Source organism: Eretmochelys imbricata, chromosome 2, assembly GCF_965152235.1.
Source record: "Eretmochelys imbricata isolate rEreImb1 chromosome 2, rEreImb1.hap1, whole genome shotgun sequence".
In the NCBI taxonomy this organism is placed as follows: domain Eukaryota; kingdom Metazoa; phylum Chordata; order Testudines; family Cheloniidae; genus Eretmochelys; species Eretmochelys imbricata.
This window is the reverse complement of record NC_135573.1, coordinates 114,018,290-114,162,468: the sequence shown is the minus strand read 5'-3', so window position 1 is coordinate 114,162,468 and position 144,179 is coordinate 114,018,290. Positions and strand designations below refer to the sequence as shown.

Genomic DNA, 144,179 nt, shown 5'->3' with positions numbered 1-144,179 from the left:
TAGCTGTCTCCACCTTCTGAAATAAAAAAATTGCCTCCAATACATTCCAAAAATTGTTGGATAATCTGTGCCCGGCTGTGTTATTTTCCCAACAGATGTCTGGGTAGTTGAAGTCCCGCATCACCACCAAATCCTGTGCTTTGGATGATTTTGTTAGCTGTTTAAAAAAAAACCTCATCCACCTCTTCTTCCTGGTTAGGTGGTCTATACACTGATGTACAAAGTTTTAAACTTTTGAGCTTGATTCAGGCAGCCAACAGATCTTTACTTGCTCTTCATGGTCACTTTAAAGCTTATTTATGGTACAACAACCATGCAAAGTATCAATTTTATATAAGAAACTGATATCTGTTTAGAAAATGTGTGTATGCATCTTTACTTAGAGTCCAGCTAGGATACAAAGGTCTAATCTACACTACAAAGTTAGACTGACTGAAGTCGACTTGTTTCGATCTAGTTGTGCATGTCTGCATCTAAACCTCTCCCCCACTGATCTAACCACCACATTACAGTGACACAATAACATCACCTTACTGAAAGATGCAAAAGCATGCTCCACCTTCCATCGACACAGTGTGAGAGTAGACATTGAATCACATGTGTTGACCCTAACAGTTCTCCTGCAGCCATCCCACAATGCCCCTATTTCTGTGCCAGTGGTCACTCTGGTCACAGTTTGGAACTCCACTACCCAAGAGACAGAGACTGGAACCCACCCTCTCTCTTTAAAATCCTCAGCATGTTTTTGAAATGCCTTTTCCTAATTGCCCATCCTGATGAGCACACCTACAAGCTCACTTCTGTGAGCATGCAATCATGCCAGCCCACACACATTCCTGTCTGGAAGAGCTACTGGACACATTCCTGCCTGGAGCAGGAAAGAAGTCATGGATCTCTTTGGCCTCTGAGGAAAAGAGACTGTACAAGTACAGTGAAAGACCAGCAAGAGAAACAGACATCTATGAGCAGACTGCACAGGCTAGTCTCAGCTCTGTTGTGCCCTCCCCACACCTCCCTGTACAGGAGTCAGCAAAAGTGGTACTCTTTCTGCCAACCTCCTCAGCTCTCCATTCAGGGCAGGGCTGAGAGCAGCTGAAACAATACATGCTTCCCTACCTCCCCAACCCATCCCACACCGAAATGCAGATCAATAAAGAATGACACAAAAGTCCAGATGAAGGATAAATCTTTAACAAAACATGGCCCTGGGACATTACCCAGGGTACAATCTGGACTGTTGGATAGCATGTCCCCTCAGTTCTCCTGCCTGGGGTCCGTTTTACACTGCTTCACTATGAGAGCAACCACTCCTAGCCTGCTCACACACAGCCTCCAGCATGTAAGTTACCCCCAGCTATACTGCAAGAGTGCTTCAGCCAGCCAGCCATTCTTGAATTATACTGTAGATCAGCAGTTCCCAAACTTTTGAGGGTCATGACACCCCTTATCCCTGTCTGCACCCCCCCACACACCCCTTGGAGCTGGGGCTGGGAGTGGGGCTGCAGCTCAGGGGGCGGAGGGGTGGGGGAAGAGGACAAGGATAACGGCGCTGGGGTTGGGACCGCAGCTGGGGGTGGGTCTGGGGCCGGGAGCAGGGCTGTGGCCAGGGACAGGAACGGAGCCACAGCTGGGCTGTGGTGGGGGCTGGCAACTGGGCCCGCAGCCAGGTGCGGCTCTGCTCCCGGCCTTGTCCACAGCCTCGGCCATGGGTCGGGAATGGAGCCATGACCAGTGGCTGAAGTTGGGTGCTGGTGCGGGGGGTGGGAGTAGAGCTGCGCGAAGGCTGGAGATGGAGCCAGGCACAGGACCAGGAGCCGGGAATATGGCTGGAGACAGGACTGGAGCAGAGCTGGGGGCGGGAAGGGGTTAGGTGGTGCTCCATCCCCGCATCCATGGGGGCTGACCCAGACCCCACTGCTCCACATTCCTCCACACCTCCCTAGGGAGATGCGCCCCACAGTTTGGGGAAGCTGTAGAGCGACACCAGCAAAGTCCCCATCCCAGACTTCCCCCAGAAATCTGCATCTTGTACTGCCAGTACCCTCCTTGACAATAAAAGTTCATATAAAGTCTGTCATTTCATTAATAGACTCTGTCATGGTATCAGCATATGTAAGGGTGTACCAGGATGTGACCCCTGCCCCTCACAATGCATGCATGGCTCCTCATGCAGGGCATAGCCATTGAGCCATCTGAAGCAAGTAATGGAATAATCCAAAAATATGAAGAGCTGATATTATATTCCTTAGGTATTATGCACCTGTTGTGCCAGAAAACAGTCCACAGGCTCTGTGATGCTTGCAGTGAGTACTGTGTGAGGCATTCTGTTTCACATCAATATTCTCCACACTCTTACACTAGTGTGATTTCACTGCAGTAAATGCAATTACATCAACGTAAAATCAGTGTAACCAGGTGGAGTTGCTCTGCACAGTTGCAGCTAGCATCTGCTTAGCAAGCTGCAAAAGTATAAAAACATCTGGCGTAGATGCATGTGCTTCTCCCCTAGAAAACTTCATACCCATTTCCCAGCAATACTGCAGTCACACAGGTGGCAGAACAGAGCAAGTGTTAATGTAGACAGGATTCGCTGCATCATGAAAATGTGCATGTGAAGCAGCCCTAGTGGAGACAAAAGTCCTATAAATGCTGACACTGTAAGCACTATGTCATGGACACTTGCTCTGACCTTGACAACAACAGGACTCTCTTGCATACACTGGTGTTAGCAACTTTGGAACATTTTGGCCACGTAATTTTAGTGTGCACACAGCCTTTTATATTATCAGAGTTTATCTGTAGTACAGAAAAATACTTATAAATTTCCCCCCATTATTTTCTCTTCTCCTTCTACTAGGAACTCTCTGTCTTAGTGGAAGAACATAGCAGATCAATACTTTCCCACCACCAAATTGTTAAAAACACCAACCAACATTTTAACTGAATAATTTAAAATTCATAAGACATACTCCAAAGCAGAGAGCTAAGCAAGGGTGTGCCTTAGTACAGCACCAGTGCTGTGGTGCTTAAGGCACTTGGCTGAATGCAGCACACCAAAAGCCTATTACTGCAGAAGCTGTTGTGGTTTATTATTATGGTGGTGAAATACTCTCTGGCTTCAGAACAGGGCTAGCACCAGGGCACAAAGATTCTAACAAGTCAGAAAGCCTTAAATATTATTTAATAACTATATGTCAAATTTCTGTCCTCAGATTTCCAAGGCTGCACTAGTGTAATTGAGGACAGCCTACTGGGTGGTTTTCAAGTTGACCTAAGTCCTAGGGAAATGACTGCCTTCCCCTCCCACTGTCACAGGACCGCCTCCACTAAGGACTTGATCCTGAACCCACTGAAGTACACAGTAAAGCTCCCATTAACTTTAATGGGGCAGGATCAATAACTAAGCATGTTTACTAGAGCTTGACAGATAGAAAAAAGATGTGGCCCAGTATTTCAGTATGAAACACTAAAAGAATTCTTTAAATATGTTCATATATTTGGAGTTCACCTGCTTGACACAAACTACTGTGGGCGAAGTTCACAATGGGGAAAATCCTTCAGCGTGCTCCATGCGCAAGTAAACAATCGCAGACTGACTGACCCCAGCTGTGTCCTCAATCCCCCCTGCCATTATAAGAGAGTTTATGGAGCACAACTCAGCGGCAAGCAGATCCCCTGCATTCCCTCCTCTCACCATATCCCTCCCCCCTGCACAGCAAAACCAAAATGATCCCTCTGCAACTGGGATCCCTCACTTTTACAGGGAGGGCAGGGTTTGCCACAACATGGAATAATAGCGATTAAAACTGAAACAAAAGTGTAAGATCATTTGGAATGCATTATACAAGAGCAACTGTTACAAGAAAAGCAAAATAAGAAAATGCATGACATAACTATGCAACCTGCAAAGAATCATCTATCCCAAGCTATAATTGCCATAAATTACCTTTTGGTGCCTCTAAATTTTCATTCAACCTTTCTTTGCATGATAGTTTTTCAATTGGTTTAATTATGTTTTCTTCTGCAGAGAAGGCAGAAGAACGAAAGAAAGAACGAAAGAAAGAAAGTCCTTCAGAAAATGTAGATGAAGAATTGATTAGGTGATTTGTAAATAGAAATAGGGGAAAACACTGAAATCAAAACAGGTGAGAATGAGTGTTTAAAGTACCTTTATAACTATGACTTCAGACCTATGTTTGCAAAAAGGCCTTACCCTAAAGTAGGAAATGGTGCTACTGAACTCACCACCAGGCTTCTACTCAAGGGAAGCAGAATATAATTGATCACCAATGTAAATATAATAAATCACTCAAGCATGGTTAGCTAGTCAGACTGCAGGCCTAACTGAACCTAACCCTATAATTCTGCATAGAGAGAGTGCCTCATCATTTGAAACTAACCTGCTCTTAAATTGTTATGTTTTATGGTTACACTGAGGGAAAGGAAAAATACCATTCCAAAGTAACAAACTTAATTTGGTTAATTTCATCAGTTAAGGGGCAATGACAACTTGAAATCTAATAAGTAAAAAAAAAAAATTAATGACTTAAAAAAAAAGGAGTTTCAGTGGCCGTACCTGCCTTTGGGACCCCTGCCAATGTCTGTGTTTTACCAGACATATTTTCATCTGTCTTTCTTAAATGCGTTTTACCCTGGTTTTGGTGTATAAAAGAGCCAGACAAGAAGCTGATGAACTATAAAGGAGAAATGGTGAAAATAGCTTTGGAAAGTGCTATCAAATGCACAAAGTAAACAAACAGAAAATAAATAGTATTTCTTCTCTAAATTCTTTCAGTTATAGTTATTGGAGGTAAAATTTTCCAGACAGAAGTGGGATTTTTAGGTTGATTGTGTCCATTTCATACATTTCATTTCATTATACATATATATATATATAATGCATTGATTTTTAGTTTATCTGGAACAGAATTATTCAGCTTCATTTCACATTCTTATAGCCTGGAGCTGTGATCTTGTCCGATTTCATAAGCTAAAATGGATTCAGGCCGGTCACTTCTAGGACTGGAGACCTTCAAGAAAAGCCCAGGTATTCGAGGAAATAGGTCCACTGGTTCTTTAGATGGCAGTCTCCTACCAATCAATACTGAAGCATTACCCCATCATGTTATTAAGGGGGAAAGTACTGTTGATTGAAGGGGTCTTCTTTCAATAAAAGGTTAAAGTGAAGTCACTGAAAATGCCATGGCACTATTTAAAGGAGAAAGGATGGTTCAGTGGTTCAGGTGCTAGCCTGAGACTGCAGACCTGACCATGCTCCACTGAAGACTCACTACTTGTCCTAAATGACTTGCCCAAGGTCAAGTTTTTCAAAAGTATTTAGGTTTAGAGATGCAGAGACGTGCCTACTGGGATTTTCCAAAGCACCTATGCAAGTTAGGTATCTAACTCCAATTTATTTCAATGGAAGTTAGGTGCTTAACCTGCTTCAGCATTCTTGTAAATCCCCCTAGGTGCCGCTCTGCATCTTTATGCATCTGAATACTTTTGAAAATCTGGCCCTTTGTCTTTCTGTCTGCCTGTCTCATGTCCCCATTTGTAGCATAGGGATAATAGCACCACAGGGGTATTGTGAGGATAAATACATTTTGAGGTGCTCAGAAACTATAGTGAAGGGGTCACGTAAGTACCTATGATAGATATTTGAAAGAGATGCCCCTCATATTGTGTGAAAAATTCCAGTGTGGGTAATGCCCTTCTTCCTACCAAACACGACTCATGTAATTTCAGACAGATAGTATGTGCTTCACTTTCAAAAAGAAAACCCTGTATTGTTGATGGCACAGATTGGCTACCACACTCCCCCTTATTAGACGGGGCATTGCAGTTGCGAGGAAGTGAGACCTCTACATAGTATTTAAAACTCAAAGATCCTTCAGGATGAAGACTGCTACAAAAATTTTAGGGCCAGATATTCAGTTGATGATGTAAATCAGCATAGCTCTGTTGAAGTCAATAGAGGAACACCTAACCACACCAGCTGAGAAACTGGTTCTAAATTATTACTTTATTATCTAAAATCATAAAAAAGTAACAATGTGGTCTTATGGATAGAATACAGGGCTGGGAATCTAAGAGCCCTGGTCTCTAGTCCTGGCTCTGACATTAACTTGCTAAGAGATCTTAAACAAGTCACTTCACCTCTCTGTGCCTAATTTTCCCACCTGTAAAATGGGGATACTGTACTTATCATATAGTTCAGTAATTGTGTGATGCTTAATCAGTGAAAGCCAGACTCTGCCATCCTTACTCATATTGTGAAGTACATTACTCCAACAACCTTATTGAAGAAAGCAGGATTACTCGTGCAGTAAAGTACTATTTTGTTTGAGGAAGGTTGGCAGGCTCAATGTTTGAGAACTGCTTTGAGATCTGCAAACAAAGCACTCTGTAAACATTATTTTTATGATATGAGCTCACACCAAGCATCTTTTTTTTCTTTTTTTTCCATATGAGGAACTGCTCTTTTACCCAATGTTCCAGTTCAAATTGACTAGGAATAATAAGGTCAAATTACTTGCTTAAATTAACACAATGAGTTAATGGCTCTGATGGATTAGAACTCAAATTCTTCCTGGCAGAGCTCCATAATTGGACTTATATAGCATGTACTTTCTCCACACCCTGAAATGAAAATATATACCTTGGCATATAAATATAGAGTACACTGTTCTTTTCAGGGGATACACGTTAGAAGAGAAAAGCAAGAACACAGTGAAACAATTGGAAGCTAGAAGACCTTACCTAAATTAATTTTAAACAATAAAAATTAACACAAAATAATCCAGTATATACACAATTGTACTTATTGTAATTATGAATTACCTGCATTCGTTCTGTTAAAAGACAGACCTCCTCCAGTAGGCCCTAGTGGTTTAGAAAACAATGAATTGTTCCAGATTCCTTGAGAGCCTTCTTTACTGGCTGCTACTAAGGAGACATTCTTAGGATTTACACCTTGGAAAAGCAATAATTTTAAAGAGTGTGAATGTCAACTTCAAAAGGCAACGTATTAAGCACTTAAAATCTCAAGAATGGAAGAACACCTTGACAGTACATGAAAAGTATTTAGACTTTACATGATGTTACAAAGAACTAAAACTTTTTTCCTATAACTCAAAGAACAATGCACACTGCTTAGGTTTTACAACTGAACCCTAAAAAGACTAGTACAGAGAGAATTGTAATGATCAAATATATAAGATAAACTTTTAACAGCTCCAGAGACAACTGATCTTAACTTTGTAAAAGTCTGCCTTAATGTGAGCTACTATAGTTAAATGAAAGTCAAACAAAATACTAAAAATGTAGTAAAGTTTTTATGGCAATCAAGTAATTAACAGCCATTTGTTATGTACATAAAAGTTAAATTATGTGCTACCAAGTGCTGTATTTCCCATACAATGGAAATATAAAACCATTGAACAGTTACAACCACAAAAGGGGTATGCAAAATATTAGGCTTCCTGCGACTAAAAGAAAAACTGGTACTGTATTTCTAAAACACAGATGTATTGAAAGAGGTGGATGTGATTAAACAGCATGAAAGCAGCACCCAGATCTAGCAGAATTAAAGTAACAGATAAGTGTCCAGATTTAATATTTAGAAAGACCATTAAATACCATTTTTTTAAAAATCTGCCTTGGTGCTATGATTTTCTTACAAGCTGAGGTTGGTTTCTATTTTTGGATGAATACATTCATACAGTCTTCATATCAAAAATGTGGCTCTGAACCAGAGGAATATTAGAAATGTCCTTGAAAAATGAAGGAAATTGAGATTATTTATCAACTGGGCTATCTATAGGCAGACACACATTCTTTGGAGATTAACATTCTTGAGTCTTTGGGCCTTCATCTGACATTAAGGAATTGACTTTTTTCTTCCCAGCAGGGAATTCACTGGAAAGGCCTCAACTATACTTTTTGCAAAGTGAAAAACAAACTCATTTAGTTGGCAAATGAAGATTATTTACCTATAACTGAGATTCTTTGAGATGAACTCTGCATATTGTTGTATCAACCAGGCAAGGTACTAACAAGCTTCAACAGGACTTTATTATCAAAGTGGAAACCTCTTTACCAAGCTGCTGCTGCACCCTCTGAAGCTTTCTCCCAGTCTCTCAACTCCTCCCCCTTCCTTTCTGTTTCCTGTCTTTTCAGACTCCCAACAGCCAGTGCTCCCAGTTCTAATAATTACAAGCAATATCTAAACACCACATTCCCTCCTCTCTTAAGAAACTCTCCCAATTAAAACAAACCTTCTAACTACAGGAACAAATACGAAACAAGACACTATACTGTTGGCAGAAATATTACACTGAAAACACTGTAGATACTACATAACATAGTCTCTAGTCCAGATAGGTGGTCATCTGGGTCTGACAGGCCATCTCTCAAGCCCCGGTTCCAGTGCAATGTCTTGTTGTGTTGGTACTACAGTGAAGTCATCCAATGCAGACTGGGTGTTGGCATAATCTCCTCTTGGTGCATAGGCAGGTGCAAGATAACAAGCATTCCATACCTGCCCATCAGAAAGTCGATAGGTGTAAGGTCCCTTCTTCTCTATGATTTTAAGAGGAGCTGTGAATTTATGGTCCCCTTTGCATAAAATTCCAGGTTTTTGTATTCTAACAAAGGAATCACACTCAAACTTTGGTTCCTTAGCACCCCACCGCTTATCTGTGAAAGCCTTAGACTTTGCTTGGTTCTGTTCAACTGTTTTTCTCACATCATCCTCGTTTGGGGCATCAGGTCATGCCTTTAACAATCCAGCAACGTTCAGTTTAGTATTCATCTGTTTCCCATGCAGTAACTCTGCGGGTGATCTTTGCATTGTGGCATGTCATGTAGCCTGGTATGCTTGCAAGAAATCAGTACTGAAGGGTATCCACAATCGCCCTTCCAGTTTAGCCATTTGTAAACTCTCTTTCAAACTTCTGTTAAACCGTTCGATTTCCCCATTGGCTTGAGGGTAATACAGGGATGACCTTCTGTGTAAAATGTTCCTCTGTGCTAGAAAAGCTTCAAACTCCAGGGAAGTAAATTGACTACCATTATCTGAACCCAGTTCTTTGGTTCTCTTCCCTGCTAAAAACTGAAGAGAGGAACTTAATTAATTACTGTAGCAGAAGAGATTTGCAATGTAAATGCTACCTCAGGCCATTTACTGAAATAGTCTATTAAAATGATGGCATAAAGGCAGTCAATTGGAGCAGTATCAAAGGGTCCTACAATGTCAATCGCCACTTTTTTCCCCCATGCAGATTCAGGAAGAAAAACAGGCTGTAATGGAGGGGTACATGTCACTGCTGTCTTATCATGCATTTGGCAAGCGACACAGGATTTTATGAGTGGTTCAGTTTGAGAGTCCATCCCTGCCACCAATACAGATCCCATAGTTGTTGTTTGGTTCTGACAATTCCTTGATGAGTATCGTGTGCCAGGTGTATGAGTTTTGACTGTAATTCATCTAGCACAAGGAGCCGGTGTGTACCTCGTAGCACACAGCCATCAAACAAAGAAAGTTCATCCCGAACTCTAAAATAAGGCAGCAAAACTGGGTCAAGGTTTTTAGGGTGACTGGGCCATCTCTTTGTCAGATATTCCCATAGTTTTTGTTGAACAAGCAGCTTGAAATTGTTCTCTTGTAACTGCAGTGAGAGCACTTGTAACAAGCGTAAGCACTACATCCTCATCCTCCGGTGGACCATCTGGTGAAGGCAACGGCAGGCAAGAAAGGCAATCAGCATCCACATTTTGGTTTCCAGGCTTATATTCCAGTTCCTAATTGAAAACGAGTAGTCTTGCAGACCATCGAGCAATACGGTATCCTGCTCTTCCCAGTCCTTTCGTGGTGAGCAACGTCGTCAAAAGGCTGTGGTCTGTGCACAACTTGAACATGCGACCCTTCAGGTAAGTTCTCCATTTTTCAGTAGCCCAGACACAAGCAAGTGCTTCTTTTTCAACTGTAGAATATTTTCTCTCAGCATTACTTAGTGTCCTTGAAGCAAATGCAACAGTCCTCTCTGTGTTGTCCTCATGCAGTTGTGTGAGAACAGCCCCAAGTCCATAATCAGAAGCATCAGTAGTTACAATTGTGGGCAATGCAGGACTGAATAGTGCAAGTACTGGACTATGTACAATCGAGTTTTTCACCATTTCGAAACTAGCTTGTGCATCCATTGTCCAAACTAATGTTGAACTTCTCTGTAGTAATTCTCATAATGGTTCAATGACAGAAGCATAATTGGGAATGAATTTTGCATACCAGGAGGTAAGACCCAAAAAGGAACGTAAGGTTTGCAAATCTGTTGGAGGAGGAGCATTTGAAGTTGCCAGGATATGATCTGGATCAGGTTTTAGTCCAGCCTCTGAAATTGTATCCCCCAGAAAGGAAAGTTCAGTTTGTCTAAATTTGCATTTGGACCTATTGAGCTGGAGGCCTGCTGTACTGATGCAGTTTAGTGCAGACTGCAGGTTATTGTCATGCTCCTCAGAAGTATTTCCAAACACGATAATATCATTCAGATAGCACTGAACTCCATGTTGATTCTTCAGAATCAATTACATAATTTTTGAAAGGCACTTGGGGCAGATGCGAGACCGTATGGAACACATTTAAAACAAAATAGTCCCTCATGTGTAATAAATGCTGTGAGGGCTCTGCTATCGTCATGCAACATAACCTGATGGTATGCGCTCTGCAAATCAAGAGTAGAAAACATCTTTGCTCCACGTAGTTCTGCAAACACTTCTTCTGTGTGAGGAAGAGGATCGCTGCCAATCACAATAGCTTTATTTGGCTCCCTAAAGTCCACACAAAGGCGAATGCCTCCACCCTTCTTCTGCGTCTCTACTATAGGTGAAACCCATTCCGAGGAGTCGATCTCTTCAATAATGTCCGTTTGAACAAGTTTTCTAAGTTCCTCTGAAACAGCTTCCCTGTCTGAAAATGGTAAGCGCTGTAATTTCTGTCGTACAGGCATCACGTTATTCCTCATTTCCACTTCATGCAGAAACCCATAAGCACAGCCGAGTTTCTCCTCAACTTGGTGTTGGGTCCCAGCTGAAACTGGTGTGTATACCGCAAGAGTGCTTTGCTGAGGAAGATCAATTCGTCCATTAAACTACCCTAAGATTTAAAGCAGCCAATAAATCTCTGCCAAGGATAGGAGTGCCTTTGTGGACAATGTAGAACTCTGCAGTTATACAGCAATCACCAAAAGTAACTATTACTGGCAGGCAGCCATGTACTGGAATATGGTTTTTCAAATAGCACACCAAGTGAACTTTGGGTTCAGTAAGAGGCACATCTTTAAAGTAATGCTGATGGAATTAGGTAGTATAGATACTGATGAGCCAGTATCCAACATTAGCTGAATAAAGTGTCGTTTGCCTGAGGGTATGGTGGAAACATTTACAGTGCACTTTATCTGTTCTGGAATATGTGCAGTAGTGATTTTGTCCACACTCAGCACAGTAACATCTGGTATTGTAATTGCATGCACCTGTTGATTGAACTGGCTACTGCGAAATACTTTAGCAAAATGTCCAATCTTTTTGCAATGATTGCACTGAGCTACTTTTGCCGGACATCCTGCGTAGCTTGCAAGGTGTTGTGGGGATCCACAACGAAAACATGCTTTTACTGTATTTTGAATTTGCTGATTCGGTGGTTTTTCATTAGTTTTCCTCTTGCAATTGTGTCTGCAGTGGTAGTGAACTTTTCTGCAAAGGAGTCATAGCCTGGACTGTGACTCCTGTATCCATGCTCATTATTTTGGCTTCAGCTGTAGCTGACTCAATCTGAGTACCAATGGTTATTGCTTTTTCTAGTGTAAGTTGTGGTTCTAGAAGCAAGCGTTCTCTTACATGAAGCATGGTTGTTTTCTCAATGAGCTGGTCTCTAATCATCTCATCTGCCATATTCCCAAAAATCACAAATTACAATCAGACTCCTCAGAGAAGCAATATACTGCATTATAGTTTCCTCTGGCTTCTGCTCATGCTGGTGAAATCTGTAGCAATTAGCTACTACATTCACTTTTGGCACAAAAAAAATTCTTTAATACAGTGAGTGCAGTCTCATATTTATCATCTGCAGGGGGAAAAGTGTAAAATATACAGCAGGGGATTAGCAGAGCACGCTTTCTTACTTCAGAAATCTCTGTAGCACTGATTGCAAGCAGGTAAGTCTCAAACATATGGATCCAGGTAGTAAAAACAATTGGAGGCTCACATTTGGCTGCAGCTTCTTCCTTTTGCCGTCTGCGGCGGCAGCTTTTTCACTGCTTGGGGCGGCAAAAATCGTAGATCAGATCTAAATATCATTCCTTAAATTTAGAGAAGGTATAAAAAGAACTCCATGTTGCTGCCATAAAAATCTCTCAGAGGAACATACCTAGAAAAGCCTACAGAGGCTGCCTTCTGTCTAGTAGAATGTGTTTTAATTCCCTGAGGAATGGGCAGCCCTATCAGTTTATAAGCTTCATTAATACATACTCTAACGCTAGCATTCGTACAGATATAGCTTTCCCCTGGTTCTTTCTTAGGGTATGTCTACAGTACGATATCATTTCAAAATTATTCTATTCAAATTTTCGGAAGCGATTTTATACATTCGGTCTTCTGTGTCCCCACTAAAATGCGTGAACTCGGCGGAGTGTGTCCACAGTACCGAGGCTAGCATCGAATGTCGGAGCGGTGCACTGTGGGTAGCTATCCCACAGTTCCCGCCGCCCACTGGAATTCTGGGTTAAGCTCCCAGTGCATGATGGGGCAAAAACATTCTCGCTGGTGTTTTTGGGTGTGTGTCGTCAGTCGCGCCTCCCTTCATGAAAGCTACAGCAGACAATCATTTCGCACCTTTTTGGTGTGCAGACGCCATACTGCTTTCAGCAGACGGTGCACGATTTCGTATGCGGGGTGGGAGGTTGAGGCAACTCCCCTGGCAGCCAGTTTCACACAGCCAGACAACAGGGCCATTAGAAGAGTGCAGCAGGGCATGCTGCACATCAGAGAAGCTTTGAAAGCCAGTTTCATGACTAGCCAGGGTATGGTGTGACAGTTGTGTTTGTTTCTCTTAAAGTTACCCGCCCCCATATATATATGAAAGGAAATAAAGTCACAATTGTTTAAAAACCGTTCTTTATTATTTGTTGCACAAAACATTGAGAGAAATCAGAAGCTAGACGGCTGGGGGTGTGTGGGGGGGGAATTGGGTTAGGGGGGTGGAGGAGGAGGGAAGGACAAGTCCCGAAACCAAATTAAAATTTAGGATATGCCAGCTTTCTGTTGCTTGTGCAGTCCTCTAGGGTTGACTGTGTGGGTCCCTGTAGCCTCCCCCTCTGTGTTCTTGGGCGTCTGGGTGAGGAGGCTATGGAACTTGGGATGGAGGGAGGGCTGCAGCGGCAGTCTGTGGTCTTACTGCCTTTCCCGCATTAGATCCACCATACAGTGGAGCATGTCAGTCTGCTCCCCCATGAGCTTGACCATAGCATCCTGCCAGCTCTCATCGCTCACATCCCTCCTCTCTTCATATTCGTGTAATGCTTTATAGGACTCCGCAATTGTTTGCCTCCACACATTCAGCTGGGCCCTATCAGTGTGGGAGCACTGCATGAGCTCGGCAAACATGTATTCCCGAATTAATTTTTTCTGCCTTCTAATCTGGAGCAGCCTCTGGGACAGAGTAGATAGGGGCTGCATTGAAACATTTGCACCAGCTGCGGGAGGAGAAAAAGGGAGGGTAGTATGTTAAAAGATACATTTTAGAGAACAAAGGGGACACACTTTCTCAGTGAAACAGGCAATTCATAGTACACAGCACATGTTCTTTCTGTACAAGGTCACATTTTGCCTCTTATACTGAAGTGCCTGCCACTTTGGTGTGAGTAAGCCATCACATGCGGCCAGGCAACAGAATTCAGCTTGCAGGCAGCCATGGTAAGCCCTAGGGGCACGCTGGGTTCTGCTACTTCCGCATTCATTTCAATGCTTTCGAACTGCTGGGCCCCCTTTCCCATAGCAAGCAAAATGCCTGGTGGGTTTGCCATATAAAAGGAGGGCCTGCGGGCTCTCTGGGATGATCGCTTCACACAATACCCTTCCCCCCTCCCCCCCCCGACACACACACCCACCGCGTGGCTCCAATGAGGCTCTGAGTAGGGATGAGCCCTTTAAACTAAACACTAACAGCCCAGCACAGCTGGGTTTCCCCCCACCCCCCACTACGTGGCTCCGATCAAGCTCTCACTCACCAGAAGTGCTTTCTCCAGGGTCATGGTCCGGGAGCATGCCTTGGGAGTAGGGGGGAGGCTATTGGCTCCAGCGCTGAGAATAGTTCCTGGCTAGGGGGGGAAATGGGTTTCCCACTTGCCGTCTATGGACTATCCTGCTCCTCCAAAAACTCATCCTCCTCGCTCCGTGCTACTCCCCTCTTGCAGGTGTCCACGGACAGTGGTGGGGCAGTGGTGGTCAACCCCCATAATTGCATGCAGCTCATGGTAGAAGCAGCATGTATGGGGCTATGACCCAGAGTGTCCGTTCGCCTCCCTGGCTTTTTCGTACACTTGCCTGAGCTCCCTGATTTTTGTACGACACTGCTCTGTGTCCCTGGAGTAGCCTCTTTCTGTCGTGGCCCTGAAGACTTTAGCGTATGTATTTGCGTTTCTTTTTTTGGAACGTAGTTCTACCATAACAAATTAGTCTCCCCAACATGCGATGAGATCCAGTACCTCCCGTTCGGACCATGCTGGAGCTCGTCTGTGAATCCGGGACTGTGTGGTCTCTTGTGATGGTGGACTCTGCATAGTCGCCTGTGATGGTGGACTGTGCTGATGGTCACCTGTGCTGATGGTGACCCAACAGGAAATTCAAAAGTTCCTGGGGCTTTTACTGCCTACCTGGCTAGTGCATCAGAATTGAGAGTGTTGTCCAGAGCAGTCACAAGGGAGCATTCTGGGAAAGCTCCCGGAGGCCAATAATGTCAAATTGCGTCCACAGTACCTGTAACCCGGAACTGCAATCTCAAGTTTAGCGGTACTCCACTTGCCGAGGTGGAGTACAGAAATCAGATTAAAGAGCCCTTTAAATCGAAAAAACTGGTTTGGTCGTGTGGACGGAATCAGTTTTATTTCGAAGTAACTCGGCTAATTCCAAAACAACTGTGTACTGTACACCAGGCCTCAGCTGAGAAACAAATTTAGGGACAATCTAAATTGTTTGGTCCTGTCTAAATACCAGGCTAAAGCCCTTTTAACATCCAGAGTATGTAATTTAACCTCTCCATTGTGAGACTGGAGTTTGGGAAAGGAAACTGATAAAACTGAAGACTAGTTTATATGGAAATCTGAGATCACTTTTAGTAAAAATCAAGGGTGCGTACAAAGCACTACTTCATCTTTATGAAAAACAGTGAATGATGGATCAGCCATTAATGCACGTAGTTGACGTATATGTCTTGCATAGGTGATGACTATAAAAAACACTGTCTTAATAGACAAATAAAATAAATTACAGCTTGCCAAAGATTCAAGGGGAGGTTTCATCAATGTGAGAGCACTATGTTTAAATTCCAAGATGGCATAGGATGTCTTATTGGAAGGTATAAATTATTGAGGCCTCTTAAGAACCTTTTAACTACATTATTAATAAATATTGATTTGTTCTCCATAGGTACATGTTGTGCTGATATGGCTGAGAGATGAACCTTTAGTGAAGATAGTGAAAAAGCTGTTTTCTTAAGCAACAATAACTATTGTAAAATTTAACTGGATTGGTGCTGTACATGGATCTTAATCATACACAGAAATCCACAATAAAAGCTCTTTATTTTTCTTAATCCAAAATAGAGCAACGCCCCATCTTTTTTGTGTGTGTCCCTCTAATACTCCTTCTGCAGATCTGGTTCACAATTCATATTTTCTTCTTCTGATCCAAGGTTATTCTCAGTTCAGAAGGAACTGAAGATAATACTATACTTGTTGGATATGGGACATTGTAGAAAAATTCTCTGGGGAACCAGAAGGCTTTTTAAGTGATGGCAGTAGAGAAGAAATTCTAAACTATTTTACATGACCTCTCTTTTCCAAAAAACACATTATCTGGGACTGTTTCAGTACATCTCCTTCCTTTTCCATTACTATAAACTGAATCAACCTCTGGCTGAACTAGGGACATATCGGATCTATGAATCTGTGCCTTGACTATTAACTGCTGCAGTACCACACTGCTACTAGTCACTAGTTTCATAGCATTCCTTCGTCTCGATGGTTCCTTGAAGTCTCACTTTCAGAAACAGCTCATCCGGATCTGAGGAGGAACATCTCCTCACCTTCCTATGCGGATATATGTCAAAGCACTGGCTCCTTAAAAATACTTGGCTTAGAGGAGTCTTTTTCCTGCAGATTGGCTTTTTTCACAGAGACGGACACCACCAAGAACTGGAAAATGATGCCTACCCTACCAGCTGAGTCACTACCAAAACGTTAAGTATTGGCTCTAGACATAGAAGCTCAGGAGGATTTCCTTTTCTGATCTTTATCATAGGGACTCCTAGCAATAGCAACAGAAGAAGATGACTCATTCAGTTTCTAGTAGACTTGTCCAGTGCCACTACCAGTCTGTGGGCTTTCTTAGCTCCTAGCCCTGTTCCATTTCCAAATGATTTCGCCAACACTGCTTCTTTTAAAAAGGATTACTTGAAGTCTATTCTGTCTTTCTTTGCTCTTGTTGTGAACATTCAGCAAATTGAACACACCAGGTATCTAACGTGTATATCCAATGTCAGAACAATGCCAGACAAGTTAAACATCTTTTGAAACCGGAGTTGTTCTTCAGTTCCATGTCAAGCAAGGAACTGTATTACTCTATTACTATAACTATATAACTACTTAAAACTAGCTAACTAATCACAGATCTGGGAGGACTCCAGAGCTCCACACAAAAAGCGTTCAGCCAGTTGCAGCTTTGAAGGAACTGAGGCAGCTGGAGCACCACGCTCCTTTCTACCCTTGCCCTGGAATGCTCGATGTTCACTGAGGGAGGGGTGAGGGAGGACATGAGTGCCCCAACAGCTACTGCTAGCTAGAGTTCTACCGGTCAGAGCAGGGGACACTTGAAGGAGAACCAAAAGCTCCTTTTCAAGCTCACAAGTTGATCTAGAAATGAAAGTAACACAATGTAATAGCAGAGTGGAGATGAGTAGTATGGCACCAGAGACCTTATTACAGCATACTTTCAGAGACAACTACTTATAGGTAAACTCCTCCCTGTCCTTTCTTAGCTTCCTATTCTTGTTCCTGGTGATTAAAGAATTTTCCTATTACTTTGTACACAAAATTGCTCAGATTTCAATTGAGCTGCCTATCTATTCCCAAGAAAACAGAAGCGTGTTGAGGGGACAAATATTGAGTCATCTTCTCTGCTTGAATTTCAGACAAACCAAAAATCATTCAGATTGTCAAGGTGGGGGATGGCTTCAATCTACAGCCTCAGAGTTGGACAGATTAGCACCGTCCACTGATTGGACAGATCCTAGAAATCTATTTGCCAAGGAAATATGCAGAATTTGCATTTTTACAGAGGATCTTTAGTTTTTACTCTGGCTGCCCAGCTCTGAAGGCAGAGCAGAGAACAGCGGTTGCTGGCTGGTCGCACAGCTCTGAAGGCGGCAGCACCACCAGAAGCAGCAGCGCAGAAGTAAGGGTGGCATGGTATGGTATTGCCACCCTTACTTCTCCATTACTACTGGCAATGGCTCTGCTTTCAGAGCTGGGCGTCCGGCCAGCAGCTGCCACTCTCCGGCAACCCTAGAGAAACTAAAGTTCAGCGTTTCAATAGTAGACTGACTCTACTATCAGTTGAGATTGTCAGCCTTTCCCTATAGATCAGGGGTGGGCAAACTTTTTGGCCAAGGGCCACATCGGGGTTGCAAAACTGTATGGAGGGCCGGGTAGGGAAGGCTGTGCCTCCCCAAACAGCCTGGCCCCCGCCCCCATCTGACCCCTCCCACTTCCTGCCCCCTGACTGCCCCCCTCAGAACCTCTGACCCATCCAACCCGCCCCCCCGGCTCCTTGTCCCCTGCCTGCCCCCTCCCGGCACCCCTCACCCCTAACTGCCCCCCCGGGACCGCACCCCCATCCAACCCCCCCGCTCCCTGTCCCCTGACTGCCCCGACCTCTATCCACATCCCTGCCCCGACAGGCCCCCCGGGTCTCCCACACCTATCCAACCCCCCCCCCCATCCCCCCAACCCCTATCTACACCCCCACCTCCTGACAGGCCCCCCAGGACCCCACTCCCTATCCAACCTCCCCTGCTCCCTGGTCTGCCCCAACCCCTATCCACATCCTTGCCCCCGACAGGCCTCCTGGGACTCCCACGCCTATCCAACCCCCCCTTTCCCCATCCCGACCACCGCCCCCAACCTCCGCCCCATCCAACCGCCCCTTGCTCTCTGTCCCCTGACTGCCCCCTGGGACCTCCTACCCAACTTCCCCCTGCCACCGCGCGTGCCGCCACCACCCCCTTACCATGCCGCTCAGAGCAGCGGGACCTTGCAGCCCTGCTGCCCGGACAGAGCAAGCCATGCTACCTGCGCGGCAGCATGGCTGCGGGGGAGGGTCCGGGGGCTAGCCTCCCCGGCCAGGAGCTCAAGGGCTGGGCAGGATGTGGCCCGCGGGCCATAGTTTGCCCACCTCTGCTATAGATGAACAGGATAACAGCACACGGCTACCCCCTGATACCTGACACCATGCAAGGCACTAAATTTAGCCGTATGGAGTGGAAATCCATCAACCTCAACAAAAAACTCGCACAGATACAGACAGACATCATCTTCCTCTCCAAGTGCAAACAGATGGACATCATACCAAATGCACTGAAGGTAAAAAATCCATTGCAATCAACACACTACACTGACTATGGTGAGAGACTGTGCCACACACTCTCAAAGAAACTGAGGAACCACCTGATCAGCATCCTGTACAGCAGACAGGAGAAGATCAAGAATGAGCTCTCAAAACTGGAGACTCTCATACAAAACCAACCTTCCACACAAAATTCCACATGGCTGGACTTTACAAAAACGAGACAAGCCACTTATAACACACACTTCACGTCTCTACAGAGGAAAAAGGACAGTAAACTATCTAAACTCCTACATGACACAGGGGGCTACAACAGTGGTACCCTCAACTCACCTAACAATATTGTTAATCTAGCCAACCACACACACAGCCCGCTGGAAGAGTCTGTCCTATCTTGGGGACTCTCTTTCTGCCCCACCACCCCCACAAACATGATACAGTTCTGCGGTAATCTGGAAGCCTACTTTCATTATCTCCAGATTAAGTAATATTTTCAACACCACTGAACAGTGCACTGGCCCATAGGAACCTTCCTACCAACATTACAAGAAGAAGAATTCTGCATGGACTCCTCCTGATGGTCAAAATGACAGACTGGACTTCTACACAGAGTGCTTCCGCAGACGTGCACAGGCTGAAATTGTGAACAAACAGCATCACTTGCCCCATAACCTCAGCTGTACAGAACGCAATGCCATCCACAGCCTCAGAAACAACTCTGACATTATAACCAAAGGGGCTGACAAAGGAGGTGCTGTAGTCATAATGAACAGGTAGGAGGCTGCCAGGCAACTCTCCAACACCACATTCTACAGGCCACTATCCTCTGACCCCACTGAGGAATACCAAAAGAAACTACACCATCTGCTCAAGAAACTCCCTGAAAAAGCGAACAAATCTGCACAGACACACCCCTAGAATCCTGACCAGGGGTATTCTGTCTGCTACCCAAGATCCATAAAGCTGGAAATCCTGGATGCCCCATCATCTCAGGCATTGGCACCCTGTCAGCAGGATTGTCTGGCTATGCAGACTCCCTCTTCAAGCCCTACTCTACCAGCACTCCTAGCTATCTTCGAGACACCACTGACTTCCTGAGGAAACTTCCATCCATCTGTGATCTTCCAGAAAACACCATCCTGGCCACTATGGATGTAGAAGCCCTCTACACCAACATTCCACACAAAGATGGACTACAAGCTGTCAGGAACAGTATCCCCGATAATGTCACGGCAAACCTGGTGGATGAACTTTGTGACTTTGTCCTCACCCACAACCATTTCAGATTTGGGGACAACTTATACCTTCAAGTCAGTGGCACTGCTATGGATACCCGCATGGCCCCACAGTATGCCAACATCTTTATGGCTGACTTAGAGCAACGCTTCCTCAGCTCTCGTCCCTTAGTGGCTCTCCTCTACTTGCGCTACATTGATGACACCTTCATCATATGGACCCACAGGAAGGAGGCCCTTGAAGAATTCCACCCGGATTTCAATGATTTCCACCCCACCATCAACCTCAGCCTGGACCAGTCCACACAAGAGATCCACTTCCTGCACACTACACTTAAAATAAGCGATGGTCACATAAACACCACCCTATACCGGAAACCTACTGACCACTATACTTACCTACATGCCTCCAGCTTCCATCCAGGACACATCACATGATCCATTGTCTGCAGCCAAACCCTAAGATACAACTGCATTTGCTCCAACCCCTCAGACAGAGACAAACACCTACAAGATCTTTATCAAGCATTCTTAAAACTACAATACCCATCTGGGGAAGTGAGGAAACGGATTGACAGCGCGAGATGGGTACCCAGAAATCACCTACTATGGGACAGGCCCCACAAGGAAAATAACAGAACACCACTGGCCATCACGTACAGCCCCCAGCTAAAACCTCTCCAGTACATTATCAACGATCTACAACCTATCCTGGAAAATGATCCCTCACTCTCACAGACCTTGGGAGACAGGCCAGTCCTCGCTTACAGACAGCCCTCCAACCTGAAGCAAATACTCACCAGCAACTACACACCACACCACAGAAACACTAACCCAGGAACCAATCCCTGTAGCAAACCTTGTTGCCTATTCTGTCCCCATATCTACTCTAGCGATACCATCAGAGGACCCAACCAGCCACACCATCAAAGGCTCATTCACCTGCACGTCTACTAATGTTATATATGCCATCATGTGCCAGCAATGCCCCTCCACCATGTACACTGGCCAAACCGGACAGTCCCTACGTAAAAGAATAAATGGACATAAATCTGACATCAGGAATGGTAACACACAAAAGCCAGTGGGAGAACACTCCAGTCTTCCTGGACATTCTATAACAGATTTGAAAGTAGCTATACTTGAACAAAAAAACTTCAGAAAGAGACTTCAAAGAGAAACAGCAGAACTAAAATTCATTTGCAAATTTAACACCATTAATTTGGGCTTGAATAGGGACTGGGAGTGGCTGGCTCATTACAGAAGCAGCTTTGCCTCTCCTGGAATTGACACCTCCTCATCTATTGTTGGGAGTGGACTAAAGCCACCCTGATTGAGTTGGCCCTGTCAACACGGGTTCTCCACTTCTCTTCATGTGTCAGTATATTTATGTGTGCATCTGTAACTTTCACTCCATGCATCTGAAGAAGTGAGGTTTTTACCCATGAAAGCTTATGCTCAAATAAATCTGTTAGTCTTTAAGGTGCCACAGGACTCCTTGTTGTTTTTGAGGATAACAGTAGTTCTTTAAGAAGCTATTATTAGGGGAGGTCACTGACACGGTTGTGCTGGGGCAACTCTGGCAGTGTCCTGACTCCTCAAATCCTTGATATTGGTCAACTGGGTTATAGTTCTGGATATCAGGAACTGTACTGGTTGTTAGCTGATGATCCTCTCTTACCAATGGACAAAAAGCATCCATTACTGATAGGGTCAGCAGGTTTGGACATTACCGCTAAATGGACCTGTGGAGTGAACTGCCACAGTATGCAAGTGGTGCTGAGACCTTCTCTATCCAGCCTGGTCTTCTCATGCCAACTATGCTGTGTTTGAGGGGCCTGTATCCCCGAAGAACTGGAATAGTATTTGGCCAAAAGTCTGAAAATTTAAACTACTCAATGAAAGGCGAAATTATCAAATCAAAAGAACAAAAATAAAAGGTATCACAGATAGTCACTTCAAAACTTGTGTTCTCCGTGACAAAGATTTTCCCCTTACCAGGAAGATATCTTGACTGTCTCAGGTAGTATTGTTTTGCTGATGTATTTGATATTCCAGAGTCATTTCGCATCACAGCTTTGCTTTCCCCTCCTGATTGGATACAGCCCAAGGCCTTTGGCTCTGGCATGCTGAAAATCAAGATGTCTAGTAATTTAACTGATAACTCTAGACTCAGAATTACAGACATTTACTCTAGCCTGATAAGTACAGTGCTCTCATCCAAACTCCACAAATCTTTTCCAAATAATGATTGTGGTCCTGATTTTATTTCTAGTGAAGTTAATGGAAAATTTGTATTTACTTCAATGGGAGTAAACTCAGGCTGTATGCAAAAAAAGTGTGTCCAGATCTATTCTAAGAGCACCAATGCCTAGTGACTACCGAATGCTTAAAGTTTATCTCTGACTGGCGACTGAGATACACAAATCAGTTCCTAATCACAAAATAAGTTTACAACAAGTAAACATTTATCAGCTGGTATAAAATAGATTGAACGGGAGTATATTTGCAGTGTTTGTGTATGTGATTTTTTTTTTAAACACACAAGAGCAAAGGAACATAATCGTCCTGAAAATGAAAAAAAAATAAAAATAAAAATGCAGCGCTAGGTGAAAGAATAATTGAAAAAAACCTCTCCCCACGCAATATCATATGCCACATTCCACCTCAACAGAGAACATGAAATAATGACATTGGGCAATAACGAAGACCTGAGACCAAAATCTTTAAACTGTTGCCCAAGAACCATGGCTTCCCCATCCCATGGATCCTAGCAATCTCTGCAGCAAGGGAGGGAAAACCACAGCTGAACATATGATGCATAACATGCAAAAGCAACTAGCCTTGTGACCTTCCATTTTTACCCCTCATGAAGGATAACAGCTGCGAAGGACTGACTGACATGCAGTGTAAACGTGTTAGACAATCCGTTGTAACTTTTGGGGTGGCCTCTGCACAGTTTCTGTGTGAAAACTACTTAGGTTAGGGGTGTGATTTTTATCCTGAAATAGTTACATTGGTACAACCCCTCGTCTGACTCAGTTGTACCAGTGTAAAGCCTCAGATTAGTATAGATTGCTCCTGAAAACTGACTAGTGTAATTGCACCTCCAACCAAAATGAATTGGTACAAAAACTGTGGAAACCAGGTCTTAGAAACCACCACTAGAGACTGTATAAAAGCATCTATCTACCTTGAAGTCTTTAAACCATGATTTGAGGACTTCAATAGCTCAGACATAGGTGAGAGGTTTATCGCAGGAGTGGGTGGGTGAGATTCTGTGGCCTGCATTGTGCAGGAGGTCAGACTAGATGATCATAATGGTCCCTTCTGACCTTAATATCTATGAATCTAAGTGCTCTCTTTATGGGGCTTCATTACAGGGTGGCTTACTTATGTGAATTAGGCTGTTTGGTTTCTCATTGCCTCCATCAAAGTACACTTGTTAATAGCTAGGTTTCAGAATAGCAGCCGTGTTAGCCTGTATCCGCAAAAAGAAAAGGAGGACTTGTGGCACCTTAGAGACTAACAAATTTATTTGAGCATGAGCTTGCATGAGCTATGAAGTGAGCTGTAGCTCACAAAAGCTTATGCGCAAATAAATTAGTTAGTCTCTAAGGTGCCACAAGTACTCCTTTTCTTTTTGTTAATAGCTAGTCAGCCTCAAGTATGGTGAGGCATACCTGCAGGGCTAGACATGGCCAAGAGGGTTCAGATGGGTAGCCCACCCTTTTACAGGCTACTTTAAGAGTGAGTTACTACTGAACATTAGTAAGGGTGGCAGACTTTGTCCCTAACTTAGTGGATAAAGAAAATAAAGTTAGTTTAATGTATCTAGATTTTAGTCAAGCATAAAAATAAACCTTGCAATACATGAAAACTCACTCTAAAAACCAATTGAAGGTAAACTAAAACACAATAAACACAATAAAAATCAAATGTCTTATGTGTCTTATGTAATTGTGGACTTACCTAAACAGAAACTCTTTTGTTTTCTTTTCCTTTAACTGTGAAATGCTGGGCTTCTTGGAATATGAAATTCCAAATTCTGTGTCCTCCAAGTCATCCCAGCTGTCCATAGTCTTTAACAGAGTCTGACCCCATCGTCTCCTGCAATTTTTAAGGCCAACTGCACCATTTTGAGGGCCTATGGTTGCTTGCTTCTGTTTTCAATAGAAAAAAGTTTCAATATTCTCTATTCTTATATTTTACACCTAGTTCATTGCCTGCCTGAATGCACTGAAGTGCTTGGAGAAATTTTCTTTCTCCTCATGGAATTCAGGGCCTAATCTTGCAGAGGTTCTGAAGGTCTGAACAGATATTAGTATCAGTAGGAATTCTGAGTGTGGCACAATGCAGGATCAGGCCCTAGTTGTCAAAATCTATCTGAAGCAGTCAGTTTAGGGACTATACACTAGTACTAATTTGCTGGGCCTAATTTACCTCTTTGGTTCCACTGGCTCAAGCCTGCAGAAAGAACCTGGGAGCTGAAAGTCTGTCAGGAATATGGGGTGGAGTAATGCAAGCCAGTTGGCACAACCCTAAAAGTAGATTGTCCAGCCCAGGAGGGAGCATAGCCAGGCCAGCCAGCCCTCTTCCGGGCACCCTCTGCCATACGGTCTCCTGTAAAGTCCCAACCAGGTTTTAAAGACATCCTCTCCTTCATTCATCTGCAGTTGAGCTGATGGGCATTGGCATGATTCTAGAAACCCACTATTTATAAATACTTCTCATATTAGAGGTCAGTGAATATCATAAAAGGAAATAAAAAAATACTAGATATTTTTTTAATTCCATAAGATATTTCTTAATATTCTTGAGAACAGTTTTTTTGCTCAAACTCCAGCTTTGGCTTGAACTGTAAAGAATTAAAAAGTGTTTAGAAATAAAACAAAGATTTCAAGACCTAATTTACAGTTTGGAAGACATGAGTTTGATGGATTTTGCTGGTACTCATTACAGAGCAGAATTATGCCGGCAGACCGCAGATGGAGAAGTAATGTCACATATAATAGCACTGGAAGAGTGGTCTTAAATAATCTAGTCCAACTCCTGCTTCAAGCAGGAAGAGCACTAACCCTTTCCAAGTGGTTATTTAAACTTTTTTGGTAATGCTTCATATTAATGGTATTTTTATAAATAGTTTATAAAAGGAATGATTACTAGATAATCATGTTACACACATGAGTAGTATGTGTTACAGAAACTGTAGTTACATCCATCTATAATTCCTTCTACTGATATGCTTATAAGTCATCATTATAAATAACCTATTACCTTCTGGACAGTGTAACAACTAACCATTATTAAAACATCAATAATCATTTATTAATCCTTGGTAAACCACTTTTAGATGTTCTTGTGACAGATGGACAACATCCTGTAATATCCTGAACAAACCATATGGAATTAAGATTGAATTAATTAAACATTATTGAATTAGGGATAACACCTTTGGGGTACACCATTAAAAATGCAGTTGTTAATGTGTTATCACGTTGTATGTACCTTCTCTACTAGGAACGGGGGGAAGGTGCCGATATACTTCCTCCCTCATCAACCCTTTGAAGCTACCTCCTGGAGAGATATGCAAATACAAGTTCAAACTGGATTCTCCAGGGATCAACAGACAAAGAAAGGTGTTTTGGATAAACCGTCTGCTTTTAAACTGGTTCATGGTCTTCTTTCGGATCCAGCAAATGGACAGGATGCCTGGTCCCTGGAATTCCCCAATCCTTAGGGTAGGGTTAGAAGAACTGATCCTATGGAGGTCTCATAAGGTGGGGTGCTTGTTCTATGTAGAGGCTGGAATGAACTTGTGACCACACAGGAACCCCTTTGAAGGACTGTTCCTGCCAGAGCCCATGTTAGAGTTGGAATGAATTCTGGTAGCTCATTAGCATGTGTGTAGGTTCTTTTATTGTTTTTAATATATTTTCTCTGTAATGCTTTTTACCTTAATAAAGCAGGCTTGCACAGGAAGTGCTGCACGGTTACACACCTGTAGCAATTACACCAGTTAACCGTCTCTAAAGAGAAAGCAAGCATGTGCACTTGAGCAACCTATCTGTGCTGAAGGAAGGAAACTGTGCAGTCTGAACATACCCTGGTCAGAAGGGAGAGGGGCGCGTGTCTCCACCAAGAAAGGCAACAGCTGGGGAGCTGGGACCCTAAACTTGTGGGCCCAGGATGGAAAATACAGGTTCAGTTGCCCTGAACTGTGACAGTATTTAATGGAAAATGGGACCCCCCCTAGAAAAAAAGGGGGGGTATCCAGTGACTGTACCACAGCTAACACGGACAAATTATTTCATATATATGCTCTTAACTTTTACTGATAACTTACTGGTGATGAGTTTTTATGGATTGCTGGAAGAAGTGGTTGCGGCTGCTGCTGCTGGGGTAGTTGTTGGTTAGTTGTATTCTGTGGCAGCTGGATTTGCTGGAGAGGTTGGTGGTTAATCTTTGACGGAAGTTGTGGCTGAGTCTCGTCAAGTGCATCAGGTGAAGACTGAGATTCTGGCTTGGATACAGATTCTAGTTTTGATACAAGTTCTATTTTGGGTAGATTTGGCTTTGGCTCTGTTGGCTGAACAGGTTTCTGTTCCAAATATTGTGGAGGAGGTCCTAAAACTTGGCCAACTTGAAAATAAGGGTATTTCAAAGCCTGAAGAAGAATGTAAAACATATTTAATACACTTCTATAATTAAAATGCAATAACTTCTTCACCAGAGATGTAAGCAGGTCTCAAGCTTGTTAACAAATTCCACAGTGGAGGTTCAAGATGGATGCAAATGAACTCACATGTGTAAGTGAAGCACATGGAATGGTGTACACTTGATATTTGATTCTGGGGCGAGGAAGGGGTAAAATAAGACTGTGGGGGGTATCAGGGTGGCATTCAAAAATATGACTGGCAGATATTGCATGGTGTGTTTTTGAGGGGAATGTGATAAGAATCTGGTGCTTGTAAATTATGCGAACAAGCAGCCTAGAAATACCTAAAAAAGATGAATGGACGGATAGATAGCTTACAGATAACTTAGAAGGAATGTCCTACATCCCTTAAGAGCCATCTTTCCATCCCAGCACACATGTAGATTCTCTATTGCAATGTTCAGTTCACATAGTTTCCTAGGTTACCAGCATTAATCAGGAATATCCCCAAGGGGGATATTTCTGAATGAAGTTCTCCTCTGACTTAGGTTAGATAGGCTACATCTATTGCTGTATATGGGAACAGCCTCATGTAGGTGTCTTACACATATGCATCATGGCTGTTATTTTGACATTTCTATATATATATATATATATACACACACACACACACACACACACACGTGTGTGTGCGTTAATTCTTTAATTGGTATACTCTAATGAGCAAAGTTTATCCTGCATTTTCAGTTCACTCTATGTATGTTCACATCGCCAGCTTGCTTGCTTTGTTTTATATAGCTTACTGTGGCCTACATCCAGAGACGGCATTCTCATGATGTTCATCTGTAAATGCCAGCACCTATTTTCTTGACCTTGGTTGTTCATTCTGCTTTTTTCCATAGCATCCTCATGTCCTCTGCTGGGTACACAGCACAGCAATACCATACGGTCCAAAGGTGTAGTTTTCCAGAGCAGCCCAAAGCATTGTTCTGACACCTGAAATCTAGGAGGGAGCTATGCTCCAGCACTTATTGTCCGAGCCTTAGGGATGGTCTACACTGCCACTGGGAGGTGTGATTTCCAGCACTGGAAGACAGATCTATGCATGCTAAAAATAGCAATGTTAACACTGGCATGGGCGATGGCTCAGGCTAACTGCCTAAGCTTAGCCCCAGATGGTCAGGCAGGCTTGGACTTGGGTGTCTAGCTCGTGCTGCAATATCCACACTGCTATTTTTAGCACAAGTCCATCTACCATGCTGGCAATCACACCTCCCAGTTGCAGTTCCTAAGAGCAGGATTAATTTTAACCAACTCCTCTTCAAAGGCAGCATTTAAGTTTTAACCAGGTTTTTCTCAGCAAAAGTGGGTTTTGAAGTGAGCCACTGAAAGAGTAGGAGCGGCTTTTTCTTTTCAGATTGTGTGGCTTTGGAATGGTTTCATTGGCTTCTTAATTTTGTGTGCGCACATTTAACTTTTTTAAGCTTGTCTATCTTCCTTTTCTTATTTAGGCAAATCCAAGTTATTTTGCCTAAGAAAGACACCTAAGAATAAACTACTGAGGTAGTAAAGAAAGCAAAACCCACCAGCATGCTCTAGTTCAAATCACTTATAAATTTTTCTCCCCCACCTACTCCTTCACTCGGGTCTGCGTTTAAATGTGTTTCCAATTAATTTAAATACCATAGCAGCCATGTACCAAAAGTTATGAAACAGAATGGTTGTTGAAATAAGGATCAGCATTAAGGGACCTGTAAAAATGTGCTGAAATATTGTGTGTGTTAGGGCCAGATTTTGCCTCCCCTACTCATAATTAGTCATATTTTATTCCCAGAGCCATCTCATTCAAGTTAAAGAGACGTCTCAGAGTAAACTACTATGCATTATGTGCTTAATCTACTTTCATTAAGGTCAATGAAAAGACTTCCATTCACTTCAGTAGGAGTTGAATTGAGCTTTATGGATAGGGCTGCCAGAATCTGGCCCTTAGCCTTTGCAGCACTAGGATGTGACTCTGTAAACATAATTCAAGTGATTAGACCACTCACTTTGCATGAGACAATGCAGTTTGCATACAACATACTGCATGAAGGAAATATACCAGCCTGGCCATGTAAATGTCCTCCTGTCCTACAGGAAAGGAAGTTCTCAATGTTGTTCCATGGCATCCACTCTGATGAACAAGATGTGAAAAAATTCAGTTTGGGTCAACTGTGAAATGGAGATCTGGATTTGGGTCCTGATTCCAAAACACCTGGATCTAAGGTTTTATTTAAGACCACCTATAATACTGAAAAACACAGAACCAAGATCATTTTTGATGATCTCAGCCCCAGGTAAGTCCATAAAATAGAACTAAGAGTGAATTTGTCCCCTATTGTTTGATACTTGTGATGTCACTGAATGGTACAGGGGAAACTCAGAATCCAAAACAAGCTCTGAGCACACTGTACATCCATAGTCAATTACAATTCAAGTCTTTAGGGCTATACATCATGTCCACATGGGTTTAAGCTTGCTCGGTTAACAGATATGAGCATCACTTCATTTAATATTCTGAAGTGAAACTGTCTAAAACAGAGGACTAAAGATCTATTTAAAATATAGCAGAAACAACCATTTTATAAGTGTAACAAATTTATTTCAAACTATTGAAACAAAGGGTATTCAATTCAGTACTGTACTAGCCATCAGATTAATTTAAAAACTAAATGGCAGTAGTCTGCATTGCTGCCTGATTTTCATATGATTAGATCCCTGAATTTTTGAAAGTCAAAGTTGATCAAATACCTGTTGTCAACTTTGCATATTTTTTTAGGGTAAAGTCAATGTCAAATATTTGCATTGGCAGAAAAGTGGGGGTTCCCCACCCCCCACCTTTTGAGAGTTATAAACTGATTGTCTTATCTGACCTGATGTCACACTGACCCGCATACAAGACCGCTTGATCACAAGCACTAAAATACAAAATCATACAAAATGAGACCTGCAGCGCTTTGCAGATATGCAATGAACATTCTAAGTACCACCATGGATTTTTAGCAAAAAAGTTGTAATGTAAACAAAACCCACCCCATCAAGCAGCTTCTGGCATTACACTACATAGAACCAAACTTAATTTTCTACTGTTAACTACAACATTTAAGGAAAACAAGTTCTGCACAATTACACAAACATTTTAAAAAAAAAACGAGGAGTCCTTGTGACACCTTAGAGACTAACAAATTTATTTGGGCATAAGCTTTTGTGGGCTAAAACCCACTTAAACCATTCCATGCATCTGATGAAGTTTCCAGCTGGAAACGTTTTTTCAAGAGAGGGACTGAAACTATAAAAAGGAGGGACAAACATCCCAAGGCACCCCTCTCTATCTCCCTGTCCATTGCATTCATGGCACCTGAAGAGATAAAGGAAGAATTCACTGGACTCTGAGGGAAGGGTCCTGACCTACAGGGTTTGGTCAGTAAGACTGCTGAAAGCATGTGGTAAGAAACTTTGCTTGAATCTGATATAGTCTGTTATGTTAGGTATTAATAAATATTTTCTCTTTACTTTTCTTGTAACCATTTCTGACTTTTTATACCTTAGTACTTGTACTCACTTAAAAGCTCTCTCTTTATTGAGTACAAACTTGTTTTATTGTTTTATCTAACCCAGTGTGTTTAAATTGAAGTGTCTGGGTAACTCTGTTTGGAGTGACAAGTTGTGAGCATTATTATTCTCAAATAAATAAGATTATATATTTTTTACTGTCCTGAAGAGGGCTGTACAGTACAAGACATAAATTTCTGGGAGAAAAATCTAAGACTGGTGGTGTGTTGGGGTCTCCCAGCAGTATAACCAAGGCTGGTGAGAGCCAGAATGTAACCCAAGTGTGGCTTGCAGGCTGCAGTTACACACAGACACTCACGGTGTGGCTTGCATGCTGCAAGGCTGTTTGTGAGCAGCCCAGGTGGGAGCTACTTCAGCAAGGCACTGTAAGGCACCTAACATTGCAGGGCAGGGGTCATACAGCTGCTCATTAATCTGTATTGTACTCTGGTATGTCACACCCCCTCTCCTACTTTTTTCCTTTTTACATTGCTCTGGGCACCAGCTTGCTGCCTTCCACCCCAGAGAAGGCTGTATTTCAACAGGGCAATATATATACAACTAGTAAAATACTTTGAGATCACCCAGGATGAGAAGCACTGTGTATATCTAAAATGTTATTACTAAGTCCAGAATATATTTGACAAGAAAGAGAAGCTCTGGGGAACAGGCTCCCCAGCAGCAGAGAAACTCAGAAGAAATGGCACGTTCACTCTAATAATGATGCCCCAATAATCCCTCAACTCCACCCTCATCCCATCAGCCCTGTTCCCCACACTGCCCTTTACCCCTCCAGGGTGGTTCTGGCTCAGTGGTGGGGAGCAGCAGCCTGGGCGCCAGGACAGCAGCAGACCAGTCAGAGTTAGATGAGGAGGTGGAGTCAGCCACGTTCCAGAACTCTGAGGTGACGGGAAAGCTAGGCCACTCCCTGCAGTTCAAGGAGGAATTTGCAAAACACACCCACCCACTGCTGCAGAGGAGGGCTTCCTATTGGAAGGACAGAGCATTGTGATGCATCATGCTTCAAATGGATGGAGACAAAATGAACTGCCTTGGCTCTGCCCTGCAGGAGGAAGGACACATGAACAGTAGCGATGGGTGAAGAAAACAGAGAAGGAGAAAGAATGCCTGTGTGATGGGTACATTTCTACAGGGCTCCAACACTAACATTTAGCACTACATCACAATAGCATATGGGCTATTGCACACCAACTCCTTGACACCTGTTTATATGAGCCCACACTAAAGTCTCCTTTATGCACTGCACAGCTGACTCCTTGACAATGCAATTTAGGCCAGTTGTTCCTTTTTACAGAAGGGCTGTGTGGCATTCTCTGTATGATGCCTACAGTGCTAGAGGTGACTCTTGTAATACTAGTTCTTTTTGTAAAGTGGAGAGAGGTGGTTGATTTATTTTGTACCACCAGCTTAGTCACATTTGAGTCACCTGCATTATATCCACATGTGACTAGTTGGATTTTCATCTTGTCCTGCAATATTCCCTTTTTCGGTTATATTCCCTGCTATAATCCTCTTTTACATCCTATAAAAGTGTACTTACATTAACTTTGGATACACACAAAAAGGTATCTTATTTAGACACCTTTGGTACTTGGCAGTACACATATTTCGGGTTTTTATTAACTCTTATGGAAAAAGATGTGATATACCATTGTTGAAGTCCCCATAAAATTTGTCCCTGATTGCTTAGTAAGGTTCACCTCACATCTACACAAAGATATTCAGCTCTTATATAGCACTTTTCACCCACAGATCTCACACTACTTCACAAAGGAAGGTTTTATCACTATCCCTTTTATTAATGGAGAAAATGAAGCAGAGAGAAGTAATTTGCTCAAGGTCACACAGCAGGTCAGATACTAGGAAAACAACCCAGGTCCTCTGAATCCCAGGTCAGTGCTCTGTCCATTAGACCACATTGATTAGTTCACATTGTTTCACTTGCTGACTGAATTTATTCAAGTAAGGTATGACAGAGACTGAGGCTCTGATATGGACCTGTGCTGACAGCATCAACAAGACCAAATTACAGAGAGAACATAACTCAAAGTTTGATATTATTTGAACCACGCAACTTTGAACATTTGGGCTTCTCTCCGGTCTTATTTCCACCCACATGTACAAAATAGGAGGCTGATTTTTACTTTCTTACAGTGCTATGATGATCATTTGGCTAGCGTGTGTAAAATTTTAATGTAAAGCACTATACAAATTATTATCCTTATAATGAATCCATCACTTAGGCAGTCTTACCTGACTTGCTGTAGGTCGCTTCTTTGGATCCCAGTTCAGCATATCAGTCATAAGCTGTATTGCTTCACTGCTGGCATTTGGAATGAGAGTTTTGAGGTGCATAGGGATACATTGTGGGAAGCGGAAACTCATGGCAGACGCAAGCTGGTACCCTTCTGGCCAGTCACTCTATTTAAAAGTGAAAACAAGACGTCAGAGAGTTAACATACTACATCGTTTTGGATCAAATTAAAACAGAATTCTACAATCTGCATGCTAAGAAGGGAGGTGCACAGACCAAGTCACTAATCTGGAGTCTAATCTAACTAATCCACTAATCTAAGATGGAGTCACTAATCTTGTGGAGATAATCCATAATGCCTTGCCATACCTGCATCTCTTCAGTCTATTAAAAATTCTGCAGGTAAAGTTGTCTTCTTCTGCTGCCACTGCAACCATCTTGCCCCAATATCCCTTCACCAGCTTCCTCTCATTTTCAGCATTAAGTTCAGGCTTCTCATTTTTACCTTCCACCCCTGCTTACGTCTCTCTTCTGTCTATTAATCTTACATATCCTCTCACTCCCATGTACCTTCCCTTCATACTACTGTTTGCTCCTGTCACCTTCTTTCATGCCATCCCCTACTCTCATTTCCCATGCATCAAACATCATTTACCTCCTCCTTCAAACCTTCTTTCATGAAGTCTCCTCACTGTTGCATCTCCACACCTCCTTCCATTTGAACTGTTGTGCTATGGTTAGTTGTATCCAAATTGAACAGTATGCTCCTTGGAGTGGAGACTGTCTTTCTATGTGTTATGTAAAGTGGCACACACATTTAGAGTGTACTACAAATAACAACACATGTAGTACTTTTGTAACTCATTGCAGAATCAAGCATTTATGATTTTTGTTTTAAAAAGAACAAAACCTGATTTGTACCTGCAGAAAATAAATATGTTTGCATACTCGAATATTTGCCTGCTCAGATAGCTACTTGTGCAAGCAGTTTCTCTGTGTGTGTGCAAATGCAAGTACAAGTGCACATTTTTGTAAGCACTACTCAGCCTACATTTATCAAAACTTGGCCCTTAAATAGCATATGGTGCCTAAAATAATTGAAAGTAATTCTAACATTTACAGATTGTCTACATTTTTCTCCCTTTATGCCATTGCTAACAATATCTTACATGAAAACAGGAGCCCTCTATCTTATGAGTTTGTGTTCCATTGTTTCCTCACTTTAAAGGCACAATTCTCTAATTAAGACACCATAATAATTTGGCAATGTTACAATGAAAAAAATATTTTAATGCAAATATCCTTAAAGCCACATGTGCAACCTCTTTTTTAAAAAAACAATTTTTCATTTATCTGGCTTTCATCATGATGTAGAGTAAGTGGACATAAAAATCACACATCATATAAAGGGTGTTAATACACGAAACAGGAGTATTATTCTATACGTCAATAAGAACAAATAAGTACAATTTAGAAAGCATCAGGTGTTTGCACAAGCAATTAGTATATCGTCAATAGTTTATATGCACCCATTAAAGGCAAGAAAGCACTTCAAACAATTGATTCATTTTATTCTCATTAGCGTATACTACTATAAATCTACAATTGGACTTACCTTCTTTGGAGTCCCTAATACTTGGCAAATTTTGAAGATTTCATCTACTTCGCTTGTCCCTGGGAAAAGAGGTCTCAGCGTGTACAGTTCAGCCATTATGCTACCAACAGCCCATATATCAATAGGAGAGCTATAAATAGAAGATCTCAACAAAACTTCAGGTGCACGATACCTATAAGAAATCACGGGCCAAATTCAGAAGTGGAGGTACAAAGCAAGGGTAAGTTAAGGTCATATGTTTACTGCATAAATCACTTACCATCTGGTAGAAACATAATCGGTGTATGGTGGCTGAGATCTTAATTCTCTAGCCAATCCAAAATCAGCTATTTTCACAAGTTCTGGGCCCATACAGAGAAGGTTTTCAGGCTTCATATCCCGATGGAAAAAACCTGAGAGTATATACAGAAAAAGACAAATTATGCCATCACTTGTTCATCAGCCAGCTTTGATTTAGCCATACCAAGTTCACTTTGGGATTCTCTGGAGACCATAAGCTTTTCTTTCATTCACACTCTTTCAACATATGTTATATTATAAAGGAAGGAAACAGTTTTCCTATCATTTAATTTGATTTATTGGTAAATTAATAAGCACAAACTATCTGGTTTTAAAACTCTAAAGAAAACACGCAGCAACTTTCAGGAAATGGCTGTTTCATTTTGAACTGTGATGGTTTGGCTATCAATGCAATGGTAGTTTGTTTTGTTTAATAATTTTAAACAACAAACCAGTTTTAGAAACAGAGCACTTTTTTATTTCTTCCTCTTATATATATATATATACATACACACACACACATAAAAATAAACAAGAGTCTCTGACAATATTATTCAGTTAACATTTCTTGTAGGAGTTAGTTTTATTTATCACTCTGGGACCACCTTGCAAACATCGGATTTTAACAGGACATCCAAATTCTGATTTTAGATGTTCATATCAGCAGTTACACATATAAATGTCTGTTTCATGCACCTAAATTCTAATTTGAGCATCGAAATACAGGATTTGCAAGTTTTATTTAGGTATCCATGTTTTAAAATTAGGCTGTCTATAACATGGTTTCTTCCTCTACACGGTCTAATCAGCCTTGCTGTTTAATTCAAATATGTTGTTAGATTTGTAGAAAGTATCTATTGACCCCACTAAGCAATACTGCAATTCAGTATTTACTGAATTTATTGGTTTTCTACGTGCAGCCAAGAAGATATGAGTACCATCATTATCAGGAGGCGCTGGAGATGGACTGGCCATGTGCTTCGGATGGAAACTGACTCCATCACCAGAATAGCACTAAGATGGATACCTGAAGGCAAGTGAAAACAAGGCCGCCCGAAAACATTGTGGTGAAGAGCTGTAGAAGCTGAGCTGAAAAACCTGGGACACAGCTGGGGAACCACTGAAAGACTTGCCAGAAACAGATCGGAGTGGAGGAGCTTTGTCACTGCCCTAAATACCAGAGGCATAATGCATACTAACTATGAACTGAAAATCTAAAAATCACAAGGATTCAGCTCTAATTATGAAGGCAAAAGGTGATTTTGTAAATTTCATCATCTTTCTATGCCAATATATCTAGGATTAGAATAACACTAACATTTTATAGAAATGAGACTTTTCACAAGTTCTCTATATGTGACTCACTCATCTATTTTATGCGTATAAATAGAAAGTTTGTTGATGACCAGAGAATAATCTATGGTCATAAATCAAAAAGACACGAAAACAATACTTTCAACATTAGCAAGCATAGGAGAAGTTCTTTTTAGTGGAGTACTGTATCCAAGAGTCTTACTATGTCTGTGTAGAAAAGCTAAGCCAGAGATGACTTAGAATACATGTTCTTTATTTTATCATCAGTGAACATCTTATTTTCTCTGACATATTGCAGAGAAAGTGATGAGGGGAGGAAAAAAAGTATAAAAGATAACATGAACAGGAGAGTAGGATGATACTTTTTTAATATAAAGGGACTTGTTACTAGTATATCAGAATGCAGTTTAAAAGATGCTTTGCACACCAGAATAAATTAAGTGGAATATTTTGCTAAATTTGTGTAAGTTCTGAAAGATGCAGTGCACCCACAACTTCTTCAGTGAGCTGTGGCTGCTCATACCTGCTAGATTTCATGCAATAGACATGTTCATTTTGTATTTTAGTGAACAAATTATTTCAACATTTTTGTAGATATTGCATTAATTTATTTTGATATCTTAAAAGACAGATGAAACTGCAAAGTCACAATTGTCCCCAAACATACCCTCTTGAGAAAAATAAGAAATACACTGTATAATACAGCATGCAACCTTCTTCAGAATCAAAATAATCTTTGATCTAGGGCTGAAACGTATTAAACAGTCTCTAAATAATAATTATTGGTGCCTTCAGAAAAGAGAGCCTCCGATTACAGAAGAACCAAATATAATTTAAAAATCCAGATGGCTTTCTTAAGATAGCACATTTTTGAGACTACATATGGCAGCCACATACTTTCTATAATATGATAACTTGATCTGTTTAGCCTGTAACCCCAGCCTTAATCAAACCTGCATTATCCTCTTTCTCAAAAGAGGGCTGCACAGTTAAAGTCTGCAAAGAAACCTACCGTGCTTATGGATAAAAGCTAGCCCTTGTAATATCTGATACATAATGTTTCTGATGACTGACTCAGGGAACAACTTGTTTCTGCAAAGAAACAAATTTACATAAAATATTTAACTATTTCAAGCAATTTTTATATAGATTTTTTTTCCTGTAATGAATAACATTTTCAGCATTTATACAATATATTATGAAGCAACTGAACCTCAAGGGTGAAAGAACAAAGCAAAATTTTTATATGAACAATCTAGGGCTTAATATGTAGTTCCATATTCAAGTAAAACTCTCTCTGATTGCAAAGGGTATTGTGTCTGCCTAAGGACGGAAAGATCAAGTTCCACGTCTGTATATAAATATGTTGGTCTTCTCTCTCTTTCTCTCCTGTGTACACATAACCATTCCCCACCGCTTCCCCACCCCACCCTCCGCAAACCAAACCAAATATAGGCAGTTGGTGAAATATTAGTCTAGTGGTGGGCAACCTGTGGTCCATCAGGGTAATCCGCTGGCGGGCCGCGAGACAGTTTGTTTACATTGACCGTCTGCAGGCATGGCTACCTGCAGCTCCCAGTGACCGCAGTTCGTCATTCCCAGCCAATGGGAGCTGCAGGAAGCGGCAGCCAGCACGTCCCTGTGGCCCACACTGCTTCCTGCAGCTCCCCTTGGCCAGGAAGAGCGAGCAGCCGTGCCTGCGGACGGTCAGTGTAAACAAACTGTCTCGCAGCTTGCCAGTGGATTATCCTGATGGGCTGCTTGTGGCCCATGGGCCACAGGTTGCCCACCACTGAGATTCATACATTAAAGGGCTTAAGAAAATTGCTTTCACAAATTCCTGCATGGCTACTATACACCCAAGGCATTTGATTATCTCAGAATTCTTATCTGGTTGCATTATTCCCGCTATACTGGAAGCTGAACAATTCATAATTTGTCCTCAGATACATAGGCATAACTTCTGTTGACCTCAGTGGGGCTGACATTAAGGACAGAATGTACAATCAAGCTTTTATTAATTTGAATCTACTAAGTATGGAATGAATCTTAAAACAGAAATTTTAACACATTGCTCAAGATATCAATAGAACTCATTAAAAAAAGTGCAAACACCAGATTCCACTGAACGTTTTACAAATGAAACATACCTGTCCTTCATTAACTGATAGAGATTTTCCTTCATATACTCAAACACAAAATAAAGGTGGTCATTTTCTCTGATAACTTCTTTCAGTTTTATCACATTGGCATGATTCAGTTTCTTAAGAGACTGCAATACAGCAACATGACAGTAATTTTGGTTATTCAACAGAGCTAAAACAGAGCAATGCCTAAAGTTTTGTTAATTCTACATTAGAAATAGTTCTTGGACAAATGCAGTGTATCTTGTCTATTTTTCTGTACTTCTTCTGAATACCTATTTGCATTCCTCTACAACAGTGTTACGTTTATGAAAGAATAAAGCTTCAGGGGCAAATTTTTAGAGTATCCAGTTTGTGCAAGTGAAACTACTGTATTTGCATGCATAAATCCAATATTTTTCAACCAGGCACTCAGTTATCCATAATTTGCATGTAAAAAAGACAAGGCCAATCAACAGAAAACTTACAGTAAATGGATATTTTAAAGTTGATATCAAAATCATGACTACAACCCATGCATGCAAGATAAATTAATAGGACTTGGATGAAAACAGCACATTGAAGATCCTTCCATATCATATAAATATCACAAATCACAAGATACAGAATTTTTCAGCTCCACCATTAATCAGTTTACTACACTGCTTCATATACTGTTTAATTTAAAATAATATGTTACACTGTTGGATGTAAAAACTTCAAAAACAAGATGTCAGGTAGGAGATTAAACTTTCCCTCTCGCTCCTTAATAATCTGGTTTTATATTTAGGACTAACTAAGGTATAAATTTAAACAAGAAGGCAAAGACACAACATTCAGTATACATTAAAAAACATTATGCTCTCAGTTTTACCTTGACTTCTCTCAAATTCATACATTCATCCCAAGAATAGAACTTTCTTTTCATCCTGAAATAAAATCCAGAAAATACAGTGTATTCTAAATGAACAATACATACAAACAAAATTTTCTTAGAACCAAGAAAGATCAGGAATGTGTCACTTTTCAGCAGCGTAACAATCAAATTCTATTTTCAATATATTTCAAATATACTTGATTTAAATAATTTTATTAATATTTACTAAAGTTGAATTGTATTGTTTTTAGGTTTGCCACAGTTTAACGTAATGTATGATATGTAACCACTACACAGTTTTTAGAAGGTAGTTAGCCACATAGACCAAGGTATCCCCAAGGGTTCTATAAATATCAGCAAGCATTTTACCCCACCTATGTAATCTGAACTACGTCCTTAATCCTGTGGGAATCAGCATGACCCAGAGGATAAGACATTGGCCTAGGAATTTGAAGTAGGGGAGGTCACTTGGGTATGTTTACACTGCAAGTGAAAGTGCTATTGTACCATGGTAGTGACAATCTAGCTAGCATACATAACAACAGTGGTGTACAGACATGGTGACACTGACTTCAGCGTGGGCTAGCTGCCGAGTACAATCCTGCTGGGGAGCCTGACTACAAACTCAGGTTGCTGAAAGTTATGTACAGCCTAACCCCGCTAGAATCCAAACATCAGGCTTTATTTTGCTCTTCCTGAAGTCAAACTCTCAGTGACTTATTCATAGATTCTAAGGCCAGAAGGGATCATTGCAATCATCTAGTCTGACCCCCTTTAACACAGGCCATAGAACTTCCCCAAAATAATTCCTGGGACAGATCTTTTAGAAACACATCCAATCTTGATTTAAAAATTGTCAATGATGGAAAATCCACCACAACCCTAGGTAAACTGATCCAATGGTTAATTATTCTCACTATTAAAAATGTATGCCTTACTTACAATCTGAATTTGTCTAGCTTCAACTTCCAAGCATTGGATTGTGTTATACCTTCCTTTGTTAGACTGCAGAGTCTATTACTAAATATTTGTTCCTCCTATAGGTTCTTAAAGACTAATCAAGTCACTCAATCTTCTCTTTGTTAAGCTAAATAGATTGATTCAAAGAGCTCAATCACTATGTCATGTTTTCTAATCCTTTAATAATTTTCATGGCTCTTCTTTGAGCCCACTCCAATTTATCAACAACCTTCTTGAACGGCAGACACCAGAAATGGACACAGTATTCCAGCAGCAGGTGCACCAGTGCCAAATACAGAGATAAAATAACCTTCCTACTCCAACTTGAGATTCCCCTGTTTATGCATCTAAGGATCACATTAGCTCTTTTGGACACAGCAGCACACCAGGAACTCATGTTCAGCTGATTATCCACCACAACCCCCATTTTTTTTCCCCACAGACACTGCTTCCCAGGAGAGAGTCTCCCATCCTATTGGTACAGCCTACATTCTTTGTTCCTAGATGTATACCTTTACATTTAACCATATCAAAATGCGAATTGTTTGCTTGCATACAGTTACTAAGCCTTTGAAAACAAAGCCAAATTCCAAGGGAGGGAAGGAAGAGAGTTGTAACTCTCCAGTATGAGGGCTGTATTAAAGCAGGTTAGGAAAGACACCTGCTCACATGGGCCCACAATGGGTTTCTTCCTTGAGAAACAGAATTGCTTTGGTGTTGATCTTTACTCTGTCAGAAGATCCAAGAAAACTTTAAAGTTACATTTATTATTTAGATTCCCTGATGACAAGCAGCTATGTTAGAGTGGATTGTGTAACAAAGCAAACAGGCAGGAATATATTGCTTACAGTAATCTACTACATCATCTAATGAGACATGAAATGCATCTGTTCTACCATTTCTAAAGTACAAGTAGTGAAAGCAAAATTAAATTTAATGGAGTCAGACCTCATTCTTGCACAACAAATTTAAACCCTTAGGAACAGAGAGACTTCTCGTTCTACGATGGGCCAGAGTAAGGTAATTTCTTTTTACGTGTATATGGGCAAAGTAGTAGTCAATCAGGACACAAAAAAGTGTTACAACGTGGTCTGGGGTATTCCTCGGCAGCTGAAACCCATGGAGGAGCCACACTGGGGCAGAGCCTAGGGTCCGTGGGAACCGTAACCGTTCTCATATGCTCCTTGGACCAACTGCCCTACATCTAGCAAAGATTGCTCAGTCTTAGAGGTTAGAAACCGAACTCCTCTCCCCCGACAGGAATAATTTGCCCCAAAAGCTTTATATGGGATCATGTCTTGGTCACAATAAGTTTGTTTTTGTAGACCTATTTTATGCCCTTCTGCACAAAACAAAATGGATAGGGCCTGAACCTCATCATAAGAATTTAAGGATTTAGGAGTGCCCAGGAGCTAATGGTTTTAAGAAGAGATTTAAAACCAAACTGTCACCTTACTTATTTACTTACTTAACTAGGTACTTATACATTGCTCATCATTACAGTAACTTACTTACAAATGCTAAAGCATGCATAAGGATCTTTGTTTCTTTCTCTCCATCTGCCAGTTAAGAGGGAATATATCTGTTTTTATAGTAGTTAACATATTTATTGTTGGAAGACCATGTGTAAGAAGCATAGTTTCCATTTGAATCTGGAGGCTTGTGGCTATTCCACAGTCACAGGTCAGTTGTCAAGAAAGTTCTTTCACCCACACCTCTCGCAAGTCCCACTCTTGAAGCAAACAGTTCAGTTTTTCCCAGAGGAACATAGCTATCATGGGAATTCAATATGTAAACGTGAGAAGAATTTGGTGAGCACTTTAAAGTATCTCACAGAGTACCAAAAAGCGTATTGCAGTCACCTTTAAATTTCTGACATGCAACATAGGCAAAAAATTAGTTACTAGGATATTCAGGGCATTAGGGTATAACTGTAACAAATCTAACCACTGATCCAGCAGCTTTTCCTAAATTATCAACTGTAGGCCAGATTCTGCCCTTTGACTTTTATTGGGTGAAAGATCAAACTTATTACTTTCTTCTAAAGTTACTTCAGGAGAAAAAACACCAATGATTGATTTTTAAAACACATTCTGGTTTTGTTCAGGGGCCATATCCTTGGCTGGTGTAACTCAATTGACTTCCATGGAACCACAGTGTTTTACACCAGTTGAGAATGTGGTCCAAGGTCATCAAATCAGACATCTAAAAGAACACACAATCTTTGTTTTTTAAGATCTTAGTTTACTTGAAAAATTGTCCATATTTTTTTTGTACATAAATAGCATAGTATAAAAGAGTTACAATCTTAACTATTTAAGAGTACGTTTACTCAATATCACATACCTTTTGATAGCCACAAGCTCGCCTGACTCATTGCTCTTTCCCATGAGTACACTGCCATAGGTGCCGTCACCAAGTTGTTTCATGGTTGTGTAACGGTTCATTTTGTAAGACCTGGATTGCTGAAAGCCTTGAAAACTTTAAATGTCTCCTTTTATTAGAAGACTTCTACACTCAATTTTTTTAAGACAAATTTTTGTTTTTCCAGAATGATGTTATATGAGTGGATTGTTTGTCATAATTTATTAAGATATTTGGTCTTCTTCCTCAGGATTATAGCCACTTTGAGATCCAGAAATAAAGTAACAAGGAAGGGAATAATGCAGCCATTCTTACATACATCCTTAACAAACAAACAAAAAGAAAAGGGGGGGAGTGAAAAAGGTGAATTTTAACATTAATGTATTCTAGGAAAAATACAATAGAATACTCATATCTAACATGAATAAAGAATCTTATATTAATGTTTTCGCTGTATAATGGAACATGTCAGAATGGCCAGGGTTTTTTTGCCATATGGAATAAAGATGCAGATCTAAACTGAATATGTTCTACAAGCATCAAGCAACTTGCTACATCCATGTGGCTTTTCCTGTAAAATGTGAGAATTCTCCCCATAACACTGAGAGCACCAGGAGCTAACAATCCAGCATGAACATGACATCCCAATGTAGGTGTATTCTGCTGTTTAGGAGACATGTCCAACCCTGCAGCTGGCTAGCACATACTCCTGTCTGCACGATGCGCTTGCTTGAAACAGCCTCCTTATAAAAGCAGCACCTTGTCCCACCATTCAGTGGTGCCTCTGGCATCAGTGAGGAATCGTGCACTGGCTGTCATGATGCCAGTAGCAGATGACCCACTCTGCTTATTCCCTGTGCACTGACCCTCCACCAGTTTGGCCACAAAGAGTACAAAGTAATCATTTTGCCCCTCATTGAAATGCAGCCACCTCTATGGTGAAATGAAATAATTGTTTAATAGTGCACAGCAACACTACCCAGCAGATTTGGAAGTAAATTATTGTGGAAATTTTACATAGGCAAAAAAAATTAGACTCCAATCTTCAACCTGCTGCCTTATAATGCCATCTAAAGTTTGCTATTTTAGGCCCCAATCCTGCAAACCCTTGCACATATTAACTTCAATGGGCCTACTCATGGTAGACTCGGCTTATTGCTTAGTTTTATTTATCCTTTAAAAATAGCTATTAAAAATACAAAGATTTATTTTAGAAATCCCTCTGAAAGCATGGTTATTTGCACTTTAAAAGACAGCATGTAAAGCATCAGAAACTATATAAAATATATATTAATATGCATATATAACAAATATAGAATGAGATTAATTTTAATAGGATTTGGTGTCCAAGTCACTTAGTCAGCTTTGAAAAATCACATACACACGTCTATATATTGTTAAATGATCCTGATAAGCCAGTTTTGTGTGTGTATTTTTTTTATATATATAATGTTTTCAATTTTATTCAGAACTGCCAGTGAACCAAAAAGATCAGTTATTCACACAGCTCTAATAATAAAAAAAACCCATGAATATTGGCAGGGGAATCCAGAGACTGGTTTAATATTTGAAAATACTTTTAATTCCCTTTAGTTGATTAGTTTTCAAGTTGGTGATTCCCCTTTACGAGTTCCTTCATTAGCCTATCACACTAAGTGGACAATCATTCTCATACAACTATACTGATATTAACGTATGTTGACACCTCTGTATACCATACCCAAAGGAAGTGGGTTTATATATAATCTCCCTACTAACAATAAATTTGAACCGTAACCCCAGGTCTGAAAATGCAGAAACTTTATATGTGTATCTGAAATTCATGATGGGTCATTAGCTTGAGAATAGACTGAATGAAAACAAGAGGACCCTGAATTCTAGGGAAATTTGGAGCCTGATCTAGATCCAAACTTGGAAACCTAGACCTATCTCTAAGTCCTGCTCTTTGTTCACACTTCTCTCCTGACCACTTCCCAAGTAATCCCTATTTATTACTTAAATTGACCTCCAACATTTTAAATTATTGTTACTAAGTCAGATGTGTACTAAATAAAAATAAATGCTATACATGCTAACCTAGGAGAATTAATTCTTTCCCCTGTGGAAACGTCTATCTTTGCAAGTTTAGAGCCCGATCCTGCCTCCCCTATGGAGCCAAAACAAGAGATTGAGGACTATAAGAAATGCAGCATCAAGCCTTTGGTAGCAACAAAGGTTTCTGTCCTGACCCTTCTGAAGTCAATAGGAGTTTTGCTGGCTTCAGAGTAACAGCCGTGTTAGTCTGTATTCGCAAAAAGAAAAGGAGTACTTGTGGCACCTTAGAGACTAACCAATTTATTTGAGCATGAGCTTTCGTGAGCTACAGCTCACTTCATCGGATGCATGTTTTGCTGTTAGCTGAACAGGATAAGGCCTACACATTCTTCTGCACAACCTCATGTCCTGAATCTTACACAGCTCTGTGAAATAAATATGCCACTACATTCAGGAGCATCACCTGTGAGTACTTAGCTGAAAGAAGAAAGCCTACTGTAAACAACAGATTGTTTCTTATTCATAGTGACACACTGCCAATAATCTCTTCACATAAGATTAAGGAAGGATTAAAACAGAGGACAAATGGAGGACAAAGTGCAATAGCTTGGAAGACCCTAGTAGTTTGCCTGCGCTTGCAGAATCTGAGCAATTTTGAAAGTACATTTTCACATTTGTACCATTACCATCTTATTATGTTATTTAAGCAGTAGTAACAGTCAGTAATGTCATCATTAATTTTAAAATGTCTATTTATAATTTTAAAATATACAGTGGGCAAACAGCAAATCACCAAAGTCCCTGAAGCACATTTATAATGCATTTCCATGGAACAGATTCAACAGTTGCATGCAAAAAGGGACAAGCTACCCAAACCCTAAAACATAGTAAATTGCAAACAAACTAGAAAATGCAATCCACTAAGGAGCCTCCATGCAGCTAAATAAAACACTTAGACCCCAATTTTGCCAACCCTATTTACACTGATTTATTGAAATCAATGGGACTATTCATGGAGCAAGTCACTACCCAAGATGAGTAAGGCTGGCAGGACTAGGCCCTAAATGATCCTGTTCTGTTAAAAATGCTTTATTAATAAAATAGTAGCAATACTTTTAAAAACAAAAATAAAACAAATTTTAAAAAACAGACTATGTCCCTTAAAGACATCTGAGTAGTTAGTATACAATATGATTAAAACAGATAGTAACCAAGTTCTAAGATGTGTCCATACATTTCTTGAGCCAGATTATGAACCCCTTATTCAAACTGTTCAATCTCATAAGGGAACACATAGAGCATTTAGGGCGCAATTCTGACAGCCTTAATCATCTATTGGAGTACTCATGAGAGTAACTCCTTACCGACATACATAAAGGATTCACACTCTGGCCCATAGTAAATATTTGTTTATATATGTATCATAAGGAGATTAATTTACTTTTTGAAAAGGTTTGGTACATGGTTTCATTTTTTATTGTTGGCTGTCAGGATAATATACATTTTCCCCTTTAGAATTAAGCTCACGCTTGTCTTGAAAAAGAGGCCACAACTCTCATTTATTCAAGATGTGAAAATCAAGATTTCCTGAGAAGTTTTATCTTAGATCTCACAGATGAAAATCAGACTGTCCTCATTAATAGATCTCACAGATGAAAAATCAGACTGTCCTCATTAATACATATCATAACGTTATCAGGGCTTGGGCTTACTCTTACGGGAGCCAATGGGAGCCAGACTGGGCTACCGGTGTGTTGTATCTTTATTGGAACAGAATTAGAACATGGCCCCTATTCTCCTCTCACATACTCTAAACCAGGAGTAATTCTACTGGGATAAAGTAGAGTAAGGAAGTGGAGAATCAGGCCCCTTGATAAACAATACAAGGATGGTTTGCAGAAGTTATCATCATGCCTTTTAGAGTCTACAGTCATTACTCAAACCAAATTCCCACTGACCTTAACAGCTGGCAATGGAAGAAGTTTTGCCTGGTAGGAAGGACTGCAGTCTGAGGGAGGGGGCGGGAGGCGGGGGAATTATCCTTGCATTGACTTCTTTATTGTTTACTTTTACAGGAGCTGGCTGCGACACTGAGACACTGCTGCAGCTTTATTAGCTGACTGCTGGCCAAGAGAGCGAACAGAGAACTCTTAAGTCTCTCATTCATCTGCAAGGAGCAGCCTTCATTGTAAGACTAACTTCAGGACGAGTGTTCATAGTCTCTGCCTTTGGGGAGGCTGTGCCTGTTTCAGACGAGGCATTTAAAGCCTTGGTCGGACATGTGATGGGCTCTCCCTTCAGCCAAACAGCCACACGAGAGAGATTCAAGGTTGCGTCAGGAAGTGAGCAAAAGGCAGCGCCTCTCTTTTAAAGCACGAAAGTCAAACTGCACCATGGGGAGGGGGGCACAGTCAGAGACACGTGTATTTTTTTTTTTGGGGGGGGGAGAATAATTCCTCCTCTGGCTTGCCCCACAACCCACCTCCCCCCGGGACAAAAAAACAAGTCAATCTGGAGGTGACATGCCCATCCCTGCTACCCCCCCCCGCCCATCAGCCCCTCCTCTAGCCCCCCCATCAACCCTCCCAACCCCATGTCCCCCCAGCCCTTCCCCCATCGTCTCCCCCTTCCTACTCCTCCCGCCCCCTGCCCCCACCCCGCACTCACTGCTGCGCTCCTGGCCGCCGGTGCCGGGGCCGCCCCCCTCTGGCGCACGGCGCATCCCGACCTCGAACCGCCAGCAGCGCCCCCGCCGTGAGCTCCTCCAGCCCGGCCGGGGTGGGACTCGTCTCCTAGGCGACGGCGGGGGACGCGTGGGGGCGGGGCAAGGAGAAGGGAACCCGCCCATCTGCCGGCACCGCCGCGGCCGGGCCCTGGCGCGGGCGCTGACCACGTGACCCGGCAGGGCTCGCTGCGGGTGGCAATGGCCAGGGTGGCGTGCGGCGGGCACGCTGCGCTCGCGGAGCGTCAAACTCCGCCCCGGTGCGCGCGGGCAGCGCCACGACGCCTGTTCTGGCACGCGGGGCAGGGGCTGGTGTGCGCGTGCAGCCGTCCTGTAGCTACAGCTGTTTGGCAACTCATTGACAGCCCCTGAGAGGGCCAGCTGCTCTTTGCAAGGGCTAACACGGCTACCACTCTGCAACCTGTCGTCATGCTGCAGGGGGCGTTTTGCTACCTGGGAGGTTGCTGCCGTTTCACGCTGCCTAGTTTTTTCCATGGTGGGAGGTGATGGGCTGCAGTAGCCAGCGAGGAACGCGCTAGCAGGAGAAGAAAACCCACCTCTGTGAACAATTTCCTTTCCCATATGTAGGGGCTGTAAGAGCCAAGCTTCCATGCCTGCTATGGGACTTTTTGCTTCAGAATAGGAAACCTAAATGCCTTAGGCCAGTGGTTCTCACCCTGTAGGTCAGAAGCCCATTTTAATGGCAGTGTCAGGACTGGCTTAGACTTGCTGGGGCCAAAGCTGAAGTCCAAGGCCCACGACCTAAGGCTGAAGCCCTGTATGGCGGGGATCAGGTTACGGGCCCCTTGCCTGGGGCTGAGGCTTTGGGCCTCACACCTGGGGTGGCATAGCTCAAGCAGGCTCAGGATTTGGTCCCCTCTCTTGGGGTTGTGTAGTAATTTTTGTTGTCATAAGGGGGTTGCGGGAAAATTAAGTTTGAGAGCCCCTGCATGAGGCTACAGGACAGAAGATTCAGAAGCCCACTTTCCACTCTCTCTCTCTACCTTAGTCTTGCAGGCTGAAATTCACAAGAACTCTCACCCCAACCCCAGAAAGCATTTGCTAAGCCCCATAGAAGTCAAGCACATACTGAAGTGCTTTCCTGAATAGGCAAGGGTTTAAGCAGTTGAAGTGCTTTCCTGCATTCGGGACTCTTTCAGGAGAAATGTTTATCCAGCACCACCACCTGCTTCAGTGACTTTTTCATATCAGTACAGTCTTGGTGCTACTGCAGGAAGAGTTCAAATGGGAAAGCTCCATTGTCTGATGATGGACGGTACTAAGCACAAACAAGCTCCACAGCAGTTAATAGGAGTTGCAGGTGTTCAGCATCAGGCCTTCACATTGTTGGTTTTCTTTACCTAGGGTCTGCTCCTACTCCCATTGATTTACACAGCTGTGTAATTGTTTATATGGTGGTTGTACTGCAGATTCAGAATTCCAGCAGGCTGTTGGTGAAGCTGCCATTTTGAGACAGATTGATGCAGCATGTTACGGAAGTCACACGCTCATATGGAGACTTTACTTTTACTTACTGTATTTGTACTGCAGCACAGCTAGGAGCCTGACTCATGGCAGACCAGGTATTTTGAGGTGCTGAGTAAACGCAAAATAAATTATGTTTTGTTGTCACTTTATCTAAATTCTGTCAGGCAAAGTATACAGTTGCTCTTTGTGCCTTGAAAAACATAGTAGAAAGCAGCAGACAGTGAGGATGCTTGCTGCCTCCCGGGATTGGGTCCAGACAGCTGGATCCTGCTTGCCTTGTTCACACAAGTAGTGAGGTTAACTTAAATGGGACCACCATTCTGATCCAGGCAAGCAGGATTCACACCTACATCTGTAACATGAGATAGGAGAAGTCAACACTTTTGATAATGTAGAAGGTGAAATGAAATGAGTGCTGTCTAGAATTTTCACTCTTCCCCTCTGTTTTGTCCAATTAAAGCCAAACTTAACTATTCAAGTCCAAAAAAAAAAAAAAAGTGCCTGAACTGCAATATTTTCTAAAATGCCCATGACTGGTATAATGATGCAAAGTGCAAGAAGTGATAAAAAAAGATTGTTGGATCATATTAAAGAAGTTCTGTATTAAAATCACAAATGAGTTTGATTCCCCAGAGTTTAAATTCCAGGGTATTACTAATTAAGAGGTCTCTTGGTTTTTGGTACTGTTTCTCTCCCTCTATGTGTGAAACTTGCAAGCTGCTAATTGTGTTAGTACATTCTAAGACAGAGTCTGTTCTCAAAGCAATTCACAGAGAGAGAGACTCAAAGCAATACTCTAACAACAGAAACAGCACCCAGAGACTCCGCACCCTTTTGTTGTATTAACAATTGTGATTAAAATAGAGATAGAGGATGTATGTGGATGGATGCTTGGTGTGGATAATAACTGAATGATCAGGGAGGTGCCAGCCTAAGAATCCAGTGTCCATCGGCTGAAGAAGGCGTCAAGTGGAAATAACCAGAGGACCCCCCGGAGGGCAGACTGGAATCCACCCAACAGCCTCAAGAATGGGAGAACCAAAGAACAAGATAACATCTTGGTGCCGTCAGGAATGTGCTATCTGCTGATTGATTCAGCAACAGCATGATGAAGCAATTCCCATAGACTGGCATAGGAAGAAATTCCTATAAAAATACACTCTAAAAAATGAGAACTTTGGGGTCTGATTCTGCAAACCAACTTCCAGGAGCATCAGATGAGCATCTGACAAGGCCCTGCTCCCTCCTCATGTCCAGGCCACCTGGCCAGTGGCTTGGCATGAGCAACTCTAAGGCTGGTAACTATGATAACAACCTTGCAGAACCTGTGTGTGTGTGTTTGTATGAATGAATGTGTGAATAAATATGAGATTGAATGGAATGTTATAACTATAACTAACTGCTTACTATGATTCTTTCTGTATTCACAATAAATGTGGTATTTTTCCTTTTTCCCTTTAATAAGATCCTGCTGGTTTTTATTTTATTGGTACAACAAGATTTAAAAAGTTATGCTGATGCAAACAAAAGAAAATTGGTCATTTTAACACCACAAGTTAGCCCTAATTAACAAGCACTGTAGGAGACAGATGCTTGCTAATACAATCAATCAAGTTTTACATCTGATTGTAATATAACCCCTACCTAACCTTTCTGATTTTTAAAAAAAATACACGCACTGCATTACATCACTAGACAAAGCATAAAAAGTAAAACTGACCTTTTAAATAGCTCTGTACAGACTGTCACTAATTAATCCTCAAAACACAGTTGAGGTTAAGTATCTCACTTTTACAGACAGAGCAATGGAGGGAGAGCGCCAAAATTCATCAAGGGCAGAAGCAATAGAACAATTTTTCTAGTGCGGGAGCTGAGAGCCAGTGAACCAACCTGTAAATCCTGTATATAGTGGAAACCACTTCAAGCCTGGGGATGCTGCAGCACCCCCCGCACTCCTAGTTCTAGTACCTATGATCAAGGGTGACTTTGCCCAAGGCCTCTGAGGGAGATTGTGTTTGATTTGAATTATAATTTAGGAATACCTGAATCTTTATCCTGTGCACAGAACACCAGGTTACTTTGCTTGGGGTCTCCACCTGTGACCCCTATGTGGGGTGGTAATTCACATAAAGGTTGCGTAATTATGGCCTCAGTTTGTTATATGTCTGGAGGTGTAAATTACTTATTTGGATATTCCCTTACAGATAAATTATTTTAATCCATCCTGCTCCTTTGAGATTAAAACTGTATAAATTTGGGGTCTCATCCTACAGAAGTCAATGCAAGTAACAATGGGACTATTCACATGAGTAAAGTTACTCACATACATGTCTGCAAAACTGAGCCCTCAGTGTAATACTTTTAAAAGTTCACAGCTGCCATTACCAAGGATTTGAAGCTTTTTCCTTTGTTAGACTATTGCAATGTATGGATCTAGCCACTGGGAGGTGTAGGCTACCACCTCTACTCTTGCCATGTGTTTTTCATTTTATAGCACTGATTAAAATTAACCCCTTTTATAAATTGCCCTTAAGTATTACAAGAGTGTGCATGTTAATAATCAGGTGTTTTGTAAATATCTAAAATGGGCATAACTATGGATAGACCTACTAGAATGAAAAAATCAGTTTATCAGTTTTAGGCTTTTGTACCAATGGAATAAAAAATCTCTGCTCATTTATAATAGGATCTATTTGTATGTTTACTGTGAGGAAGTGCCATCAAAAGAATAATTTTAAAGGATTTGAGAATTATGAATGAGGTTTACTTGTAGTTATACAAAATTACTAGAGATTTGTCTAATATCTGTAGTTTGTCATTTTGAAAAAAGGGAGAACTAGATGCTACAGCATGGATATACCTGAAAATATTATTTTTGGTAATTCAGATTTGATCTAGTGTAAGTAAAACTAAGTGGCGAGAATAAATTTAGTACTCAGACTAGTATCTTGATGTCATCTTGCTTGGTTTACAAAACTACAACACAGTTTGATAGTTTCTACTTAGAGGCCATGGCCTGCAATACCAGGCACATTTTAGGTCAAGGTTAGTGCACATTGAGAACATAAGAAAGACCATACTGGGTCAGACCAAAAGTCCATCTAGCCCAGTATGCTGTCTACCGACAATGGCCAATGCCAGGTGCCCCAGAGGGAATGAACAGAACAGGTAATCATCAAGTGATTCATTCCTCGTTGCCCATTCCCAGCTTCTAGTAAACAGAGGCTAGGGATACCATCCCTTGTTACAGCTATATGGAGAATTTTGCATAGCAGCTAGTTCTAATAATTTTTATATGTTTTCATAAATACTGTATAATTTTCAAATATAATTAACAGCACATGAAGCTAGTTCACCTTTTATAAATGGTTTCTAGTTTGCACATGGTGAGGAAAAGTGATAGAGGAATACAGCACAGGATTGTGTTTTACAGACTTAGATGATCTCTTTTGCAATAAAACTATGATTAGGTTTGGACCCAAATTTTAGTTTTGGTGAAGCAAAGGGCCCAATTATATGAGGTGCTGAACACACACAATTCTTCAGCGTTAGTTGAGGGCACTCAGTATCATGAAGAGCTGAAATACTTTTCTGATTTATTTAAAGAACAAGGACAATTATTTAAAAGATGTATCGTATTTTATAAACATAAGTATTTGTTTTCACAAGACAACAGGTATATTTTTCACCCATGTGATGCTAACCTGCATTAACTCACCCATGTTAAAATCCTGGTTAAGACAAGAGAGTTGTAGGCCAGGTCTTCACTGACAAAATAGATGTGTTTTGACTGAGGGATAGATATCCTGCTGTAAAAACATAGTGGACTCAAGGCACTATAGTTTTATTGCAAGGTCAACCAGATAAAGTCAACCACTGACTAGGGTTATAGTGCTGACCTTGCCTAGCTACCTCATGGTGAACACCACAAGTACCTTTTAGACTTTTAGAGCTAAATAACTTCTGCATGTTTGTTACCGTGCTGTAAAAAAAAAAAAAAAAAAAGACAGCTCTGTCAGTGAAGAGAAAGCCTTAGTTTTAACATGTGATAACTAGTCAAGGTAGATCTGTAGGGAGCCAAAAGTTTACCTTAGCCAGGTAATGTACTTTAGAACTACAACTGTCTTATCTTCATTACAATTTAACAGGGTTATTGGACACATTTTAACTTAACACAGGTTAAAGATACACCTTTTTCCTAGTAAAAATTTGAGGTTCCTCAAATCCCACTAATTTAGGAATGAAAGTTGAGGAAGCTCAGCAGTTCATAGTAGGTACCCATTACTTTTCAGGATTGGACTCTTACTATCCATTTTGTAAAGTGTGCAGTGAATGAAGTAAACTTTGCAGAAGTCCCACCTCATGCACTACATATCTTGCAAGATGAAACCTGCAGGAGTTCTCTACTGCAGAATTCCTAAACTGAACTGGAAAAAGAGCTCTCTCATACAGGTTTCATAAGTTGTGTAGGATGCTGTGTTCCAGTGGTGAGCAGGCAATAGTTCCACACGGGAAATTCCATTTTTTCTTGGTATACACCTTAAGAAATATTATTTCTTTGAGAAATAGTATGTGATCATGTAATTGAAGGCTGTCATAATGCATCTGCACGAAGGGGCAGAGCTAAAGTTGCAATGTAAGTTTAGTACTTAAGAGCGCTTTAACACACAACTGATATAGGCTGGAGAGAGATTTTTTCATGTCACTCTGTACCTCACAGATGAGGTGTGATATCCAATCCAGGATGTAATGTGACCTTTTGCAAGTAGTATCAGAGCATAAAATCATACATAGTGCAAAAATTATCACAAAACAACAGAGAGCTCTGCCTCTTTTGCCTCAGCATTTGTGCTATCAGAAGCTGAGAGAGATTCACTGATTACCGCTGTCAATGACAGCCTCTGTTTCTTAGGGAATGCTGATGGGTAAATAGAGCCAGGTGGCAAATCTACATTTCATTTTGTTGTACAGATCATGGATTCTCTGAAAGATCTTTAAGGAACATGTTACATATCACCTGGCCAAAAATTAATGCTTTATCCAGGTAGAGCTAGGCTAGAGAATGTCTCTTTTTGTTTCCAAGCTATCCATACTGGCTGGTCAAGCCATAATACATCCTAATTTAGTCACAACAAAGTTTAACCTGTATTATTTTCAAGTGGTTGCAAAATGCAGTTGGAAACACTATGTAAACAATGCTATAGTGAAATGTGTGTCTGCTTAAATTGAAGTTTTATGCCATTGTAATCAGGTTCCACTATACTAGGTCCCTTAAAATTCAGCACTTACTTAACCTCCTTGCTCTGGTTGCATAATATGGTTACTTTTTATTGATTAAAAAAAATTATCAGCTCCACCTCTGCAGGAGGGGAAGGTGTAGAGCAAAATTGTACCTACCTTGTGTGAGGAAGAATTCCTGGCTGCAGTTGTCTTGTTGACAGTTGTTGGCACTGATAAGCAAAAATGATTTAGTCTTTCTACCGCTGTTTTCTGCGGAGAATGATGATATAGGACAGGGGTTCTCAAACTGGGGGGTTGGGACCCCTCAGGGGGTCATGAAGTTATTACATGGGGGGAGTTCGCAAGGTGTCAGCCTCCACTCTAAACCCCGCATTGCATCCAGCATTTATAATGGTGTTAAATATATTAAAAAGTGTTTTCAATTTATAAGGGGCATCACACTCAGAGGTTTGCTATGTGAAAGGGGTCACCAGTACAAAAGTTTGAGAACCACTGATATGGGATGAAATCATGGTCGCAGTGAAGTCAATAGGCCAAGGATTTGCACCCATAGTCTTTCAAAGCCCATTACTATTACCCCTAGCTGCCAATGGTACCTGCAAGGGTGAAGATGAAGAGGCCCTGAAACTATTCACGGAATAATGAGGAAGAGATTTTTTTGAGAGGTAGGTCCTTTCCTGTTCTCGTTAAGTATTGTTTATTCTTCAATATCAAGAAATACAATTAATAATCTAAATCTAATCTGGGGAGGGAGATTGTGGATATACAGCTCCAGAAGATCAGTATCAGCAACTATAAATGCTTCTGACTGCATGGTTACATATTGCTTAGCCATATTCTTTTTCCATCATACTCATCCACCAGTAAAAATGCAGAAGTAGTAGTACAAGGAAAAACCCTTAATTCTTACACCTGGTCTAAATGTGTCAAAATAAATATCCTCAGTAGAAGGTCTGTTTCTTATCAACAAGGATAAGGTAAGCCTTTGAACCAATGACTGGCATTATGTGAGAAGTTCTCAGCGGGTGTAAATCAGTGCATCCTTCAGAGTGGAAGGAAGTCAATGGAGCTATGCTGATTTTTAACACCTGAGGAACTGGCCTATAGGTTTTAGATGAGATGTTAGAACTAATTTTTTTCTGCCCTAAACCATTACACCTCATCTTGTGAAATAAACTGGAGTGGCTAGATGTAAAACAAGAAAATGAGTTTAGAATGTTAAAAATACTATGATGCTATGGTTACAGGCTCTCTCTGTGCGTTTCACCTTTATATTTCCATTGCCCACACAAAGAGCAGTGCTAAACAATATTTAAAAAGCTCCCTTAAGGAGATCTTTGCTGGCTATTCGTATGTTGCTGTTTCTCCCAAGATCATTCCTCTGACTGCAGAATATGGTGGTCTTTTATTGATTGTTGTTTGATTATGAGACAGGAAGGATAGCGCCCTTGCACACATGGGCTTTAAAAATGGGTATTTAAATTAAAAGAACTTACAGTCCTTTGTTCTTAAAGAGGTAGTTGTTTGGCCTTTCTTCCATCCATAAAACTATTAGACTAGCAATAAAGCTCAGATTTTTTATCAGCTGTTGGATTTAGTCTCTCTAGGAGTGGCAAATAACCAATTTTTACTTTTTAGTTCAACATTACAGCATAGATGAGACATTGAATGACGTATTGCTGCTGCATCTAACAAAACCGTTGAGATTAAACCATAGATGTCATCTGGCTGTTGAAATATAAAGCTATTTTCTCTACATCTATAGGAAAGAACAATTAAGATCTCTGTTCAAGGACTTGGAGCCTACAACCAGTTTTTATTGCACAGTAAAGTACACCAGCCCTTTTCAAATGTATATATTCATCACATGGATAGACATGGTGAGAACTGGTTAACAACATAGCTTACTAAACAGATTATTTATTCTCTTAGAAGTCAAAGGACAAGATCATCAGCTGGTGTAAACTGGCACAGTTCCATTTACTTCATTTGAGCTATATTAATTTATATCAGCTGAGGATCTGCCCAGGGGGAAGTGTGCAGGGGTGTCTGATAAATCAAGAGTAACTCCACTGAAATTAGAACTGGCACCTTGGTAAGCACCAGGAAAATCAGACCTAATTATCCCAGAGTTCTCACTGGCTCAGAGTGTTTCCCTCTGAATCTTGGGGGAGGATTTCCCCCCCAATGTGTTTTGCTTCTATTGTATATAATTTTAAGAGTTTGTGATCCTGGGTGCTCCTGGATTCAGCACAAACCACTACCAAGTCCTTGGTCACAGGTGAAGAAACAAAGTTTTTTGTTTGGCTGTTGCTCCTCCAGCCAGTGCACCCACCTGCCTCCAGAACCACAGGCATGTCACCAGTGACAAATCAGAAGAACAATAATCTCATATCAGGCATACCTTCCCTCTGGGAAGCTCTGACAGGCAGCCATCTCTCAAGCAGTTCCTTCCTCCACTCAACCTTTTCTTACAGAGAGTTAGTAATTTTACTCTCCCTCCTAACCAGCTATCATAAGCACGGTGCTCTCCCCCTTTTAACTCCTCCTACCAAGCCTGCTACCTACTGCAGGTGTAGCAGGGTGGGGCTGACTGAGCCCACAGCAGCTCATTAACCCTTTGCCTGCCAGTGATGGATTTTTATAAGCCATCTCAGAGCTGAATACATAAAGTAGCTTAGAAAAATTGTTCCTCCAAACCATGAGCCAGTGTAAGAGGCAACAAAATAGGTGTCATCCAGCAAAGATGTTTTGTGGTACATAGACAATCCTGGAGTGGATGCCACCCCATCAGGCTACAAATAGGCCTCCATGCAGCTCCAGCAAGCTCCTTATTATGAGCTCATTCCTACTTCTACTTCATAAAACTGAGGCCTGTACCAACAGCAAGAGCTAGGATTCAGTTTTAAATCCAGCAAAGCACTTAAAGTTAAGCACCTACTTAACTGCTTTGCTGGATTGGGGCCTGAAAACAGAATTTCAAACAATACTAGAGCTATGAGGGTTGTTTTTTTTTAACCCCAGCCCCAGAAAAGAAGCTTCTTACAATTTGGATTCTACAGAAAATTGCATTTCAGGGAGTTAGAGCCATTGGATCAATATATTAATATCTTAGTAATTGATGGCAAGAGTATAAGAACTTCCTCAGTGTGGCCTCTTTAAAATTACTCTGAAAGGGGTGGAAGACACTTCCTAGCCCCTTTGGAAGCAGATACAATGAAAACAAAGCAATATCAAACTGTTGTTTTACTATGAGCACTTTTTGTTTCAACAGCTTTCTACCCATGGCAAAAACAGACCTGCAAGAGGTTGACTAACCCCAAAACAAGCTGCAGCTTGACTCCAGTGAGACGATAAGGAAACTGAGTACCATCAATTACCAAATCCCTTTTTGTTCTGCAACCCAGCAGAACATCTACAGCCTGTATGTCTTCTTCTTGATTGTGCAGCCTGAGTGATACTATTTTCATTGGATAATTAGATACCAGTTAACAATGAATGGGGTTTTAAAGAAGAGCTGCTGCGCTTTGGGAATAACTGTTTGCTTTCTCATACTGAAATATGTGCTAACAGCCAGGTCCTTCCCTGATCAGCACACAGATTGGAGCATAGATGCAATCTCTCGCGTCCTCTGTCCCAACAATTTTTCAGGCCATGGAAAATTCAAAGTGGAAGGCCTGTGCACCATATCATGAGGTACATTTAACTGCTCTTTTAAGCAGTGGTAACAATCTGCAGGCTAGAAGGGACATAGTGTATGAAGCAACACAGTAGTAAGTGACCCCATCCCAACAGATGCTTACAGTTATTGTAGGGATTTTGATCTGCTGCTTGTTCATACTCCATACTTTGTCTTCATCTTTTCCTTTCTCCATGTGCATGAGTATAGCACAGGGCTGTATTCAGTGAGGAGCTGCCAGAAGCTGAAGAACCGGTTTCTTCAGTCGCTCTGGGACTTTGGCGGCAGGTCCTTCAGTAGCTCCAGGTCTTTGGTGGCATTGAAGGACGTGCCGCTGAAGACCCGGAGCAAGTGAAGGAATCATAGAATATCAGGGTTGGAAGGGACCTCAGGAGGTCATCTAGTCCAACCCCCTGCTCAAAGCAGGACCAATCCCCAGCTAAATCATCCCAGCCAGGGCTTTGTCCTGCCACCAGGTGACCTGCCGTCGAAGACCCGGAGCGCCGCCGGATAAGTAAAAATTAAAAAGGGATTCTCAGGGGAGCCTCCCCAGCCGAGAGCTCAGGCGGGCCGGACAGGATGGTCCCATGGGCCGGATGTGGCACGTGGGCCTGAGTTTGCCCACCCCTTTAACAACTGGTTCGTGTGAACCGGTGCGAACCGGCTCCAGCTCACCACTGGCTGTGTTGACTGAACACTGTAGCTACTTGCAACATGGCCTTCACTGAGTGATTCCACTCTGGTACATTGATAAACTGGAGAGGGTTCAGAGAAGAGTCATGAGAATAAGTAAAGGATCAGAAAATGTGCTTTAGAGTGATAGATTCAAAGAGCTCAATCTCTTTAGTTTAACAAAGAGAAGATTAAAGACTTGATTACAGTCTGTAAGTACCTACACAGGAAACAAATATTTAATAATGGGCTCTGCAATCTAGCAGAGAAAGGTCCAGCATGATCCAATGGCTGGAAGTTGAGGCTTGACAAATTCAGTCTGGAAATACATTGTAACTTTTTAATTGAGTAATTAACCATTGGAAAAAAATAGCAAAAGTCAAGGTGGATTTTTCATCAATGACAATTTTAAAATCATGGTTGGATGTTTTTCTAAAATATCTGCTCTCGGAATTATTTTGTGGGAGTTGTATGGCCTGTCTTTTACAGGAGGTCAGACTAGATTTTAATGGTTCCTTCTGGCCCTGGAATCTAGGAATTATGGGGACAAGTGTTTGAAGTTTCTCACCAAGTCCAGTGGTCATAATGCACCTTGTGCTTTTTAAGAACAGTCCATTTTGGTCCGCTCCTTTAGAGAAGTATCAAGTCAGTTGCATGCAAAAGTGGATTCTCCTATAAATGTACAGAGAGAACTCTGAAAGATGGACAACTGATCCGCACTTGGTGTAAAATCAGAGTAGTTCAAATAAAGTCAATGTTGAGGGTCTAGCCCAGAGTTTTTATTTTACAGTCATCTAGAAATCATAAGAAGTTAGTCACCTTGGTGCATATGAGAGCTATAAGATAGGTAAATAATGTACAAGCTAATATATTTCAGTTGGCGGGGGGGGGGGGTTTCATAGTGTCCATCAGCATAACTGAACTAGCATGAGAAAGTTAAGGTCGTATCACTCAAAGATAGAAGCAGGCAGGCAGATTACTCTATAATAACTGAATGTTAGTATGTTATTTTCAGATAAAAAAAACCTGTGAGGGCTAGAATCCCCAGCCTGACACAAGTATGAAACTTCAAACACGTGAACATTTTCAATCTTGGAAGTCTCCTCAGCAGAGAAATTATATATATGCTCTCTAAGCAAAGCAATTCTTTTCCTACAGTGGAGGTAATTACATAAAAAAGAACCAAATCTTTTTAGCATTCATGAAACTATTGAGTGTACCATACATATCACACACACAACCCCCCATATAAATTATAAATAGCATAATATAAACACATGAGGCCTCTGGAAGGCCATTTTTTCTTTCTTCTCTCTCTTTTACTTCTGTGTAATATTTTTAAACATTTTTTTTTACCAGTCACATTGCTGAGGAGAGAAAGGAAGAAAGCTGTTCTAAAACTTTCAGAGTAAAAGGGTTCCATTCTTTTTCTATACAACTGAAAGATTAGAGGCTGGGAAAGTCATCATTACTTTACTTGTGCAGACAGATTAGGAGCACTCAATAAGAAGTTGTTTTAATTATAAATATTTTTGTTTTCATTCATTAACCAGATTGCTAACCCTATGATAGATGTAAACTGTGTTGACAGATTAATTGATTCCATATCAAGCCAACCATGTAGAACATTATTGTAAGGCAGTTTGTTTTCTGGAATCCAGAGGATGGTTTGCTGAAAGTACAAGTAAACTACATCATTTTTTTTTCTGAAATAGAATATGCCCATTCCTTTTATTGACTGAAAAAACAATCAAAAATATCATGTCAGTAAAAACAGGTTCTAAGAGCAAGGTGAAGGTTACAGCAATGACTTCCAAATTAAAAATGCAGCACTGCTAATATCTACACAGGGACAAATTTAGATCCTAATTTAGCAAACATATGCTTAAATCTATCCCTGTTCAGCTAAGCACTTAAGCATGTAGCTAACTTGAAGTTGTTTGAGCCTCATTGACTTCAATGGGATTTAAGCACATGCTTAAGATAAAGCACATATTCATGTGCTCTGCTGAATAGGAAAGGGATCTGATTTCAGCTGGGCCAATGAGAATCCTACAAGTGTGCTGTGTTCATACAACTAATTGCCAGCCCACATCTAGTACTGTCTTTCCTCTGTGTAATTTTTTTAAACAAGTTGCCGTACTTATAACTAAAGGATATTTTTCAATTAGATGTTGCGGCCTGTTTCTCACTGCATTTCTACAATACTGTATAATTCCATTCACCTCAATGAAGTTACTTCAGATTTATACCAGTGAGAGTGCAGAATCAGGCCCTTAATCAGCGTAAGATTTTTTTTTTAGTTCGTTTGTTTAAGTAAAAAGAAAGGAAAATAAACAGCAAGGAATCCATGACAAAGAGCCCACTGGCAGATTGCTTATCATCAGTACCGTGCAATATCCTGACTATAAGATCAATATCAGACACAATGACTGAACCAGCAGCTTCATGCCTCTTTAAGTATATTTCCCCCACTCCCTCTTTCTCATTAAGATAAAAATTCTCATGGAAGGGTACCTTCTAAAATCGCACCTTGCCTTCCAATCTGTGATTATTTGGGGACTTGCAGTACATGTAATAGGCTGAGTGTTTAATGTTCAGGACCTGCAAAGCAATATTTGGAGTACATTATATAGGTTTTAGGGGAATCTTTCTTTTTTAAACAAGGTAGTTTGTGTATTGGTTAAGATCGTAGGACTGGAAGTTAGAAAATCTGAGTTTTATTCTTGACTGTCACTGACTCCACTGCTGTAGAACAGACAAACTCAGTGTAAAGTCCTTACAGAACTTTACAAATTCTCTGATTTTGACCCCTTGGAGTTGGGCCAAGTTAGTTGAATTGTGTCACAAAATTTAGCCCCTCCCCCTCGCCTCCCGCTTTTTGCTGATTCATGTGTATTACTTCTAGTTTTAGCTTTAATTTATAAACACCCGGCATCAAGACCCATAGATATTTTTGCTGAATATTTACTTATATTAACTGAGCAACTAAAGATTTCAAATTATGTTTCAAAGAGTTCAAATTATGAGAGATAAATCAGTTCGAGCAAGGTGAGCCATGTTCTTACTGGCCAAAAGTGCCTGGGAACAGTCTAAAGGTGAAACATAATTGCAATTTCTATCCTGCACATCCAAGATCAAATTAAATTTGAGGGTGTTTGTAGAATGGCACAGGATGCTGAAAGCGGACTGTGTGGGAGATGTTAAAGAAGAGTGGAGGTGTCTAAACTGGGCAGACTGCTGATTAGGGACTGATCTTGTTCTAACTGGAATCAAGAGGAGTTTTGCCACTAACATTACAGGCAACAGGATCTGTCTCATAATTTGTTATTGGAAATCCTTACTCAATTTTAAAAGGCCAAGTATTTTATAAATGAATTGCAAGTGGGTGTTTTATGATTCCTAATACCCAATAGGGACCCTCAAGAAAACATGATAGCATTGCATTGTACGGGCATACAGCTGCAGTTTTTTATTTATGGTGTGTGACACTTCAAAAATGCATCAGAAGTGACCTTGAAATTGCTTTCCAGGCATATACACAGCAGATATAGGAAACTGATAGCTTTTGTTAGTCAGTCACTGTTGGTTACTCACTTCTGATTCAGCAAAGTTTTGGTGTAACATTACTCCAGACCAGGTCAGGATCATGCTAGACAGTCCTGTTTCCTGGCTGGCTGTCATGGGAAGTTCCCCAGGCTTTTTCAGTCTGAAGTGCAGTAGTCTAATAAACATTTAACAAGTGCATAGGAATAAGTGCTGTTCTCAGTATTTCAGACCTCCAAATGAAATCTGACTGCTTTTGTGTCTTTGATTTCACATAACAGTAACATATATGATAAAGCGTGTATTGTGATGAGAACCCAAGTGTAAGGAAATACAGAGAAACAGCTGGACAAGCAGATGTACATTAAGGCACTATCAAATTGCAGACAGCTAAATGGTAGACAAATTTTATAAATGCTTATATACAAATGATAGAAGTCCAAATACTAAGATGGGTGAACTTGAGTGCCTGATATTAAATGAGGATATTTATGTAATAGACATCACAGAAACTTTGTGGAATGACAATAATCAATGGGACACAGTAATATCAGGGAGTGACAAAATAGGTCAGACAGGTGGGGGAGTGGCACTGTATGTGAAAGAGCATAGAGTCAAATATAGTACAAATCTTAAAAGAACCAAACTGTACCATAGGATCTCTATGGATGGAAATTCCATGCCTGAATAATAATAATATAGCATTAGGGATATACTTCGACCACCTGACCAGGATGGTGATGGAGACTGTGAAATGCTCAGGGAGATCAGAGAGGCTATAAAAATAGAAAACTCAATAATAATGGGGGATTTCAACTATCCCCGTATAGACTGGGTACATGTCACCTCAGGGCAGGATGCAGAGATAAAGTTTCTTGACACCATAAATGACTGCTTCTTGGAGCAGCTAGTCCTGGAACCCACAAGAGGAGAGGCAATTCTTGTTTTAGTCATAAGTGGAGTACAGGATCTGGTCCAAGAGGTGAATATAGCTGAACCACTTGGTAATAGTGACCATAGTATAATTAAATTTAACATCCCTGGGGGAGTGGAGGGAAACACACCAAAGAAGCCCACCACAGCAGCATGTAACTTTAGAAAGGGGAACTACACAAAAATGAGGAAGCTAGTGAAACAGAAATTAAAAGGTACAGTCCAAAAAGTGAAATGCCTGCAAGCTGCATGGACATTTTTAAAAACAACATAATAGAGGCTCAAATTAAATATATAACCCAAATTAAAAACATAGTAAGAGGACCAAAAAAGTACCAGCATGGCTAAACAACAAAGTAAAAGAAGCAGTTCCAGGTAAAAAGGTATCCTTTAAAAACTGGAAGTTAAATCCTACAAAGAAAAATAGAAAGGAGCATAAACTTTGGCGAGTCAAGTATAAAGGTATAATTAGGCAGGCCAAAAAGGAATTTGAAGAGCAACTGGTCAAAGACTCAAAAACTAAGAGCAAAATTTTTTTAAAGTACATCAGAAGCAGGAAGCCTGGTAAACAATCAGTGGGCCACTAAACGATCGAGATTAAAGGAGCACTCAAGGATGATAAGGCCATTGTGGAGAAACTAAATGAATTCTTTGAATCAGTCTTGATTACAAAAGATGTGAGGAAGATGCCCAGCCCTGAGCCATTCCATTTAGGTGACAAATCTGAGGAACTGTCCCAGATTGAGGTATCATTAGAGGAGGTTTTGGAACAAATTCATAAATTAAATAATAATAAGTCACCTGGACCAAATGGTATTCAGCCAAGAGTTCTGAAGGAACTCAAATATGAAATTGCAGAACTACTAACTGTGGTATATAATCCATCGCTTAAATCAGCCTCTGTACCAGATGACTGGAGGATAGCTAATGTGATGCCAATTGTAAAAAAGGCTCCAGAGGTGATCCCAGTAATGACAGCCAGTAAACCTAACTTCAGTACCAGGCAAATTAGTTCGAACAATAGTAAAGAACAGAATTATCTGACACATAGATTAACACAGTTTGTTGGGGAAAAGTCAACATGGTTTTTGTAAAAGGAAATCGTGCCTCACCAATTTATTAGAATTCTTTGAGGGGGTCAACAAACATGTGAACTATGGTGATCCAGTGGATATAGTGGACTTAGACTTTCAAGGTCCATCACCAATGTAAGCAGTCATGGAATAAGAGGGAAGGTCCTCTCATGGATCAGTAACTGGTTAAAAGATAGGAAACAAAGGGAAGAAATAAACGATCAGTTTTCAGAATGGAGAGAGGTAAATAGTGGTGTCCCTGAGGGATCTGTACTGGGACCAGTGCTGTTCAACATACTCATAAATGATCTGGAAAAGGGGGTAAACAGTGAGGTGGCAAAATTCGCAGACGATACAAAATTACTCAAGATAGTTAAGTCCAAAGCAGACTACAAAGACCTACGAAGGAATCTCACAAAACTGGGTGACTGGGCAACAAAATGCCAGATGAAATTCAGTGTTGATAAATGCAAAGTAATGCACATTGGAAAACATAATCCCACTATACATAAAAAATGATTGGGTCTAAATTAGCTGTTACCACTCAAGAAAGAGACCTTGGAGTCATTGTGGATAGTTCTCTGAAAACATCTGTTCAAACTGAAGAAGTAGTGACAAAAAGCTGTTAGGAACCATTAGGAAAGGGATAGATAATAAGACAGAAAATATCATAATGCCTCTATGTAAACCTGTGGTATGCATACATCTTGAATACAGTGTGTGGATATGGTTGCCCCATCTCAAATAAGATATATTAAAATTGGAAAAGGTACAGAGAAGGGCAACAAAAATGATTAGGGGTATGGAACAGCTTCTGTATGAGGAGAGATTAATAAGACTGGGACTGTTCAGCTTGGAAAAGAAACGATTAAGGGAATATGATAGAGGTCTATAAAATCTTGACAGTGTAGCGAACGTAAATAAGGATGTGTTATTTACTCCTTCACATAACACAAGTACTAGGGGTCACACAATGAAATTAATAGGCAGCAGGTTTAAAACAAACACAAGGAAGTACTTCTTCCCACAATGCACACTCAACTTGTGGAACTCATTGCCAGGAGATTTTGTAAAGGCCAAAACTATAAGAGGGTTCAAAAAAGAGCTCAGTAAGTTAATGGAGGATAGGTCCATCAATGGCTATTAGCCAGGATGGGCAGAGATGCAAACAATGCTCTGAGCGTCCCTAACCCCTGTTTGTCCGAAGCTGGGAGTGGATGACAGGGGATGTATCACTCAATGATTCTTCTGTTCTGTTAATTCCCTCTAAAGCACCTGGCATTGTCCACTATTGGAAGACAGGATACTGAGCTAGATGGACCATTGGTATTACCCAGTATGGCTGTTTTTATGTTATGTAAATTACATTTTAGACTGTGCACATTTTCATGGCACTTCTGCACCAGTGAGAATGCTTCTGGTCCCTTGGCCTTCTGTCATACCAGCACTGTAGTATCACAAGACAGTATCACAAGTTCATACCTGCTCCTCCATGTAAGCACTGTGTGGGAAATACAGGATTAACAATAGCTCTGTGCACATCTAGTTTATCGTTTATTACTTAGATGCTAAAGACTAAAAGGCTCTGCTGGTGAAGCTACAGAAAAAGGAAGCTGATTGCAATTACAAGCTGATCACCTCCAGATTTATTTCTGCATCACTAAGGCTGTGAGATCAAGCACTTAAATAAATCAGAAAAGCTCAAAAGCAAAGGTTATTTTTATTTACTTACATTTCAGCAGCAGCCACAATATGCTGGGTGCTATCCAAACACATAGGAAAACACAGTCCCTGATAAAATTGTTTACCATTTAAGAAGACAAGCAATGGCTGGAAAGTGAGGAGAGTAGAACACAATTAAAATTTGTATTTAATATGTACAATATATACATTATGTTTTATATAAATACAAAACTAACCTACTTCTCCTCAACATCCATTAGTCTAGCCATTTTAACTCTATTGCACATATGTAACATTTTCTATTCCTTTTTGTAAATTTAATTCTTACCCGTATTTCTCTGGGTTATTGATGCATACTGTAAAATATATAACATTGCTGAATTAATGTTGCAAAAGCTTTGAAATTTCCTGACTTCTTTGCATAGGATTTTACAACCTTAAATGCTGCTTTAGCAGTAGTTATTAAATGTAAGAATATTGACATTTTAAATGATGAAGAAGGGATACATAAAGAAAGGGGACATCATCACAGATAAATTGTCCAAATTCAGCTCCTAATTCTCCAGAGAAAACCATGTGGGCAGAGGTTTCTACCAGCACAATTGTCTTTGTAGGTTCAGCTTGTTAAGGCCAAATACTACTTATTAACACATGGGAGCACTACTGATACCAAGAGGAGTGGTCCATGCAGTTCTAAGCTAGTATATGGTCCATCTGTGTCTGCTCAAAAAAAAAAAAAGAGATGTGACATTCACTTACCTGTGCTGATTGGCCTCCTCACTCTCAGTCTCTTTACCTCAGCGTCACTCTACACAAGCCCCTCTTGCCCTTCCTTCCATTGTCTTTCCACTTATCTTAGCCTAGCCTAACAACTCCCACCCCTACGCCAAGTAAATAAATAATCATGGAACTAACATGGTGTTAGCCACAAACTGATATGTTATATGCTTTTCTCCTTCCATGTGTTTGTCTTTTTCATTAGATTATAAGCTCTTCAGGGCATGGACTGCCTACCTTGTTTATACAGTGCCTAGCACTATGGGGTTCTGTCATTGGTTGGTCCCTAGGTACTACTGTAATCAACATGATTAATAATATTGAAGTGCTATGGAACAAGCTATAGATCTGATCTTGAATTGACGTGAATGCTAGTTTTACAGGTGCAACAAATATACAATCAGGCCCAGTTATCAATTACTTGTTTCTGTTCATGTTTTGTGCTTTGGTACCAGTCCTTAGTGTTTCACATGTAAAAGGACAGAACAATCTCAGGAGGCACTGTCCTTATTTACACCAAATAGCAATACCCCACAAAGGAGTGAAGCCAACAACATGTACCAATCAGTTAGCACTTCATTTCATCCTATAGCCATAACAGAGGTAATGTGCTTTGCTCTCGCTATGAACCAGGACACTAAAGGAAAGATAACAGCCTGAGACTAAGAGATCCATGAAGAGCAATGCACTTTGTAACCCCTGCAAAAGGACCTGAGAGAGCATCTTCCTGCACCTGCTTCCCGACTCATTTTACACAAAAATATGCACAGAGCCAACAGTTCTTATTTTCCGTTGAAAGCTGATGGTGATGCTTCTTTGCTCGTGATCTTTAAAGATATCAACACCCTGCTCTCATGCCAACCTGTGTGCTAGAAACTGAGCTCTTAACAAACTTGTCCTCTATTATTAGAGCTGTGTGAAATGCTGTGGGGGTTCTGCAAACTTAATTTGGCTTCTGTTTGTTTGTGTGAGTTTGCATGACATGAGCTAAAATATGTGCTGTGTAGGCCCACTGATTTCACTGAAGAATTGGGACTCCTGCATTCCCTCTTTGAGACATCAGGTTAAAATGCACACAACATTTTGCACAATTCTAAACATAATACTGTACAACAGCCATTAATCAGTCCTCCAATGCTTCTATACAATAGGCAAGTATCAACCCTATTATACAGTTGGGAAAATGGAGGCATGTACATGGGTTCCTAAAGCCAGGCTCCATATTATGGCTTCTAAGATGCTGACTAGTTGCAGATCCCATTGACTTCATTTTTGTTTAGGAGCCCAACAACACCATTTCAACCCCACCTCTCCAAAAATACTATCCTGTCTTTACGTCAGGAGTTTGAAATGAGTCTTATTCGTTAAGGGCCCATCCAGTGTAGGATAATAAGCCTCATGGTTTCAGGGGCCACAGAAACTCTGTAAACTTCCCTTTGTCCAGCACTGTGGAGGATAGGCCCTATTATGCATGGGAAAGGCCCTGTAATGTCTGCACAATGCCAGGTTAGATATTCTGTGCCTACCACCTTTTCCTCAGAGGTGAAGTCTGGAAGAACATCCAGCTAATCAGACATAAAACAATACAATATTCTCATTGATTCTGCTGCAGACAGGTGAGGCATTAACCTTCAATACAACTACAGTGATTAATCTTCCATCCTCACCTTTAGGGAAGGACATGTCAAAAAATAGCATTCCAAATTCTCTTGGATACATGCATGGCTGCCATTGTTAGTAAGAAACTATGTAGGTACGTCTAAAGGCATGCTTTGGCTCCTTAGTTGTGGAAAAGAGCTGTTAAACTTGTGGTGGGCCATCCATTAAGCCAGCCGGCCCTTTAGAAAACTCTACAGCATCCCAAGAAAAGCACTCCACATTCTGTTAAGTGCGGCTCTTCAGAAAACACTTATTTCTTTCATGAGCAGGTATAATTCTGTTGTATTCTATTGCTTCCCCTAAGAAAAATGGAGGGGAGAAAAAGGCATACAAGCTAAGTTTTGTTCTGTTACACCACTGACTTCCATAGAGTGACTCTGGTTTCCACTGGTGTAGTTGAGAGCAGAATTTGGCCCTACATCTTGAAAGAAAAAGGGTACTCTACATCTATAACTAGAGGGGTGGCAGAAACTCTAGTATTAGTTATACATCTATCTATGAGGTATTTACATGGTTTCTATTACCACAGGGTCTGAGCATCTCCCATCTTTAATGTATTTACAATACACCTGTGAGGTAGTGAAGTACTATTATCCCCATACAAAGGGGGAAATGAGGTAGAAAGAAGCTTAATGACTTGTTCAACGTCACATAGGAAATCTGTGGCAGAGCAGGGACTTCCATTCAGGCCTCCCAAGGCCTGGGCTATCACACTAACCATTAGAGCATCCTTCTCTTTAGTCTTTACCAATGTAGTCGTTTGCCACTGAAGATAGCAGTAAGACTAAATGGACCACAAAACAATGTAGAAGTGTAGGCATATGATTCAGTATATTTCTGTGGCTTGTTTGAAAACAGCATCAAACTATCTCTTGGGGTTAAACAAAAAACTCAGGCTGAAAGAGAACTCAGCTGGCTTGTGGCAGCTTGTAACCGTATTTTTAAACAGGCTGACATTTGTGGGTCAGATCCATTTAAAAATAGGGCTTGAAAACTTTGCCATTAAGACCAATGCTCTGTTTCATTTAAAAGGCAGCCTGGATATGGGGACAGCTGGCACTTTTCCTCAGTAGTGCCCTCATAGTTCATCTGAAACTGGAGCCCCAGGCGGCTGAGGTTTGACAGCTACCACTTTCTAAGGCTTTGCCACGATAACTGGAATTTGCTAGACTAAGATGTACAAAATAAAATGCAATGTGGGCTGATGAGGCAGCCCGCTCATCTGCTTGAGGCAGGACCAGAAACCAAGCTTTAAGGGAATGATTAATGGAAAGGGAGCTGCTTATAAGGACTGAAGGGGAACGTTTCTTCTTCCAGGATGCTGCTTGGCCTGAGAGAGATGCTTTTAAAGCTAATCCTGCAAATGTATAAACAAACAAGTAGACACTTGATCTTAGCGTTAAACTGTTGTAGGGGTTGCAATTGTCTTTATGTTGTGTATTTTCCAAAGCAGACTACATATGGGAGTGTTTTATCTGTCCTCTCATCCAAAGAGTTGATGTGCAGATATGTTGTCCCTGACATTCATATGTGAGAGCGAGTAAAGAGGAGAATGAATGCAACTGTCGCCAGTATGTTTTTTATTAGGTCTAGCACTACAGATAAGGTAAGGTAAACATCACCATATCCTTATATTGCGCATAACACTTCTTACATTCATTAGTAATAAGTCAGTTTCATGCAAAACAGTAGTGTACCCTAATAATTAGCCATGTATTTCCCTGTACAGTAGACTTGTCAGTGTCTCTGCCCTGTGGGAGGGGAGGAAGCCCGGACATTACCAGACTCTGCAAAGGGGGAGAAGGAGTTCTCCTTCCTAGAAAATGTAGGAAGGGGAAAACCTAAACACCTCCCTGCCCCCGCACCAAATGCACAGATGGGCAGGAAAAGGGAAAAATAGGAGCTGAAGTGGAGAAGCCCGGTGAGGTTTGGTAGAGCCCATGGTCACTGGTGAAAGGGTGCGGTGGTGGAGACAATAGGTGAGTGGGCAGCCCAGATCCCATTTTCCCAGAGAAAGGTTGTGTGTGGGGTGGGGGGGTGCGGGGTGCGGGTGAGTCTGCCTCACAAAAGAGAGAGAGAAAAGCCAACCTCCCTTTATGAGAGGATCCTGGAGGCAAAAGGGATGACTCTGCCTCGGGCAGAACATCTTCCTGACCCACCCCAGAACAGAGGGGCAGAATGGGGGGCAGGCTTTGCGCAGAGTGGGAGGAGAGATGGAAGTACATGTGCACACACACACGCTTCCAGAGAAAGTCCAAGGCCCTTGCCCAAGAGCAGAGGCATGGGGTGCATGTCTTCCCAGGGTGAGAGGCAGCCTGGCCCCACACACAGGGAGCAGGGCAAGAGGGAGAAACCTGGGTCCCCTTAACCAGAGGGGTGGGGTAGGGGATATCTGGGCCCTAGATGCAGGAGGAAGCCCAAGCTACCAAATTTTAAATGAGACTCAATCTGGTAGGCAACCTTGGAGCATGCTGGATCAGGCCCTGCATGCAACTTAGGCAGAGGAATGCCTGTCTTCCCCCGAGGTTGTGAATCACAGTGGGGCTTAAGCATCCAGATGCCTAGAAGGAGGCAGCAGTGCACATGCTCAGAGGCAGAAAATTAGGTGCTGAGGGAACTTTTACCCTGAAACCTTAGGTGCCTGAGTGAGTTTAGGCACCTACAGGTTTGGCAGCAGTTTTGTGGATCACAGAGACGTAGGTGCCTAAATCTGGGTTTAAGAACCTAAGTACCTTTGTGGATCGGGGCGTTGGTAACTAACACAAAGAAATGACCTGTCATACTCGAGTTTAAACTGTGTTAGAACAAACCGTGTTCACACAGAGTCCTTGTTAACTTATTTTAACGTCTTTCTCAGTACTTAGATAGCCTCCATCACCATACTATCTGAGTGTTTTCCAAATATTTAAGCATAGAAATAACAGCAACTTTCTCTATTTTCCTTCCCGGCCTATAAGAGAACAAGCTTGTTTAGTTTATAGGATTTGGGGATTTGTGTCTATGTGTGTCCTTTGTTTAGCTCTAGCTCCTGTGTAAGTTCTGTCTCCTGCACTCACAAGCCTCCCACTGTTGGTTGGCTTCTTTCATTTTACCAGTAGAACATAGTTGTCATGGGAGATTATGGTGGGAAAGGGAGAAGTGATCTCTCAGGTAGCTAGGAGAAGTCCCAGGCAAGAAAGAGACCTTTCAGGTGGCTCTGCATTCAGTGGGGAGCCACGGAGCCAGGGCAGGGAATGGAGCACAAGAGTGATATGTTCATGGTGATCAGTGTTGCTAAATAGGTGGGCTGCTGCATTTTGTACCAGATGGAGCTTTGTTTTATCTATAATGAGTGGTTATGATCATACCTAGAGGTCATGAAGGTGCGGTCAGTTTCCCTAACCAGTTTGAACAGGAAGAGTCACATTGCAAATGGTTTAATAAAACCATATGTGCATCAGTAGAATGCCAAGCTGGAGTCAAGAAGAAAGACACATCTGTGGGTGCTGTTGGAAAAATTGCCTATAAGTCTTATTGCCTCCAAGCCAGGTATTGACAGGTCAGTCCCAGAGGTCATCTAGTCAACCTTTTTTCATTTGCGGACCCCTAAAACATTTCAGTTGGAGGTGCAGACCCCTTTGGAAATCTTAGACATATTCTGCGGACCCCTAGGTGTCTGCGGACCACAGGTTGAAAACCACTGATCTAGTCCATCTCTAGGTCTTCCTTTTCTGGTGGGAGGACTGGACAGCCTTTAGACATGACACAGGGAAGCAAAGAGGAACATACAGGACATTGCTAGCCTTTCCCCTTACTTCAGGGAAACCTAAGCTAGTCTTTCTTACTCACCATATCGGCAAACATACTAATGAGAGATTCTCTCCTTCTTTGAGGAACCCAACCTCCCATTGTCTTTCCTCTCACCAGCTGACTGCAGTCTTCAGGCCTCATAAACTGAGTCCCCTCCGCTCTTATTTCTTCTTACTTGTTGATTATTAGTCACAGATGAAGGGCCCTCCCTCAGGGCTTGACGTTTTTGGCAGCTATTGTGAAGGGGGTTTATTAAGTCCCTGTCTCCAAAGTAGATCATTAATCCTGACCTGGCTCAGTGTGGGGCCATATTTTGGACTAGGCCTCACTATCACACCATGTAAGAGACTAGAAGGGACTAATTTGAACTTTTGTGCATGGATGGGACCTGAGACATTCAGCAGATCTCCACAAAGGCATATGTCACGACTAAGTAAATTGTCCTAATGTTTTGCTTGCTTGCCAGTCCTCAAACTCCCCATTGCATGACCAAACATCCCCATGTTATCAGGACTGTCCCAATATTGGGGTTTTGTCTTATATACACCCCTACACACCCTGAAAAAAAGTGTCCTTATTTTCACACTTGCTATCTGATCACCCTAACTTCCAATCACCAGGGTTTAGTAGTCACATGATTAGTATTAAAACACATGGCATTTAGTATTCACCACTCTCAAATCTGAATGACTGTCCTTCATGCTCAGAGCAGCTGTTTCCTGGGTTTGGCCCATACTGATATGTATCCACAGTCTCCCCTTGTTCTGACTTTGTGGGAACTGGATCATGCTGGTAAAACAAAGCTGGTTTGACCACACTACAGTCTTCTTGAATCTTTATCCCTGGATAAACAGTTCCTGAGATGTTTTCTGCTGTATGGGTACAGTTCTGAGGATTTTTTACATCACACATGTGGTCACGGTACTTCACCACAGAGGGCTTGTAGGCCTGGTAGGATACTTTAGTAGTTGTAGTAATAACAGTTTGTAAAGCTGTGGCAGCTGGAGAGGGATTGCTACTGTACCTACAAGGATACTCCCCACTGTAGTAAGGGGGATTAGCATTTGCTTGAATCTGTCCATAGTCACTCCTATCTCCATAACCAGTTTTCCCCAAAATGTGTTTCAGTCCATGATGTCCACTATCAAAGTTCTTATCATGGGCATTCAATGAATTACCATTATACTGAAGTCCAGTCAAATTAAGGGGATCTGTATCCACTGGGGTATTTGCCAAATCTTTGTAAAATGTTGGATATGAGCTAGAACTTATATAACTAGGAACTTCAAATTCATAGCCCCCCGGCCTAGGTAGAAAGATTCTTGGGTTAGGACACTTTTGGAATGGTGATGCCGTGTCCCCTTGGAGGCTGGCTGAGTCATAAGTAGCTTTGTAAGGGTCTGTAGTTTGAAATTCAGGGTAAGGCTGAGCTGCAATTGGGAAGCTGGTGTCTGTAATGATACTGAATTTTTCTGGGCCTTCCGTGCATGACAAATGATGAATGTTGTTGAAATGACCACTGCTATCATGATACCTTCTTGTCTGAAAAGAATATGAAAACAGGTCTTTGAGATCCAGAAATAAATATTGTACACATGCACACACAGCTCTATAGGCTTACTAGTATTATTGCTCCTTGCAGCTTTGACAGCCTCTTCACTGCTTTAACAACCCCCTCTGCGCATAGGAGCAAAGCAAGCTGCTGTGGTGTCTTGTAAGGATTTTGTTATACCTTATGACTTACAGTACATGGTTACACCATCTTCATAATGAAAATCCAGCTCTAGTTACCTCTGAGTCTATAAGCCTCTTTTTCTGGGAAAGGTGAGAAGAGGACACTTGTTTCTTAATGGCACTTCTTCTTGCCTCTGTCTCTGATTTACTCTCTGGTCTAGGGTGGTCATGGACTCCTTTGGCCTGCAGTAGCATTAACACATTAATAATTTGCTTATCTAAAGACATTAATAAGTAGGCAACTAAAGCTTATGGTTATCATTTATTATTTTATAGCACCCACAAGATTGCTCGGTGCGTCACAGAAAAGATAGAAGAAAAGTGCATGCTCAAACAACTTACGTATAAACAACGGACTTATTAGAAAAGTGTAACATACACCAGGAAGGGGCATAGGTGCTGGAACTAGGGAAGTGGGGGGTGTGGCCACACTCCTTTGGCTTGAAGTGGTTTCCATTATATCCAGGGTTTACAGTTTGGTTCAATGGCTCTCAGCATCCCCACTATACAAATTGTTCCATCTCCCCTGGGAAGGGGAGACAGATAGAGGAGCATGTGTTATGGAGGTATGATGACATGGTTACTCAGGTAAGCAGACAGATGGCTTCATAGTTCAAATGTTTTGTATGTTGTGTCTATTTTTAAACAAGGCAAAGAATTATTTTAATCCATGCTGTATAATTGAGTTTTTAGGAGTGAATGAGGTGAGATGCAGATAGAGGTTGAAGAATAGATTTCAAAAGGGCATCCCAAGCAAAAGGGGCTGCACAGCAGAGAACATGGAAGCGTTTGTGGCAGAAGGAGGCAGAGAGGGTATCGAGGTTGGCATTGCAGGCAAAGGGGGCTGGGGATGGCTGATATGGAATACAAAAGGGGACCAGCTCAGACATGTAGATGTAGATGTGATGAAGAGGCTTAAGAACAAAGCTGTGAAGCTTGAACTTAATGGGCAGCACTATGGGGAGCCAAAGAAATGACACAAAGGAGAAGGTAACATGATTGCAGTGATACGGGAGATTAGTGATTTTGGTAACAGCATTATGGATGGATTGGAAATGGGGTGAAGTTAGTAACAAGAAGACTGAGGAGAAGATTTCAGTGCAAGGTGTGAGATGACCTTAGCGTGGGCCAGTAATTTAGCCATTAGAGTGGAGAGAAGGGGGAGGTTGCAGATTAGTGATGCTGTGAAGAATTAAGCAATGGGATTTGGTCACCACCTGCATGTGGGTGGGAAGGAAAAGGGAGGGAAGAGTCAAATATGACCCCAAAATTCTGGATTTGGATGACGGAGAATACAGATGTTGTCCACAGCCATGGAGCTCAGGAGTAGCTGAGAGGATCTGGGAGGAAAGTTCTGCTGTTCAGAATCTTAGTTCTGCTTCATAACAGCCACCATTAAACAGTATACATAAGCTTTAAAGAGCTTGCACTGTACTTGCTGACAAACGTTCTTTACTTTAAAAACAACTCTTCTCAAGCAGAACTGAAATGCATTCTGTGGAAGGACATCCAGAGTTGCTCTTCTGTTAAAAGGAGTATGGTTCTATCTAAAACTTTCATCTCTCTACCTTTCTATAGTTGTGATTTTTGTCTTAGTTTTAGATCCTGATCCTCTTTCACATCAATGTGACTATTTACATGCTTAAGTGTTTGCAGGAATGATGATCACTATTGTAATATGAACCTATTGGTGAAGAAAGAAACCTCATGTTCTGAAATAACAAAAATCTGCTATAGGATACTATCATTTTGCTATTTAATTTATGAATGTTCATATTAAATATGGATTTTTAATCTAAATGCTACTCAGGCCATGTAAGTTTTAAAAAGCAACCAGCGCTACTGAGCCTCAGTGAAGCAGTTCCTTTAGATTTAGGCCCCAGTCCTGCAAACAGTTATGCTCACGCTTCATTAGCTTCAATGGCACTACTCAGATGGGTAAAGTTAAGTATAGGAATAACTAAAATAGCGTATAAAAATCTCCCTGTATTGAATAGAAAGAGTAAAATTGTTTTTTGTAATCTGTGACTATTCTGCTAAAGAAATATGCTTTTCAGTTTCTGCCCTTCTGTGAAGTAACATTTGAACAGTAAAATGGGAATATTTTGGAACACACAGAAGTTTAGGGAACATGATCAGAGGAATCACATTTATGCAGTGTACCACACTAGCCAAGCTTTCCCTTCACTTTCCTCTTAATTCAGGAAAAGTTAAATATTAAGTGTAGACTGCTGATGTTAATTCCTACACATTGAATTAATCAAACGATCAATTAAATGAAAGTTCTTTTAATGGTGTAAAATCTAATTAAGAGACATATTTAAATCCTGGTCAGTCCTTGTGCAGGCAAATCTCCCATTTTACTTGACTCCATACAATTTATGCATGAAATTCAGCAGAAGAGTTTCTTCTTTAAGTCATATGGGATTCAGCCCATGGTAAGGGCTGGAAGTCTTATCTGTGCAAGGACTACAGCATTTGGCCTTTAATGAAATTCTATTTTAAGAAATGTGTGAAGGTAAGAAAAAGCCTCATGCTTGTAATTGTATGTAATATTCATCAAGAGCTTTTATAAATCCATAGCAATAATAAGAAGGAAGGTAAGTTTAAGGACTATTTCTAGCTTACCTGGAAAAATATTGCCTTGCCATCGAGCCTCCAAAAGTTAGTGACTGGGTAGCCACTGTGTCCCCGGCAAGGAATTATCTCTAGGGCTGAGTTACAGTTTGGACAGGCTTTCTCTGTGAAATCAGATAAGGCTGGTATTGAAGAGCATGGTTAAAATGGAGAAATCAGCTGAGAACACTGTTGGATTCAACCACTCTATAACTGATCCTTCAATTAAACTCCAAATCAAAGTATAATATTCAAACAATATAAGGTACACCAAGAAGCATAGCTGAGCTATATACTAATGGACTCAAGATGAATACCTGATATATTCACTTTGGATGTCAGGGATGTTTAGATTTAAATCTGAGTCCATTATGTAGGCCCGTCTCTGCTGGACTATCTACCAGACACACACATTTTTGAAATTTGGAGCTACTGCTTTACACCCTCTTTGCCACTAATAATAAGAGCAGGATAAGTCAGCACTGTCTGTAAGTGGGACTTGGGTTCATTTGGGTCTGAAATCAGGACCAACTGAAAAGAATGCTTCAGTCTTTGGAGTCTTGCCCCTCAGACTTCTCTCACTTTGTTGCTTCTGGCGGGCCTTGTCACAGATAGCAGGTCGGAGCTGCAGCCTGGTACCATCCGGCAGCGTGCAGTTCCTGGCACAAACCACAACTCCAAGGCAGGACTTCTTGAGGATCTGGCAGTTGTGGTTATTGGTGTTGCGCATGGCCCAGCCACTGAGATGCCGCTGTGCATTCTTTTCTTCAACAGTGTAGATAAATCGCACATAGCCATCTGGCCACTCCTGGAAGCCATCAAAGTGCTTGGGCTCCTGTACCACAATTGGGTTAGGGGAGAGGGGCAACAATAGAAAGGAAGAGGGAAGTGGAGACCAGCGAGAAAGAGTGAGAACGTATTAACAGAGTATCTCAGCATAGTAAAAACTACTCAGTCTATCCTTTTTATCCTGTCCCATTATACATAACAAGAAGTTACCTAAGGAAGTTAAAGAGCAGTAAATTTAGAACAACAAAAGGAAATAATACTGTCCTTAAAGCACAGCTCTATTCTAAAACATAACTCTGTAAAAATAACATTGTCGGGTTCTATGCCTATTGCCTCTCAATAACTCCAAATTTAGTGTGCTCAATTTACAAGCAAAAAGAATTTTTTTAAAAAAACTGCTAGCCCTGTAAACTTAATCTGGGTTGTGAGAATCAAACTGAGCTCCTTCCATCTTGCCCATCACCATCCATAATAAAACTGTCTGTGATCGGTCCATTATGTAGGCCCGTGATCAGAAACCTTTGCAATACAACACTCTTTGGGTTACACATTTGTAACTAGAAAAGGAGTACTTGTGGCACCTTAGAGACTAACCAATTTATTTGAGCATAAGCTTTCGTGAGCTACAGCTCACTTCATCGGATGCATCCGATGAAGTGAGCTGTAGCTCACGAAAGCTTATGCTCAAATAAATTGGTTAGTCTCTAAGGTGCCACAAGTACTCCTTTTCTTTTTGCGATTACAGTCTAACACGGCTGTTACTCTGAAACCTGACATTTGTAACTGATTGGCCTGTAACAGGAACTTTAATAAACAGTTTGCTGCACAAGAACAAATATAATCTCCAGCTCTCATTCTCTTATGCTATACCTGTTTCAGGATTTAGCATTTATAGATTAATAAAAACCAGAAATATTCTGAGAACAAGTTTGGTTATACCACTATTTCTTAAAATGTATCTAATAAGACCTGAATAAACCCTCTACCAAAATAATGTTAACTGATTATCATTATATTTGTGGAATATACTCAATATAGTTTAAAAGAAGTATGTTTTGAAATTGGGATATTAAGACTTGCTTTCAAAGAGTTACCAACCAAAATGTAATTTATTAGACAAATGGTAGAATGAAAGAGATTTTTATAGCTGCAGTAAAGAAAAGTAAGAACCATTTGTTTTTGAATTATATAACAAATCCTACTTTATATTCTATAGAATCCAATCAAAGACTGAAAGTTCTGAGGCTAAAAGGGATATTGGGTAGGTAAAGTCAGGAAATCTCTTCTTCCAGCTTCATCCCCTATTGCATGAGCTCTCATACTTGGGGTCGCAGCCAGGGGTGGGGGGTGGTCAGTCAAAAAAAAGATTCAGGGAGGTTGAGACCAGTCTCCCTTTCTTTATAGCTAGGTGGGAAGAGGGTCCTGAAACTTTGCTTTTGTTTTAATATTGGTCTGGGAACCATTTCTCCACTGGACATACAGTAATAACTAATTTTAAACTTATTTTAAGGGGGGCTTTCTATGGCACTCATAAATGTTTTCTAAGCACTTAAATATATATGAAAGTACCTGAATACAATTATAAAGAAGGATTAAAATGTGACCGTCCCCCATCATTCTCAACAAATCACTAGTTGATATCCGCATGCTTAACAATATGCTCCACCTTGTATTTAGCGGTGGCATTTCTGAGTACCTTTCCCAGTGCTCTGTAGCGGGAAATCATGTCTCTTTCACCAACAGAAGTTGGTCCAATAAAAGATATTACCCCACCCACTCTGTCTTTCTCGGTTTATACCAGTCTAAGTAAAGTAGCCTAATAAACAAATATACAACGATATCACCAGGCACACAACTATCCAAACATACACAGTCTATCCCTTTGAAGAGAAACAAGGCAGGTATAATTTCTTGTTAGCACAGAATTAAAATATAGCAATCACTCTGAGATCTCGTTTCTTCTCTGACCAATTTCAGAAACCACAAAGACCAAAACCATCGAGCAAACAAATACAGCAGAAGAATAATTCTGGTTTCTTTCCTTTACAACTTCAGATTCCCGGTTGTCTTCATTCCGATTCCCCAGTCCACTTAACCTCACCGATCTAATTTGCCAATATGAGACAAACTCTGGGCTTTAAACCAGTTTTATTAAAACCGTTACCCAGAGTCCAGAATCTACGTCTCTTGTGCATGGGACTTCCAAGTGCCCCGAGGCAGCCAGGGTTGCAGGCTGTCCAGTTCTGGAGCAAGTCCTTGTTCGCTTTAAAGAAGTGCTTGAATTCTGTAAACGCAAATATCAGCTGTTCGGTTGGGGCAATGGTCCCTCATTCATTCTGGGCCGGCTAGAGCCGAGCGAAGAGCATCGCCGTGAGAGATCAAATCCCTGCTCCCCCAACCCACAGCAGCAACCACCCTTCTCTCCCTCCTACCTGGGGCAGTTTGGGGTCATTGATATCCCACGTTAGCTTCATCCCGTAGGAGCACACGCAGTCCGAGTCTTCGAGGGGGCCCTTGGACATGTTCACCATCGGCTGGCAGGGAGCTGCCCCCTCTGCTCCGGGACGCTACGCAGCAAGAGTCTGCAAACGGGAGGAGGACTTAACAGACACCGAATTGCGAAGGAGAAGCGGCGTGCAGGGCAGCTACCGCTTGGCCAAGGCGCTGAGTTTGGCAGGCGCGTGCAGCGCTCGCGCTTTGCCCTGTCCCGGGACTGCGGTGCTGAAAGGAGCGGGCAGCTCCTGCTGAACCCTTTGATTCCCGCTTTTATGTGTGGATGTGAGACAGTCTCCCTGCTTGCCCTGTCCATTTCCCTCCCACATGCACGGTCTGTGTTAAACGCTGCGGGCGCGGGGGGGGGGGCTGCTTTGTTTCAAGGCCGACTCCTCCCCCTAGTCACTATGCGCAAAGAAAAAGTTTGGAAATCCGAGACACTTGGACACCGAGTCCATGGATAACCAGAGCCGGCCGCAAAGAGCAAAAGGGGGCAGCAGGGGCACTAGGATATTGCAAAAACAGTCCCAATCCTCAAAGTCAGCGCGCAGGTCGCTTTGGTTTGTAATCACCTCGTGTTTAGCCAGGAGCGCGATCATCTCCACCGACAGGGCCGAATAACTACTTACTAGTCACACCTGGACAATTGGTTTTCCAGTCTATACCAGGCACACCTCCGAAAGGGAGGCTTTGCATGCGGCGCCTACGAGTGGCAGGATGAAAACGCGAAGCTACTTCCACAAGTATTTGATTTTTTATCTATTCTATTTTGATACCAGGCTTAGGGCAAGACTAACTCTAAAACATAGCTGGAAGGCAAATGGAAAAGACGTTCAACAAGTCACGGCGCAGTTCTGAAATCTAGCAGGCACCTTCACTTGCACCAGTGGGAGTTTTTACTCCGACAAGTAACGCAGAATGAATGAGCCTCCGCAACTGTCCTATAAGTTAACAACTAATAAACTGCTACAGTATGAAATATTCCTTCCTTCCCCCACACCCCGAGTCTGATTTCTAGAAACTAGAAATGAAGGACAATAATGAGTTCAAGGCTATACTAAATAACCAAGATCACAGCTTGTCTCTTGGGTTTAGATCAAGCCTTATTCATCTGGCCTCCAGTTCTGAGTGAGACAAATTGCAAGTGTCCAAAGTTTTGCCTCCCCAGTAAGACAATATATTCACTATAGTGTGTACACAGTGATTCGGTTAATGATTTATGTTGGGGGAAAATAAATTTCTAAAGCACCTGCATTCTAGAATGTGCAAAAGACACGAGTTTACATATGTGCAAACTCTACAGAGCTGCATTTTTGCTGATCATGTAGCAAAAACTGCCTGATTCTTATCCAGCCCTGTAATTTCGGGAGGGCATGGTACACCTGTGATCCTCCAAGCCTTTGAGTATGGTACGTGGGTCAGGTGTTTCGCGCAACCACTAGGTTCGGAGTCTCTAGTTGTTGCTATCGCATTCAGCAGTAGCTAAAAACACTTCGAGTGTTTCCTTGTAGTTGTTTAAAATTTGGCACTACAAAAATAGGTCCACTTCCTTTCCCCCTGAGTTTGTGAAGGAGCTGCTGTTTACCCCCGTCTTGTGGGAAATCTGGTCAGTCTGTTATTTCAGAAGGAATTCCATCTGCTTAACACACATCTGGCTGCAATCTACATTACAAATCTGTTTCTCCCCAGTTCCATCCAGTCAAGCCTCCTAATGAAAATCAGAGAAGAATAGATACAGGGGAACATACTCATTTCTTCTCACGTAACAGGGCACCAGATCTACACTATAAAACAAACTATTTCGAGAACACGCTTCAGCTGAAATCATTATTTGACAGTGTATTCCTTACTTATTTCCAAGCTGATACGTTCACAATTAAACGCAATAGGTGTCTCTTCCCCACAGTACAGCTGATCATTTTTCTAGCTGCTGCGGGATACAGTTTGTAGAGGAACTAAGGGTCTGCGATTGCTAATATCTTCCTATTTTGCAGAGCCACCTTATCCTGCCATCATTCCTCAGGCAAAATCCTTGTGGAAACCGGTGGGAATCGTGCTCGAGTAAATCTGCCTTTTCTGTTGTGTGTTTGCAGCTACGCAGGGGTTCCAGCTGCAGGAACCAGGTTACTGCTCATCTCCCCTGCAGTCTCTCCAAGACACACAATCACGCAAGCGGCTATCCGTATCCTCATTTATCTGGAGGTGCTTTCCGCAAATATAAGCGGACTTAGTATTAAATCCTGCACCATTGAACTCAATGGGAGTTCAATCGGATTGAACTTTTATTTCATATATGACTATTTCCAGCTTGACACAACTAGGATGTATTAAAGAAATTCAGATCACTAACCTCTAATTTCAAATATGTCTGAACAAGTTTGTTAGGATCTGAAAAGACCGCTTGGGAATGATTACTTATCACTATGATATAGCCTATTGTTCTTTAGCTTTATGCATATATACCAAGAAAAAATGCTGCTCTTACGAATTAATTTGTTGTACTGTTCATATCTGTGCCCGTTCTACACACACTTATTCGAAATGAGAAAAGGAGGATTTGTGGCACCTTTGGAGACTAACACATTTATTTGAGCATAAGCTTTCCTGAGCTACCGCTCGGCTTCATCGGATATTTCCACTGCATGCATCCGATGAAGCGAGCGGTAGCTCAGGAAAGCTTATGCTCAAATAAATGTGTTAGTCTCCAAAGGTGCCACAAGTCCTCATGTTCTTTTTGCGGATACAGACTAACACGGCTGCTCCTCTGAAACCTGTCATTATTCGAAATGGTTACACTACTCTATATTAAGAAATAAAACAACGATTACTTTCATCAACGTGTAGCAGCGTCTTCCGTGGAACTTGGTACTATCGTTGCATGACAATATTTGGTGTGCTTTAAAGAAAGAACTTTTTATTTTTACTCTTTCATTAGAAAACCTAATAAGTAAAACATTTTTGTCGCTTAATATCATGGAGATGTGGCAAGACATTGGAAGCCAGCTTTATCTTTTAGCTGGAAGGAAATTGGACATCTGCGTGAAACCGTTGTGTGCCTTGCCACAGAATTTCCGAATGGCTAACTAGGTTCCGTTTTCGTTCACCTGTGAAATATACAACATTTTCGCCTTAATTTAATGGCAGTTCCCTTCGTCCTTTAAATAGGAAAATAAATCCTAAAGCCAGCAAGGGTCCCGCTTCTCCTCGTCTGCTCACAACGGCACTCAAAAAAATTCCCTTAACTACTTTGTTCAACTGTCTATCGTGTGTCCTTTTAGCTGTATAAAACTTTTGGGGTTGTGTAACATTTTTCACACAAAAATAATTCCGATCTGAGCTGGCCCCTGCAAAAGAAGACTCTTCCTTCTCCATTGCAGAAAAGGCCCCGCTTCCCTCCCCTAATGGGTTCAGGAGAGATTTTCTTTCCTAAAATCTGACAGAGATTAGGGAAAGAATTGTAGCTGTTAATGTTCAGCGTAACCATCCCCGGGCTACAACGGCCAGCTGTAGCGAAGCATTTGTAAGATGTAGGAGCAGATGCCCGCCGTCTTTCCACAGGCGAAACTCTCCAGCGAGGCCATGGGTGTTTGGGCCAGAGTTAAGACTACCAGATCTGGCTCAGAAGAACGTTCTTTCTTAACTAGGCAATTTCCACACTCCAAGAAATTGAGTCAATAGCAAAGCGCCCATTGATTAACCGAAGAAGGGCTGGGTCCAAAACAATTAGGGTCAGAGAACCCCTCCTAGCCCCACTTGTGGAAGTGGTCGTCTACTGTGCTGGGGGGGAAGGTTAGTTGTCTCTAGTGCTATTCTAGTAGAATCGTGGAAAATCCTCTCAGGGGAGCAAGCAAGTTCACGGCCGATGCCGTAGGGAGCCCACGGAAAAGTTCTTGCTGTCTGAGTCTGCCCTAACTTTACAGCAGAGCCCCTTGTGCCAAGGACCCCATCCCTTTGAGAGGGGGTGTCAGGGGGAGAAGCCTGCAGAGCGACTCCGTCCCCAGAGGATGCCCGGAGACGTCACTGGCACAGATTGCCCTGGGCACCCGTGGATTGAGCTGGGCTGCGGGACAGACGCCCTTAGCCCTTGCTCCTTTGTTAGGCGGCTGAGGGGACGGAGAGGATCTCTCCGGGAAGGCGTAGATCGCTAATTCCTGTTTGTTTGGGTTTAAATGTCAAGCACTTACCCCCACCCCCCTCTCCCGGCCTGACCATATCATTGAAGGAAAGCACTGAGCAGTCATTCAAAATGAAATAATGCTGGAGAAGGGAAGTGCCTGCGAAAACCCGGTGAGATCGTTCGCCCCGCGGCCGGGGCACGTGTAACGGGGGAAACCATTGTCATCAAGGCGCCTGGTTCACCACTGCCTTGCGCCCCTGCCGTCATTTGCACCTGTGCAAAGTGCATGTAAAACACGATTGTCAGTGCAAGTGGAAAGCTCTTATTTAGTAGTATTTTGCTACTTTGCACAGTTGTAATCAGGCCCAATGTATATTTATTTTACTAAAAAAAAAAAAAAAGTTTTCAGGCCCCTCCTGAACAGTTTATGAATACCATCTAGCGGTCTCACGTGTGTTATGTATTTAGTATCAGCTTTGAAAGAACACAGTCAATTTGGAAATAGTCTGCAAATTTTTTATTTAGTATAATTGCAAGTGGCCTTTAAGGTTTCTAAAACTGAAAGATTAGCAAAAATATTTTCTCCTCTTTTTCAGTTTGTTTACTTTATGTAGAGGCGGTTTTATTGTTTCTCTTTCTAACCAGTTAAAGCCTAATCCTGCAATTAAACACCTGCATACATTTACTTAAACATATTGACCTAAATGGGACCCATATGAATAAAGTCAGGCATGTGCTTCAAGTGTTTTCCAATCGAAGGCCTTGATCCTACAAAGTGTTTCATGGGTTTGAACAGTATTTAGCTTTTCATTGTATTAGTTCTGAAAACGTATTATTACAAATCCCTGGGCCTCTTCCTCAAACTAACTGCTGGGAGTAATCCGTATTAATGAGTAGGGCGACAGAAGCCAAGGATTGGTGTTCAGTCTCCTTGGTCTGCAGTTGGTTGCATCTTAAAGGTTAGTGCAGTAGCATCTACATGAGCTCTCTATTGTATAACTCTCCCTACCTTCAAAACATCTGTAATTGTACAATTAGTAACCTACTGTGAGATACTGCTGAATTTATTACACAGAGTTACAATGCTCCCCCCATATAACAAGTTTGCAAATCACCGGTCAAATCCTGCGGTCCTACTGCAGCCTCCATGTCTCCCTTCGCTTAGCGGAGGGGATCCTGCCCCCAAATCACACACCCCTACCGTGGAAGGGAGAAATACCCTTGCTACTTCCCCCCCGTAGAAACCAGCCCTCACTGTAAGTTCTCTGTGAGGAGATCTAAGTTCCCTGCGATGCAGAGCCTGCAGCGGGCTCCCCGGGGTCGGTCCCCATTCCTGTCCCCTGGAGGGGCGCAAAGCGCCATGCCCGCTGCTCAGGCTGGAGACGCGCTCAGTAGCGAGAAGCGCCCCCAGATCCCCCCCAGGCGGAATCTCTCTGGGCTCCCCTTTCCCTGGACTGGGTCCCTGGCCCAAGCCGAGCTGTCCCCTCGAGCGAGGCAGGGGGCGCGCCGGGCTGCGTAACCAGCTGCACCTGGGCAGTACACGAGGGCTGCCCGGCGTCTCATTAAGGGTGCAGCTGGGGTGGCTCGCGGTCGCCTCTTCCCTTCCCCGGGGGTTTGCACCATGTTGAAGGTGAGTGCGCGCGCCGCGCTGGGGGTCGAGACTGGGAAATGCTCCTGCCCCATGGATTAGCTCCCTAGCTGATAGGGGCTTATCTTTCTCCTGCTATCCCTGCCGGGGGGTATTCGTTCTCTCTCACTTTCCTCTTCCCACCGCCCCCTGGGGCTGTCCCTTGTCTCTTGTGGCAGGTAAAGGGGGCTCTGACTCCTCCTTTTCCAAATCTCTTCCCCCCAACCCCCAAGTGCAAAAGGGACCGGCCTTCTGCCCTGGGCCCCTCTCCAATTCCCTCCCTTTGCTCTTAGTCCCCTTTGTCTGGGAAAGGGGCTCTAGCCCTCTAACTGGCTTTAAAATCGGTTGGCCCATTGCCCTCAGTCCTCGGTGTCCATCTAGTGGCATGGTTTTATGGTGATCCCTGTTGTTCATCCCTTTCAAATCATCCTCTTCTTCTCCACCCCCAATGCCCTGTAGGCATGCTACCCCATGCAGTTCCATGTGTCTCTTGGGCTGCACTGTAAGGATGCTGATTTACCACCTCAGATGTCCCCACTGCAAAGATCTGTCTCTGGTTAAACAAACAAAAATATAGGGCAGGAATCATGGTGTCAATAAAGGCTATTTATGCAATAAAAACTAGCCCTCAATTTAGTGCTTCTAGTCTTTGGTGTGACCTAAAGGCCAAAAGCTTTTGGCTCTGGAAGAAAATCAGGGAAATGAATTCCAGAGCTGAGAGCTCTTCCTTGTTTGTCCTTGGATATTAAAATCTACCACTGAATTTAGAAAAAGAAAAAGAGGACTTGTGGCACCTTAGAGACGAACAAATTTATTTGAGCATAAGCTTTCATGAGCTACAGCTCACTTTATCCCAACTGTTATGATGATGGGGAGAGGGAGGGATTATTTTTAATGAAGATTTCTGTAGGTTTTAGAGCAAAATTAAATATAGATTAATTGTGGTAAACTTTCATTTACAGAATTTGGGAAATGGTAACTATAAAACTTATGTTGGTTCTGTAAATTAGTAGCAAGACTTTTCTTCCACATACATTGTTTGTCTTTGTTTTGGCAGACTGTTACCATTCCAACTGCTGCAGTCTCCCCCCCAGTTGTGGAAACTCTTATGATGGGGCTAGGGAGGGAATAATTGAATTTAGAATTTGATTGTAAAACTGCATATTTGCAGAGTGGCCTGTAATGGAACGAGAACCTGGCTTGCCATATTTATAATTTTGTTTTAGTGATTAGTTATTACTTTTAAGCAATGGCCATTTGAAAGATTGGGGAGAAATTTTGAAATAGTCTTAAAAACATGCAAGTAAAAATAGCTGATCAAAAGAGATTTTGATAACCAAGTACATTTTTTCACTTTTTGAGCAGCAATGAGTGCCGTTTTTTCCTTTTCCTTTTAATTTAAAGGAGGAAGAAAGTCAAGAACAGAGCAGTGAGATAAAGGGAAACATGGCATCCAGAACAGAATACTATGTAAATACTTTTTAATAACCCTCTGCAAACTGTTTCACCCTGTTTTGAACAGCCATTACTGACGTGATCTTATATATATCAATTTTCAACATACTCTCAACTGCCTAATTTTATGTGGTCAAAAAAGTGAATAAATAATGACATACATTTTCCATTTCTATCAGTTTGTATATGCAACAGAACATTTAGCAAGAAGGCTAATATGCTATGAGCCAAATGTAGGCCCTAATTCTGCAGCTGGTCTGCGCTAGTGAATCCATCTGATGTAGTTGGATAGAAGTCCATCCATGGGTTCAGATATGCCTGGACAGGACCCCTGACTTCAGGAACAGGGCCATAGTCATCTGCATAACTCTCTGTGTGTGTGTATATATATACATATATATACACACAAATGGGCAATGTGTATAAAAAACAAAGTTTTTTTGAAAAAGTAAATTTTTAAATGGAGGTGGCATCAGTTAATTTTGGTATCTTAGCAGTATTTACAAGTCAAGTAGATAACTGACTATCAACTTCATCTTTTGGCTAGAGAATGCTAAGAAGTGATAAAATGAGTTAAGAAATGTCTGAGTTGGAAGAATTAAGAGTATCCACTCTCTGAAAATCAGGCCCTTTGATGGTGCCTGAAGTTAAACGCTGAAAAATTGAAACATGCCAAATCACTAGTCACTTTTTAAAATTTATGCCCATGTTTTTACAGGAAGTGATATACAAGTTAAAAATCTAATGCTCTAATTCTCATTGAAAGTCCTGTTCTCTCCCCCTCCTGCCCCCCACGCCATAACAAGTGCTACAACAATTAAAAGAGCTTTAGGTAGGAAGATAAACTAAATTTTTGCAAAGAAGAAAGATTATTTTCAAAGTGATCATTCTTCATGGTTTCCCGCACAGCTTGAATCACTCATAACTGATGCTTTCAAGGGAAAGGGATTTCAGAAAATAAATGAACTGTTTGAAGAAAAAGAAATTTACTCCCCTCAAAAATACAGCAAACAATTGTTTAACCAACTTGACAAAGTGCTGAAAAAGGCAAGTAGCATAATTTATACTGTATCATTTTAAAACTCAAATTAAATAATTATTATCTTAGACAATTATGTTAGTGAAAATATGGTGGAAAATGTTTTATAGGAGTTGGACAAGAATGAATTCCAAAATGTTTCCTTGTTGTTGAAATGCATTCAGATGTACTTTAAAAGTGATCCTCAAGAAGGGGCAAGCTTGCTTATTCAGCAAGGGCTGATACCAAAGATAAGTATAATATTCACATTTAGTTTTGTAATCAAATGACTGACATTTGTTGAGATGAGATTTATTTATTTATTTTATTTTAGAGAAAACATTAGGATGTGACTGTTCTGAAATCAAATCCCAGGGATAATTTTTAATGGATGAAATGAACTAGGTCACCAAACTGAGGAGGGCTTTTTTAATTGCTTTGTCTTCAATTTCAGTTAAATATTACATTTGGTTTGCATTGCTTAGAATAGAAGCATTAGTATATATTGCTATTTATATAGTATTTGAAAGAAAGCAGTCTTACTTTTTAAAAACTTTTTATAAACAATGTACTGAATACTCACCATTAACCAGGTTAAGAGGGACAGTCTGCATGTGAGCTGAAATTATTTCTCTCCTCACCTGGTTCCTTTTAGGTCCTGCAATGTGCAATCCACTGTTGCAGGCTGGCCAACTAGCTTCTGCAAAGCCCTTACAAGCGCCTACTACAAAACCTCTACAGAATCCTAGATCTCCCTGTAACCTATACAGGATGGAGAGGTGTCCTTTTGTGTATTATTTCACATGGTTTAACAGCATTTCTTTATAAAATAAAGAGACGTTGCAAAACCCTCAGTAGAGAATAAAAAAAAAAAAAAAAAGACTTCCTTCAGAAGAGTTCCCAATAGCTATAATGTCACCAGCATAGTGTGTGCTGGAGCATGACAGCAGAGCAGGGGTCAGATGCAGTGGGGATGTAGATTTCACGGGACCATAAAGGCAGAGGAAAGGTGAGCTGCTGAAAAAAGAAACTGCTGTTCACTGTTACTTTTTTTTCTTAACTAGTGGGTGCAGGGGGAGGCAATAATAATAATAATAGCACAAAGTACTGTTAAAAAGATGGGATTCTACTAATTTCACTTATGAGTCACCTTTAATGTAATGTTTCAGAGTAGCAGCCATGTTAGTCTGTATTCCCCAAAAGAAAAGGAGGACCTGTGGCACCTTGGAGACTAACACATTTATTTGAGCATAAGCTTTCGTGAGCTACAGCTCACTTCATCCGATGAAGACCTTAGTTTCTAAGGTGCCACAAGTACTCCTTTTCTTTAATGTAATGTGGCACTGCTAAGCTCAGTGATCAAGCAATCTTGTGTGTTCGTGTAATATATCAAGCCACTGATGCACCTGAGGTGAAAATCCATACAGCTGAATTGTTGTTAGCAATCTCTGCTTTATTAATTATTTTAATTTTTACATGGTATCTTGGTTTGAAAGAGCAAGAGAATTTTTGATCCTCATAGAGCCAGCAAAGAATAAATCTCTGCTGAGACTTGTGGAAGATTTCTTTGACTCTGCATTGGTAAGTACACACACTCAAAAATCAGTTTGCTTTCTTCTTTGGAGAAACCCCTGCCTCCCCCACTTACTAGTGATCTTCTACTGCAACAATTTAAGTTACTCAGGCTCCTAAATCTATTAAATGTTTCAATAGTGAGCACAGCAATGCCTAAATACCTTTTAAAAATCTGGGTCTTAGTTGTATCAGTGTAACTCCATAATACAAATACCATGTAATGTGGTATGGTTTTGAGACCAGGGTACACTGCACCTGTGCAAATCGTGTTGCACTAATGTAAACGGAACTATGGGTTTGCACTGGTGCAGCTGGGGGTAGATGGTAAAAAGAAGTAAGAGCTACAGTAAGCTTGTTTGAAATGGATCCTAGGGCAACCTACTAGAAAGGCAGTTTATTTTTTCAGAACACCACCATTGTAGAAAAGAAACACCAGAATTTGCCTTTTTTCTTTTCTTCTTTTTTTTAACAAAATGAACACCATTTTTATTTAAATAACTCAAGAAACTTAAGGAAAAAACCTGAGGAAACTGTTGGCACCCTTTTGTTGTTTCTTGAGAAATACATCTGAGATAAAGGACTGTTGTAGCTCAGAAAACAAGCAGAAAAGCACATAAACACAGAACTTGCATAGTGGTGTTATGCCTTTTCCTTGAATGCTCCCCTCATGAATGTGTTCCAAATTTTGAGATGTTCCTAATGTGTAATAGCAATTTGAAAGGTTATAACTGAGTATGAGTATTTCTTACAATCCTAGGTAGTCAAGGAGGCATCTCTTAAAAAGCTCCTCCTTTAAAAAAAGAGACATTAGAATGGAGTGGCTATTACTAATTTGGATTTTAATACATGCTAGTGCTCACTTTTATGAGCAGATAGGTTTCCCATCAGGGCACAAAACTATCTAATACTTATAGAGTAAGTTAAATGTTCTGTCTGTTGATCCCTTTAACCATACCTGATGGCTGGGAATTTTCCATCAATGTTTTTTTTATGAAAACGTAGATCCTGCAAAATAAAAAAAAAAAAAAAAAATCCACTAGAAATTTTTGATTTTTGTTGTCACTCTTGTACCCCTCCTCTCCCAGAAATGAAAAGAAAATATTTCATGTCAGGCTGATCCAAACTGAAACATTTCAGTTAGTCAAACAGAGTTGAAATGTTGACCCAAGCCAAAATGAGACATGTAATCTGTCTCTCTGAGCTGCTGCAATGCCTCATGAGAATTGTAGTGAAGGTGACTGATACCCCAGTCTCCCTCTCTGGTTTGCCTGGCCAGACTACATCTCCAATGGTGCACCATGGTCTCTGCTTTTCTTTAACTGTCATAACATAGAATGGGAGTCCTGTGATCACAGTGAATAACAGAAGATGTAGTCTGGCCATTCAGGGGCAGACAACTTAATCTTGAATCAGGCCTAAACAAAAATTTTCAGCATTGTTGAATAAACACTTTTCTGAACATTCCACAAACAAACAAATTGATTTTTCATCCCCAATTCAGGACAAAAAGAAATGTTGAAATATCAGAATTTTCTGTGGTTTAGAAATTTCAATCTTTAATCCGCTCTAATTTCTCTCATTTTCATTGAAAATGTGATTAAAATTAATAAGTTTGGGGTGCTAAGGCTTTGACTATCAGAAAAGAAGCATTTTTTTTCTATTATTGAGAATTGGAAAATGGTTTGTATAAGCTATCTTGCAATATGTGTATATAGAAAATGCCATCCCCTATTTTGCTGTACATGAGCTGAGCTGTAGAGTGAAGTCTACATATCAAAACCTGTTTTGACCACAGTAATGCACAATTAGCAATTGCAGGTAATCATAATTGAAGTCTTCCTATAATTAAGACATTATAAAAGATACTTTGGTGGAGCTAAATTGTCTTGTTCAGGCCACTAATAAACCCAGAAGTGGAATTGTATCCATAATTTATGCATGGTTGGGGGTGCAGGGGGGCAATTCATATATTTTAAAATTAAAAATACATAATTGCATTATGTTCTAGTTTTGTCTTCCTATCCTTATTTTGTAGGTCAGTTCCTTTTGTGTTCCTTCATTTGTCTCCATTCATAAATTCCAAGGTCTTGTCTGACCTCCTTTATAATACAGGCCTTAGAACTTCCCCAAAATAATTCCCAGAGCAGATCTTTTAAAGTAAACACTCAATCTTGACCTCAAAAATTATGAGTGGTGGACAAGCCACTGTGACCCTTCCTGAATTGTTCCAATGGTTAATTACTCTGTGTTAAAAATGTACGCCTTATTTCCAGAATGAATTTATCTAGCTTCAACTTCCAGCTACTGGATTATATTACACCTTTCTCTGCTAGAGTCCAGAGCCAATTATTCCATATTTGTTCCCCATGTAAATACTTATAGTTGGTAATCGAATCACCCCTTAATCCTCTCTTTGTTAAACTAAATAGATGAGCTCCTTGAGTCTAATCCCTATGAATGTCTACACTGAAATAAAATACCCATGGTTGGCCCATATCAGTGGACTTGAGCTTATTCAGCGGGGCTATAAAATTGCAGTGTAGGTGTTCAGGAGTGTGCTGGAGCCCAGGTGCCCAAAGTGGAATGTCTACACTGCAATTTTATAGTCCTGCAGTCTGAGCTCCATGAGCCCAAGTCCACTGACACAGGCCAACTATGGGTATTTTGTTGCAGTATAGACTTATCCTATAAAGCATGTTTTCTAATCTTTCAATCGTTCTCGTGGCTCTTCTCTGAATCCTTTCCAATTTATCAGCATCCTTCTTCAATTGTGGACAACAGACCTGAATGCAGTATTCCACTGTGGTCCTGCCAATGCTAAATACAGAGGTATAATAAACTCTGTACTACTCCTCAAGATTCCCTTGTTTATGCATCCCAGGATTTCATTAGCTCTTTTCAAAAAAAGAAAAGGAGTACTTGTGGCACCTTAGAGACTAACCAATTTATTTGAGCATAAGCTTTCGTGAGCTACAGCTCACTTCATCGGATGCATACTGTGGAAACTGCAGAAGACATTATATACACAGAGACCATGAAACAATACCTCCTCCCGCCCCACTCTCCTGCTGGTAATAGCTTATCTAAAGTGATCACTCTCCTTACAATGTGTATGATAATCAAGTTGGGCCATTTCCAGCACAAATCCAGGTTTTCTCACCCTCCGCCGCCCCCCCCCCCCCCCACAAACTCACTCTCTTGCTGGTAATAGCCCATCCAAAGTGACCACTCTCCTTACAATGTGTATGAAAATCAAGGTGGGCCATTTCCAGCACAAATCCAAGTTTAACCAGAACGTCTGGGGTGGAGGGGGGGTAGGAAAAAACAAGGGGAAATAGGCTACCTTGCATAATGACTTAGCCACTCCCAGTCTCTATTTAAGCCTATATTAATAGTATCCAATTTGCAAATTAATTCCAATTCAGCAGTTTCTCGCTGGAGTCTGGATTTGAAGTTTTTTTGTTGTAAGATAGCGACCTTCATGTCTGTAATTGCGTGACCAGAGAGATTGAAGTGTTCTCTGACTGGTTTATGAATGTTATAATTCTTGACATCTGATTTGTGTCCATTTATTCTTTTACGTAGAGACTGTCCAGTTTGACCAATGTACATGGCAGAGGGGCATTGCTGGCACATGATGGCATATATCACATTGGTAGATGTGCAGGTGAACAAGCCTCTGATAGTGTGGCTGATGTTATTAGGCCCTGTGATGGTGTCCCCTGAATAGATATGTGGGCACGGTTGGCAACGGGCTTTGTTGCAAGGATAGGTTCCTGGGTTAGTGTTTCTGTTGTGTGGTATGTGGTTGTTGGTAAGTATTTGCTTCAGGTTGGGGGGCTGTCTGTAGGCAAGGACTGGCCTGTCTCCCAAGATTTGTGGGAGTGTTGGGTCATCCTTCAGGATAGGTTGTAGAACCTTAATAATGCGTTGAAGGGGTTTTAGTTGGGGGCTGAAGGTGACGGCTAGTGGCGTTCTGTTATTTTCTTTGTTAGGCCTATCCTGTAGTAGGTGACTTATGGAAACTCTTCTGGCTCTATCAATCTGTTTCTTCACTTCCGCAGGTGGGTATTGTAGTTGTAAGAATGCTTGATAGAGATCTTGTAGGTATTTGTCTCTGTCTGAGGGGTTGGAGCAAATGGGTTGTATCGCAGAGCTTGGCTGTAGACAATGGATCGTGTGGTGTGGTCAGGGTGAAAGCTGGAGGCATGTAGGTAGGAATAGCAGTCAGTAGGTTTCTGGTATAGGGTGGTGTTTATGTGACCATTGTTTATTAGCACTGTAGTGTCCAGAAAGTGGATCTCTTGTGTGGACTGGACCAGGCTGAGGTTGATGGTGGGATGGAAATAGTTGAAATCATGGTGGAATTCCTCAAGGGCTTCTTTTCCATGGGTCCAAATGATGAAGATGTCATCAATATAGCGCAAGTAGAGTAGGAGCGTTAGGGGACGAGAGCTGAGGAAGCGTTGTTTTAAATCAACCATAAAAATGTTGGCATACTGTGGGGCCATGCGGGTACCCATAGCAGTGCCGCTGATCTGAAGGTAAACATTGTCCCCAAATGTAAAATAGTTATGGGTATGGACAAAGTCACAAAGTTCAGCCACCAGGTTAGCCGTGACATTATCGGGGATAGTGTTCTTGACGGCTTGTAGTCCATCTTTGTGTGGAATGTTGGTGTAGAGGGCTTCTACATCCATAGTGGCCAGGATGGTGTTATCAGGAAGATCACCGATGGATTGTAGTTTCCTCAGGAAGTCAGTGGTGTCTCGAAGGTAGCTGGGAGTGCTGGTAGCGTAGGGCCTGAGGAGGGAGTCTACATAGCCAGACAATCCTGCTGTCAGGGTGCCAATGCCTGAGATGATGGGGTGCCCAGGATTTCCAGGTTTATGGATCTTGGGTAGTAGATAGAATATCCCAGGTCAGGGTTCCAGGGGTGTGTCTGTGCGGATTTGATCTTGTGCTTTTTCAGGAAGTTTCTTGAGCAAATGCTGTAGTTGCTTTTAGTAACTCTCAGTGGGATCATAGGGTAATGGCTTGTAGAAAGTGGTGTTGGAGAGCTGCCGAGCAGCCTCTTTTTCATATTCTGACCTATTCATGATGACAACAGCACCTCCTTTGTCAGCCTTTTTGATTATGATGTCAGAGTTGTTTCTGAGGCTGTGGATGGCATTGTGTTCTGCACGGCTGAGGTTACGGGGCAAGTGATGCTGCTTTTCCACAATTTCAGCCCGTGCACGTCGGCAGAAGCATTCTATGTAGAAGTCCAGTCTGCTGTTTCGACCTTCAGGAGGAGTCCACCTAGAATCCTTCTTTTTGTAATGTTGGTAGGGAGGCCTCTGTGGATTAGTATGTTGTTCAGAGGTATTTTGGAAATATTCCTTGAGTCAGAGACGTCGAAAATAGGATTCTAGGTCACCACAGAACTGTATCATGCTCGTGGGGGTGGAGGGGCAGAAGGAGAGGCCCTGAGATAGGACAGCTTCTTCTGCTGGGCTGAGAGTATAGTTGGATAGGTTAACAAAAACCTGGATTTGTGCTGGAAATGGCCCAACTTGATTATCATACACGTTGTAAGGAGAGTGATCACTTTAGATAAGCTGTTACCAGCAGGAGAGTGGGGTGGGAGGAGGTATTGTTTCATGGTCTCTGTGTATATAATGTCTTCTGCAGTTTCCACAGTATGCATCCGATGAAGTGAGCTGTAGCTCACGAAAGCTTATGCTCAAATAAATTGGTTAGTCTTTAAGGTGCCACAAGTACTCCTTTTCTTTTTGCGAATACAGACTAACACGGCTGTTACTCTGAAACCTGTCATTAGCTCTTTTGGCCACAGTGTCACCTGAGAGCTCACCACGACCCACTGTGGGATCACACTTGTTAAATGATAATTCCCTGTCTGCAGTTACATTTTGAGACCTATCATTTAGGCAGTTTTAAATCCATTTAATGTGTGCCATGTTAATTTTATATCATTCTAATTTTTAATCAAAATGTCATGCAGTTCCAAGTCCAATGCCTTACAGAAGTCTAAATCTATTACATCAGTACTATTACTGTTCTCAACCAAGTATGTAATCTTATTTAAAAAAAGATATGAAGCTAGTTTGACAGGATCTGTTCTCCATAAACCCACGTTAATTGGCATTCATTGCATTACCCTTTTTATATTCTTTATTAATTGAGTCCCATATCAGCCATTCCATTATCTTGCCCAGGATCAATGTCAGGCTGACAGGCCTATAATTACTCAAGTCATCCCATTTACCCTTTTAAAAAAAATTGACACAACATTAGCTTCTTTCATTCTTCTGGAACTTCCCCAGTGCTCCAAGAATTATGGAAAATCAACACTGATGATGAAGTGAGCTCCTCAGCCAGCTCTTTAAAAATTCTTGGATGCAAGTTATCTGGAGTGGATGATTTAAAGAAATCTAACTTTAATAGCTTCTGCTTAACATCCTCCAGAGCTACTAGTGGAATGGACAGAGTGTTATCATATGATATGATTATATCATCTGTTTCCCCCCAAATACAGAACAAAATATTTAATACTGCCACCTTTTCTACATTATTATTGATAGTTCTACCATTTCCATCTAGTAATGAGCTGATATCATTGTCAGGATTCTGTTTGTTTCTAATATATTTTTAAAAACTCCTTATTATCACTAATTCTGCTGGCCAAGAATTTATCCGTGTCTCCCTTGGCTTCCCTTATAGATTTTCTATAATTCCCAAATTCTGATTTATATTAATTACTATCACTTTCCCCTTTCTTCCATTTGTTATATATAATTGTTTTATTTTTTAATAGCAGCCTTCATGTCCACTTTAAACCAGGTCAGTTTGACTTTCTAAAACTACTTAAATTTTCCCCAAAACTTCAGATACACTTCAGATATCAATGTCTTGTTATGACATTTAGCACTATACCATACAAGTTTCAATGGTGTATATATACAAATAGATGGCAAAAATAACACACTTTCCCACTATGGTTTGGGTTTTCAAAGGAACCAGGTCTAAGGGAATTAGGCACCCAAATCCCTTTGAAGTTCATGAGGATTCTCTTAAGTGCTTCTGCAAATCTCAGTATATAAGGGTTTTAGTGAACAATTTTAATTAACATAACTGCACTTCTGGAGGGTTTATCTGGATGTAAAATTGAAATTATACTCTACTAGGGTGCTTAAGTGTCTCAGAAATGCCAGTGAGGGGTGAATGGGATGGTGGTGGCTGCATAAACACACAGCAGTTCACTTTACTAGAACTGTTAATTATTACTGTATCCAGTATGTAATCTAGATTCACCTCTTTTTCCCCTTCATTAGGTCATTTGCAAATGCAACAGTGAAGGTCAGTGATTTCCCAAATACTTTTATTCTGCATATGTCTCAGTAACCTTTTCTTTATATCATTTTTTTAAAAAAGGGGGAAAATAGACCTTGTATGAGTAAGAGTTCATCCAAAGCCACATGTATAACTAGTTACAGTAAAATTTCCTGTAACATGCAAATAAGAGTATTAAACCTTTTTAGTAACTATTGGGATATACTGAGAACATGTAGCCTTGCTAGCGCTACAACTAAAATGAAATATTTTGTTTCAAATTGTTTGTAGTAAGTATTTTGCTTGTTCCAAGGTAAATGGTACCATTGAAATGGGTTTAGTATAGTCAAAACCCTGATGATCTCTTCCCCTTCTCCGCCCAAGAATATTTTTAAAAAAGACCATTTGCCACTGAAAATGGCTGTGTAGTTTTATAATCTGTCTGTGTCTAGAAACTAGAATTCTGGGTTAATAAGAATTGCAAAAGGGAATTACATATATAAGGGCATCCCCATGGAATAAGAGATAAATTGCTTACTCCTCCTATAGCCTGCTATTTTTAAAGCAGAGGAGAAACCGCATTATTCAGAACATGCTTGTTTAATAGCCTGGTCTACACACTTTTTGGATCAATTTAACTATTTTGGTTAGAGATGTGATTTTTCTACTGAAATAGTTAAATTGGTACAACCCCTCTAGCAGGGGTGCAGTTTTAGATATATAAAGGAGACTTCTATCTGAATAGCTTATTCACCTTACCATGTAGAAGCCCCCTTATACTAGTATAACTGCATCCAGGCTAGGCGGTCATACTATTTCAACTATACTGGTATAGCTAAAATAGTGCAATTCTGTGTGTGTAGACAAGCCTTACGCCAGATGTAATACTTTGACTGTTCTCCTAAGGAAAGAAACAGTTGCTGGATTCATTCTTACCTGACCTTGGACAGCTAGTGACTGAAACAAATGTTGGCTGTGCGCTTCGGCAGGAGGTGAGACTCGAGTGAGAATACAAACATATGTAAAATGTTAACAATAAAAATATGTTTGAATGACTTATTTCTCCTCTTCTCCATACTGTCTCTTTCTACCATCTTCCCTCCCTCCCCCACCTCTCTCAAAAAAATCCCTGCAAAAAAGGCTTTGAGGACTCTGAACTCTATGCTTGACAGTGTACCACGGGAAGAGAGAAGAAAATTTCCTACATCTGAAGAAATGTGTTCACTTACGTAAGTATCTCTACAGCAACTGTAACATTTGTTGCAGCAAGAAAAGCATTTAGTTATGGTGTGTAACTTGCTTTTCAACAATATGAGGCAGTAATCTATAGATAGATTCTAATTGGTGGAAAGATGATGGATTGTACAAGCGTGGATAAAAGTTGCAAGCTTCTCATTTTATTTTAATCATGAGCATTTAGTGAGTGATTGCACTTTTGTTCAAATTTATAGAATTCGTATTTTTTTTTTACTGTCCATATGCTTTGAATGGATTAAAATGGAAGGAAAAAGCATTAATGGATTATGTTTGTTTCAGGAAAGATCTTGCAAAAACAATTCTGGAGGTTGGTGGTAAGAAATACTTAGTCATTATTTTCATGAATTGAAACTCTTTCCCCCTAAAATCCCTAATGAATTGTTACTTTGTTATACTTCATATTGTATTTTTAACTTTTTGAACATAATTTTTATTTTCCTCAACAATTAAGATGAAATATATTTTCAGACAAGTTCATTCTTGCACCAGAAAGCTACTAATACTGATTTTAAAAACACTCAAGTAATTAAATGGTAGGAAAGGTTATGCTGTGATACACATAGAAAATGTATAGTAAGTCAAAACTGAATATGTGGGAGATCAGCATCTGGTGTTAGCATTTTGTTCTGTTAGCCTGCTAAGTGGTTAAGAAGTGCATCTACCTATTTACCATTTTAAAAATAAAACTTATGAGTTTCATCTGTTTTGTCCAATAGCTTAGGCTACATTTACATTATTTACTTGGTCATTCTCTTAATAATAGCATTTTGAGGTATCTGTGTTTGGCAGGCGAAATAACAGCCATAAGGAGTTTATGGAGGTGGTGAAGTCCTCTTCCTTTTTACTTCAGGGCATGTCTCCAGACACTCATGCACAGAGAGTTAACAGTGCTCAATAATTGGTTGAATAAAATAAAGGAACTATATGAGACCTCAAAGTAGCTTGTGATATTTTGCAGGACAGTTTTGGCTTTTGTTATCACTGAATCAAAGCACCAGCTTCTTAGGATTAAAATGTAATGCAGTAGGCTGATATTCATTAAGCCATTGTATTAACCTTCTGTTTTTTTGAGGGATGCTTCTATTCTTTTATTTATCACATGTAGATTATGACCTTCAGGTTGCTCTTTCGGAAGCACTGTGTAGGTTGATAACAAAAAAATGGAGGGATGACCTTGTTCACAACTGGTTTGAAGATGATTATCTTGCTGAAGCTTTCAAAGAGATAAAGGATAGAGAATTTGAGACGGTAAGGGTTTTTATTTTGAAAACAAAAACTGACTGTTCTATATAGGGGTCAGTTTCATCTGGGTTTAGTATATAAAGTTCCTGATCATGTTGAAGAGATGTTTTAATGTCCTTGTAAGAAATTGGTTCAATTATATTGTCATTGTATTAACGTAAGGTATCCTTCAGTAAGCCAAAGAAGTAATTTTATATTGTTAGCATTAAAAAAAAAAAAGTACATAATCATATTAATATAGAACTAATCACCTGGAATAGAGGCTACAAGAACAAGTGTGTTAGAGTTGTGCCTTGCCTTCTCCTTCTTACACCAGATCGTATACAGTTAAATCCATAGTTTAGGACCAGATTCTCACAACCCTACTTCTTAAGTAGTCCTATTGCGAGAAAGATGTGACTCACTGTAAATAAGGACAGCTGACTCAAGCCGTTTGCATCATGTCATTTGCTATTAAATACGCCTTGTCAAGCCTACATCCAAACATTCCATCTTATGTCAAGCCCTTTTTTAAAACTTGTGCTCAAGACTTCTCCTCAGGCGTTCTGTCATTCCAGAGTGGCCTAACTTATTCATCAAAGCTTTATATCAGAGCTAAAATGCCCTTTCCCACCAGTAGAAAGTGGATGTAGTATAGACAGTTACAGCAGAAAGAGGACAGATTATGCTAAGATGTGAGCATGTGGGAACATTCTACCCAGGCATGTAATGTGCCCTCAATTCAGTGAGATCAATGAATGCCAAAAACATAACAGTAACATTTCTGTAAAGAAAATTGCTCAAATAGAACATGAATTTAAATAACCATGGGGAATTACATTTTAAATGACAAGCCATTTAGTGTTGTCTAACAGTTCAAGAAAACTGAGCAGAAGCTTAATGTGATATGCTACATATAATTTGGGTAGAGAGCTTTTTCCTATTATGGGCCCAATCCAACTCCCATTGATTTCAGTGGGAACTAAACTAAGCCCCCAGTGAACATACATTAGTTGGATGTTACAATATGTGACCTGTGACGTTACAATATGTTCTCTTCCTTTGAATTGTTCCCCTTCTCGCAAGTGTTCCTGTACTGATTTGTGTGGTTCCTATGTGGGCTTTAACTAAACTGGGTTTGAATCAACTGATAGCTCCAACAATACTAACAGCTTGGGTTTGGATCATCTGACAGCTCCAGTGATCCTGTTAGTGGTCTTAGTCACCACACTATTATTTGCCCAACAAAATATTGCTTACAAGTGTAAACAGTAACTAATATTTTTTTTTTTTTTGTAACAAGCTGTCCTTTGTTTTAAAGGACTGCAGAAAATTTCTCAATCAACTAAATGACAGACTTGGGGATAAAAAAAGGTAAGTTCTCTGCAGTGAACACAGAATGTAGTATATGGCCTGCTGGGCAGACCCAGTGATTGCATTTTTGGTTCCATATGTATAGGTTGCCAAACCTTTGGTTATGTGGTGTGTAAATTGCAACATGGGTATAAATGAGTGGCTAATAAATCCCTTTTACAAATCCTGGTATCTGCACTTATTTTGGTGGAAGAGAAAGCTTTCACATCTAAAAACCTGAATTCATTTATTGTGTGTTTAACTTCCTTTCTGAGCGTTGGTAATGAGGTTATGCTAGTCACATCACTTAATGCCCTCCTGAATTTTCTGTAGTATCTGGCTGATGAATCTTGCCCATATGCTCAGGGTTTAGCTGATCGCAATATTTGGGGTCAGGAAGGAATTTTCCTCCAGGGCAGATTGGAAGAAGCCCTGGAGGTTTTTCACCTTCCTCTGTAGCATGGGGCACGGGTCACTTGCTGGAGGATTCTCTGCTCCTTGAAGTCTTTAAACCACAATTTGTGGACTTCAATAGCACAGACATAGGTGAGAGGTTTTTTGCAGGAGTGGTGGGTGAAATTCTGTGGCCTGCATTGTGCAGGAGGTCAGACTAGGTCAGAAGGGACCATTATGATCATCTAAATATCTATGAAAGGTGCTAAGAAATGGCAGTGATGAGGGAGGTAGAAGAGCCTGAATAAGATAGAATAAAAGTCTGTTGCATAGATTTATAAAAGCTACCAATGAGTGAGAATCTGTTTGGTTCAGTTGGTCTCCTGTTAGTGCATAGTGGCTCCTATAAATTTATCTAGCCTTTTTCTCAGTCCAATGTTACACAACCAATGTGCTGAACTACTGATACTTCCCTTGGAAGATTATTTGTTTTCACAATTATTTGTTTGCACTGTGATAACTTATTCTTTTCTTTCATCTGTACTCATCAGTTAGTATTCTTTCCTTACTGCTGTTTAGAAAATGTGTGATCTGTGGGCCACCATTTCATTTATAAAGTACACATTTTAAAACGAACTCTGTAGAGCCCATCAGTGGGTCACCTTACGCTTGAAAATAAAGTATTAGAGTTGATCTTCTCTACTGACAGAATGAAGACACAATATCTGTATAGTATCTGCCTGAAAGGATATTGCAGATGCTTAAAGGAAAACAAACTTATGTGACTTCTAGAAAATTTAATCTTTTGATCAATAAGTCTAGAGAGACTTAACCTCTCATTCAGGTTTTTGGTTTTTCATTTAAATTCCCATTCTGACTTGTGTTCAGGAACAATTTATTATGTTCAAGTATGCTTCTTTTGCAGAGTTTATTCATTTCCCTGTATATCTGCTTTTGCTGACATGGAGGAGGTAAGTGTTTTTATGTCCTCTGATGCATTCCTTATACTGTTAGTACACGGTTTTAAAATGGACAAAATAACCTCATGTGATTAAAAGATATTTAGTTCTGCTGCATCCTACAACTGTGTGAAGGGCATGCTCCTGTACATTTGCTTTGCCAAACTGCTGTTTTACTTCTCTTTCCATTTTATTGGCAAGTTACCTACCATTTGTGTCAGCCAAACAATAAAGACACTGAATAGACTGGCTCTCTTAAAGACCATGAGATGGATCACCTGTTCCTGTAGAAAACACTAGGAAGGGAACAGGGAGGAAAACAGAGATTTCCCTTGTACAGTTCCTCCCAAAATGGGTGTCAAAGGGCAAGGTTTGCCTCTCTACTCCCACAGAACAGATCACAGGCTAGCAGCTCACCCTACAGATCCACATGAGGATCCTTGTATCATGGCTCAGTTTCACAGTTCTTTAATTATGTAAGTGAATGTTAAGTACTTGGCACTGTGCTCCTTAGGTTATCAAACTAACCTAAGTAACAGAAGTATTAGCCTCAAGAGGCTACCATCAGCTCTGCTTAATAAGTGCTGACAAATACATAGGACTTCCTAGAAGCTTGAACAAAACAATTGCACAGTATTTACTTCAATCAAGAGTAAACATTATTTTTCCTTGGCTAATGTACAGTAATTTTCTGGTTCTGCTAGTGTTGTAAGTCAGTTACAGGCTAGTAGTTCATCTCTTCATACCATTTAGAAACAAATGTAAGTGTTCATAATAAAGATAATTCAAGTCTAGTTAAGCTAGTTAACACAGTTGAGAACAACAGTACTGTGTTTTTTGTATGGGTTCTTCTGGAAATAATGGCAATGGCTGTTCTATTTCTTAAGGTGAAGAAGCCATCAGATGAGAAACTGGAGGAGTTTTGGATTGACTTCAATGTTGGAAGTCAGTGTGTGTCTTTCTACATAGACAGCACTGAGGTAAACATATCTTCTGATTACTTTTTGATTAAGCTAAAATACTTGAAGAGAATTCACTCCCAAATCCCTTTTTTTAGGGTGCTCTTTGGGATTCAGTGAGACTGCCAACAGAAACGGTCAGTAGTTACAGTCTGAGAGGTAAGGTCACCCAAAGGATGTTATCTTTACAATCAAAAGTAGCCAAAAGAAACTGCAGGTTTATATTAATACCTTACACTGAACTTCCAAGAAGCATCCAAAAGGATCACAGTTGCCAAGTGTAGTCAGCTTCGAACATGTGAAAATTTGCAACATAATTTGAGGTTGACAGTCTAAGTCATAAAACTTTCATGGTGTTTTGGGGTTTATATTATGCAATATATTTAAATAAGAATTGAAATAAAGTTCAATCCACTCCTGTAGTAACAAATAGCATATTTTTGAAATAACTTTAAGTATTCTGCATATACACAAATGTCTGCTGTTATGAATACCTATCATGAAAATGTATTATCTTCCCCATGGACCCAAAGTAATGCTAACTGAAGTCAATGGAAAGAGACTCACTGGGAGGGAGAATGGGCCCTGAAAGGCTTTTTTCTAAGGCTAACCTAGCAAAGGGTACTTTTTAGGGATGTATGAGATTCTGTCTAACATGGCTAAAATAGAGATCAAATATGTGCCAGGACTGTGAAGCAATAAATACTAATTTAGGCCTCCCCCTACTCCCATAAATGTAATTGGCGGTTCCCTCCCATCAGGGGCAAACATGGACCCTTAGGGGTAAAGACTCCTAGCTGTAATGGTGAAGTAGAAAGCCACAACCTAGCTGCTACAGTTTAGCTATGCAGGCAGCAAGACTGCAGAGACGGCTCATAGGGGGACTCTGTAACCTTCTGCATGGTATAGAATTTAGCTCCATGAGGGCTGTGTCATCTGAATGCACTGGTTGGTTTATGGAGAGGCCCAGGACGTGGTTATAGTCTTATTTGTACCCTGTAAAGAGAGGAGGATAAAACTCTGTGCATACTCAAAATTTTTGTACTTTTGAAAAGAGTGACTCCCTTGGTGTGGGAAATGGCATGCAAATTATTTCAGTGATATACTGCCACTTTCTGTGTAATTCTAAACCAGATTCTAATTTCCTTTTTAAAATAGAAGATAATGGAGAAAAGATGGTTAAAATTTACCTGAAGAACCCTACTATGATCAATGGCAAAGAAGTAACAAAAATCAAAATTCACTTCAATGCCAAATTTGATATTTTGAATACACTCAATGAAGTTCTGGGAGAAGACAAAATGATGGCAAGTATTAGTTTTTGGCTTTATTGTATAACCATTTACAGTCATAAGACTTTTTAACATCCTGGTTCACTTTTCAAATGTATTGGTTAAAAGTTTAACTAGTCCTGAAAGATCTCAGCTGTTAGATTTAACCAGAGAAGGAGAAAAATGTTTGTTTCCTGTTTTGATGCTATGAAAAATCTTTCAAGCCTTCTTAGTATACCATGCAGTCTTTTTCTTGTCTCCCCTACTGAGGCCAGATCTAAACTAAAAAGTTCTCCTGGCATAGATTTGTTGGTCAAGAGTATGGGGAAAACCCAAACATCCTAGCCAACATAGCTATGCCAGCAAAACCCTCAGTGTAGAGACTGCTAAATTGGCAGACAAACTCCTGTTGGCATACGCTATGCCTATGCTAGGGAGCTTTGCTGGAATAGCTATACCTGTCTAGTTACACCAGCAAAGCCTCTGTAGTATAGACTAGTTCTTAGTCTTCTACACTAGAAATTCAGGTTGTGTTTACCTAGTCTTCCACCAGAATATTGGACATGAACTCTAGTTAATGCTGCGGTGCAATACTGATGTCTGCTCTCTTATGGGTTTCTGTAATTAAATGTTCCTTCTCCTTCTAATATTCAGTGACTGTCCATATGTAAGTTAGATGCTGTGGCACTTTGACCAAAAGAGAAGATGTTCCTTGCCCCTTTCAAAAGTTTTTTTCTAATGCCCAAAAGAATGGCTGTGTTTAGAAGGTGAGGCCTTGAGCTACTACTAGCTGCCTAATAATGGGTTTGTTTACCTGCATAGTTGATTCAATGCAAGTATTTAAGTTTATCCTATTATTGCACTTTGAAGTACATCACTCCATTTAGATAAATGGGTAACCTAAAAATACAAATGTGTTTTCTTGTCAGCTCATAATGTAGAATGGACCATGACATGCACATTGGGAAAAGAGAAGCTTGTGGGTCCTGCAAAATTCAAATGTTCAGATGAAAGTAAAAAACTATGATCATACTCTGTAAACTAATGAAACACTATGGGCAAGGAAGAAAGAGAGACTGACTTTGTTTGTTTGGTCTTTTAAGTACTTGGGAGAAACTCTCATTATGGGACCCATGGAGGTGCCTAAATACTGAGGGAATAAAGATGTGTCGTAAATGATTTCAAAGTATTGACTACAGTAATACACTGAGAGCAAATACATTATATGTCATTAGCATTATTCAATGCTTTGTTACCTAAACATATTTCTGTACAGGAAATTGGGTTTCTTGGATAAAGAATTCTGGTTTGTTTGTTTGTTTATCTGTAAAAAAACAAACAGTAATTTAGATTAGTTTACCCCAACAGATCAAGACTGATAGAGAAGATCTCATCAGCACTGAGGAACAAACAAAGCAAAATGGAACATGTGAGTTTTTAAAAAACATAGATTTCCTGTAGCGGATGGAATTCTAAGAATTATGAATGACACCTGAAAACTGCATATTCTCCAGAAAGCATTAGCAGCTGTAGAGATTTTCATTTAAAGTAACTTTCTAGATATTTTCCATAGTGATTAGATCTTTAACAGTGGGAACTGAGGTACTGTTGCTGAAGTCATACAGCTGTGTTGAAGATGTCTCAAGACAAATAACATTTAATGAAGAGGGTGAAAATTGCAAACAGGATTTAGCAGCTGAAGTAGAATTTATGCCTTAAAAATATCTCTGGAAAATGGAAGACTCAGATATAAAGTCTAGGCATTAGTCTCTAAAAAGTAAGTTTTCTATGAAATGAGAAGACTGAGTAAAACTCCCAAAAGTTCACTTAGGTGACTTTGGAGGGTAAGTCCCAAAGCACCTCAAAAAGTTTTACCAAGTCATCTTCCATAAGAACACCAGCAAGTGCTTTTTGGGTTTCCTTTTGTTTCCAGAGTTGCAATGTTTTCTTGCAGTTCTTATGATTATGTTTTTTTTTCCTGCCTTGGAGACTTTTAATGATGCTGTGTCCAATTTATTTTCAAATTAAATCCTATTTCCAAACTTTGAAACTGAAAAATAAAGCATTCCTAATAAAATCTTAAAACTGTAGACCTTTTCATAACTCATGTTGAATATTGAACCCATGGGATGGTTACTTGTTTTGGCAAGTAAATCTGCCTCTTTTTGGTTTGTTTGTTTGTGTATTATAATATGGCCAAATTCAGAAATAATGCAAGTAGTTATACATTGGTAAATTGGGGCTTATCTCTTCTAGAAAACTAGGTCATGTTAAAAGACTACCTTGAAGTCATACTAACAAACACGTTAATCACATTTTTGCAGTCAATATTGACAGGGACAAACTACGTTTAACACTGTCGCACCTGGACTTGGGTAAAACCCCTAGTTTCTGTCGGGTACGCCACGACTAGTTGATAAGTTGTTACACATGACTTGTCCTTGTTCACACTAACTGCAAAGACTCCAACATGACCCAATTTTCTTAGAAAGACTAGACCTGGGCCCTGTCTTTATATGCTGCTGGGGCAGAATATTATCACTGCAGGAAGGTGTAAGACAAAGAAGGCACCACAGTTTTGTCTTTATCCTCTGGGCCTTTTCTCCTACAGTATCCTCTAATTACCACCATTCATGTGACTTCTGGATTTAATTGACAAAGCTTGCAGTAAATCTCTTAGGAAGCACTCTCCCTTTGGTGTACAGCATAAAGGCAACTCCCCACTTTCCTATTAGCTATGGCAATCCATTGATGCCACAATTAGAGCATCAGAAATGCCTAAGACAGCTACTCAACTACGTTTTCTAGTTCCAATTATCTGAGACAGTAACTAGCACTTGTTTAGTAGCTTTTTCCATGCCAACCTTACTGCCCCTAAATCAAGCTATTACTGAAGTTCCCCAAATTCAGTGGAGGCTCAGCTGTGTAAAGTGGACAGCAGGTAGATCAGAAGCTGCTGCTGTTCATTCTTTGTCCATCTGAAATATGCACAAAGGCGAACCTCCCCAAAATAGATACCCCTTGAAAGTATTTGATCACCCAGATGCTCCATGGAATGTATTTGTGGGGTTAATGGTAACTGCAGAATGTAGTTTTTTTTATATTTGCAGAATAATAGTGCGGAGAGGACCTAGTCATGATTTGTGGAGAAGGTTTTGGTCACATTACATGTTCATACAATGCACAGCAAATTATAGTCCCTACTCCAAAGAGTTTATAGCCCAATTAGGGACAAAGGTGTAGAACACAACAGAGAGGTAGCAGGGGGAACACAACATGAACCTAGTTGCTTCTACTGGCTACATGTTCAATGTGGAGGATTTGTATGATTTTGTTCAATATGATCTAGAAGGCTGTAGTGCTCTTCACATTTTGCTGGAAATATAGAAGGGGAAAAATCTATGTATTAAGAGATTCTTTCTCAAATTACTAAAAAGAAAAGGAGTACTTGTGGCACCTTAGAGACTAACCAATTTATTTGAGCATAAGCTTTCATGAGCTACAGCTCACTTCATCGGATACATACTGTGGAAAGTGTAGAAGATCTTTTATACACACAAAGCATAAAAAAATACCTCCCCCCCCACCCCACTCTCCTGCTGGCAATAGCTTATCTAAAGTGATCACTCTCCTTACAATGTGTATGATGATCTAGTTGGGCCATTTCCAGCACAAATCCAGGTTTTCTCACACTCTCTCTCTTCCCCCCCCCCCCCCCCAAACAGCAGGAGAGTGGGTTTGTGTGTGTGTTGGGTACACTTTCCACAGTATGCATCCGATGAAGTGAGCTGTAGCTCACGAAAGCTCATGCTCAAATAAATTGGTTAGTCTCTAAGGTGCCACAAGTACTCCTTTTCTTTTTGCGAATACAGACTAACATGGCTGTTACTCTGAAACCTTTCTCAAATTACTGTTTCACAGTAATAACTGGTGAATCCAGCTACTTACAGTGGAAGAAAGATTCTACAAACACTGAAAAAACAGATTCTTTATCTGACATCCTGACATCTCAATATAGTGATCAATCAGTAAGTATGAGTGATTGGAATCCTATGTAGAAATATAATAGTTTCTCCCTTCTTTTCATAGACATGGTGGATGGCACTTTCAAATGTGCTTCAGTGACTTAGACCTTTTAGAAAATTTTCCCCAGTCTTTTTCTAAGTCTCACAGCTATCGGGGAAAGGTAAAAATGTGTTTTCCCAAACTTTCAAAAAAAGATGCTAGACTTTACTGCCCAGGAATGTTTCAGTTCATAAGTTTAGCCATAATTCAGTCCCACAGACTAGCGCTTCCCCACCAAATGGAACAATACATTTTGAATATTCAAGAATGTTTCCTGGCCATACTTCTCTGGGAGTAGGAACATAAATGTTAGTGTCGTGCATATCATGTTGTTAATTTCATATCTCAAACCAGCATAAAACTAGTTCTGGTGTCACTATGAGCATGGGAAGCCAACAGACTGAAACCGAAGATGCTAAGCTAAGCCAAGGTCAGGCATGATTTCTTGTAGTTTATAAATATCATTCATGTATAACACTTAAGAAAGGGTTTGCTTTTGTAGACCTGCACAAATACGGTTTTATCTCTATTAAAATTTTCAGAGTGTGAAGCTGCAGTTTCCCAAACACTTTCAGCAAAAAAGTCTAAAACTCCATCACCTAAACTGAATGATAAAACCAGGTAAGCACTTTGGAGCTGCAAGATCTTGTCCAAAAAATTAAAATTTCCTTGGGGGGCTTTTGTATGTTTCTGTTTAACAAGCCATCCAGAACTTAGTTGTTACTAAGTCAAAACTGGTATTTACTACTGTAAACCTAGCCCTAAGGCATGGCTGCAGCCTTCTCCTTTTCTCTTCATAGTTATGAGTCCTGGATTTACCTATAAGGGTGCCTGGTGTCTCCACTCAAGGAAACCCCTCCTAGCTCAGAGAACACAGAGGGCTTATCCCTTGTGAAAATATTTCACACATTATCTCATACATAGGAGTATCAGTCAGAACACACAAATAAAACAGCTATCACAATTCCCAGAGTAATAAAACAGTAACTGGGGCTTTATTAGGTATGGGGCACTCAGAATAAGGGACCAGTGGCAAAGAGGATTAAGATAAGCACAAACCATAATACATAACTCTACCTCTCCCAACATTTACAGCCAGAAGAAACAATGCTGTGCTCCCTGCCAGAACATGCCTAGGCAAATACTGAATTTAGGCTCAATCTGTGATGAGCGGTGCAATGAGGATTCAGTGGCCATCTTAAAACAAAATAAACAAGGGTATTCTCACAAAGCATCCACACCAAGGATGGTAAGATCATCCTTGTGGCTCTCTGGTCTGGATTTCACTGCTGTTAGGTTGGTTCTTGGTAGCCAGACCATGATTTTCTTCAGCCTTCTAAGTTTCTGGTCTCTGCTGAGATGCTGTTCAATGTCCCAGGAATCCCAAAGGGTTTCTCTTAGTAAGGAGTGTGGAGAATAGAGGGGTCCTCCCTGGCTGTGATGTCTTTTTCCCTGCTACACACCAAACACAGCCAAAAACCAAACCCTTTGTCTCTGAGTTCTGGCTTCTGGTTGGTTGTGGTAATGTTGCTAGCCAGGTCTCTCTCTACCTTGGATCTTAGGCAATCTGGGTGACGGAATCCTGAGCCTCTGTAACCATTGCTGCTATAATCCAGGAGTGAGTCCCCCAGAGGGTATGGAAGGGGTTACACTACATTAATAGGAAAAAGGGTTGGAGTGGGGAGAAGCTGCCTAGTGATTATAAAACTTTTCTTCTATAATCAAAACTTCTGAGTGCTATTCCTGCTCTTCGTGGCTTGCTGTGACCTTAACTGCTGTCTTTTAATTTAACCAATCTGAAAAATTGGTCAAATACTTTGTATTATAGGGTTCACTTTTCTAATGTGCTCTGGGTTGTTTGGTTGTAAAGTAGCTATACAAAGAGTTTTATCTCTACCATGTAGTAGTCATGGCTCCAACCTTAGTGCCTAGTTATCTCCTCTTCCTTAACAGTAGTACAGAATTATACTTTCCTTATTACTAGTTTCAGCGTTGTTGGAACTGAACAGTTCTTTCCCCTCTTCCCCTGACCTTTATTGCATTGGAGTTAACTGGGCTATTGACTTACATTACCTTCATATTGTTTTAATTGGCTTTAAATTGATGGTAGTTTAGAACTGTTTTCTTACCCTTTCCTTCCATTGTTTATAGTGAACCACCCATAGAAGAACATCCAGATATACAGGTTGTAGAAGAATATTCCCTAGAGGTAGGTATGTCTGTCTTTGGGGCACAGTTTACATGCAAAATTTTTGTTCAAATGCTTTTTTCTTTTCTGCACAATAGAACAACTAAATTAGAACACTGCAAATATTGATTACGTACTGAGACAGAACAGTCTTCTGTGTTTGTACAGTATTTGCCACAATGGTAACCACGCCCGTGACTGGGGCTCCTAAGTGTTCCCACAAGGCAAATAATAAACTATTGCCTCATGGTCTGCTCTTCCACCCTTGTAATGTGGGGGAGAAATAATAATAAACAACCTAGAAACCTTAGCCAGAATCTTCAAACAAAAATGCCTAAAATAAGGTACCTCAGCAGAAATAGCCTGATGTCTTTTCAGAAGGATTTGAACACCTGGACACCTAAATAAAAGTGATATTTGATTTGAGGTCCATTTTCAGCACCTATGAAAATTCAACCTACTGTAACTGGTGCCTGGCCTCGGGTGCCCAGGTACCATGAAAGAAACTTTTACTTTTGTCTTTTCTGGGCAGACAAGGCCAAAACTTTCATGACTGTACCTATCCTGTGAATGAGTTAAAGATTTTAAGTATTCAGTCTTCTCTGTCCCCCTTCTGGTTGTTCCCTTACTGGTCCACCCCTTCCCTAACTTCTGGGTATAAAGTATTACAGAACATGGTATTATGGTGGATTATGATATTAATTAGTTTTGGAGTGATTCTATGAACTAATATGGATGGGTGTGTCTATTTTCAGTTGCAACATATTGAGTAAATAGCTTTACTCTGTGCGCCATAGTTTTAAATCCTGTAACCTCCTTTCTTTTAGGCTGATGAATGGGAGAAGAAAAATAGAAGAACAAGCTTGAGCAAACAAATAGAAGCAAAGTACAGTATATGAGTCTTGAACGTGTACTAAACCTTGGTGCACTGTAGCTTAAATTTTCTAGCATTCGTGTTCAGTGTTAAAAACTGATTTAAGTAAAAAATGCTTCTCGGCTGCTCTCGGCTAAAATCAAGTGTAAACTGACTGACTAGAGCAGCCATGCCCTCTAGTGATATTTTCCAGTATAGCAATTAATCAGTCTGGTTGAGGTTACCAGTGCTTCAGAGGAGGATCCATTCCTACACTGCCAATAACATACAAGAGCTAACTGATCTGCCACAGAGGAAATTTCTTCTTGACTCCCACTGATTATATTTATGCCCTGAAAGAGGAAGACTGGTGGCCTCTGTAAATTTACTTTAGTATGGCTGCCAGTGACTTAATTTGCAAATGTCTAATCTGCTCTGAAATTAAGTTATCTGACATCATATAGTAACGAGTTCCATCGATAATTTTTTTGCATGTATTATATAGTGGTTTTTTTTTATATTTTAAACTTGAAAACACTAGACTGATGGTATAATTAGGTTTTGGAGGGGTCTGTCTAGCTTTTGAGTGATCCCTTCAGGGACCCAGGAAGCAGAGGATAGCCAGAGTGCCATGCTTTAACACCATGCTCCTGAGCTGCTCCCCGTGCCACGGCAACAACACAACACCACTCTGTGAGCCACCGGATTAAAATCCGGTTGTTTTGGATTCTAAAGGCATACATGGACTACTTCATGGTCTGCTGTAGCAAAGGATGCTGACTGCCATTTTCTAGACTAGTTAGTTAAAAGTGAAACTTGGAGAAATTCTTCTAAAAGGCTGAGAGGTAATGGGTTTCAGAGTAGCAGCCATGTTAGTATGTATCCGCAAAAAGAACAGGAGGACTTGTAGCACCTTAGAGACTAACAAATTTATTTGAGCATAAGCTTTTGTGAGCTACAGTTAAGCTACCTTCATCATAATGGGGTTTAGCTGACTGGCTCCATTTAGTGGGTTTAGACAATCACTCACACATGAAGACAATAGAAAATGAAAGCATTTAGTTGCTTCTTTCAAATACATCTATTTTCTCTAAAATCTGAATATAATCTTTTTAGTGTCTACATCTCTGAGAGCCATACCACTATAAACTCAGGCATTATTGGCTTGAGTCTGCAGGCAGAAAAACAGCAAGGAAGAAACCATTGCTAAAGCTTATCCATCCATATGACTGGGTGTTGTTTCAAACACAATTTATACCATTTAAACTATGGAAACAATTTACTGCTGCTTGTAGGGACAGCAACTTCCCTCACAAAGTTCTCCACAGTATCTGGGTGTTCTTTTTGTGTCCTTAGGTGATGTGTCTATGCTTCATATGTATAACGCTTGTCAGATTCTTATTTGTTCTAGTAACACTGAGAATTGTTGTTGTCCTTAAAATTAGGATGATATTGAGGTTTACACTGCAGATAGCTAAAAATGTGGCAGTTTCAATCCCCAAGTGTTCAAAAATCAGATGTCAAACAAACAAAAAAAGAACTTAGCTGAATTTTTGAATTGGTTGTGGATGGAAACTGAATAATTGACATAGAAAATGTTTGGTTTAAAACATAGAAATCTTAGTGAATATTTGAATTTGTCACAACAGGTGCCTCCTGTTGAGAAAGGGGTTGACTTCACAGACATTAGGAATGGAGAAGATGAAATACTAGGCTGTCTAGCCCTCCGTCACTCTGCCACTGCAGGATTGCTCCACTCTAGTGTTCTATCCAATGCAGTTCTAAAAGCAAAGCAGCTTCCATCTTTCCTGTTGGGAATCCGCAGCATGGGAGAAAGGACCTAGTTCTGTGTGTGCACCACTCTTCCACTGTTAAACAGAAGAGTAGAATACACAGCCATTTTGACAGCTAATTTTTACAGTGGTGCTGAATCTCAGAAACACTGATTTTACACACTCTTACTAATGTTGGGGAAATATGAGGCCTATTTCAAGATGCGATATAGAGATGTGACTAGAGAGCAACCATTAAGAGGTGACGTTTTCAGAAGTGGCTAGGGAAAAGGTCCCTTTGAAAGCCTCTTGGGTTCTTTTCAAAATCCCATCAGCATACACTAGTGATATTTTTTTCTTGCCTTTCTCTACTATTATTGATGGCTTTTGGGGAGCAGAGAGATACCTAATTTACATATTGTAACATGCTAGGTTGGCTTAAAGGACCTATAAAAGATGCAAAATTGTCTTGAACTTACTTTCTAAGGAAAAAAGGCATGAGAACCAAACACAAGAAAAGTATAGTGATAAGGAGGAAGGGATAAGTGCTTGCTTAGACTGTTGTTAATGCATCTTGGTAAGTTTTAGATACATGAACTCTGTGTATAATATTAATGATAAATATTGTAAATGGCTGCAGTTTTTTTCAGCACTCTATTTTTAGTGAAGTTATGCAGGTTGAGTGTTCTTTCATAATTGTATGCCAGAAACATTTCACATATTAAGTACATTTTGCTTTGCAGGATGAATTCCTATGACTTTGAAAATTCATCTGACTCTCTGAATTATGAGAAGGTAAAGTTTGGGGAAAATATTGGCATAGAAACGAAAACCATCACATTTGCTTTATATTCAACAACCAGTTGACAGTAATAAGTTTCAACAGGCTGCGTCTCTTAACTGCAGATGAAGTGAAAAGTTTTTCTGAGAGGGTTGAAATTGATCCTATAAGCTAGGAACAAACGATGATAGATATGGATGAAAACGAGATGTGAGACTCATGTCTCATTTCATAGGATTGGACGCAAAAGCTTGTGCTTCTATCTGAAGGAGTAGTCCTAATGTGTTGCAGGTTGTAGTGGATGTAATATGGTGCAGCCATTTGAGTCCATACCATCAAGTTTGTTTTCCTTACCAACGGACAGTAACTTGATTCAAATGAGGTTGAGAATATCTTGCTGTGTTTAAATAGTCAATTTTTTCCCCTTGCCTGGATAGAGAGGATGAACTAAAGTCAGTGGTTCTCAGCTGCTTTCATATCATGACTCCATGTTACAACAGAAGGTTTTGGGATCCCGGTTTTGCCATAGAGAAATGGAAGGTGGTCATATCTCACAGGCTGAGAAACCCCAAATAAGTCAATAATTGAGAAGACATTCTTCATTATAAAATAGGTGTCAGACTTAAGCCTGAAACTTGTCAAGAACTTTAATGAAAGCCAAAAAGTTGCATGAATGGTCTAGGTCTTTACAAGAAGTTACTGAGTACTTCTGGTAACTTCCTTCAGGATAGCTTCCACACATGAAACCTCTGATTTTTGTTACAGTAACTATCATTACCATTTGGTAGCATACAAAAATAGTCTTTCATCCCTATCCTTCAAAGTGGTTGCATAGGCAGGGCTGGTATTATGGTTGCCTGACCCTTCTCATTTTCATATCCTGTTCTCAATTGCTTATAACTTTTCTGACTTTAACCATTTTGGCTGAAATTTTCCATGCTGGGGGTCTGCCTCAGGCTGAAATGTTTTGGAAAAGTTAAACCAAAATGGTTGTCACTTCTGAGAACAATGCTAGGGAAAAATAGTGGTAGCACACACTAAAATTCTGGTGACCTTTTTGTTTGAGACGTTCTAACACTCCATATTTGGGAGCATGGACTTGAAATTTGGTGTGTGTATCGGGAGCTGGTGGGGTCAATAGCCTTTATGAGGGATGTGCCGCTCTTCATCCCCATGAAAAGAGTTCTAAGCCTTTGAAAAGTTACAATTTGTAGGTACTTGGGACTTGCTAGAGAAGCACAGCTAAAATTCTCTGAAGATTCCATCCATCCTGAGCATGTTCCAGCCAGAGGCTCTGGAGGACTTTCTCTGCAATTGCAGCTCTGGGCTGCTGCAGGCCAGATCCAGGTCTGGGCACCAGAACTGAAAGCAGCGAGGCACTCGTGCGCTCGCTCTCTCTCTCTCATGCTCTCAATGCCCCTTCCACCCTTATGATGCCCAGGCAGCATGGAGAAGAAAGCTGCCTGAGTCAAATGCAGAGGGCATGAGAGCTGGACTTGGTGTGGGTAGATTAGGAAGGAGGCTGGCAATGGTGGGAGGGTCTGGAGGCTGGCCTGGCAAGGACAGTGGGACTGAAAGTAGAGGGGAGAGAGGAGACTGGGACAGGCTGGACATGAAGACTAGGAGCCATTCAGATGAGGGAATGGAGGTGGAATTGGGGAGGGGGGACATTTCTGATGGGAAGTCAAAGTATTGGTTGAGAACTGGGTTTGGCTGAGGAAAGAGAATGGAACAAGGAGGGGTAGAGGGGTGTGTGTGTGAGAGAGAATTTCACTGAGACTGGATGGGATGGCAAAGAAGAGGGACTGGGAGCCAGTGGGGATAAGGAATGTGAGCATGGGTGCAGGAGCCACTGGATGGTAGGTCGGGGGCAGAGAGACAGACAGGATGGGAAGCTGGGTGGGCAGGAACTGAGAACGATTTGGCAAGAAGGGTGAAAGGGATATATAAAGTCCTAGGGGAACTGGGATGCAAAGTCTAGCAGAGGAGACTAGGACTGGCTGGGGAAGGAGGCTGGGATAAGGAGCCAGGGTGGGGAAGAGACAGGACTGGCACAGAGATAGGAGTCAGGCATGGGGTGGGGAGGATGAGGTGGGGAGGGGTGGGCAAAAGATTCAGTGCCCTATGGAAAACACTACTCTCCAGAGCCTGAAACAGAGCCAAAGATTCCTGAGTCTCACCATTCCTCTGCTGTTGGGTCTCACATTCTCATCTAGTGGTGGTCCACAGAAAGGATGATAACCTACTAATGCATTGTAATTTCAAGTGGCAGATGTCTCCCCAGTGGATCTAAAAGTTTCCACTCTACCCAGGGTGGTGTCAGTATGATGCAACAAGATTAAGTTTCTTTTATTTAAGACTGTTTGTTTTTTTTTAAAAAAAGAGAAAACTGCACACAAAAACCTAAATTAAAAGGATATTATAAAGACAAGCCTTCACAAGATAGAAAATACCAGGGATTCAGCCTCAGCTCTGTCATGTATACATTATGATCATGATCACATCATAATTTTTTTCTGCAGGACCCTTGCCTCATTCAGTACCCAGGCTGGAGCTGGATCGGGGTGTGTGGTGAAAGACTTTAGGACGTCTGCTTCATTTGTTGCATAAGTTGGAATGTGTGTGGTGACTGAGGCAGAGGATTGCAGGAAAAGAAGGGATGATCCCCTGGCTGTTGAATGGCTGACTTGACACCCTATTTATTTACATTGGTAGAAGTGCTGAGCACTCAGTCAGTTGAAATCAATGGGAGCTGTGCTTTGTATGTATAAAGTGCTATATAAAGCTAAAGACTCTGGGAGTGGGGGAAATGAGTTCCTAGGGATCACAAACTGGGTACCCAAAATGAGTGGATATTTTTGACCTTCATCCTTCTGTGCTTCAGTTCCCCATTGGTAAGAATGAGATCATACCCCCTCATTGTAGAGATAAACTAATGTTTGTGCAATACTCGGATACTATTGAGATGGGCACCAGGAAAAGCCCATGAGGAAATTAATAATTCTGTTTTCAGGGTTTGAATAGTGTGCAGTAAAATAAGGCCTGGGGTCACACATTGAACAATGAGGAGGAAATGAAAAACTGAATAGCTGCTTGTTACGTGAGTACTGTCCATCCTGTGCACTGAATGAGGCATGAATCTGGTGGAAAAAGTAGTACGTGATCATGTAAATGATGACTGTTTCACAATACATACACACAAGGGAGTTGAATTAAGGTTGCATGGATAACTTTAATTCTGGCATTTTAACTCTAGAGTTGCTTTGCAACTTCACTGTTTGTTTTCAGAAATAATTTTGTGTGTGTGTAACATTAACTAGCCTACATAAGGTAAGACCAGTCTACTAAGTGCCACTAGGGCTGGAGAATTCTTGTTTGTTTTGTGGTGAATATAGGTGCCCCTAAAGCTTCTGTTGCTGGTAGTAGAACTGGTGCATCTTCAACACTGGTGAAACATTAACATAATTCGCAAAAAGAAAAGGAGTACGTGTGGCACCTTAGAGACTAACCATTAAGACCTTTGCTAATGACGTTAAGATGTTTGCTAATGTTGATGCACCTTAAGTGCTTTTGATGTAATGTAAAGAAAAATGCAGAGCCAAGTGTCAAAACTCAACTGTTCTCCTAGGAATTCACTGAACTTCTATGTTAATCAGCACGTAGTGAAATATTTAAACAGATGGTGCAAAGAAATGAGGTTATTGTAACTAACAGCAGTTTAACTGCTCTCGGCCAGATTCCATTTACTGCCCCTATGCTTGCTATCCACTCAAATATTACCTCTTCCTGGTTTAATGCCTCTCAAATTCTAGCTGAAAGGAAAAATCTGAATCTCAGTCAAGTATTTGGCACCTTACATCTTTCAATACTACCACTAGGTGTCAGCATAAAGTACTACTCTCCTACATTCTACAATATGTTACACTTATTTAGACTGAGATAAACAGCAATATCTTTAGCCAACATTTGCCATGTCTAGCATTTTGTGTTTTATCCAGAGTGCCTTGGCAATTATCAGGGTTATCCTGATTTGAATACCATTTTAGTAATATATTCTGTGATTCAGAATTCTTTTCGTAATAAAGCAAGGCAAAAGTGAAAAAATGCTGTTTTGAGAAACCTCTATCTCGCACTATATTGTTTCACTTAACTAATTCCTCCCATTTAAAAAGCAGTCTTATTCTGGAATATTTTTAGTCAGTTCCCTCTTTATCCCTTCCAAGACCTGACATGTATTCATTTAATAGAATATTGTATGAGATATTGAAACTTAAAATACGTGGCTTCTATTTTAGGTCACTGAAGCGAAACAAAAAATTCTTGGCCAGAAGATTTCTTTACAAAACCAGAGGTACAGCACCATATCTTTTTCATAGAAACATCTTGCATTGGTAAAGAACACAGTGTCTTTTTTTTTTTTAAGAAGATGTTGCTTTTATAAAGTTAGAACAAAAAGGAAGATGCCAATATATTTTTCTGAAGGTGGTTCCTTACCTAGGTGTAATGGTGGTGGACACATTAGAAATATCTTTGTTGTTGGTATTGTATCTGATACAGAAAGACTGAGAGAAGAGAATAACCGTCCGAATCCTGTTAGGTCTTTTTACAAAAGAGATCCTGTTGTATTCAGTGCCTGAGATTTTCTAACTTGGGTGCCTAATATTAGGCACCCAACTAAAATGGCCTGATTTTTCCCCCGCTTCTCCAGCAGTGCTAGTTACACCACTCTCAGCATCCCTGTGAAATTAACGAGAGCTGTGAGGGGCTCAGCATTTCTGGAAAAATCGGGCCACTTAGGCACGTAGCTTTAGATGCCCCTTTAAATCTTGTTTAATAACTACCTGTGTTAATATAGAAAGTAGGATCTGGCCTTCATTTTTGCCTCTAAATGATGGCTGCTGTTATGACTACCTTTTTCAGAGGGGTGGGGGGAGTTGTGCATCTGAGGAATTGGTGTTCTCTGCTATTCTTCTTGTTTTTTAAAAAAGAAAAGGAGTACTATTGGCACCTTAGAAACTAACAAATTTATTTGCGCATAAATTTTCATGAGCTACAGCTCACTTCATCAGATGCATCACTAACCAGACATCTGTCTTCTGATGGGAAAGAGGCTGGATACTTTGAAGTCTGGTGCCTACAAAAGGATCAGCCAGGAGAGTGTTATAAAAGATTTTCCATAGTCACCCTTTTCTAAGCTCAAACATATCCCCCTTATCTTCCTTTGCCCTTCAGACCCCTGGCTAACGCAAGCTGTTCCTGCAGTGTTGCCAACTCTCACATCTTTATCCTGAGGCTCACAGTAGTTGGTATCTTTCTTAAAGCAACAGCACCTGGAATCAAGAAACTGGCCTGAGAATCTTGACTTCCATTTAAAAAAAAATATTAAAAACTTCTGGTCCTGAGTGTTGCAGGGAAAAAGTTGAACTTGTGAAATGAATGCATCCTAAAGACTCAGAAACCAGAAAGCAAATAAACTCCACAATTAAGTATTTTAAAAAAATCTTATTTCTGTTTGACTCATGATTTTTGAATACATAGGGTTGGCAGTGCTCCTGCTTGCAGAATGGTCATATCTTTCCCAATCCATCATGATTTGTTGTGAGCTTCATTGACTAGTTCTAACATGCATAATTGTGGATTACTCAACAGAAGTCATGAAAATGGAAACATGAAACGGGAATCAACCAAACTAGAGAGAAGGCCGGTAGGTAATATATATTAATTATGGTAGATTGTATAGAGCATATGTGTAAATATTAAGTGGCCTATTTCTGCATGTAAATAAACTGAAAGCATGGCCTGTTTAAATTCACTTGGGGAAATGGAGAGGTTAAAATTGGTGATGGTGAACCTTCCCCAGATTTATTCAAATGCATGATAACTTTCTCTCAGCTAATCAAACTTCCATACCTTTGGAGAACCTATTGTGGGAGCTAGCACCTATGCTGCACTCTTTGTGGGGTCGTGACCACCACTTAACTGAAAATTTACATGCACTCTCTTGTTCCCAGTGCTCTGGATCTGAAGTCAGACAGCTGATGCCCAGACAGCCAGGCTTGAGTAGTCAGGAGGGGGTTAAACTAATAATAAAATGGGAGTGTAAAAAGAAGGAAGATAGGACCACTCAGCAAAAAAAAATCAAGATGTTGAGAACAAAATTTAATCAAGGAACTAAACAACATGAAGAAAAAAAATCATTCATTTGCCTATACACCAATGGTAGGAGCCTGGATAACAAACAAGAGGAACTGTAATTGCTCATTTTATGAGAGAATATTTGATCTAGTTAGTATTACTGAAACCTGGTGGGACGGTTCACATTATGGTCCTAGATGATTGGCATGCTAAAATCAATTTAGGAAGGATCACGTGGGCCAAAGGGAAGAGGAGTGCAATTCCCTGTCAAAAATGGCATTACCAGTTTCTGAGTCACTGATAACTTAGAAGAAAATGATTTTAAATGCTTATGGATTAAGGTGCTAATAGATAAAGTTCAAGATGGGGTATTAGTTGTGTGATTTGGTGGTCTGTAGCAGACACCAAGGAAACATGATGACCGGCTCCTTACACCCCTATCTATAAGGTGTAGGAGAAAGAAGCTGCATGATCCATGGGGGACTTCAGTTTGAGTGACACATGCTGGAGGTCTCATGCTGCCAGGACTAAAGCATCCTTGGAATTTCTGAACATTATAGATGACAATTTCCTAATCTTACAAAGTATTGGAATATTAGACCTTGTTTTAACAGACAAGAGGATGACAGAACTAAAAATTAGATTATGTACAAGTGACGTTAACTAAATCACATTTATAATATGCAAACAGAATGAAGTCCCATATTGTCCAGTAATATGTATATACTTGGTGCTTTAAAAAGACTAATTTCACAAAGCTGAAAACAACTGGAAGGAAGAGCTTAATCTGAAAAAATGTGAGTGATCGGGAATTGTGTAAGAACATTTTACTGGCCCAAAAAGTCGTAATCGAGAGAGAAGCCCAAACCGGTTTTGAGAGGAAGAGAAGGCAGCTAGTGGAGATGGTTGCAAATTGGGGTTTGAGGGGCAGTTGATAGTAAGGAGTCTAAATCAGAATCTATAAATTGAAGAAAAATGATAAGGGAAGCAAAGGGATACAAAGAAATCTATAGCCAGCAGAGTTAAGGATAGTAAGAAGGAGTTTAAAAAAAAATTATGTTAGGAACAAAAAGAATCTGAGCAATGGTATTGGTCTGTTACTAGAAGGAAATGGTAGAATTATTAATAATTATGCAGTAAAGGCAAAAGTGTTCAATAAATATTTGGGGGAAAAACAGATGATTTAGTCATATGGTAACACATTATCTATTCCACTAATATCTCAGGAAGAGCATCTATGAAAGTTAGACATTTTTAAATCCGCATCCAAGAGTTTCTAAAAGAGCTGGCTCAGGAGCTCACTGGACTATTAATGATTATTTTGTCTTGGAACACTGGGACAGTTCCAGAGAACTGGAAGAAAACTAATGTTATGCCAATATTTCAACAGGATAAATGAGATGACCTGAGTAATTATAGGCCTGTCAGTCAGACATTGATGCTAGGCGAAATAATGTAGTGCCTGATATGAGACTTGACTTAAAGGAGAGCGATTAATGCCAATACCTTAGGTTTATGGAAAATGGAACTTCTCAAACTAACTTGATATCTTCTGTGAGATGATAAATTTGGTGGACAAAAGTAATAATGTTGATATAATAGACTTCTGTAAGGTATTTAACTTGATTTTAATTTAAAAAAACCCACTAGAGTATGAAATTAGCATGGAACATATTAAATGGATTAAAATCTGGCTGACAGGTCTCAAAATGTAACTGTAAATGGGAACTCATCATTGAGTAGGCATGTTTCCAGCAGGGTACCACAGGGGATCAGTTTTTGACCCTACTCTATAAATCAATGACCTCAGAGAAAATATAAAATTATTACTGATAAAGCTTTCACATGACCTGAAAATTGGGGTAGTGGTAAATAATGAAGAGGACAGGTCACTGATACAGAGTAACCTGGGTCACTTGGTAAGTTGGTTGCAAGCAAACAATGTATTTTTAGTATAGGTAAATCTAAATGTATACATTTAGAACAAAGAATGTAGGCCATACTCAGAGGACACTTGGCAAAAGATTTGGGGGTTGTCATGGTTAATCAGCTGAACATGAGCACCTACCTATTGCAATGCTGTGGTCGAAAGGGTAGCGCAGTCCTTGAATACAAAAATAGGGGGAATCTTGAGTAGGAATAGAGAGGTTATTTTACCTTTGTATTTGGCATTGGTGCAACTGCTGGTGGAATACTGTGTTCAGTTCTGGTGTCAACAATTCAAGAAGGATGTTGATAAATTGGAGAGGGTTCAGAAAAGAGCCATGAGAATGAGTAAAGGGTTAGAAATCATGCCTTTATAGTGATAGACTTAAGGAGCTCATTCGCTTAACAAAGAGAAAGTTAAGGGATGATTAGATTAGTCTGTAAGTACCTACATGGGAAACAAATATTTAATAATGGATTCTACAATCAACCAGAAAAAGTTCTAACATGATCCAATGACCGGAAGTTGAAACTAGACAAATTCAGACTGAAAATAGGTGTAATTTTTTTAATGGTAAGAGTAATTAACCAGTGGTACAATTTACCTAGGGTTGTAGTGGATTCTCCATCACTGACCATTTTAAAATCAAGATTAGATGTTGTTCTGAGAGAGCTGCTCTAGGTATTATTTTGGTGCCATTCTATGGCCTGTATTATACAGGAGCCTGAGATAGGTGAGCAGGGAACGGGGCTTTATTGATGGGGCTGAGGGGCTTGTCTACATGAACAGTTACACTGTGGCAAACTGTGGTGTAACTCTCCCCACACTAGCCTACCATAGTCTAACTGTCCATGTGCGCCCTGCTGACATGTGTTAAGTTTGTTAGAACATTTTGAGTTAGTCCTGTTTTCAAAGCAGACTAGCTCAAAGCACTCTAATGAACTGATAACACCCATCAGCTGGGTGCAGAGCCATCCTTACCCATACACAAAGTACGCAGCTGCGTAGGGCACCAGGAAATTTGTAGAGCGACCCAGCCCCAGCTGTGCTGCCGGCAAGTGCTTGGGGCAGTTCCCCCCTTTCCCCCCCAAGCTTCGGAGCCAGGGGAGCAGAGCAGGCTGGGGCCAGGTCACTCCACTTCTTGTAGGAAGTGGCCAGCCTTCTCCCCTCCCCCACCCCCGCAGAGGTCTGGGGCTGCATAGGGAACCAAAATAGGTAGGGACGGCCCTGGCTGGGTGCATGCTGACAGGCCATGGTAGGCTAGTGTGGGGTAGATTTATACTCCATTTGCCACGGGCTAACGGTTTCTATTGACAGTCCTTATGTTGCGTGCTGCTATTGTTTTGTGATTCAGAGCAGCTGAGAGTGTCTACACAGCAAAGAAAAACCTGCATCCACTGGAGACTTTATTGCTGTCTTGAAATTACGATTTGGTGGTGGCTGCACCTGCACCCTAAACGTGCATGTGATCTTAATACTGATAAGAGGTGCTGGACCGACCGCTTTAGACACTTAGGGTATGTTTACACAGCTACTAGACCCTCACAATGGGCCCATGCCAGCTGACTTGTGCTTGCGGAACTCGGGCTGCGGGACTGTTTCATTGCAGTGTACCCTTCCAGGCTTGGGCTGGAGCCAGAGGTCTGGGCCCCTCCCTCCACACAGGGTGGTGTGGTGGGCCTCTGCTGATCTGCTGGTGAAAAGATTTGCACTGCCATTCATTTTTGGAAGTTAGAACTGACTTATTAGTATATTTAGTCTGATTATAGGAAACATCTTTTCTCCGAAAGTAATCGCGACTCTCCAAGCAATAGTCAGAGTGAAAAGAGCTGGATCCTAGATTCTCAGAAAAAATCGTTAACAAAAACCCTAGATTATACCCGAAGAAGGCCAAGGGTCAGAAGTAAATTAAAAGGTAAGGGCTATGTCATGTGTGACACAACATAGCTGATGTAACCTACTGTGTAACAAAGGTGTAAACTGAATGGTGAAAACGTCCAAGTCTTGGTTTCGGTTGGGCAGTGTTTGTGAGACTGAGGACTTGAATGAAAACTGACTGGCTGTGGCCCAGTTTGCACAAGACTAAAATCATGCTGGTATTCTAATAGGTTAGGGAAGAGTTGGCCAAGATTTTTGCCTGCCTGTCTCTGCCTTGAGGGAGTGCATCGGTTCTTAACAACACATGTTTGTAATTTTAGGTATAAAATGAGATCCTGGGGTGCTCATAGATGCTCAGGTAGTGGCAATGTTCAAAGTATGGCTTTCTATCTCTGCCCAGCAAGAATGTTATGAGCTTTCCTGGAGGTTGGGGACTCTGCTACAATTTTCCATGCCTTTGTCTCTTTAAGATTGCTGAAATGCCAGCTAGATGGGGCTGCATCTTCAAACCCAGCAGAAACCGAACCTGCTGCAGAAAGAGGCTGCTGACTTCTTTACTTTTTCAGACTCATGAGTGCTCATCTTCTGTTCTGGGTACTTCTGCAATAAAATATAAATGGACATTCTAAAGGTTGATAGTGTCTTTCACTCACACATCATATACCATATATCTCTCCCAAGGACACTCCGCTGCCATTTCATTTGTTTTATTACTACTATTACGCTTAAGGGCTCAGTCATGACTAGTTGTGCAGATCTCATCGCCCCATGCCAATGGGGGGGAGGTTCCAACCCATTCAGAAGATTATAGGTTAAACTCAAGAGGTTCAGACACAGCTCCAGTGCTCCATAATCAGCAGTGGTTTCTGAACCTCTTGAGTTTAACCTATCATCTTCTGAATGGGTTGGAACCTCCCCCCCATTGGCATGGGGAGATGAGATCTGCACAACTAGTCATGACTGAGCCCTTAAGCGTAATAGTAGTAATAAAACAAATGAAATGGCAGCGGAGTGTCCTCAGGGAAGGTCCCTCAACTTTAAGCCCCCTTCCCATTCATCCCCGCGCTTGTTTGCCCGACTTTGGGTTTGTTGCCCTTCCAAACCAGCTGCAACGTCCACCTTTTTGCCCAGATGTTCGAGGCTGAAGTGGTCTTAATAGTATTTGAATTTGCGCTAATGGGCAGCTCTGTAAGCAAATGAGTGGTTTTTAAATTTTAGTGTGGAGATGCCGTTAAGTTGGGCCTTGTACATATTATGAAAATCCAAATAAAATTGAATGAGACTTAACCATGTTGCAGATAACTGTAAATTGACAGGTGAGGAGCAAAAGTGTGCCATGTTGCCAATAATTGGATAAAACCTTTTCTCTTACAGTGTTGCCGTTATCGTCTGCAAGTAGTGGCAGTGATTACCACACAAAGAAAGTAAGATGCTATGGTTTTTAGATATGCTGCTACTGATGTTAATGCATTACTTATGTGAAGCACGTTAAGGGATGAATACGTAGCATGTAGCTAGGTAAATATCAAGAGTTATACGTGGGTTTTCAAATACAACCTAAATACTTTATCCTTTTGAAGGAACATATAATTCATAGACTAGTCTGCTAGCATCAAGGTATATTGAGCTGCTAGCTGCAGGTGTGTTGCATCTCAGGGCTTGTCTACAGGGTGAGTGACTGTGCAGCAACCCAGAGTGTGAATTTACAGTACACCAGTTTGCTTCACAGTAACTAGTCAGGGGGACATCACGACAGTGCAGTGAAAGTCCTGGAGTGCAGCTTGGTGTGTACGACACACTTCAAAGCAGTGTTCACTAAAGGATCTTACCTACATTCTCCTCTACCTTTAGTAAGGAATCTGCTAGAGGTTAGGGGTAGGATGTATTTTAGTTGGAGGTTTAAGGCCTAGAGGCATATGGAACATGTAAAATCATAGAATTTCTACCGCAAATGAGCCTCACTTAGATTTTATTTACCTGTCATTCTTGGGAGCAGGGCAGGAATTAACCTGCATAATCCAACATCAGCTTTGGAAACCCGGGCATACTTCAGTTTAGATAAGCATTGATGAGCTACAACAGCTTATTTGAATATTTGGAACCTCATGGCAGGCCCTGTGCTCCTCTACCCTGTCACTGTTTCTCTTCTCCCCTCCCTCCTCTGTTTTTGTCTGAGCCTCCTGTCCCACTTCCTTCAGTGGTAGACTGGCTCCCCTCTGGCCATCTTTTGGGCTCATGTTCCCATACTCCCTGGATAACTCTCACTCCCAATCAATTTTTCCATTTGATTCAGAAATATGGACCATAAACATGGCTACAGGCTGCATGGCATGCCGCCAAACTACACTTCAAATAATGGACAATAGTGATGCCAAACTTTTCCACTGTTCCAAATGTTAGTATTGCCATGTCTTGTGAGCATAGGAGATACTGTATGAAGTCAAGGATGTTTGCGAAAACATGATAAATAGTCAGTAACTATCAGAAAGCTTGTATCAGGCTTCTTACATTTTCTCTTCTTCTGCTCTCCGTTAAAATACTTTGTGGTGTTTCATATGAAGAATGACTTGAGTTGTAACTGGTACTTGCTAAAGTGGAAATTTTTGAGTGCCTCAGATTTAAGAGCATGAGTCCCTTGCAAATCAATGGCACTTATGTTCCTAAACCCCTTGGGTGTGTCAGGAAATCTCCCTCGAGGAGCCTATACATGCTAATAGCCTAATCACTACTAATGTTTATTTTGCTTCTTGAATAAAATATGTACTTTAAAAATACATATATTTTAGGTTGGTGTTTCAAGACCAACAATGCACAGGAAAGTGCTGAAGAAGGAAATCAAATCCCGTGCAATGAGGCTTGATTTCTCTGCAGTGGAACTCCCTGGTATTTAGTGTTTTGTTTCCTCCCCATTCCCATACAGTCTACTAGAAAGAAGCCACATATATTTTTATATTCCCTTTATCCCCCTGTTCCCCAGAAATTCCTGCCCACTTGTGCCTCTCATAGCAGTCGTGAGACTTCATCAGTGTTTTAAGTAAACTGTTTTGGATGGGGGGGGGCACTAAGCGATATTTTGTTCCCTGCTACACAAGTTCAAGTCTACTCAGTTCATCACTACATTGGGAGGGCTGCTTATGCTTATGCTTTGTGCTAGACTGGTTTGTCATCCATGCTTGAATATCCAATACCAATAGATGGAGGGGAGAGGAAGGGGAAGAAATCAGATTTAGGATTTCTGGCACTTGGGAACTGAATATGACATCAACATCAATGGCTCAAGTCCACGAAAATTGGAATTTTCTTTTCTGAATAGCACTCTTAAATTTGTAAAGAGGCTGTTAAACTGATTAATGATTTGTATTGTTTTAAACTTGAAACAAATCTTTGCTGAAGATTTTTCCATTCCACAGTAGTGGTCTCTCTTATGATGTAAACATTCCTAACAGTCCTCTGTTACAGTTTACAATGTAATTTCAATTTAGGTATATTAGTGTATCTGTCCATACATATACATACTGCCTTCAGAGCTTCTACTGTATGCAAGTAACTAGCAGTTATGGATCTATATACACAATGCGGTTGTGTCCTGGGATATTTGGATCCAGTGTGATAAGATGTATTATGGTAAGCTAAACCTTACATTTTGGGGCTGGAAAAATTAGCTGTCTGTCCAACAGTTTTTACAGCCTAATGTCTCCATGTCTGAAAAAGCTACTGTAATAAAATGCCATCTCATTCCTCTCATGTCCTAGCATCATAAAAAATTATCCTGCTGGTCATGTCCCTGCTTGTAGTTTGCCTGGTAATACAGAATTTTATATGTAGCGCTCTGAAGTATTTTCATTTTTCTCTGCCTTACTTTGTCCCCTCCAGGAACATACTTGCTGGAATAGATAGTGATGCGTGTATTTGCTTCAGATGTGCTCATTGCCACTGCAGCAGTCCTGGGAAGGGAAAGAATGCTGTTCAACTGCAGCTCAAAATACAATAGCGCTCTCTCTCGTACTGATTGTAGAAGAAGGTGGTGGTGGTGGTTGTTACTCACTATTCAATGCACTTGGTCGATATACAATCCAAAATCGATTGCCTGTATTACCTGTCTAATAATTCATCACTTATGCAGTTAAAGCACTTCTTTCAGATGATTTGGAAGCAGATGATCTGACACTACCATTAAGTGCATCTTCCCATGACTATTCTGATGCTGGAGAGAAGAAAGTGAGGTTTACATTTTACCCTGTTCTATTCTGTTTATATTACTTTTAATATGAATAGTTAGACAACAATAAGTTTTGTTTGGAAATGAGGTGGCCTTTTTTTTTCCCGTCTACACAGCTAATGCAATGCACCTTTCTCTTTCCCCCTCTCTCTAGAAATATGAGGAGGTATCCAGTAAATTCCCAGGAGAAGATAAAGTCTCCAAATTTAAACGAAAAGGCTCAGGTATAATAGACACCATCTAAGTAAACACAGAAGCTTTTCTGCATGAAGCGGGGTGCCTAACTGCCCCTAGTCTCTGAAAATCTCCCCCATACGTCAAGTGTCTGAATAGACTTCATTTTCTTGTTGTGCAAATTGTGAGACTGTTTCCGTGCCGTAGCTCTTATACGACTTTACTCCTGTCTAAGACTCTCCTATTTATTTTTAGTCACATTATTGGTTAACTGAGGCCATCTTGAGCAGAGACACGCAGAGCAAAGACCCTAAGAATGGGGTGGGGGTGGGGAAATCTGAACCTTATTACAGAATTGGAACTATGACGTAATTAAATCAGCACTTCGTTTAAAAATAGTCAGTTATATTCCCCAGCTATAAGAGCGGAGGGTAAACTTTGTGCTCAAGGTTGTCCTTATATTTAATCCCTTTCCAATAATGACCGTTTTCGTTTTACTACACAGTATTTCTACTAAAGGCAAGCACAGTGTGGAGGCTTTACAATATTGAAAGGTGTTAGCTGCTCTCTTGTTGGGCACCAGCATGTAGAAATCGAATTCTTTTCTCGTTTTGCTTGATTACCATCTGCTGTCCTTTTGAGAGAGCACAATTAATTTGTCGCAGAGTGTATGTGTAGTTGTATTTATCTTGAGGGTACGCTTTATCTTTGTAATTTGCAATATGACACTGCTTCTGCAGGAACGTCCAAGGATCTTCTTTCCCTAGCACCTTTCTCTACTAACACTTTCTGTGTGGCCTTTGCATAACTGTCTGGCAACTAGAAGAGGACAAAGCCAAGAGGGTGTGGAGGGTTAGCATCTTGTTAGAGAAGCATGAGGGTTCAAGTTCTCTGACCTGAGGCATCAAAATGGAATGCCACTCTGATAGTGGTGCATGATTCGTGTCTTGCCTGGTCACTCAGTTCTTCAAGTCGCTAATGACTTTTATTGCATTAAAGATGTTTTGTAATAACGGCTTATTAACAATGCTGTGAATCTTAGTTGAAGCAAAATCAAACAAATTTGCCTGGCTTTAGTGAAAAGAATTCCTTTAATCACTACTTTTTAAAATATATTTTCCCCCTCTTGTGACCTATTTTGTGTACAGTTTAATGATGGGATATTGCTTGTGTTTTCAACCTGTTTGTGAATATTTAATTCCCATACTTAAAAAGCATCAGTACAAACTACTGTCATCTGCTCTAAGTAAATAAATTACCAGTGACATGTAAGGACATGTCTTCAATGAGGATGAATTCACATAATCCTCTTCTAATCTGCTGTTCAAGTGGAGCTGCAGCACATCCTTCCTTGTTGGAAGAAAACCAGCTATACGCTAGCTAAACGACAATAGGGTTTTGGTGTGTGATGTTCATGCAGACGTTCTCGACACTGATCCAATTACCAGACAAAACACTTGGTTCACTGTAAGGTTGCTACTGTGTTATTATGTATATATGTTGTACCAAGGAACTGTGGGTTTAAAAAAACCCAACCCACCAAAAACCCATTGTGAGTCTGAGACCTCATCTTCCAGGTACAGGCTGTAGGAAGTGAACCTCAGGCTTCAGTGGGTGTGTCTGTGTAAGATGGGAATCCCTTCCCCTGCACCAGGTGTAGATGTAACCTATGAGTACCCATACACCAGATCAGTCTAGCACTTTCCTGAATTACCATAGAGGAGAGAAGGGAGTCAGCGTGTCTGAATTTATTATCATTTGCAGTTAATGGTGGCTTTAAGTCAGCAGTTGTGGTAGCTCTAGTCTACAGTGTAAATGTAACCCTATTACATAGCATTGGCCTGCTAAACCCACAGTTGTGAGTTCAATCCTTGAGGGGGCCATTTAGGGATCTAGGGCAAAAATTGGGGATTGGTCCTGCTTTGAGCAGGGAGTTGGACTAGATGACCTCCTGAGGTCCCTTCCAACCCTGAGATTCTATGAATTGATTCTATGAATTGAATTGGGTGGCTATCTGGTTATTTATGGAGAACATGCATTGTGATATTCTGTGTGCTTTTGTTTGGAGATATTCTTGGGGGCGTAATTGAATATTCAATTTACGGCATGAACTCTGAAAGGGTGCCAGCACCCCAAGATACCACTGCCCTGTAGTGCTTATGAGCTGCTCAGGGGCCACAGCTGCTCCTGCTGTGCGCTGCCTTACAGAGTTTAGGAATAATCCACAGAGTTCCTGTTTCTCCGAGCCCTGATAAACTTCAAAAAGCACATGTTGCACCATGCACACGTCATCAGTTGCACATCATTAAAGCTGATAATGAGGACTGTTTTTATAAGTGTACTCCTTAAAATACGGCTTCTGTCTCCTTAGATGAGCCTAAGAGCATTAAATTGGTATGTGAAGTTTGAAGTTTTACTTGTGATCCTTATTTCCCTCTCTCCAGCTGCTCTTGCTGGCACGCTGGAAGAGGTGGACATGAGGCTATGTGCACTCACTGCCCTTGTCTGCACACTCTTCCAGCCACGTGTGCATGGGAGAAGCAGCAGTTCTGCAGAGGCTGTGCAGGGTCTGATGATGTAGGTAGCCTGTGCAGAGGAATAAGGAGACTCCAAACTGTCCTGCAGAAATGTACAACCAGTGTCTCAGATAAATTTGGATTGTTCACTGAGACTCTTGTAAACCAGAAAGCAATGCTAGCTATTGCAAGGTTGGTAGGCCACTGTTCAGTCCTGCTAAATATTCAGTGTGGAACTAAGTTATAGATCTCTACTGTACCAGTATTGTTTTTTAGATCAATCGCTTGGTGGTGTCGTAAAAAAGCCTAAACTTTCAAGATGGCAAATGGATCAGTCATTTCCTGGCATTTCTCCTGAGCCAAGAAAACTTTTTGATTCAATAGAGAAGAAAAAGGAGATTCAAACAGGTAACACCAGGCCGGTGTTTAAAACAAGCATTTCAAAACCTTTGTAACTTGGCCTTATTGACTGAAATTGTAGTTTGTGTCCAAACCTAGAGAGAACTATAGTGAACGCCTCTTAAAGTGAGCCATTCTAATGGGATCAAATTGTGAACTTGAAAAAGTGTAAATAACTGTTAGAGGTATACATTAGAGGAGAATTGGTCCCGTTATTTGCAAGTTCTGGTGTGGAAGCTGCATGGAATTGATATATAAACGTCCAGAAATGACAGCAGTTTCAAGTGTACCTGCTCCCAGATTTCAACTTAATGGACAGTCAAGCCCACTGTCTTGCCCCTTCTATAGATACTAGCAACTTTTGTGGAAAGTACATGGAAATCACTGCCAAATCAGAATGGTAGTGGGTTGCATCAATGCACAGTGACTGTAAAGGACTACACAAGAGGCAAAGCGGTGGTATCAAGGCCTGTGCTACAGAGTAAGTCCTCCAGAAAGTGCAGAGACCACACACTTTATGAAGAGAGACAGTCTTTGCTTTTCCTGGGACACACTTCCCTCTGGGGAATGGAAGCAAAGGAGCCCAGGACGGGGCTGTCGCAGGTTGCAGCCAGAGAGTAGCAGGATGTTTTTGTTGCCTCATTTCTGTACATAGTTTCTATTCCTAGTAAAGGGTTTATCTGGAAACAAGCCTGCTCATCAATAAGATATTAAGAAGCCCAATATTTTTTGGTCTGATGCCCCATATTTACATGTTAATTCATTGTATGCTTGGTTGGTGCCCAAATATCTGTTCTACAATACAGTCATTTGTAATAGATTGACAACTCCTTCTCAGACTTCCTCAATTTTGAGGTTGTTCTGTTCCAGTTTCCAAGAACTTTGGAAGAGTGACCGTGAAACACCGTCTCGCCTCTAACATAGGTTGTCACTTGCATCTCGTGTAGTGAAGGAATGTGCTGCAGTGCAACAGATAACAATTAGGATCAAGTCTGCTTGAGTGCTTGGGAAACATTTTGCATGGAGTTGCACCTTCCTCTCTTGCAGGTCGGGAATCAGATGACTCAGATGACACCTTTGTCTCTAAGATACTGCATGAGGACGTCAGTGATTCTGGTGTCATTGCTGCCTTTGAAAGCTTTACCAACCAACTAACAAAAACATTCTGGGTAACTCTACAGTGTGCATGATATTCCTAGTGTGTATTCAGTGTCTGGCATGTGTAGACCTAAACAAAGCAACCAAACAGCTGATTAGCTGGGATGCTTGACCCTCCTGTCCTTAAATTAATACATCTGGGGGAAGGGAGTTAGTTGGAGAGTCCTTTATTCAGGAACTCATTCCCCCACATCTAGGTATGCTGCAAGGCCCAGCTATTCTCAGAAATGCCCAAGGGGAGGTAATGGATTGGTTGTGAGAGGATGGTTTTAATTGGAATGGAGAGTTCTTTTAAGTGAAACTTTATTCTGTGATGTCAATTTAATTGTATTTAGATGTTCCAAATAATTTGATGGAAAGGAACAACCCTTTTTAATCCTATCCCAACATAATAGTGGCATACCTACTTCTTCTGGTTGCAGGGTTGGGGCCACACATATATTTAGAGTGTATACATAGACATATACAGCAGGAGGGGGGGGAAGGGGAGAGATAATTGTATTGTTTTGGGTGGGTTCTTTAATTTATGGAAATTATTGGCTACTGTACAGAGAGAACAGTGACCAGTAATGTCCATAAACTAAGTAAGCATCTTTTCTGTAATGAGTCAGAAAACTATATAGGCTGACTGAGTAGCTAGAGCTTATGTAGACCTCCAAGTATGTTCACACAGCATTTTGGAGTTTGTGGGAGCAGACCTCCCAGTGTGGGTCAACAGATCTGGGCTAGTGGGCCTCGCACTAGTGCTCTAAAAATAGCTGTGAAGACAGCACTTTGAAGATGTTACTTGGGCTGGGGTGTGGGAAGGAGGGGTGTGGGCTTCACCTCCTGAGTCACAACTTCAAAGCGCTGTCTATACTGCTACTTTTAGAGCACACCACAAACCCTGCAGGCTCAAGCCTGTTGACCAAGGCTGGAAGGCTTGCTCCAAGATGCTCTGTAGATGTACTCATAAGGACCTAGACATGTCTCTTTGGATTTATATTACATGGAGGCAGTTGATTTACCATGGAACTTAGTTATGACCCCAACACACACTGGGGGGAAAAAAATCATGTTGTTGTTGTTGACCTGAGATGGTGCTAACTAACAGTCTGATTTTGCAGCCCTTCTGTCCCACTTCAGGGTGTGAGTAAGGACTGTAGGATAAGGCCCTTAGTAACTTCTCAGGCAGTAATCTGTTCTCTTTATGGGTTAGATGTTCACTTGTAGCATACTCTGTGTAATTTAAGGCTTTATCTACAGAGTTCCAATGATATAAGTAAAGGAGTGAAAATAAATTGATTTAGTTAAACCAGTGTGAACCTTTGTGTAAACACTTTTTTTAAAAAAATTGTTTGTTTGTTTGTGTCTTATTTCAGGTTAGCTTACGTTGATTAGAAGCAGGTTTAAACTAAACCAAAATAAGTTTGCCATGTAAGGGGTGGCACCAGTTCAGCTAAACCAGTAGAAATGTATATGTGGACAAGTTTTAGACTAAGTGTTTTGTTTTGGTTTGACATTTGTATATTAAGATGTCTATATTGTGTTCTAGTCCAGGTACAAAAGAATGGAGATTTGTGCAAAGAATGCTTTGAAGACATCTGAAAAAAGTGTGTCAGCTTTATTATATCAGATACATCAATGCAGGTAACTAATTTGCTACTTGCCAAAAACAGCTTAAAATTTGCATGAGTTTTCTAGTAACCCTGAAAAATGAATGCCTTTTGTAATAGAACTTGGCAGTAAAGTATTGCACTTCTTAGGGTTACAAAACAAAATGACAGTAGCTGACTTGTTTAAAAAAAAAATCCATTGGGAGGAGAGCTCCTGTGATGTTCACTTGTTTGTGGTGAGTAGGGCTGTTTGCGTATAATGAATCCCTCCTGCACTAGTGGAGCTGTATGTGTAGGCAATGTTGTGCATAACCCACTTTCCCTGCAAGGGGGATGAGAATGGAGTCAATGCAAAGGGTACTGGAGCCAAGAGACTGGACAACAGAGGCATTTTGTGTCCCGTTGACTGGAAGTCCAGGTTAAAAAGTCTGCTTCCATGAAATTCTTTTCGTTTGTTACACTCAAATGACATCACTTGCCTCCCCTTTCAACAGAAAAATAATGAAACAGAAGTCAATTTCTAGAAAGCTCTTCATACTCTTAATGTCATCTCTATAGTCAGTTAAGCTGTGATGCTTAACTGCATAAATATAAATCTAATTAATGCACAAGCACAGTTTGGGATCAATATTGATATAGACTAATCATGAACATCTCTCATGTCCTTGCTCACGAATGTGCGTCAGTGTGTAGGATTTGGCAGTGTGAAATAGTTCCAAATTCATGGCAAGTATTACACCTTTAACTTACAAACTACACAGGATACAAGTACCTCCCATTGTATCCCTGCTGTATAAAATATATAGCTCGCATGGTACCAAGCGCCTGTCTTGATGAAAGTAAATGCAGAAGCGAAAAATAAAAATCTGTTCATTTCTCTCGCCGAAGCTTAGCGTGGGTTTACGGTAGAAAGCTGCTGCTGTGCCTTTGTACGCAGATTTTTCTAGAACTGGTCAGAAATGGAAACCGCCATTTAACAGGAAAAAAACCCAAAACTTTTGCTCTCTTTCTAATTAGGAAGTGTTGTCAGTTTTCAGATTTGAAAACCCAGCTCCTAGTTTACTTTCTCCCTGTCACTTTCAAATTCAGTAGAATATTTTTAATTGGGGGAAAACTTGGTGGATGGCCTTGTGTCCCCATTAACAGACATGCTTGATCAGCAACAGGCTCCATTTTTCAGAGTAACAGCCATGTTAGTCTGTATTCGCAAAAAGAAAAGGAGTACTTGTGGCACCTTAGAGACTAACCAATTTATTTGAGCATAAGCTTTCGTGAGCTACAGCTCACATCATCGGATGCATACTGTGGAAACTGCAGAAGACATTATATACACAGAGACCATGTGTGTATATAATGTCTTCTGCAGTTTCCACAGTATGCATCCAATGAAGTGAGCTGTAGCTCACGAAAGCTTATGCTCAAATAAATTGGTTAGTCTCTAAGGTGCCACAAGTACTCCTTTTCTTTTTAGGCTCCATTTTAACAGCGATATCCCTGGATAAGCCCATGGGATTAATATACTCTTCAGAGGAGCGGGGCCGATGAAGTTGTCCTGTGGTGCCAAAACCCACTGTAAAATGTGCTTAAAGCATGTGTTTGCACCTTTGGCCCACTGACTTTAGAGGTGCCCAGGAGCAGCAGGAGTCAGTGCTTTTATAATTGCTCACTATGAGCTGGACAGAGATGTTTGTCCAGTGCAGGCCACTGAAAAGCTGCCATCTAGTATAACACCTATGGTACGTACTGTTCAGGCACCTATCTAAAAGCCGTACCCTAGGAAGGTAAAGCCTTTACATTATATAACCAATCCCCTGAATCCTCTAATCCCCATGTGCAAATTATTCTTGCTTGCTCATGTGTATATGGCTGTGGTATCTTGGCAATGTACATCCCTGGGGATAGTTCTGACTTGAGAAATGTACCTGCTTTTGCCTTATTTCCAAGAATTTCCTTATGTTTACCTTTGCAATATGTTGCTCTTGCACTCATCTGAAGACGTATACTCAGGTTTTTTGGCATAGTATTTCCTGTGCTAGCTATATTGTAACAAATGGTTTACGTTCTGCTAAATAGATATTTTTAAAAAAATCAGCTGATGGTGTGTTGGAAAGAAAACACCTGCTTTTGTTTGTTTTTCCTTACAAATCTGCAGAGCTGTGGCCTACATAATTCATAAACCAAATTGCAGCAGTCATCTGCTGTCTTGTAATGCTGCATTTTAAAGATGTTGAACTTCTATTTATTGCCTGCAGACTGAATAAATTGGAGAACTTCCACAAGGTTGTTGTCCAAGAACTTGCCAATCTTGAGAAGGATACTCAAATTTTATCCATCCTTGAGAAGGACACAGTGGTGTGTATGTCTTTTTTTGTTTTTTGACCCATACATGGATTGAATGTCCAGTTCCAAAATAACACGTGTACTCTTTGGGAAACTCTTGTAGGACTTTTGGAATAAACAGTCCATCAAACTGAGCTCTTTCTGTAATCATCAAAGGCAAAGGTATTTATCTTCCAGCTGTCTCTTAAATATGTCATGTTAGAGATAGGAAATATCTTTGCTCAGTCTTAGTTATTTAGTTAAATGGTCAGTTCTGATGCTGGTCATTACTTCTGTGACTTTATTTTAGAGAGACAAGGTAGGCGAGATAATATCTTTTATTGGACCAACTTCTGTTGGTGAGAGGAAACAAGCTTTTATTCTGTTTTAATCAGTGCTGCTTGGAAACCTGTAACTAGTAATTATGGACCAGAGCAGCAAAATTTGGATTTAAATAGTCCCATAGTTTTCAGGTGCTTGGATCTGAGGTTTTGGTACGGGACCACCTTTATGTTGCTCACATGTGCTTGAAATAGGTTAGCAGGTTTCATAAACCCTAACGTGGCTGTGGTTCTTTGCAGGTTTCCCTGGAGTTTTGGTTTTGCATAAACCCAAAATGCAAATGGAAACCCTTGACTCCCCCAAATTGGTCCTTACAGCTCCTTACCACCTTAAAATAGCTTGTCAAGGTCAACATCCCTGCTCCAGTATCTTCTGTTATGGAGCAGCTGGTCTCTGACTGGGATCTTTGAGGAAGTGCTAGATGGCTGGTCCCGATCTTCTGTATTTGAGAGCATGCCTGATCTGCATTTGCCCCCACGTTTCTGAAGTGGTTTTCTTGAGGAGGCTGGAGGCTCTCGCTATTCAGTCTGGGTAACTGGACAAAATAAAAGCATGTTCGCTCTGTGGCTAACAGTGGGAGCCGGGTGCACTTGATACAGAAGTCCAAGGGTTTTTCTTATGCTAGCTATTGTGCTGGCTGCTGAGCTGCAGTTAGGAGAACCCCAGGGATTTAGTTATGAAACAGTAAGCGTGGGCACACTGAAAGGAGGCCATCCAATGAGATTCTCCACCTTTATTTTTCTTCCAGGATTCAGACTATGGATTCAGTATTGGAAGAAACTGTGAGGAGTTTTAAAGATACAATACAAAATACAACGGTAGGTGCTGTACACCAGCAGCTTTGTATCTGGATTCTGAGCTGAGGAGCAGTTGATCAGCAAATGAAGTACGAATCTATTTGCTGAGGAATTGTTAATGAGAAACTTTTTTCCATTAAGTAGATAAGGCAAGAATATCCCATCTAGGATGTTTCATCATCTGGTTCAGCATGCTTCGTGATGGTTGGCTGGGACACTCTGTGCATATAAGCCCAGTTCATCATTCCGCAACCTCTAAAACAGCTCCTTACAAAATCTGTTGAACATGATGCATGTTGATCATAAAACTTTGGCTTGTTCTGAAACAAACTCTAGGTCAACCAACAGCACTGAGATTAGATTTTCCTAATTCATGTTTTTTGTCCCTTTTCTTGCCAAAAAGTCACTTTGGTGTTTCTTCTTATGAACAGTGAAATCAGCATTTTCTGAAACCAATTAAAAATAGTACAAAACTGCAGAATTGGTAAAGTGCCATTTTTAACCTTTTGCCCGATCCTTCTCCTCTTGCATTCACGCCATGAAAGGGCCAGGCACAGTCATACCTCCTTCTAGTGCCCCCATAGGTCTCTACCATCACCCATGGGGAACAAGGAGAGACTTTCCTCCGGGGACTATTACTTATGGCTAAGATTTAATGACATAATAGAGCCATTAATCTTCTAAAGTGCTAGAATAATACTTCTTCTCCTGTGGTCACTTCATTATTTAAAGAGCATAACTCTAGAAGGTCACTCGAATTTTCTCTTACTTCCTGTTTCCTTTATATTTTTTAAAGCAAAATCCAAACCCTAATTTTAAAAAGTGAAAAATCTCTAAAATAAATATTGATTCCTTTTACAGTAGGAGATGATAAAACTCATGCTGAATTATGACTCTACCAAGGATCTAAGCTACATATTTCGCATAAGCCATTGAGCTGGTGCTAGATTCCAGCAGGAGAACGTTTAACAGCTGAACTAAACATTCAAAATGTTCTAGATGAATTACCAAGGTTCTATCAAGCTCAACCCCTCCTCGGCACTCCCAACACACACACTAGTGCCACTGTTCATTTCTTATATGTAGACCTGTTTAATGTCTCTGGCATAGCTTTAGAAGCTTGTGACCACTGCCTTAGTATTCCTGTGACGGTGGGATCTTCTGGTTTTTGTGATTTGTGCATAATGCAGTTGGTGTGCATGGTGCTTTAGGAGCTCAAGAAAGCCAGTTCCCCATGCCAAGGAAGGTAAACCATATGCTAGTGATAATTATACGAGCTAAAATGATGTTAATATGGCACTTCAAAGAAAATCTTCTTTCACTTGCATGTCAGATCCTGAATTCAGGATTCTGTTTCTCATGAAACTGGTGGCTTTGCGAGCACTTGCCAGTGGAGAGAGTGCAGCCCTTTGCTCTGTTGTGGGCAGCACTTTTGAAAATGAAACGCAGCACGCTGAAACCTGGAGTTGTCACATCACAGAAGCTGCTCAGTACCTTACAGTATTATGCCCTTAACTGAACAACTGGCAATTAAAAATAAACTGTTTTAAAAATTTATTTCTAAATTTCAATTAATTCCAGATTACATTTGAAAATCTTTATATTAATATGCTCATATTTTTTTCTAAAATACTCCTTCTTTTTCTCCCTGCAGTATGAACATCCACAGGAGAAGGTGGAAGAAAATAGTAAGGTGTTCGTTGTTGCTTCTGATTAACAAAACACTATATTGTACTGTAAAACAGTTTTTGAAGACATCACACACCTTACGTTGTTTCTATAGAAGAACTCTGAGTCTTGTGGAGAATATGGAGGATGTATTTTCCTCAATCTCTCCCCTCTCAAAATAATTATAATGCTATTTTTGACTTCGTTTTATTACTCAGGTGTCTCCTTCCATTGTCCATAAGGAGTGGTACCCTTGGGTTCCTTGCAGTGCTACCTTTTAGGTCCAACTTAAATTTGAGTTTCAAGGATGAACAGAAATCCAAATAAACATCATGCTTTATATCACAAATTGATGTAAAATGGATTGCATTACACGTTTTGTTAATATCTTTACAAATAAACTCCTTTAGTCATTATAGGCTGTTCATTTAATGATTTAAGCAAAATGTTGCTCATTTGTGACAATTAAATTCCCCTTCATTTCTTTGTGTTATAAAGAGGAGAAAATCATTTTCTCTAAATGGGGAAAATATCAATTTCGCCATCTCTTTAACCCTTTAGTAACTTAAGAAAAGCCTGTTTTTTGTTTTGGTTAGCTGGGATGTATTTCCAGGGCCCAATGGGTGAGCTAGGGTGCACCTCTGACTCTGTTCATAGAATCATAGAATATCAGGGTTGGAAGGGACCTCAGGAGGTCATCTAGTCCAACCCCTGCTCAAAGCAGGACCAATCCCCAACTAAATCATCCCAGCCAGGGCTTTGTCAAGCCTGTTGCTCACTTCCCTCCTCTGTGCACCTGATGTCAAGGGTGTTGCCACAATAGACTTTGAAATCTAAGCTCCAGCACCCCCCACACCATCCCAGCTAGCAGATATCAAAGTCCACAAGGATGCCTCTCTTGGATCTAGAAGATTCCATGCTCTTCACTGGGCTCCAACCCCAGAGTCCCACCCCTCTGGCTTTGAAACCATTATCTTTCAGTTAGCACCTTCTACTTTGAAGCTGGCTGGCACTGGAGAGACTCATGTCTATGGCCTGTGGGAGCCCAAAACGCAGGGAAGAGAGAATGTTGGCTCTCAGGAAATGTTTCCTGAGGTTGGACAGAGACTAAGCAAAGTTGAGTTAATGGAGACTCCTACTTAAATGGAGTTCAGTAAATCATGTTTGCCCTGTACAGACAAGCTGCATTTAATGGTATAACAGAAAGTAGAGCGATACCATGTGCCAGTATATCTTCAAGGACTTTACTGGAAACTGAAACTTGGTAAATTTGCAAGTTGCTATGTCTGTCTACATCCTTTCAAAGTCCAGCAGCACTGAGACAGCCATTGAGGACAAGGATGACCTGGTCCCCCCACGACCTTCTCCCCACCAGGACGGGCACTGAAGGGTGGAGGAAGGAGTCTATTGTGATATTTGGGCCTACACATTTACCATAATTGTGAGTTCAACTGTGAAAAGTGAGTGAAAATTAATAAAACGTTACAATAACCTATAACAAGAACTGTTGATGGGAAAAGGAACAAAAGAGAGACTGACTAAATTAGTCCAAACTAAAAGCCCTGCTGATGTAACTTAAGGTCTGTGTTAAGATCATGCCTGGTAAATAAGAGAAGTGTAGGACTAGAAATCAATGAACCAAAATTGGCATGTCTGAAATTAGGCCTAACTGGTGGATAAATTAATGAGGGGATGGACTATTCCCCTCACCACTCCTTTTTTTGAGATCCTCAAAAAGAGACCCTGGGGTGGGGGGCAGAGAAGCTGGCTACCACCATGCTGGCTGACTTCAAGGAGGGGCTGTGAATGCTGGCTGAGTGAAAGATGAAAGAAGGGGAAGGCATGAGCTTCCATCATGACTGCCACCCCTGCCATCTCCTGAGACTTTCTTCTTCCTACTCCTGAGTGATGTCCTGTCCCGACCAAACCAGAGGGAGCCAGATGGCAGCACCACCTCTACTGGCTTTAGCTAAATCCGGAACACAACTTGGGATGTGCGACTCTCTCTTCTTCTTCCCCTGCCCAGGTGTGTGTGTGTGTGTTTTTCCCATCCCTGCCGTATTTTTTTCTTTCGTATCTCTCTCCTTTTGCTTTCTGTCTCATAGTAGTCTTGCTTAGCTGGCCAAGACTGCGTAGTTTGCATCACTGCTGTAAACAGTGACCAAAATGGCAGCTAAATGTAATTCCCTAAACAGCCCAATGCTGTTACAAGTTTGCCAGTCTCAGAATAGGAGAGAAGACCGTGTGCTGTTCCTGTGTTTTTTTTTGTTTTTTTTGTTTTTGCAAGCAGCGAATTTGCAAATGACAGTCAAAGAGACAGAAGCTGCAGAGACAGAAGACAGACCAGAGACAGAAGCTGCATTTTCTGTCTTTGTTCTTTTCTTTCCCCTTTTGTGTGTGTTTGTCTTGTTTTGTCTGCTAGGAGAAGGGACTGGCCTCTTACAACAACAGCCCATCTCTGCTATGTTCTTCCTCAAAAGGACAGTTATTACCATCTTGAATGCCATTTAAGAGACTGTCAGGCAATGCGGGCGGAGCGAGAAGGAAGGGCTCTTTTTAAAAAACCTCTGTCCAGCAAAAGGGAAAGGGAACAAGGGTTGAGCAAACAAAAGCCTTATTCAATACTTTTACATTTCAAATGCTTGAACTGATTTTCCTTCTTTATCTTTAATACAAGGTTTACAAGATTTTTTTTTAATGGTGTAATTGCTATGGTAGTAAGCAGGCTGAGGTCTCTCTCTACAAAACCCTGAACCTTCTTTTCAACTGTTTTAACGTTGGACAGTGACTAGGTCGCATTAACACCTTTCAATCTTATCCCATCCAAATTAATACAACATATTCTGTTGGAATGTTTCTGCTTCCGTTCCCCTAGAGACTTTAAGAAATTTGGGAGTGGCCCTCAGTGGGATACCAAGTTATCCACTGACTTTACTGACAGCAGCTAGTGTGAGAGTTTCAGCTGGCATAGAGACAAAGCGGGAGGTTGATATTAAGAAAATTGCCTCCAATCTATCTTAATGTTTTGTGTTTCACTAACAAGAGAGCTAGACCTGCAATGGTCTTGTGTGTTTATACAGCTTAAGTTTTCACAACTTCTGCCAAATGACTGCACGCACATTAGGTTCAGCACTTTTCATTTTCAAAATGACCGCACATTGAATATCTCTTGAGCAGTTTCAATGAGGCATTTTGAATATGCACCCAATGCCGTGGAATTTGGCTTGTCATGTGCAGCGCAAAACAAGCACCTATTTAAAATAATTGCCTTATTCTTATGTATAGAAAGCTCCTCAGTTGAGTTTGTCAATGTTTTCATTCTAAATGGAGTAATGTTCTCATGAATCACTACGATGTAAACTTTGAAACTAAAAAAATGTATTTGCATCAGATCACCTTCAAATGTGTCTTCACAAAAACATTAAATGAGCTTGATTTGGGGCCTAAATAATAATAAAACTGCTGGAATTTTATATGAATTAAACAATTCTCATGGCTAGTTTTCATGTTGAATTTAATTAGTGCTGATTTATAAATGATTTATATGAAGTTCAAAGCTTTATAAAACAGATCCTGGCTAACTGTGAGCGTTAGAATCAAGGGAATATTTCGCTGTAAATTACATAAAAAGTTAATAACAAACTACTTTTGGTATGACCCAAATCTGTCCATGTCTAATTTCATCATAGTTTGCCTCCTTGGAGATCATGCTATTCCTGCCTATGAAGATCATGTAACATAGCGTCAAAGAGCAGGGCAGTGTATAGTCTGTGTCTCTTTACACATGATCATTTACTGAAGATCATGCCTACATTTTGATAGCTTTAGCTGATGCTTTGGAAGCATGATTTCTGTTCCAGCAGGAAGCGGGGTGGAGGGAAAGAGGAAGCAGCTACAGATAAGCACTGTACTTGCTGTTACGGAAAAGGTTGATTGGAAAAATTAAAACCAAAAATGCCCCTTTCCCACCTGGAGGAATGTCAGTGCAGCTTTGTAAGTTCTGGTATTGTATTTTCTGGCAGACACACAGTGCCCAATATATTGTGCGGTAACACTTCTGTTTGCGCATAAATGCTGTGATATCTCTTTTAGAATCATTATCCAGTGGTCCAATTTCATATGTATAATAGAACAATTTGGAGATGGGTTTAATCAAACAGAGCAGACCTCTGAGAATAGATAAGATGTTGGTAACGAGCTTTTGTTTGCCAGAAGGATGGAGTAGATTGTTGATCATTTGTACCATCAAGTGCTTGACCACGCTCTCTAGTTTATTATGGAATATACTGGATACGAAATAATCCGTGTCAGTCAGGTTTATTTCTATAGCCCAATAATAATATGGTACAGGAAAATGGTTTTATGTGATACCTGTCTCTGGGAAGCTGTCTCATGAAGCGATGTTGCATTCACCTTACACAGAAGTTGCACTTCCAAAGTTACACCTCACAAGTAAAAGGTACCGTGCACATCTGCTGAAGCTAGGTTCAACGAATTGGCTCTCTGTCTTGTTTTTCTGGTACGATGGGGTACCCCTTATCTCTTTGTTCTGAACACAAGCATTTCAGGTGCCAAAGGATATGAAGACCCCTCCTAGGTTTGTTCTAGGGTAGAACAATCATATGCCTTGTCCGCTTTCTTTGGGACATTCCAGTACAGGCCTGTGAGGGTAGCTCTTTTTGTTGCTATTGATCTATCCTGATCTTGACAGATTCCCTATTTGCTTAAGCCAAAATTTACTTCAGTGAGTGCAAGGGATTATGGGATACTTAGCATAAGTGAGCAGGGTTATATAAAAATCAAAGGCCAATTTAGGCTATATAACTGCTATAATTGTGCTTAATGCTACTTATGCTTAATAAATGCTAATATATATAGTGTGAATAATATTATATACATTATATTATATGTATCTATGCTAGCCTGAATATATTCGTCAACAAGATGTAACTTGCATTTTCCATAACTTTTCATGTGATCTATATTTTTAAATGTCTGGTACTAGAAATAATCCTGGTCAAGAGATTAACTTTATTTAAGGAACCAGCATTCGTGTGATTCAGTGAGGAGAAGAGCACTTCTGCTAGTATCTAGACATAGTTGAACTTCATGTAGTCTGAGGGGTTGTTGCCCTGACAAAACTGAGCATGGGAACTTGATTCTTTCTGTGTGTTTGCACAGACCTGACTGCCTGAGCATCACATTTAAAAAAAAAAATAGATGCGTTAGTTTTAAAGGAAAGTACAACTAGAGGGGAAGAAATCCTTCATGTGACTGAAGGAGCAAAAAGAGCAGTAAATGCAACTGCGTGCAATGAAATATGTACATTCTGATGTGAACAGAGTTGCTCTAGAACCGTGTAACCCACTTAAAAAGATCCCTTTCCCTTGAATCATCGTTTGATATTTCTGTTGCCCGTTTACATGGAATACGGGGGATGATAATGATGGTAGTGGCAAAATTGAAGGAATAGAATATGGTGACTATAAACCACTATGAACTATATCTTTTTTGTCCTAAGAAAAGTAATCCAGTGGTGTTCAGTCTTTAATCTGCTGCTCACGGGCGCATCGGGACCTCTCCTATTGGAACTGGAACTAGAACTAGGCTGTCTTCCACCCCACCCCCAAAACAATCATTACCACGTTGCAATCGTACAGTGCTGAGACCACTAGCTGCAATATGTGTGCCTACGAAACCCTGCAAAGCTGATCTTAAAGAAGGACGACGATCCCTTGAACAGTCT

At 40.8% G+C, this 144,179-nt stretch overlaps 3 protein-coding genes across 5 annotated transcripts in view; 1 reads left to right on the top strand and 2 right to left on the bottom strand.

Annotated features, from left to right (window-relative positions):
- MAK (male germ cell associated kinase) overlaps nt 1-42,265 on the bottom strand; it is a 49,632-nt gene extending 7,367 nt beyond the window's left edge. For 2 of the 3 annotated variants that reach the window (XM_077809119.1, XM_077809121.1), the window contains exons 1-11: nt 42,165-42,265; nt 38,856-38,910; nt 38,009-38,130; nt 36,871-36,950; nt 34,525-34,657; nt 34,266-34,437; nt 32,650-32,817; nt 26,469-26,793; nt 24,099-24,273; nt 22,125-22,255; nt 6,844-6,975 (exon numbers count right to left, since the gene is read on the bottom strand). In XM_077809119.1, the coding sequence (XP_077665245.1) occupies nt 6,844-6,975; nt 22,125-22,255; nt 24,099-24,273; nt 26,469-26,793; nt 32,650-32,817; nt 34,266-34,437; nt 34,525-34,657; nt 36,871-36,950; nt 38,009-38,130; nt 38,856-38,910; nt 42,165-42,265 (1,594 nt within the window). Of the gene's footprint in view, nt 1-3,946; nt 4,022-6,843; nt 6,976-22,124; nt 22,256-24,098; nt 24,274-26,468; nt 26,794-32,649; nt 32,818-34,265; nt 34,438-34,524; nt 34,658-36,870; nt 36,951-38,008; nt 38,131-38,855; nt 38,911-42,164 lie in introns of all 3 variants that reach the window. The other variant, XM_077809118.1, reaches the window with a different exon arrangement.
- A 29,873-nt stretch (nt 42,266-72,138) lies between these two features.
- Nucleotides 72,139-79,148, bottom strand: GCM2 (glial cells missing transcription factor 2). The gene is made up of 5 exons (XM_077809117.1): nt 79,050-79,148; nt 76,411-76,663; nt 75,841-75,953; nt 73,270-73,395; nt 72,139-73,020 (listed from the first exon to the last, which is right to left on the bottom strand). The coding sequence occupies exons 1-5, from the start codon at nt 79,146-79,148 to the stop codon at nt 72,139-72,141; spliced, it is 1,473 nt and encodes a 490-aa protein (XP_077665243.1).
- A 5,700-nt stretch (nt 79,149-84,848) lies between these two features.
- SYCP2L (synaptonemal complex protein 2 like) lies at nt 84,849-138,482 on the top strand. The gene is made up of 36 exons (XM_077808700.1): nt 84,849-84,857; nt 86,259-86,324; nt 87,219-87,356; nt 87,459-87,578; nt 88,804-88,908; nt 96,237-96,261; nt 97,141-97,226; nt 97,375-97,463; nt 97,771-97,805; nt 98,597-98,739; nt 100,034-100,086; nt 101,384-101,429; nt 102,305-102,397; nt 102,475-102,535; nt 103,535-103,683; nt 105,016-105,076; nt 107,569-107,675; nt 108,067-108,142; nt 108,255-108,333; nt 109,864-109,921; nt 110,728-110,786; nt 113,269-113,320; nt 117,602-117,657; nt 118,956-119,010; nt 123,127-123,283; nt 124,621-124,670; nt 126,033-126,129; nt 127,370-127,464; nt 127,620-127,689; nt 130,432-130,563; nt 131,602-131,723; nt 133,247-133,341; nt 135,560-135,659; nt 135,751-135,809; nt 136,717-136,786; nt 138,420-138,482. Exons 1-36 carry the CDS (start codon nt 84,849-84,851, stop codon nt 138,480-138,482), a joined length of 2,931 nt encoding a protein of 976 aa, XP_077664826.1.
- Nucleotides 138,483-144,179: the final 5,697 nt, after the last annotated feature.

Bases quoted from the DNA above. Each gene is read 5' to 3' on its own strand.
- GCM2 (XM_077809117.1), bottom strand. From the start codon at position 79,148: ATGGTGAACATGTCCAAGGGCCCCCTCGAAGACTCGGACTGCGTGTGC. The intron at 76,664-79,049 runs GTAGGAGGGAGA...ATTGTGGTACAG, and splicing joins ATGACCCCAAACTGCCCCAG to GAGCCCAAGCACTTTGATGG. The intron at 73,396-75,840 runs GTAAGCTAGAAA...ATGCTACTGCAG, and splicing joins GCAAGGCAATATTTTTCCAG to GCCAAAGGAGTCCATGACCA.
- SYCP2L (XM_077808700.1), top strand. The intron at 100,087-101,383 runs GTAAGTTCTCTG...CTTCTTTTGCAG, and splicing joins AGACTTGGGGATAAAAAAAG to AGTTTATTCATTTCCCTGTA. The intron at 113,321-117,601 runs GTAAAGTTTGGG...CTTCTATTTTAG, and splicing joins ACTCTCTGAATTATGAGAAG to GTCACTGAAGCGAAACAAAA.